Raw genomic sequence first — 144,179 nt, 5'->3', positions numbered from 1 at the left:
AATCAAAGACAAACATAGGGTCCTGAAGACCCTCATTAAACATACAACGTTTCCATCTGTTATCCTTTCAGTTAATTCAACCCTTAACTCCAACAACTGCAACTCAGTGCCAAATCTATGAAGCATTGCTGCCATCTTACAAATACGTGTGTATGTCCTGAGAACAGAGCATATACTATGCACCCAGATACCTTATATTTAGTAAATAAATTGTGTTTAACATTAAACCTCCTTGTGCTTCTGATGCAGTTGCCTAGTTGCAAATGCAATGTCAGGTATTTTTATCTTGTGCAAGACTATGCTTCCATGAGCAATTATAATCTAATTAAAGTCATTAATGTTTATGCCCTAGGGAAACATTCAGTTATTTGTAGGCATCTGAGTTTTTCCTGTCTTCCGATCCTTGTTGTAATTTATGCTTTACTGAGCACTTCTAAATATCCACAAGTTATTTCACTGCCTTCCCAAAGCAGTGCCACCCTGTAGCCTATGGCACTGTTTCCACTGCTTCTATTCAGTGTTAAACTGAATAAAAATGAGTAATATATTTATTAAAGTTCCAGAACTGGACCTACAGCTTTGAAGCCAGATTTTACAAAGTTTTCCCTTATACCAAAAGATGTTCAAGATTTTCATACCATAAATCACGCCTTAATCAGAGTTCAGAACTCTTACGCCTTCCAAATGCAAGCAGATATCTAGGAGTGTCTGAAAGAATACACCTGTGATTTCAAAACCTAGAGCACTAATGTTCTAAAAAAAACTATTTTGGAGCTAGGAAGAGCACACAGTAAAGTATCAGTGAGGTAAGGATTTTAAGATAGTGTTGGAAAATTTCCTGTTATTTACCAATTATATAGCAAACCTTTTCATCACTAAATAAATAAGATTTTGTAAAGCACTAAGGTTTTCTTTTCAAAGTTCTGCTAGGACATTAATGTCCATAGACATCAAAGCCAGTATAATAGATCCCACTAATTTAAGTAAGTTCTGGAGTAAACTTCTGTGTCTCTCTTAGAGCCAGTACACTCAGGCCATGAGGCAAAATAGGGAAGGGTGCCATCATTACCAAAAGGTGTCTCTAATAGCTTCCCAGGTTCCCAGGTTAGGACCTTTCCTACTTGGAACTGAGAACATTTGGGTGCAAGGTGAAACAGCCGGTGAAAAAGCACATGATTTAATCTCAGGCAATCTAATACAATTACTGCAGAGGGTGTGGGAAGTGATCTGTGTGTATCATTGCTGTCAGCCTGAGGAAGGATCATGGCTGATGGCCTGTGACAAGCGAAACATTTTCCCGGCTGTGTCTATACTAGTCTATCACCAAAAATGTTCCCCATCACTGCAAAGAACAAGGTATTTCGACTACAGCTATGAAAGAAGTATCTTCTCATCCAATGTAATTCCAGATTCAAACATTTTTCACTCCATGTTGGTGTGAAACCAAAACTTCTTAAAGGTTTTCACAAAGAGAAAGCATGCATTTCCTGGCAATCCCAGATCAGGTTCAACACGTTGTACAACCTGGTTTAAACAAGGGATGTAAGGCTAAGCCCTTTTCTAAACGTATCATGAGCACCAGGCTGTCTTGGGGTGGATTTTATTCTCTAGCGTTGGAGCTGTTACATATATATGATATCTATAAACACTCAAACATTTTATTGCAGCCAGGACTTCATCCCAGTAGAGTTTATGAACTTGATTGTTGTGGTTTGGGACTACATCTACTTGTCCATCTTTACCTTTCTTCATCATAGGGTCAAGATAGCTGTCCCAAACTAAGCTAAATATACTTCAGTTTGGCAACTAGTCATTTTATGACAAAAGTAATTTCAGTAAAATATTCCCAACAAGTGGCAGTAATGCTTCTTTTGGAACAGGTTCTAAATAGCAATCAGCATGGCCAGCCTGACCTTGTCTGAAATCTGCTCAGAACAGATTTAATTAACATGACTAGAAAGCTAGAATACAGCCTGTCATGGCCTGTATTCTCCACAGACCATTTTTTTTTTTAGCTAAGGTGCTTTTCAGTAGGGGTCTGATGCCCAAATAGTGCAGTTCCATGATCAGGGCAGCACTTAATTGCGTCATTAACATGAAATGAGTGGGACTTAAGCACATATTGTTACATACAAGTTGTTCTAAGTATGGATTAAGAAATCACTGTTCTTTGGGAATTATTCTTAATATGCGCAGAATTAAGAAATGCAAGCAGACCTTCTGTGGGGCTGTAGTCTCAGCAGCGTAAATATAACTTCAGTTGCAACATTTTTAAAGCTGACTTAGGAACAGATACAGAAATAGCCTTCTTTCTACATGCTGTTCTTTTCACCGTCCTAGGAAAAAAAGCAAAAGCTCAAATATTTTTTTCTATATTTTCAAACTAGGAACATGTCCAGCAATTCTGAACAGCTGAGTTGCTTGTACTACTCAGCAGAAGTGCTCATCAACATTTAAGCACACAAAACCTGTGTATTTTAAGTTCCTTCAGCATATCTTGTTTAGTGTGCGTGTCAGGACACCATAAGCTTAAGCCTTATGCTGAGAAAATTTAATTATCTGCTACTTCCATCACATAACTCTAGCCCACACTTTACTGTCCAAGCTATTAACTGAAAATTTGGAATACAACTACAGATGAAAATGGATTTATCTGATTAATGTGTGTATACAAGTGTGGGTTCTCTTGTGAACTATTCAAGTGTTGAGTTTAATTGAGCTACAGCTGGTGCCAACTGTGTTTTCAGAGAGTAGGGATTTACTGACTGATTGACTGTCTCTCCCTTTTAACCTGGATGAAGATGCATTCAGTAGGAAGTGAAATTTCCTGATGATACAAAACCACAGGGAGAATAGTAAAAAAGAGAAAAGCAATAAACTGAGTAGAAATAAGAGTACATAACATCAAGTAGCTTATGCAAAAGGAAGGAAACTAAGCATACCAGTTAGAAAATGCATTAAACCAGGGTTTTTACTTGTAAATCTCTAATTCAACCGGGGGGGGGGGGGGGGGGGGAGGGGAAGCTACTATTCCAATGTCAATGTAAATCTCCTTTGGAGAGGCAGAATAAATTCAATTAATGAACTTTTAAAACTCTTCAGCTGAGAACTTATCTCTCTTGTTGCCAGAGTCAGATACAGCTGTTCAAATGGTATCACAGAGGAAAAGTAGAAAATCATAAAAAGAAAGAAACTAAAAAATTGTCTTCCTGGCTTGTGCAGGTCAAACATCCTGTGTGACCTGACATGAAACCAAATGTAAATTGCCAGGGTGCCAATGCAAGCATAAAAAAGCAATAAAGCTATGCAGTTAAAAAAACCCAACCAACCAAACAAAAAAAAGTAATTCCCTAAAACTTCCACAGCCTTCATTATCTGGAAAAACACCACAAAACTTAACCCTTTTCATAATTTTAGCTGAATAGAAGTTCTGGACAATGATCCTGAAAGAGGCCACCACAAGGGCTCTTTCCAGCTATTCTGTGTATGCAGAATCAATGTTCCACGTTCATCCTGCCCCTATTCCATCTTCGATCATTAACAGAGCCCATACTGCCCTTCTGTAGGCAGGAAAGTCACTTCTGTATTTCAGGTATTTTCTTCTGTTTGACCTTTGTTCTTTTTCACCAGTAATTTCACTGCTGTCTTTCCATAAATAGTGATCTGTTCTTTACATGCAGGTTTAATATACTCTTTTCTTTTTCTCTTGCAGGGGAATAATACTGTAGTTTTCAATTCTACATAAGTCTTGTTGCTGCCCACAGTTATAAATTAAGATGTTCTGGAAATATGGTTTGTTTTCATGATGTATATTTTCATTCACTGGGAAAGTATGGGTTCTACACAAAAATAATTGAGGAAATGTAATTACTTAGAAAATCTTAGTAGCTCCAAATAATGTCCCTAATATGATTTTGTATGTAAAATCTACGAAGCTGTAACACCAGAAATTGCTGTTCTTTCTCACTTTTTCATACTAGGATAGGAACAATTACAAGAAGACTGTGTTGGGTTTGAAAATCTCAACTGTCACCTGACTCAGTGGGTCATGAAAGGAGGTGCTCTTCTAAATACATGAGAGCCGTGAGTGAAGACATACAGTGTGTGGAACTGTGATGCCATTATGTCACGGGGAATTTTGTCTTCTAACTTGTTTTTTAAAGCACAGACCCCTCTACCTGGCTAATCTTAAACTCCACTCCCTCAGTGTTGTGGCTTTTCTCCTATTCTATAATCCTTGTTGCCAGATATATCTGTCAACAGCTGGCTGACTGAGACAACCAGCTTCTTCTGGCACACAGGGTCACCAACTGGGAAAGAGCCATGTGCTCAATATATTAGGAAATAAAATATGAGGCTGGAGTTCAAATGACAGTCTATTCCCAGTAAATGAGATCTGATAGGTCTAAAGAATAAAGCCCTAAATTCCCCAAGTTCTTTGTTACAATGTGCACTGTTAAATACAACATAGAATAAGAATGAGTAGGTGCTTCTACTGTTGACACTTCTTTAAATAGTGTCCCATGCATATGGATAGAAAAGAATTGTGAGGAAAAGATGCTGAGCATTTTCTACATTCAGGAGTATAGAGGAGGTGTCTACAGTTTGGTATCCTTTCCTTTTTTTCCTCTAAGAATGCTCTATTCTCAACACCAGAAATAAATCAGGTGTTTTTCTGGATTTTATGAAGAATATTTAGAAGACAGATAAGAAAATTTAAAGTATTAGCAGTAAAATAAAAAATTACAGCGTGTAAATTGTTAATAAGCTTAGCATTAACAACCTGAATTTCTTCAAATTGTACCAAGAGTGACAGCTATTGCTTCATCCTCACAGGTTTGCATGTACATTACTAAACACGCCTATACTGTATTCCCATTCCAGCAAAAGGAGATAGCCTTTGCTTCAGCAAGTCCTTTATTCTCCTGTGCTAGAGTAATTAAAAGCAAAGCTATAAAACTTCTAATTCCTCCAAGAATTTATTGAAATCACACAATTTTTTATTATCTTTCTCCAAAGTACTATTTATAAATCCTGCCTTTGAGACCTTTTATGCAAGCCATTTGTAAAGCACATTCAATTTGCAGAGTAATCTGGCTCCACCAAGTGACGATTGCTGCAATCGCTAGTCTACACCCGGACCTAAGATAACACAAATGGGTACTAAATATTAAACTAATTTGGTAACCTTTGGGATTTGGTGGGAGAGCTTTGAACTTCTGTAATTCGTATATTTTCATAGAATCATAGAATCATAGAATGGTTTGGGTTGGAAGGGACCTTAAATATCACCTCATTCCCACCCCCCTGCCATGGGCAGGGACACCTTTCACTAGACCAGGTTGCTCAAAGCCCCGTCCAACCTGGCCTTGAACACTGCCACGGAGGGGGCAGCCACAGCTTCTCTGGGCAACCTGTTCCAGTATCTCACCACCCTCACAGGAAATAATTTCTTCCTTATTATCTCACCTAAATCTACCCTCTTTCAGTTTAAAACTGTTATCCCCCGTCCTATCACTACCCTCCCTGATAGAGTCCCTCCCCACCTTTCCTGTAGGCCCCCTTTAAGTACTGGAAGGCCACTATAAGGTTTCCCTGGAGCCTTCTCTTCTCCAGGCTGAACAACCCCAACTCTCTCAGCCTGTCCTCACAGGGGAGGTGCTCCAGCCCCCTGATCATCTTTGTGATCTCCTCTGGACCCGCTTGAGCAGGTCTGTGTCCTTCTTATATTATTTTGTTGTAGTATAGATGGTAAGTGGAATCACTGAAGCATTGTACAGAGGTTATCTGCCCCACTTCTGGATGATGCTGAAATTTTGTCTTACGAAAGTACCCGTAAGTAACTCCAACGATAATACCTATGAGAATAATTGTAGTATGGTAGAATGAAGGCGCAAGAGAAAATTATTTCTCTCAAATACTTTCCACAGCTCCCAGATGCTGTGCAGGTAGACAACTAGAGAAAATCTGCTGGAATATGGGGACTGTGTGTGAATGAACCTACTATGCAGTCTTTAATATAAGGTCTGAAAGAACATGCTTCAGAAGGCTCAAAACAAAGTGGATGAAAATCACAGGCGTAAGGAAGGCTATTCCGTCTTCTGCAATAGTATTTTTGAATGACAGCATATTCTGAAACGAAAGGTTTTTAAAGCACTCCAGGTTGAGGAGGCTGAAGTCCAGGGAGATACCATGCAAAGCCAGACAGTGAAACTGAGATTGGTTTGGATGCTGCCTGCATCAGCTTTGTGAACCCACTCAAAGATCCTGGGCTTAGCTTTTGCAAGCTCACAGGGGCATGAAAAAGTAGATCTGCTGAAACTTGCAAGTATCATGAGGCAGTTGATGTTTTAAATATCATTAGTCAGCTGTAAACTTTACCATAAGCAGTAGGATTTCCTTTATCATCATTATTACTTGCAGTTTTATTATTTTTGGTGAGGAAGACTATGGAAGGGCTAAGCAAGCTGTCTTTTGTTAGCTCAGAGTTCTACTTCAATTAATTATTAGCAGAGGAACCAACAAAATGGGTCAGCAGCTACTGGCAATTATCATAAACCCATGCACAAAGATATGCATGGTGCAGACACACATGCGACATACAGACTATTAGAAATTAAGTTAATGTCTTTGGCATTATAGTTCTGCCACTGTCCCTAGCTATACGTATATGGACTATACAGTAACACAGACAGTATTTGTTTTACTTGTGTGTTCTCCGTTACGTGTTCTGTTCCTTTGAAAATGCTGCACGAGGAGAAAGACCACTCAAGACAATGGGAGATAACTCAGCATGCTCAAGGGAGAGAAAGTCAGAGGGGCCACAAGAAGGAAAAGACATTTCATTCACAACAAAGAACAGCCTGGCTCGAGAAAGACTGGAAAGAACTTCCCTAACAGGACTACGCAGAAATTGTGGGCACTCAGCAACTGAAATCCAGGATCTGTCTGTGAAGTGATGGTGGGCAAGAAGAGAACAGTGCATAAATCTTATTTCTCTTCTGTCGCCTCAAGTTGCCTTAAGTTTTCTTTATATAAAAAACTAGAATTGAAACTTTTTATTTAAATTAAGTGTGGCTTCTTTTTAGTTTAGAATTTTTTTGGTCTTTTGGGGGAGCTCATTATAAGATGAAAGTCTGAGGCATTTCCACATCAAAGCTGTACTCCACTCTGCATCGTGTCACAGGAGGGAACAGACAACCTTGCAGACCAATAGAAGCTGATAGTGTCCTAGATCCTGGTGTTATTCTGAGGAAGGGCTGGGGGTTGTGAATAAAATAACAGGGAAAATCACCTTTGGATCTGAACTGATTAATTTTGAAGAACATATTGAAGTGCTTCTTAAAAACAGATTCTTGCTTAGATTCTTTGTCATCTTGTGTTAATCTGTTAATCTGTTAAAAAAAAAATAAATAAATGGATGACTCTTACTCTCCTTGCTGAATATCGGGGCAAAAAAAAAGTCTGGGTGTTTTTTTCCCAGATTTAGACCAGGATTCCATCCTTAGCATTCTGGGACTTCATTCCTTTGGAGTTACAGACTCTCTATAATTTATGGACTTAAGTATCAATTAGTGGGACAAGCAATCCTTGGAATCTTGAACAATTAAGTGTTAGTGTTACTGTCTCTAACAAACACTAGCAACACCAAATTCCACTGGTCTGTAAGAAGATACCCACTCTAGGGTTAAAATCATAGCTACCCCAAGCTGTAAAGTGACTGTCCAGCAAATAAGGAGGCAAGGAGCAGAAAGGAAGGGAATAGGTAGGTAGAATACAATACAAATAAAAAGAAAAAAGTGTAGATCCTGGTAGAATCTGTGCTGAAGGCTGCACTGAAGGAAATAAATACTCGGTTGAAATGTTTGGGCAATAAACTGGTAATTTTGCATTCAGGTTGTACTTTAGTGCAAAATTTCAGGACAAAAAAAAAGCCAGACTTTTCATGAGGCAACAGAAAAGCTACAATAAGCCAGTACCAAGGCAGAGACATCAAAACATCATTTTTATCAGAAGGACTATGGCAAATGCAGACTTCCTCACTACTTCCTCACTACTTCCTCACTAGTAAGTACTTTCTGGATGACTCTGATCATCAACTAAGACCTGAGCCTCTTTCCCATTAAATAACGCACAGTCTGATAAATTAAATAACAGGATTAAAATGGATTAGCAACTGGGAAAGATGTGGTTGTTCAGCCTACAGGCAATCAGATAAACTATGATGTGCATACTGAGCTTGTATTTTATGTGTAGCAGTACCTTTCTCCTATTTCTAGGACTTCTGTGTTTCTACATCTATTTTATCCAAAAAAAAGGTCCAGGTTAGCTATCATTTCTTAGCTGGCCTAAATTGTCCAAGAGTGTGTGTGTGTGTCTTTTTATTTTCTTTTCTGATTGGGGCAGCAGCCAGCATACCTGATGGAGGTGAGACAGTATCTGTAGGAATGAAACTAGGAAAGCCAGAAACAGTTTTATCTAAACATACATAACAGGAACCTAGACAGACTCCCTTCTGACAGCCTGCATCTACTCTTTCCAAACCAAAAATGGTAGGAGAGATGTGTAGGAAGGTGACTGAATGTTGAGTGGGCTCAGTGTCTGCAATTTCATTTTCTCTATATCATAGGCACAGAAAACTGTCATTTGAGCAACTGTGTTTAGATTTGTGCTTCGTTCTTGGCAAACAATTATTTAAATCTCATTTATGTCATGAAATGTCTATAAAATTGCTTTGTACTAAAGCATTTTGAAAGTTTCTATTAGGTCTTCTCCCAAACTGTTTATATCAGAAATTGTTGGCTTAACTACAGTGAAAAACTTTCTGGGAACATACTGATTATATTAAAATTTGTGACATAATAGCTTAATCACTTTTTTCAGTAATGTTTAAGCACTTCACAATGATTTTATCATGACAAATGTTATGTTCTATTTCTAATGATTTAAATATTGTTAAGACTGAAGAAAATTTGGTCACAGTATCTCATTTTTCAAATGTTCTTAAATTTTAAAATATTTGAATCACACAAAATAAACTAAAAGAACCATGGAATGTCCATTAAAACACTCTTTTTCAACATACTGCTTCCATGCTTCCTATTTCTTAATACAATCTCTAGCTCTTACCATACCTATTGTATCTGCATATAAATGTAAAATACTAATACTGGTATCTTTTTATTCTGATTTCTCCAAGAAAATTGAGGGAAAGTATTCTGAAAGGACAGAAAACCAGATGAAATTATGGGAATGAAAAGCTGTAACACTGGACATGGTAATACAGCTGCAAAGTAAGATAATAGAATGATAAAAGGTAGCGAGATACAGAGAAGTAGAAGTAGATAAAAGTGTAAAGATAACAGAGCTCGGAGAATTCTACCTCTGTTCCGCTTTTCTGTCAGTCAAAAATCTTGTTCATGTTTGAATTTCACATCAGCAGCAGTTCAGTTGCCTTTCCGTATCTTTTCACCACTGCCATGCCACTTACAGCTTTCACTGGTGACAGATTTGCTTCAACTGTTCAAATAAACATCAGAATGTTAGTGGCAGGCTAGGCTATAGAAACAAAATAACCCCAACCATTATAAGCTATTTTAATGTCAAACATTATAATGCCATTTTGGCCATACAGTTATTACTTATGTTGATCCTCTTGAGTGCTAGTCTTTCAAGTCCCTCACTTCTTATAAAGAAACAGCAGCCTTAGTGTGAGCTCAGATACATTACCAACAGAGGCACAGCATGATGGCTGGGGTGTATTGCTTTGTTATAGCACTGACCACTCTTTTTTAGCCTCCATTTTCTGTCTGGTATTACCCACAGCATTTCCCACAAAGTGTTTAAGTAATAAAATGACCCTGCTTATTTTAATATGGGCAGCGTACTTAGAGCAGAACCAAATGGACTACTACTGGGTAATGATGTTTGCTTCCTTGTATATCCTTGGTTATAAATTATACCCTATCTTTTCTCCATTGTTCTCTGTGGTGGACTGAAGTCATTAAAAAGTGTTTGTGCAGGACCTGTTGTGAGAGAACAAAGTGTCAATCTATATCTATGTCTTCTACCTATGAACAATGATTAGCTCTTTGAAAGTCATTCACCCATGACCCAAACCTCTGAGAGCTGACTGCAGCAATACAACCCCAGCAAGAAGGAAAATTGCTTTTCTACACTTCATAAAAATCCTCCTTAACCGATTATTTTGATCTAGAAGCAGAGCTGGTTGTCTAGAAGTCTTTTCTCTGCTCTATGCCTGTGTGCTCTAGCCAACATGCATGCAGAATGCTGCTATTAATTTCTTCTGTCGTCTGTCCTTCATCATGTTTTACCAGTGGCTTTAGGAGCCAGTAAGGATTGTACAGGACCTACTGCTATAAGGCCTCAAATAAATGCTTGTATTTAATGTGTACATATAGAGTAGTCATGCTGAAAGAGAAGGGAAAAGAGATCAGTTCTAATCCCAGGTTTGCCCATATAAACCAAGACGCTCTCCACTGACATCACAGTACCTATAGAGACAGTATATAAGAGCAGGAAGCTGGTGTCACTCTGCTCCATTAGGATCCAGGGGTTTCTGCAAATATCATTATATGGTTAATATTCACCTCTCAGATTATGACAGGTGTATTAGCATTAAAAAAACCTACATTAAGATATGCTCTTGTATCCATGAATGAGTTTCTTTCCATTATGTCGGATAGTATCATCATCATCAAGATCCACTATGCAGATCAGAAAGCACATTTTTGTCTTTGCCTCTTTATGGCACTAGTCTACTAGTGTGTCTCTGAGCTATTTATTCATTGGGAAAAAAATGGGTAATAATTAGTGGAAAGCCACATATTTATATGAAAACTATAAGGAAAAAAACAGTTTTGTCAGTAAATATTCCATTCAACAGTTAAACAAACTTGAAAGCTTTAAAAAAAAAAAAAAAAAAAAAAAGTCTACTTACTTAAAACTACCTGGAAACCCAGAACCAGTGATAAGTCTCACTTCAGTAATGTGAGAAAGAGGTTGGTATGAGATTTGGGAGTAGAAAATTTGAGGGAGAAGAGGTTGCTTCTGATTGCATGCTCTACCACATATCAAAGAAAGTCAGGGTTCTAGAAAACTGACAGGCGGTATAATGAATTTAAGATACAGACTCAATGAGAACATTGAAAAAATGTTAAACATTGACATACACTTTATTGACTCATGATTCCTCCTTTGCTCATTATATCTATGTAGTTTCAAGATTTCAGATTGGTACTTATATTGTTGTAACAGTGCCATGGGATTAAGGCACCCTTCTGGGACTCAGGATTTTCCCTGGCACTGACAGGAAAGATTTTGTGGCAACTCGGACAAGTATATATCACAGTACTCACAATACATTATGTCTGTAGTGGAAGGGACAGCTGCATCTGACCTGTATAATAATCATTGCATATATTTTCCTCTCTGGAATCTCTCTCATGAATGGATCAAGATACTTATTAACCTTTCACCTCCTTATTTATATTAAACTGATTAATAATTAAAAACATTTTAGAATATATATGTACATCAAAGACACTGATACAATTAATGTAGCTATGCTGATTTATAGCTTATTAATTTCAGCTTAATGAAACACATGTTGTCTCACGCTTCAATTAACCCATGCTTGTTTTCCTCTTACATATGCGGTTTTTGTTGTAAGTAGAGCAAAGTATTTTTGAGAAAAAAAATATAAAAATTGTAATGAGAAAGTGGTTATCGATAACTTAGAATAGAGAATACACTAATAACATATTCCAAAATAGAAGTGGTCTGAACTTTAGCAGCTTATGGGTCTAATTTGATAAATCTTTCTGAAATGTGAAACAAATAGCACATATGGACATGCATAAAAAATAATGACACCTAGATGATGCTCACAATTCTTTTTAACCTTGCTGAAAGACAAATATCAATTGTCTGGCTGTCAAAATCTTTTCAGCTCATTATTTCTACAGGATTTTCAGCCAAGCTTCGTCAAGTTAGTACAAGACCTTTTTGCTCAGATAAGTCTGTGCCAGCTTCTTCATAAAATGTTTGTTGCTCTTCTGTTTTCAGGGAAGAAGTGGGTGCATCGGCATCTTACAGTCCCCACAGTTCTCACATACCAAGTATTCTTAGACTCCTGATATGACACTTCCAAGCTGATGATAGCTACACACGTCCTACTCAAAACTGATTAGAACTGAACAGTTTTGAAGGCACTTCACAAGCGAGCCACATGACGGTCAAGGAGAGAAGCACTGGAAGGCAGCGTGAGTGTGCAAGTCACAATAAACGAGAACAAAGCTGACTCAGCAAGCCATAGGAGCATAAATGATCTTCCTTCCCCAACTCCAAAGGTAACAGAAAGCATGACAGTCCTGTGTGCCAGTAACCAGCCTCGCTCTCCAGCTAAAGGAAGGAAATACTGGTAGTGCGTAAGAGCCAATTCTAAGGGTGTATTAACTAATTTGGCTTTACACATAATAGTATATTGTGTATACTTTCTCTTCTGCCCTCACAGCATGCACCCCATTGCATACATTGTCGTTTCCACCTCTGTATCTTGTTTTGATAGAGGTAGTGAAAAACGAGTCTTACCTACTACCCTAAGCTAATTGAGGTACTCTGATGGCTAAAACCAGATGCTATAAACATCGTCACTGTGGTTGCCTGATGTAGGGCTGGACATGGGGCAGCTGAGAAGACCGGTGGAATATAAGTTGGGTATCTGGAGGTTATCCAGCTGCCTGCATCAACAAAAGCTTGCCATCGGTCACCGTATCATGGCTGCTCTTCTGTCCCCTACTGGTGATCACCAAAAGTGAGTGAAAAAATAGATACAGTGAGTCTAATCATCTGTCCTTATAGAGCCATACAAATTTATCCTGTATTGAAACCAATAGGAGTTTTAAAAATACTTTCCAGCAAGGACTGTATTATCAATACCTCTCATAAGCATCCACTAAAAAAGTTAAAATTCCATTTATTTGAAGACTTTGATATTGGTAGCAATAAAAGTAGCTAATTAACATTCCATAGGATATTTCATATCTGATTGCTTGCTTAGTTGGGATAAACAACTCTAACTTTGAGCCCTTTACATAGACCATTAACAGAATGCATTGGGCATCAACATGTAACACCACACTCAGACTTGAACTCTGAGAAGAAGTATCTAGAATGCTCCCAGAATCACAGCTCCAAATCCTGTAATTCACTGTAATTATATGAAGCAACTCTTTCCTTGTAATATAAGTCAGTAAACCTAATACGAGAGCAAATCCTTTAATACTCCAACTCCAGTCACAGTAGCAGCTGTTTTGCCACATGAGTACACCCACTAGAAATAAACTAATAATCCAGAGCACCTCTGGCATCAATCACAGCATCAATCTTCATAGAGGAAAATGTGAAATTGCTGATGGCAAAGAGTCGGTCAAGCTAGAAAAATTCACTACTAGGAATCCCACACTATAAAGAAATAAAATAATACAGAGGGTGTAACCTGCAAATAACCTAACAGAAATACAACTGTCTTGAGATGAGAATAATGCAGAAATGAACACACCTTGGCAACAGTGAAAATATGATTATCAGGATATAGAAATTCAACGTTAAAAACCAAAAGATAATCTGCAGAAAGATCCCAAAGTGTTTCCAAAAGAGGTGTAACGAAATTGATGGATAACATTAAATATAATAGAAAGAAAAAAGGTGAAGAGATTTTTTTTAATACTCATGAAAAAAAATTAAGAGTAGCACTTAGACAGCAATGAGGAAAGCATTCTTTTTCAATCAAAGCATGGATCATTTAATCACAATCCGTGTATTTGTGTCAAGCAAATGAATGACTAATGGCTAAAAGACCTTACCAGCACTGCTGGAAACTACCAATTGCTACTTGGCCAAATGCAAAACACCTGCTAGCTTTAAGTGACACAAAGTTTGTAAGGAAAAGTATTACTTTTGTTTAGAATAGCTGGAGCTTATCTGGAAAAAAAAAAAAATCAAAACCAAAAACAGCCCCCCCAAGCCCCCAGAAGTTGAGTTCAGTGAGGTAATTTCATCTAATGTTTGGAGAGAGCTGTTTGCAAGGGTCCAGATGAGGCTGTTAGCTGCTGTTGAGTGGAGGCGTGTGCCCAATTATTGCCTGTAAAACAGTGAGAGGCCTGTTGGAAGTGGATGTGAGGTTAACTGTACAATATCAGGAAACTGGTATTTCTACTGAGTATGTGATTTTTAATACCCAGTACTTCTTTCTTCTTTTTTTTTGGTCTTTTTTTTCCTCAGGCCTGTGGGATTTTTTGTTTGGTTTTGGGAGAATTGTTTTGGGGGCTGGAAGGATGGGTCGGTAGGTGTTTGGCAGACACAACAAGCAGACAGAAAGAAGGAAATAGATGTAAAGAGAAACTAAAATTGTGTTGCTCTGGTTTTGTGTGACACTACTGAATAAGAGGGTCTAATGTGTTTAATTTGTTTGTAACGTTTCATGCCGAATCCTAAAGAAATTGTGATCTTTTTGACATGATCTCATGTCCTAAAAGGAGATCGTCACACTGCACAAGGAGCTATGTTTGCAGGACAACTTATTTGTTGACAGGAAATGCAACCCCAACTTTATCAGCATCTATTCATGAAGAGAGTAAGTTAAATGATATTTATTTATACTACTGTAAAAACTACATAGATGAGGCCAGCTATTCTGAGCTGGAGAAACAAAAAATACATAATCTGCCAAGGAGTAGGAAAGGATAAATACGTACATATCATGGACTACTACTTCTGTCATGATCTATGGGAATTTTTCAAGTTTGAAATCAGCTTGCCACACCACATCCAAGCTGTAATGAATAAAATCAAGTAAGCACAAATAGCTGTTAGAAAACTGTAGTAGCTACAAAATGCTAATTTCTCAGATGCAACAATACCATTTATTCTACTGTTAATAAGGTACCGCTCAGCTGATTTTTTTTTTTTCTTCTCCCATCATAAAGCAGTGTTTAATCAAAGTTCAGCACTCCATGTTCAGTATGCATAGATATTAGAATATACTAATCAGTTACAGTTGTTACAAACCCGACATAATCAAAGGAAACGCTGGTGGGGTGGTGGGGAGGTGAAGCATGGCCTGAGGCGAGGCGCTCCCTGGGGCAGCTCCCCCTCACAGCCAGGCCGCCAGCCAAACCTCTGCCACGCTTGGCCCACGCTTCACGGCCTGGCCACGCAGAAACCCCACAGAGCAGCAGTTGCCATCATCTTCTCGATGGAATTTTGGAACAGTTTCTTTCAGAAAATAACTGTTTGAAAGTAGGTTTAAGTCCGCAGCTTTTATCATATTTCAATTTCAAGCTGTAACAGCAGCAGTTCGGAGCACTCCACAAGAAGCACGGTCCGGTAAGAGTGGGAAAGGCTTATCTCGCTACTGCTGCCACAAGCGATCCCTCTAAGTAAAACATCAAAGACTAATGATTTTTATCTCCTAGTTTTGCCGTTTAATAAACAGCTGTTATTCTGCCTCATTGCCTTTCCACTATGGCAGCTGAGGTTGTGCAGGTTTTATTTGTTCGTGACGTTTCATGCCGAATTCTAAAGAAATTGTGATCTTTTTGACGTGATCTCATGTCCTAAAAGGAGATTGTCACACTGCACAAGAAGCTATGTTTGTAGGACAACTTATTTGTTGACAGGAAACGCAACCCCAACTTTATCAGCATCTATTCATGAAGAGAGTATGTACAGGACCGCGGATGAGGGTCTGGCCGGGGGAGCCGCGGGGGGGCCCACCGGGAGCGTCAGCCCTGAGCACGACTTCGGCCCGGCGCGGCCCGCGGAACCACCGACGGCCACAACCCCCTCCCGGCAGCGACACCGGCTCCGGGGACGCCGACGCCTCAGGGAGACGCGGGGGGGGAGGACGGGCTGCCAGGGCGCGGGGTGGGGTGAGGCGAGGCGAGCCTGGGCCGAGCTGGCCCGTGGGGGGCGGAGCCTCCGCTGCGGCGCCCGGGGTGGGGCCAGGCGCGAGCCCCGGATGAGCGCGGCGGCCGCGTGGTGACGCCACGCGCCGGCGCCACCAATGAGAGGGCGCGGCGGTGGTTTTTGAACGTTGGGACGCGGAGGCAACCGCCCGGCCGCGCGCCAGGAGGCCGTGGTGCTCCCTCCGCCCTCAGCGCCCGGGCAGCTGCGGGCTGGCGCGTCCGCTGTGCCGGGCCTCGGTGGGAGCCGTCTGCTGACGGGGTCTGCCTGCTTCTGGGGTCTGCCGGCCGCCGGGCCGGTGCCTTCTCCGTCTGGGGCTCGGGCAATCGCCGCCGTGCGCGGGAGGTGTCCGGCGGTGCCTGGGCCTTTCTGAGAAGGTACGGCTGGGCGGGCGGGCGGGCGGGCGTCGCGAGGGTCTTCTTCCTTCAGCGTTAGAGGGGCCGGGGACCCGCTTCCGACCCCTCGGACACACACACACACACCCCCCCCAGCCCCCGTCGTACCCGCCCCCCTGCCAGAGCTTAGAGGCCTCGGCCTGGTCTTCGCGGCGCACACCGTGCGTTTTGCAGTTCGGATAATGGGCAATAGTGGCAGCATCCACGCTGCAAAAATTGTTTTGAAAACGGCCCTAACTGTGTGTCTTTCGCATTTGTGAGTCTCTTCTGTGTGTGTATATGCAACTTAAAAATGCGCTAAGTTTTACTCTTGTTTCTTTGGTATTGGGGACCATTGTGCAACACCAGCTTAATGAGTTCTTCACCCTTTATGTTTCAAAGGTAGAAGATGGCTCAAGACTTGAAAAAGCCCTTCAAAGACAGTCTGAGTGATATAAAAGAACGAATGAAAGAGAAAAGAAATCAGAAATGGACAAAGTTGGGTAAAACTAGCCAGATCTCCACTGTAAAGTGCAAAATAACGAGTAAGATGCTTAAATACCTTAACAGTTTTCATATTTTATTTTTTCTTAAACCAAGTTGAAATACTCACTGTTCTGTTGCAGCCAGCAGCTCCAAGCAAATGAAGAGCATACAAGCAAACAACAAAGATCTGGCTCAGGCTCTGCAAGAAGAAAAGATCAAACTGAGGGATGCCCAGGCTACCATTCTTCAATTAAGGAAAGAATATCAAGATCTGAAGGTTCAGATGTTTGTCTTGCAAAGAAATCTTAGGTTGGCGCAAGCACAAGGACTTGTTGAGGTATTTTTAATAATGACTTTATGATTTAGTGAAGCTGAACATCAGAATCTGCACCAATCCACTGATACTTTTATCATCTTAAATGTTTCATGAAAAAGCAACTCAATATATAGGACAAGTGTTTTCATATTTTCATCTAATCTGGTCATTAACTAAATATTTATTTTTCTGGCTACTCTTTCTTCTTTAATTAAAATCTATATTCTGTGAATTTTATTTTTTTGTCACAGTTGACTGTACCTGACACAGGTATCTTTGGGTTTTAGTCATCTTGTAATATCAACAAGAAGTTATTACATTGGTAGTTGATACTGGAGTATGACAGTAATAGTGGTGTTTTCCTTCTTTTGTCTATTAGAATCGACTGTCAGCCTTGAATAAGATAATTTCAAAAGTTTCTCAGAATTTACTGGACTCAGTTGATCTCCTTGGCCCAGCAAAGAATTTGTGTTCCATAGGCATGGTAAGTGCCTTTTCCTCTTGAGGAGCAGGATTTCTGTTAATTCTTTCCTTTACTCCTTCCAGCATAGATGCTTGCAGTTTTTGAGATTTGAGCCTTAGTTTGGCGGTTCAACTAGTCCTACAGTTCCCAGTGTGGCATGGGGCCCACACTGTGGGGTTGCGTAGTAGGTTATTAGTGGGGCTGAGGCTCTGCTATGAAGTGGTAGGAGAACCCTGATTTTCTGTGGTTTTGTGTCTTGTTCCCTGTACTGTCCTTACAGTTCCCTCCCCTGTCCACTACGTGTGATTGGGCTGCTGATGAATGTGCTGCCTTGTAGGAGCCAAGTACGTGAGATCCCACAGCACTTTGTGTTAGCCAACCTTTGTTGGCCCTTCTGTGGGTACCTTGGCTGTTGTCTAAAACTTGTATATGGTGCAAGCTTGTTTCTACTATTTAGTCACAGTAAGATTTATTTTGTTGACAGAATCGGAGACTGCTTGCTTCAGTTCTTGAAAATAGTTCCAGTGTCACAGGACAAATGTGTTCAGTGTAAGTATTGTTTATTGATACCTATTTATATCTGAGAATTCTGTTACAGTAAGCTTAACTTTCTGACTGGGAAAAGGGAATAAATCCAATGTAATGAAGTAGTTCATTGTCATAAAATATATTGCTATTCAGTAAATGCTACCTTTGGTATTTTCTCTAGAGGACCTCTACAGGGTGCTGATGGAGGTGATCAAGTACTTCCAAGTGGGATGGAGGCTGATAGTGATAGAAATGAACTGGGTCATTCTGTGTCGGAGATCTGTGAGGAATCTGACAGTGCCATTTCCTTAATCAGAATAGTTCCAGGCAAAGGTAACTAAATCAGAGTATCAGACATTGCTCTGTTCTGAATCGGGGGAAAAAAATGTGTAAGTTTAAAATGTAATTATTCCTTCTTAAGTAACTTTCAAGTAATTTTCCACTTAATATCAGAAAGGTTAGATACCAGTTGGCAACTGGTAAACATCTTGAATGAAGGTGCCTAGCAAAATGGGGCAGGAATTTGAAAATGCTTTATCTTCTGTATACCTGCAATCTCGTTTCGTTATCTACCAAACTGTTCAACAGAATAAGGTCATCTTTAGTCATGCATTATCACTTATGAAATCAACAACTGTTAACAAAGCAAAATACTTGGAAAAGTAAATGACCTGTAGATAACATTTCCAAACAGAACAGTTTAGAGGAAAATACTAATCTGGTATACTTAACTGCTTTCTGTCTGGAAGCTGTATTAAACAGAACTTATCTTGATTGACAAATAGTGGTTTATACAAATCCGTGGAGAAAATTCTAAGAATAGTCTTAATTTTTGACATGCTCAGAATTTGCACAAGACCTTAACAGGTTGTCACTATTTAGTTTTAATATGACTTTTTCTCTTGAATTACAAGGACGAACATCTGATTTTCATCTGGACAACATAGGGTCAGAGCTGGAAGATGTTTCTTCAAGTGGGGTGGCTGGATTTGATAACGTGTTACCAAAAGGTGTGTCCACCAGGCATCGCTACTCAAAGATGAGAAACCACGATGAACTTTGCACTGGTGTCTTGGACCATTCAGGAGCATCTGATTCAACAAAAAAGCTTTCTGAACAGGATGAAATTGGGCTTGAGGAAAGTCTAGAGAAGCGTACTATAGAAAACATAAATTCAGGTATTTCTCAGTTGAATGAGAATAAGGTAGGTTCAGAGCTGGTGTTGAGGCAGATAAATTCTGAAACTTCACAGTTAAACTTCAACAGTAATTCTGATCTTAAACAGCGTGAGTTTAAAAGCAGAGAAGACTCTCCAGTAAGGAAAGAGAAGCATCAGAAAGGAAAACTGGAATGGCCTAAAAATACTTCCAGACAAAAAGAAAAAAAAAGACAGAGTAAAGAGGCTTCCAAAGAAAACTTGGATTTCTTGGGTGGCTCCAGTGATGCTTATGACTTTAATTTTGAGGAGCGTGTCCATCTTACGCCTTTTCGACAAAAAAAGGTGAATGACAGAGATGCTGGTGTGGCTGACAAAGACAACTCATCTGAAACTAATACTACAGAGTCAAGTGGTATTGAAGAAGATTCAGATGATAGCCTCTATGAACCTTACAAAAGGAAATCGAAAAAAAGGAAAAGTTCCATGGACAAGACAGATACATCGCCAGTCCATGTAAGGCCAAGGTCTAAAAGATGTTTGGCACAGCGTGAGCAGAAACTCCATAATGAAAAAGAAGCTGAAAGTAATAAATCCAGTGACAAGTCTATCAGTAAGTGTAGAAAGTGTTCTGTAATTGCTTTTGTTTCCTTGAGAGATAACATTAAGGGATTTAGGCTTTTTTATTTTAGTTTTTTTAATAAATACAGAATAATAAAAACAGAATAATGTTAAAAAATCATTAGATTCATTCTTCTGGCTGCTTCTTTTTTTCCTCAGCAGAAACTGGAATTAAAGATATGTTTCATTTAAGGAACTGGTCAACAATTACTTAATACTGTATTTTAAATGTGTTTAATGATGTATTAACACCAAGGAAAGAGGAGAACAAGATTATCAATTGAGAGAAGGGGAATAACAAATTGCACTTTGCCTGGCACTGCTTAGTGTTAGTTTATTTTTCCAAATTAAAATTCTGAATATTTGTTGATCCTCTTATGTGTTCTTAAGCAGAAAGATGAGGATAATAGTTATAGCTGAGAGTTATTTCACATCTAGTATGTTCACTGACATTCTTTTTTAAGCTAGCTTGCCTGAATTGTCTTAAGTCTGCTTAATTTCTTCCTAGGGGAGCCTTCTGAGCCATCTCGTGGTCATCTTCATGATGTTACCAACACCACTTCAGTGCTCCCCAGCACTGGGAATGCAACTATTGTCCCAAAAGGTGAAGGACCACGATCTCCAAAACGCAAGCGAAGCTGTACTCTTACTGTGAACTATAAAGAACCAAGTATTGCAGGGTAGGTGTCTTACTTTCCAGTTTGATATGAAGTTCATGGTATTCCATCAAATAGAGGATGTGAGGGGATTATTTAAATATTCGAAACAAGTTCTTAACAAAACATTCCAAGAGAGAGGTCTGATGTTAGTAATATGAAGTAGTTCATGTGAAATTGAACAAACTAGCTGAAAGTTAGTGTTTCAAATGATGTGGGGAACAAAACTCAATTTTGCCTTTTTGTTTTTTTAACAGGAAACTCAGAAGAGGAGATCCATTTACAGATACAAATTTTCTGGACTCTCCAATTTTCAAGCGGAAAAAAAATGCTACATGCCATTCTCTTAAGAAGGAATCTCTGCCAAAATACAATGAGAAATTTGTTGGTTGTCATTGAGATTTTCAGTCATGATAGCAAAACCATGCTCACTCTATGAAGAAAGGAAATCTTTCATCCAGGAAATTGTTGTTGTACAGCATCTTACACAAATATGTAATTGTTTCTGTGTCTAACACCAAGGGATTTTGGTTTTAATCCAGTGACTTGTTTTTAATGATACAGAAGACAAAAGACTACTCTTATAACTAAGGTGATTCCATTCCACCTCTTTTGAGAGGAGGCATCCCTACACCATGGATCTGTGAGTGCATCAGAAATATCTGATGGAAAGATGGTGAATGTGATTTTTACCATTTATACCCTGCTTGATCTCTGTGGTTGGCAAAGGTGAACTTTAGGCACTTAAGATTAATAGCAATTTTTGTACAGTTGATGTTTATGTAATGGTTGTAGCTTCATATTTATAATTTCACATTTTTATAATAATTGTCAGTGTTTTGGTTGGGTTCTTTTTGTGTAGTTTCCATATTTGCTTCAAGGGAAGCAATGTCAGAGTAGGCATGCTGCAAGCCAGTGTATTCCTTGCACATCTTATGTGGTATAAGCATACTTTAGAAGCAAGACTGCCAGGTGCAATTTGATTATGTAGCTGGAGCTCTCAAAAGTAGCAATTTAGGGTTGGTTGGTTGGTGTTACTGCTATGAATGCAAGTTATCATCAACTTCAAACTTGCTTTGTCCCTGTCCTGTTAGCTGTGAAGGTTGGTGAAGAGGGCTCTGGAGTGTAAACTGCTATGATGGGACTTCATCATAATTTTGGCCCTGCTTTGCCAAGTGCCTTTGCCACATCTCCACTGGTACCATTTGCTACCACAGTAGGCAGTATGCTAGAAGAACAGTTATAAACTGGCCAGCAAGATTTCAAGGTTGTAGAGGGCTCAAACTAGCCTTTCTTTGCTTAAGAAACACTTAAGAAGTATTAATAGATACATGAATAGAGAAAGGGAAGCTACCTTCAAAATAAATAATAGGAAAATTCTTAATTTGTCTTGCAAGAGTGCCTGTCTCTGAAAATCTCAAACGTCTCAATGACAACAACCACCTGTCCCACTTCACTAGGTATAAGTGAGATGTATTTTCTGTACATATTTTCTGTATATATTTTCTGTAATAAAAATGTATAGTGTTAATTACTGTTTCACTGGTAACTTCTTACATGACTAACTCAACTAATAATAAAAGCTGCAGCTACTGCATGTTTGAAAATATTCATTCACAATGCAGCCTTTGGATGTTGGAACCGAACAGTGGTATCCTAAAGCCTCCAGATCTGGGGTTCACCATCTTCATTCAGAAACTCTAGGAACTTAAGCAGTATGATTTAACTTCAGGTGCTCTTTTCTTTCAGCAAACCTGTAACAGCTGGTTATTAGGGACTAAAAAAAAACCCCTGTGATAGCAGAGCAGCCCAAGGCAGGTGTGGTGGGTCTGGCATACTTTTGGATTGTGTACTGGGTTTGAATGGTGGAGGTTTTGGTAGCAGGGGAGGGGGCTACAGGGGTGCCTCCCTGTAAGAAGCTTCTTGAAAGCTCCCCTGGCTCCCAGTTGGACCTGCCTTTGCACAAAGGCTGGGCTATTTAGTGATGTGATAACGTATTTAAGAAGGGAAACCTGAGAGGGGGTGGAGGACTTTGAGCATGAGTTATGAGGAAGACACCTATGTGAACACCACGGTCAGTAGAAGGAAGGAGGGGAGAGGTGTGCTGGAGTAGAGACTCCCCTGTATCCTGTGGTGAGATGGCAGGGCTGCCCCCAGCTGCTGCCCATGGAGGTCACCAGAGGAGCTGAGATTTTCCTGTGGAAGGCCCCCAGGACTCTGTGGGAAGAAGGAGCCCCCACTGTTGTAGTTCGGCGCTGAGAAGACTGCAACATGTGGGGGTGACCCATGCTGGAGCATCTTGAGAAAGCATCCTCTGGGGAGGACTCAGGGGAGAGAGTTTGTGGAAGACTGTCTCCTGTGAGAGGGATGCCATGTGGAGCAGGGGAAAGACTGCAGAAGAGTGCTTCCCCCCCCCACTTCCCTTGGAGGAAGAAGGGGCAGGACTGACTGCATCCACCATCCCCTGCTCCTGTGCTGCAGTGGAGGAGGAGGTAGAGATATTGGGAAGAAAGCTGGGCCTGAGAAGAAGATAGAGTCAGGGAGAGGTGTTTTTAAGGTATGATAATGCCTCTCACTGTCCCATTCTGTCTGTTTAGTGTCGGTTTTGTTAGTGTTTAAATCAAAGTGATGTTCTTCCCCTAAGGAGTCTGTCTTTTGCTTGTGACCATTAATGGGTGAGCAAACCCTCCAAGTCCTTATCTCAATTCCTGAGCCTTTTGTTTCTTTTTTCTCCTTCCCAGCACTGGGGGGAAAGGGGCGAGTGAATGGTTGTGTGGTGCTCAGTTGCCTTCTGGCCTCAAACCAGGACAGTAAGCTTGAAGAATTGCTTCAGTTCCATCACAACTGCAGGAGTCCCGAGTCTAGCTCACCTAATCTCAACTGATATTCCTAGAAGTGTCCAGGAAAACAGGTAAGCCCCTTTTGACCACTATTTGCTACCCTCTAAACAGTACACTTTTACTTGATGTGGAAAAGGACCAATCTTAGTAGATGGGGGGGGGGGGTGGGGGGGGGGGGGGTGTAGAATAAAATCTCTTTCTACTCTCATTGTTAGGTAGTAGACAGGTGCAGGGTTTGTTTATGGTATGCAAAACAAGTGTAACATCAGTGACAGTAGGTAAGCACAAGCTCAACATGGACTCTAGTTTGCTCCTATGTACATTGTATCTTGTGAATAAAGGACTCTAGCAGACAAAAATGAGAAAACAGCATGAGCATGCTCTGAGGTGAAAAATCAAAACTTGAACAGCTGTCAAAGAATTGTTTGAGATGCCGAGGAAATGGGAATAACAGCACTGTAGCACAGTATGGAGCTGGGAATGCTACTTGGAATGGTCACAGCTTTCCACACTGAATTCCCAGCTCAGCTTAGCACACCATGCCCCTGGTGAACTCAGGGGCTTTTTTGTCTATTTCCTAGTGTAGCTGGAAGATGCACTGACTGCAGTCTTGTAGATTCACTGTTCTCAGTTGTGAAATTGCTTCCGTGTGTATATTTGTAGTGCAAGAACTAATTAATGAAAAAAGAGACCAAAATAAGTAGGGTTTTGTACATATATAATTTAAAACTATTCTGTACCAGTACAATATATTAATTTTACAAATGTAAAGTTCATCAGCTGTTAAAGCATTTGCAAAACCACATATCCTACCGTAACTTTATTGCACAGTATCTATGAAAATATTAATTCTTAAATTAGAAAACAAATGTTTCAATATAGAAGAGACAATCTGATTGAAAGACAATAAGAAAATCTACTCTGAAAATAACAAAATTTCACAGGATACCAAGCTTAACAGGTGCATCTGTAGGCCCAATCTACAAAACAGGATTATAGCATCAGTACTGGCTATTAAAAAAAAAACCCAAACTCACTGTACCTTTGTTATAGATCCAAATGTAGGTCAGACTAATCTTATACAAAACACTATGGCAAGTCTAGTGTTAACATTTTGAATACCTTGTGTATCACATTTGCTACTTCCAGGTAGTTCCTGACATCTACTTGCTGAATTGACTTGTGAATTAACGTTGCACAGGCATTTTGCAGGAATATATTCTTTAACACAGCACAGGATTGGGGTTTTTTCAGTCTTATAACTATTGAATTTTACCAGTGTAAATATAAAACACCAAGAATGAAAGTTAAATTCATTTTTTCACAAAAGCAATCATAATTTACAGTTACAAACTCTAATTAGAAAATGTCAAGTGACAACTTTTTGGCCTGTACTGATCTCCATTAGGAAGTTAGGTGTACCTCTTAAATGTAGTGTAAGCAGCAAAATATATATTATATAAGTGCTCAATTTGAAGATATACTAACATGAGTTGTAAAATGTTAATATGTTCCTGGGTCTAAATAATCACAGTTAATAAGCATTTACAATAAAGCTTGGTAAAAAATCCAGTTTACTACAGAGCCAAGTACATAACCTAGAAGCTGTCATATGTTGACTTCTTTTGTGTACAATAGGCTTATCTCTGCTGAATAATCTAAAGAATTTATCAGTGAAGAGTAGTAAATAGGGCGGATCATGAAGTGCATCAAAGTCTTAACTCTACTAAGCCAATTGAAATTGTCTAGTATATGCGAATCAGATTCTCTGAAGTTATTTTGGGTACTTATGTCCTGCATAAGCCAAGTCATTATGACATTACACATCTAGCCAGATTTTTTTTTTTAAAATAGTGGTTATGAGATTACAATTTGCAGGTAAAATATTTATCAAAACCCAAAATGAATAGAAAAACTTGCATCTATCAAAGATTACAGGCAGTCTTTATTCATAACTGGCTGCTCTTCTCTCACAGCTTCTCAATCAGCTGAGTGTTTCTTTTAAAAAATAGCATCTTATAAAAAGATTCTACAAAGAAACAAGTATTTCAGAACCCCCCCAACTGTTGTTTTCCCTTTCTATTTTCTTTTTTACTGGAAAAAAAAATAATAAAACTTTATCAAATAGATACTGCATTAGGTAAGCTATAACATCTGTTGTCTGGAAATTTTCTTCCTATTTCCAAACATGTGCAATTTCCCACATGTTTTGTGGGGTTTCTGAGGCTGTAGCTGATAAACTTATGAACATACGGTAATGGGCACACAAAAGAAATTTTCTGTAATTAAATACATTATAAAGCATTTTAATAAAATAATTTTTGTAACTTCAGTATAATACATGTTTGCAAAACTAAAAGGGTTTTTAAAAGTGCGAAGTATTAAACAGAAGTTTCTTGAAACCTTAAAGTCCCACAACTCAGATATATAACGGCTTCCCCTGCCTATAAAGTAGGCACGCTATTTGGTTGTAAAAAAGACAGTGTCACTTGTCAATTAATCCAGCTTCTTTAATTTTTGTGTAGAAGAATTTCTCCAGTATATTGGCACATTTGTAGTATTCACTCTCGGGGGGGTTGTACTCTCTGCAATTTGTAAAGACTCGCTGCAAGTCTGCCATGAATAATTTCTTAGACACGTAGTACCTATTCTTGAGTCGTTCACTCATTGTTTTGAGATCTGTACAGAAGAAAAATAGATTAACAGCGTTTGATTCAAATACTTTTCATATGCAATATCTCTTTAGACTGATTTGCCATTTAACATGAATTGGCAAAGCTAGGATTTGGAATTCCTAATTGCCTTTACCTAAGGTGTGGTCCCTTTTTTAACTTCAACAGCAATTGAGCCCTTGGAACTAAGTTATATTTCACTGTAAGAATTTATTTTTTGTTCTTAAAGCATTGTTTTGTGTTCTCATACTTCTCTGAGTTTTCAGTGGGTATTGGGTGTCCCTAACTCCTCTAACTGCTCTGTGAAGCAAAACTGTTAGCTCTGCTGAAGGATGCCTTAGCAGTGTATAAGCAAAGAATTCAAACATCACAAAACATGTATGTTAACCTAAAATTCTCACTTCTGTGCGAACACAGCAGAGAAGAGATATCTGTCTATACTACAAGCAGTACTTGCAGCTTTGAAAAAAGATTAAATTTGTTCCACGCTCTACATATATTTTAATCACATCTTCAAAGTTTATGGTTATGTATCCCTTTTTAAGTCATGTGAGAACAGATCTCTCCTGCTTTCAATGCATCATACAAAATCTGTACTTACAGAACATTAAGAAATATTTTCCTTTATACTAAAATCAGTCATCCATAAAATACGTAAATCATCTCAGTGTTCTCCACACAGTTGCTTTCCCAGTAATTCTTATCAAGCATTTAAAAATTTTGTCTACATTACAAGTGTTCTAGGAGTGAGTACTGGAACAGAAATAGTGGAAGGTGTGCTGGATGCCTTGGCTTTTCTCACCTCAGATGCTCTAACAACTTTTTTTTTTTTTTTTTGAATGCTTGAGCCAGGCTTCAGCAGCACCTTTGCAAAACTGTTACAAACAGTGGAAATGGAAACGACTTACTGCCAACAAGTATTGCAAGGAAAGCAGAGACCACAGACCTCTAATGCAAAGGAATTAAACCTTAAAACTTAAGATTTAAAAATGCAGTTGTGGGTATTTTTGGGTTGGGTTGGGGTTTGGGTTTTTTTGGGTTTTTTTAAGAGAGATTTGACTTTGGTAAAATAGAGAAAAACCCTGTCAAATTGACAAGAGGGGATTATACACGAAAAGTTGGATGGATGCTCTCAAATACCTCTTCCAAATATTGTGTAACACTAGTGAAGGGCAAGTTCATTCAGCTCCCACTATGTCTGAAATTTAGATGCCTACATCTAAACTAGATAGCCATAGTCTAATTATAGTACTCAACTGAGAAGGCTGTTCAGCTTACCCTAAACCAAACATTGCCTGGCTGCTCAGTTAAACTGTTCTCCTCTAACTACAGTGAAAGTTTGGCTCCAACTGTCACTCAGCCATACAGCTTTTGTATTGCAGATGAAAAGGAGAAAGAACCCCAAACCAGTATTTCTTGAAAATAAGCGGCTGAAAGAAAGAGCACTTAAAACGGGAAAAAAGTGTTTATACATGAGAACTGACCTTAGGAGCTAGTCAAAAAAACCTACAGCCATACCTCTCAAATATTGTACAATTTAGTTCTGTATGCAAACATAAAGACAAATGTTATATCTTGTATGTGATAGCATAAGAAAAGACAATGCTGTTTCTTTTTAATTGAAATTATGTCTGAGTGATTTTTGTACAGTATCAACACACTGGGAGTGAAAGCAAGAAAGAAAGCAGAAGCTGGTCATGAATCAAAATGTGGTTTAGTTGTGCTGGATTCCTTAGCTGAAAAAAACAAAGCAAAACTAAACCAAAGACCTCAGCTTAATCCTAAAATGAGAGGTGCTGCCCCCACCTCCAGTGTAATACATCTGAACAAGGAAAGGACAAACAACATTCTTACTTGGGGTTTGCCAACCCAAGCAGTAAATTCTTTGTAACCACTGTTCAGATTAAACAGCCATCGAGATCTAGCCTCTGCTCAGAAAAGCAGACGGAGAAAACTCTGCCACGGGAGGGTGTCAACACTCTTTTTCTTCATTGTTAGAAAATACATTTGTGTCAGGGATACAGGAAGCTGGCTGCTGTTTTATAAAGTACACATATATTTGCTATTGGGAAACGATAAGTTGAATGCAAAAAATCATTAAGCCAAATTGGTATACACAGGCTAGGAGGCTGTGCAACATGAACAAACACTTTTATTCTCTGAGAAACTGATTGATAGTAGCCTGCAATGAACTTGTATTTCATTCTCTAATAACATTAAAAAGTACAGAAACTGTAATCAGAAAGGTAGAGGTATTGCATTTCAGTTTTAAATCTTCTGCACTACAAATCAGAACAAGCATCTGTTTAGAACAGCACTGAATCATCGTTGAAATTATATGACCCAGCAGTCAAAAGCAAAGAAAAACATTATTAGCAGTCGTGTACTTCCCTTTGCAAGTGATCCTGCATAAACAATAGCTGCACAATTTAAAAATAAAACTAAATAAATAAACCAACCACCTCAGACAACTCTTGCAGCTCTAAAATACAAAGATAACTTTTATCTTACAATCAGTTGCATGAAGTGTTTTCCTAAACTTAAATTGGAGCAAACTGTTAAGACTTAGTTTAGAAAACCCTTGTACTTTTGAAAAGGTTTTTCTTTATGTAATTTAGAAAGCTTAAATCTGTTTTAAAGCAATTCAAATGCTCAGGTGTTCCTGAAAGTTTGCCTAGAGATTTTTTAACATACCAATAGGAACTGCAATGACCAGTTACCACACACAAGAATGTATTTGTACAACTCACATAAATCACCTCAGTCCCGAAAAGTTTCTAGCTGACTGCACTGTTTAAGGGCTTCCTTGGGCTCTCTAGGGCATACTAAGATTTCACATGTATACACTACAGATTCTACACAAAGGTCACGAAGCAGTCATAAATTTCAAAGGACAGCATCGTACTCTTGGCACTTCAGAGCTGCAAGCAACATATATCTTTTAACATAAAACAATCGGATTACAATTTATCTGCTATGTCTCCAGATATAAAGATTTTTAAACTCTATACTTAAAAAATGTTAATGGCATTACCCATAGGAAACCTTATAACTTCATAATATCCAGGAGCTTCTGTTCTCTTCACAGGTTCCATGAAGGGCCAAGCGCTTTGATGGCTCTTTGGTAAAGAAAAAAGTAAGGTATCTAATATGGAAACTCTATATTGCAAATCATTTAAAAATCTTTACAGAAGGTAAACTAGAACTAGCACTCACCTTCACCTGCTGCAGGATGGTTTTTAATGTGCTGTAAAGTTGATCTGGATCCTTGGGCTCCTTACTTGAAAGAAAATATGGATACAAAAAGATTAGCTTGAATCCCTTATCTTCATTCCTATGATGTGCATCTTACCCAAAAGCAACTCTAAAGTTTCAAGCCCTTTATGGAAATAAAATTTAAAAAAACCCAAACCACCAAAAACCAACACCCCCCCACCCCCCCCCCCCAAACCCCAAACCCACTTAAGAACTCATCCCTTGCAGATTATTTATCTATTTACCAATGGATGGACAGAAATAGCAAATGACATTGTTTAAAGACTTTTCTCAAAGGAATCTCCAAACTGCTTCATCATTTCACATTGTGCAGCACTTACCCTCTTTCTTTTCCACTTGGTTTCCAGCCAGTCTCTCCTGTACATCAAATACATGAGAGATTACATGGGAACTACAGCAGGTCAAAACATTAACTGAGTTATTGCAACTCTAAAAAGATAAGCCATTTCTGCCATTACTGCTGCAGTAAATTTTTTTTTAATAAAAGAGACTCCTAATAAATAACACAACCATCTAGCCTACAGCCCCATTCAATTTCCTACATGCCTCTTCCTCCAAATTGCTGAAAAGATTCTAAAATATTCCTACATGAAACACACACTTTTTCAATAATTCAATACATATTTTACCACAACCTCTGTAAAGAATAATGATGCCAAATTTACCACAACCTCTGTAAAGAATAATGATGTTGAAGTTATCCAATTTGATTCCCTAGGGACAGAGAATAAATTGCAGGAAAGCGCAGTTGAAAAAAATCCCCCAAAAGATGATACTTAAATGTTCTAATTCTGGTTTGTCTTGTAAGTCAGAATAGAACAGAACTCATCCTTGTACAGGAGTGCAGTGCATCACAGTGGTGCCAGAGGGAAATTGCTGACTACACTGCCATACAAATCAAAGAGGGATCACATAGAAAGAAAATTACACACGTATACATAAAAGAGGATCAGCTTGGGATGCCTTGGGGAAGTCTCAAAGACAGCAATTGTACTGGAAACACAGCAATCTTCATAGAAATCAAATCAACAGAGCAAAACAATTACATTTTAATAAATAAAAAAAAAAAGATGTGACTACATCAGTATTTCTAGTCTTGGACCTTTCTTGGGCTGTTCTGCTTCTGTTCTATGTTGAAAGAGGTTGATACATACTAATTCCAGGAATGCTTTCTATAGGAATCTGCCGTACTCCATCTTTGAAGCAAGAAAGGCCAGGATAAACTTTTCGTATCTGAGCTTGTTTCCTTTCTATGAGCTTTTTAATGATCTGTAATAAAGCAGCAGGAAAAACAAAAAGCAATTTATTTGCTTAAAAGCAACCCAGAGGATTAATGCAAAACCTGTGATGAACAGAAACACTCTCACTTCCTAAACTTACGGTCCTGATAGATCCACTGAAGCTGGTTACAGGCATGAGCTATCTGGCCCAACATTAATCCTGCAGATGAGGCTACCAAGTCTCTCAGCTGCCTATTTAAGTACAAATCTGGAATAAAAGGAGCCATTGATTGCTGTATTGATCACAAACTGCACAGCTCCTGGGAAGGTGGCAGCAGAGATAAGGAAGGAAATTTCCTGGAAGCAGGTTTGGGAACTGGCTCTAATTCTAACAGCTGGTGCTTCTGAACTGCTTCAGCACAGCCTGGTCAGAAATTTCAAGGCACATACTGAATGCATATATTTCAATGCTCATATATGTTCATATTCCAAAATTTTAGAAATACCTGTTCACTTCAAAGTCTCCATAAAACTGTAGAAGTTGCTTAGATACCAGTCAGAGATACTCTTACTGAAGATTTTCTCTCGAGGAAGACAGAATGCTACTCTTTGGAACTGAAATTCTACTCAGCTTGTAAATGCCAGGAAAGACTTTTCCAGTTCTAGGGTACACTCTGTTCTGCTTTGCAATCTCATTACCTCAATTCTAAGTAATTTGATTTGGTGCTCTTGATACACACTTAGATGCTTACCTAAGCTTTATGTGTCCTGAATATGACACTTTCAAAATGCCTTACTTCATAACTAGGAGTAAACAAATGCACAGCCATTCAGACCACCACAGTTTGAGAGACTATTTTCTTTGGAAATAATAAAGATGGACATATTTTTATTTTTAAGGACCTTCACTCCCCCACACATAGTATTTTCTCTTTCAACAGAGGTTACAAATGCTAAGAGAAATACAATATACAACAGCACCATCACCAGATTCCAAAATACTTTCAAACTAATTGTTAGACGCACCTTAAACCCTTCTTATAATTTAGGAACTAGTGGCTCTTCTTGATTAAAACAAGTTGTTCAATCAGTAACACTGACTACTCACAAGTCAGCAGGTCACAAAGCTTTGCATAAAATGATTTTTCATATTTTTCAGAATGACTGTAAATGAGTTACAAATAGGCAGCACAAACTCACAAACAGTGGTCTGTGACCAGTACTCAGTGTTGGGTGACATGGTCTTAGCAGCCATAGGCACGTACTCTAATTCTTTAAATAAAAGCTTAGATCCCATGAAAAGCTTTACTTCTAAAAGAACAGGACTAGAAGAGCCCAGTACTGGCCAATACCAGCAGCAAACCAAATCAGTACGTAATCCATACCGTCAACATTCAAAATTCTACTTATGTCCACGTATCATCTTCATTGCTTTTGATTTGAGCAGACAAATGAACATTCTTCATAAAGCTGCAGACTGTGAAGGCTATTTCAAGATTTCCTTGGAACAGGGAGAATAAAAAGCCTGATCTCTGTTCTGAGTGTCAAACAGGCAATCCTAAAATGCGCTTCCAAAGGTGTATGTATTTATTCTCAGAGAAGATACAACAGCATAGATCAGCGTATAATAACAGCTTGCTTTCTAATAATGGTAGACATGAGATGTCTGGAGGGACCATCTCCAAGTGGAGTGTCTCCAAGTGCTTTGAAACTCTATGGACATCCCAACAAATGAGAGAGTGAAGAATGGAAAATAACATAAGCTGAAAAAGCAGTCCCAGAGCCAAAATCTTAAAAACTAACTTAAGTTTTCAAAAATGACATGTTGATGGTTTGGGCCTAGAAGTGTATTACTGCAGTTCAGCATGCCCGAGACGTAACAGGCTACAAGAGATACATCCACTATCCACCCACCCTGAATACATCCCATCCCTGAGGGAAGAGTGACATACCCAGCAGTAGACTGGGATCTGAAGAGTAACCCAGCCAAGTAGAAATGAAAGGGAAAAATTTATGATCTATGTTGTATGGACATATGAAAACCTTCCCAATGAGTGAGGTTAAGAAACCTTGTAAACTAAATGTATAGCACTCAGATATTGTCTGTCGTTCTGCAAGCATGGGCCAAATAGTTCTATTGGAAGGACGATGACTGTTTCATGAAGAAGCACTTTAACAAAATAAAAAGTCATGAGATTTGACCAACCTTGAAAGGACAAATTATCCTTGTAATTTGTATTTCTTTATAAACCAAGGAAGGTATTTAAACACAACTGGAAACATCTTAATTATTTTGCTGATAAACTGCCTTATCATATGGAATATTATTATGGACTAAACAAAGAACATCCCACATAAACTCCAAAGAGGGACAGCCTGGAATTTCAGACAGCCCACCCTTGATTTGTATATTAAAACAGTGGCAGAAAAAATAATCCTCTTTCTTTCAAGTTAAATATAGGACATGCAGTATAAACACTCCATTCAAAAGTCACTCTAATGAACACTACTCTCATTGGGGGAAAAAAAGAAGACAGAAAAAGAAGAAGATTGACATAGCTGCAGAACAAATCAATCTCACAAGATTTTGCTTAGTTATCATCTAATACAAAATTTAACTATGAAACAATCCTCAAAATACCAGTATTTTTCAACATTTCTGTTATTGTAAAGATAGCAAGGTAAAATTTAATGCTTCAACTCCAAAATTATGGCACTGGGACTTGAATGAAAGAATTATTCTGACTAATAAAAGTATACATTCCAATGTTTTAAGCACTAAAGCAAAGAAGAGAGCTAACCTGGCACTGACTGAATTGTTTCTAAACATATGAATAGATGACAATGTTCAGTGTTTCATTTCAGCCTTTACCTCTTTTTGTTTTTTAATGATGACAGAAAATTCTGTGTAGGGGATCCTTGGATTTAATTCACATCCCATTAATGTGGCACCCTCATAATCCTTGATGTAGCCAACATATTTTGCTTTTGGTACTTTAATATCTTTGGAGAAACCCTGAAGAAGAAAAACACTCAAGTTGTCATAATGTCATTTTCCTTTTACATTTCTTTTAACTGAAGTGCTGTGATGATATAGAACCAAATTCATCATAATGTTAAAATATAGACAATACAATGGAAAGAGATCATGGTTCGTAGTGTTGTAAACACCTTCTCATGAGAGTCACTTGATACAAGAATAATTAATTGCTTATATATATAGGAAAAGAAGGGAGATAGGGCAGATAAAGAGATGGAGGAAAAGATTTTTACTGTGGACAAATTTCCTGGATTTTTCCAAAAATTTTCTATTTTAGTATTAAAGGATGCCAGTCCTGTAATTGTTAGTCAAGGAAAGTTGCTGTTGAAGTCAATGAGATGACTGTAACTTTATAGCCAGAAAAAACTATTTTTTACTTTTGTATTTCAAGAGAAAAAATAAGGTAACAAATCCTATTAAAAGTTCCAAAGTTATACTACAGTCTTCATACAGTTCAAAAGTTAATTGAAAAACAAACCCACAAAAGAATTAACCAAGACAATAAAAAACAGTGTAGGACACTCCGTTCGGCTGCATTTTACTCTTATGTTACAGTGGTATGTAATGAAACCTCAGTAAAAACCAGGAACCCAACCAGGACTTCTGCCTCACAATTTACTATCAAAGACTTCAGACTTACATGGAGACTGAGCACCTTCAAACTGGGGAAGGGACATTTCAGATGTAAAAAGGATCTGTCTGCACAGATCCAATAGCTGTATCACAAACCCAGAATTTATTCATTTTGAATGTGTGAAGAATTAATTGTATTGGTTTTATATAGAGAATCACAGAAGAGCTGAGGTTGGAAGGGACTTGAGGAGGTCATCTAGCCTCATTCCTGCTCAGAGCAGGTCTCATCAGATCTGGCTGCTCAAGGCCATGTCCAGTCTTGAAAACTGCCAAGGACAGAGATTCCACAACCTCTCTGGGCAACATTTTCCAGTATTTCACCACCCTTAGGAGAGGAAGGAAAAAAATAATAATTTTCTTCTATCTAGTTGCAATTTCCCATGATCCAACTTGTGTCCGTTGCCTCTGGTCCTATTGCTGTACACCTCTGACTCCATCTTCGCTCTATTGTCTGACCAGATAGTTGACACCTGTTTAATCTATTAAATCTATTTGACAGATCAGACATCACAATCTTTCCTGAACTTGAACCTCATGCTTCAAATCAAGAGGAGCTGTGAGCGCAGGTCAGGTAAGTTCTAGTCTGCTGTAGGTATGTCTGGTTCTTCTTTACACTTCTTATAGAATCAGTGAAGGAATTGAATGAATGGAGAAGTAGCCAACCCATATTCAACAGGTTTTTAGACTTGACAAATTATAGGTTATACTTTACACCTCCATTCTGATGATTCCATCAAAGTGAAATGCAATATAAGCCAATATCATTACCCAAGATGCACACAGCATATTTTGCAGATAGAAAATATACACATAAAATTACACTATGCATTTTATCCACCCATTTTGTCACATCTAGTTGTTTAGTTCATCGCTGTTAGATGTTAACTGCCTGCACCAAGTAATTTCTTACGTTGACTTACTTGTTTTTTGAAGTAGCCGATAGCATATTCATCTGCATATGTGAGAAAGTTGAGAATGTTGTGTTTGATGTGGTACTCCTTCAGATGGTTCATTAGGTGAGTCCCATAACCCTGTGTGAAATGTATGAGGAAAAAGCAATTACAAAGCCTTTGAGGATTGCACATATTAGAAACTGCGGACCAAGGGTTATTACAGACTGTTTCAAAATGACGCCTTTCCTCTAGATCCTGTTTTAAAGACTTTCTCATAACTAACTTGGTGATGTGTACCCAAGACCAAAATGTTTTCAGCCTTGTAAGGGTATCTTTGTGACCCACAAGGGAACAGAAAATATTGCAGCTTCTAGTGTCTGATTCAATTTTAATCTAAAAGAGACCAAAACCTAGACTCTCTCTAGAGGTAAAGCGTAGCTCTAAAGAGGTACATTGTTCTGGAAGTTGTAATTCAAGGTGCACACATTACTTTTTTCCTTTTAAGTTACATATCAACTATTAATAATCACATATTTCACCAATAGCAAATCTACATATATTGTATTAATAGGGCATCCTTTCTTAGCCATATCACCTCAAAACTGCAAAGCAGTAGGAATACCAAAATGCCTCCTTCTAGAGGAACCCGTTCTGAGACAAGATCTCCATTTTACTGTGCTCTGTGCACCTGCAGCAGACAGCCTCTGCCTCAAAGGATTTATAATCTGAATTTATCATAGGGCATAAAAGGGAATAGCGAAACAGTTATTACCATAATAAGCAGCAGAAAATTACTGAGTCCACAATCAAATAAATAGCTATGCCTCCTGACTGCACACAGGAATAATTTCCATTTTCATTCATTCCCAAAGTAAACAAAAGGTTCCATTTATTCACATTTCCAAGTAAGCTATAGCCTTCCCCTTCTGCTGTGAGATGAAGAAATGTAAAATAGGTGGAAAAGCCCATAATAATGTGTTGTTGCTGCATATGTTCCAATTTTAACATCATGGAGACTAACTGGACACTTACAGAAATATACATGGAATTGTTCTGGGTATTCTGTTCTTGAAAACTGGGGAAATCTTTACTTATGTACATAAGCCAGAAAAATTCCAATTTAATTCACAATTTAATAGCTCCAAACATGGAAATAGCCAGATAAAAGCAAGTTTGGTAAGTGCTGAAGCTCAATACAAAAAAAACCTAGTAGTGACACATTTTCTTTAAAATCCTACTAATCTAAGTACAAACTGCGTATTAGTCCTTCCTTTCCAGCTAGTGTTTAGAGCATCTTGTATTCAGAGCTCACATGTGAAATTAAGACTTCATATGTGTAAACATAAGTACTTCTGAATTTGATGAAGCTCTTAAAGCCACATGTTCACTTGTTAAAGTGGCACATATCATGCATTGCACCAAATACAAAGAAGTGGTTCAACAACTGTTGGAGCAAGTCCAGAGGAGGCCATGAAGATGATCAGGGAGCTGGAGCACCTCCCCTGTGAGGACAGGCTGAGAGAGTTGGGGTTGTTCAGCCTGGAGAAGAGAAGGCTGCAGGGAGACCTTATAGAGGCCTTCCAGTACTTAAAGGGGGCCCACCGGAAAGGTGGGGAGAGACACTTTATCAGCGAGTGTCATGATAGGATGAGGGGTAACGGTTTTAAAGTGAAAAAGGGTAGATTTAGATTAGATATAAGGAAGAAATTCTTCCCTGTGAGGGTGGTGAGACCCTGGAACAGATTGCCCAGAGAAGTTGTGGCTGCCCCCGCCGTGGCAGTGTTCAAGGCCAGGTTGGACGCGGCTTTGGCAGGGAGTTGGAATGAGATGATCTTTAAGATCCCTTCCAACCCAAACCATTCTGTGATTCTATGAACTGATGACACGTTAAGTGGTACAGCATTTATCAGAACTCAGAAGTGCTCAGGATAATGAAGACACTTTCTAATTGCAAATTTGTGTTCTCAAATTATTTGAAGAGGACAAAAACTCTGAACCAAAATTTTTAACAAAAAATGCAAGCTAGCAGTACATGAGCTAGCCAAGCTCCTCACTTCCCTTTTCATCAGCAGGGTGAAATGAACAGTGTATGAGACACTGATATTTTATTTACACCTGAAACACTGCAATTCATTCCAGTAATTCTAAAGCATCTAATCTCTGACAAAAAATGTCAACTTTGTGTCTCAAAGAAATTCCAGCAATTATATCAAACATTTTCTCCTGACCTATTATTTTTATAACCTTCACAGGATTTATTCATTCTCACAAACACTTGCCAAAGTCTAACAATCCTAAAAGGAAACTAAGCCCTGTACAGTAAAATTTAAAATAATTTTGTAACATGGAATCAAACTATCTCAAAAACAATCCAACTTTTAAATATCACATATAAAGGAAAACAGTACCCATATTTCTTAGTCCAGACTTAAATTGAATTAAAATAGGCATTTATCTTTCCCAAGAGTCGGCAGTTCACTCATGGGTGAACACTAAGTTTTTCTCAGTTACCTGCTGGTAGGGGTCACCTTCCTCAGATAGGAACATGGGAAGGCAAATTTTCAGAAATAGTCAACTGATACAGAAAGGCACCCAGAGGGTAACAGCAGAAATTGTGCATTATGTGTGCATATGCAACCTAGGAGGCACTCCAATGGGTCACATGTATTTGCTCTATTATATTTGGAAAGGTCATTCCTAGAGAATCACAACGCACCTTTGGGAGCCTAACTTGTGTAGTGCAGTTGGTTGTTTTAGTAGAATGAAAACACCTTTTACGAATTAGTGAAGCTCAGAATAGACATAACTTAAGCATATTCCATTATTGTTTGTATTTGCTAAAACACTTTGGATACTTTTATGACAGGCCACTGCTAAGTGCAGGGGAGTGTTCCTCTCTAACACCAGAGTTGAATAAAATCAAATATAACCCAAGTACTAACAGCTGTCACAGGCTTTCAATCCCACTGTGTTACCCTTCCTCACTCAGAGCTCTTCCCTTCAAAACAGGGCACACAATCTCTGCATGTTCAACTGCCACAAACTCTGAATTAACCCACATCTCAGCTCTAACAGTTTCAACTGAAAAACATAAAGCTACAGCACCATCTAAAGGCAAAACCCTGTATCAGATGGTCATAGTTAGATCTACCTGTAGTCCCTGGGAAAGCAGGAGAATCTCCTGTATTCAGTGCTCTATGTTCTTTCAACACAGCTGCTAATTCTCAACACTCGGAGAACATTTTGTGAAATTAACTCAAAAAAGAGTGTACAGAATAGACCATGTGCTTATTTTGAGATGCAAAACTATACCTTATTTTTTTGATATATCTCATTTTGATTGAAGTCATGTAATGCCACAAAGTGATTGAACACAAATTACTGTCACACACAAGCAATACTTATTTCAGTCAACCACGAGGTGTTAGACTATACAGAGAGGCAATTGCTGAAGACGAGGAAGGAATAGTCCAACAATGGGAGACTACTGGCCACTATTGTTGTGTTGAGAAAGGTTTTATTTATTTAATTAATTACAAATAATGCTGCTATTATGCTGATGATTCTAAATCTGCACATTTGTTTAGTTTTTGTGTATTATATTCAGAATCACTGTATCTTTCAAACTCAGTTTCTGTTTGGCAACTCAGCAATATATTCGATGTGACTAACAAAATTAAGAACATATGCAGCAGTGAATAAGACTCAAATACATTTAATAAACTCTAATAGAGAATAATTTTTACCTTGACTTGCTCATTGGAAGTCACAGCACAGAAAACAATCTCCGTAAATCCTTGGGAGGGGAACATCCGGAAGCAGATACCACCGATAACACGACCATCTTTTATTAATGCAAGAGTCTTGTGTTTCCTGAGTAGACAAAAATAACAGTCACTTTAATTCATGTACATAGTACATAAAGTGCCATTACCTTCCTTTTTTCAGAAACTTGATTCACTTCTTTCCATGATGCTAATGCAATTGTATATGTCTCTGTTAAGTTAGCTGCTTGTATCTACAGAAGAGTTGCTATTTTAACATCATGCTTTAAATTTACCATAAAATTCATCATTCATGCAGCAAGGTCCTGGCCTTGACAAGTACTCCTAGATACTAGCATAATGTCCAATAAATAAGAGTTGTATTGCTTTCATTGAATCTACTGCTGACAGTTATGCCATCGTATAGTTCTCAGGATGATTTTACCCTGACTGAATTAGAAATTAATGGAGTTACAGGACAGCAAGTCCTTTCTAAGGGATTCCTGTTTCCTTGCATGTCTCTATAGCTAAGCTATCAGTTTCAAATGCAGCTGATGAAGCAAGAAATGATATTTCTTATTTCTAATCACCCACTCCTAGTGGAATCAAGACCAGAATAAATATCCATTTCTGTTGCACTTACGTTGACTGCCAGGAAAGACATAACAAGGTGCAATCTGAACTCTTGTATTAAGAATTAAGAATTTTAGTGTAATCCTCAAGGTCTGGAAAGATATACACTGCACCTGTTCTCTAGACTATTCAATACACTGTACCATATAAATTGTATACAGTAAATTTACAGAAGATATCTTTTGGGGGGAAAGGTTGGTGCCAAAAGTGAGCCCTACAAAAAAGGTAGTCTGAAGAGTAGTTATATTTTATGTGCCACCGTTGAAGGAGATTTTATACATTTTATATACTATTCTTTTTCTTGGTGCTTTTACTTGTGGAATGACAGCAGCAATGTAGTAGCTTGAACTGTTAATTTTGTTTACTCATGTTGATTTGTTTAAGCAACATGATTCAGTAAGGATGGCCATTTCAGAAATAAGAACATTAAAGGTGATAAGTAATGTAATAGCTGAAAGAAATTTGGGGAGAGAACTGTTGGACTCCAGTATCTCACACTTGACATAGGTTTGTGCGTACCCACTACCCAGCATATGTCCCCAGTGTGTGTCCCTGGAGTTTTGCAGCAGATGCTGGGGTACTCTGAGCTGTCCAGGCAATGTACTTCACTTCCTTTGGGTCAACTGTTTGCCTCAGGCACATAAAAGAGGGCATTTTCTTGCTGTAGCAATACCTCTTTCTCAAGCACAGACCACTCTCCAGACAAATAACTATACTGGAGAGCACTTAAACTACCAGCAGTTCCTCTCAGCCTACTAGAAGAGTCTTTCTCAGTAAGAAATATGGGAGAAGGCCATGACTCAACACCACTAGTTCAGAATTTTGCTTTGATGTTCGGTTGTGAGGGAACCTGGCTTTTTCAACCAATAGCTTCTGATTGAGATTGCAGTGCTGCTAGGGCTCCTTAACTCAGACAAGATCCTGATGCTGCCTTGTTCTCCCAATGGAGCAGTGCTTATCTCCACAAAGGAGAGGTAAAAGAGTCCGGAATGGTGCTGGCCCTCACAAGACAAGTGCTGTTCCCCTCTGAAGAACCTAGAAGAAGATGCCAAGATCAGTGTCCTGTGCCTGGAGACTGAAGTCCTGTCCAACAGTCCCCAGTACTGTGCTGTTTGTGCTTCAGGGATGGCACAGACCTGGCAACAGCAGCATTTGCTAGTACTGAGAGTATTGTCAAGGAATGTTACTGAGCCTAAAAGCAGAGGAAATGGTTCCAGAAATGTTTTCATAACTGCTTCACCTATAATACCGGGCACAAAGACAGAGGCCAGTATCACTGGTGGTGGAGAAAGGCTCTTCCACAAACCAGGCTGCACTGTTGGCTGCAATTAGCTCAATCAGAGCTTCTCAGGGTGTCTGCTGACACACAACAATGAGCCCACAGGCATCCTCCACCGTGAAGTGCTACAGTCAGTACAGCAAACCCCTAGGCTATCGTTGGACATGGATCGTTCAGAGGCAGAAATTCTGGGAGAACATACTGGACGAAAGGAAGCACACTCTGCAGGAAACACAATGCTGGAAAGGTGGACACTTCTGAGAACCTCCCTTCATGCTTTGGCAGCTGAGACACAATTCAGTCGGGACACTAGGGTAGGTGGAGTACCATGTGCAACCTGTGGATGCTGCTACAGCCGATGTATCTCTTTTCATGTGCCTGTGGTGTACAGTTGCACCCAAAGCAAGACAGGAAACTTGCACCGATAAAGAGAAAAGCAATGTCCTTGCATGAGGAGTGATTTCTCCCATGCTGACTTATATGCTGCTGTTCTTCATAAATCCCATAAGTTCTTCTCATTGAAAAACTTCAGTCTCTGCTGCCATTTGGTTCATGATCGCCACAGACAGATGGAGCAGCCTGCAAGTTAGTATGGGCCTGGAAACCACTAATAAGCACTGTAATTACTTTCTGACTTTCAGTTCTAACCTTCAAAAGTCCAAGGTAGGTAGGAGCCTTCCCTGCAGGCCCACATTCCTGTACCGGGTTTGCATGGCAACATTTTGGTAACTGGGGGCCACAGGGGTGGCTTCTGCGAGAAGCCGCTAGAAGTTTCCCCTATATCCAACAGAGCCAGTGCCAGCCGGCTCCAAGACGGACCTGCTGCTGGCCAAGGCCAAGCCCATCAGCAACGGTGATAGCACCTCTGTGATAACGTATTTGGGAAGGGGAAAAAGTTGCTGCGCAACTGGGCAACTGCAGTGAAGAGAGGACGGAAAATATGTGAGAGAAACAGCCCTGCAGACACCAAGGTCAGTGAAGAGGAGGGGGAGGAGGTGGTCCAGGCACCAGAGCAGAGATTCCCCTGCCGCCCGTGGCGCAGACCCTGGTGAGGCAGCTGTGCCCTGCACCCATGGAGGGTAACAGTGGAGCAGATCTCCACCTGCACCCCAGGGAGGACCCCATGCTGGAGCAGGGGGATGTCCAAAGGAGGCTGTGGACCCCGTGGGAAGCCCACGCTGGAGCAGGCTCCTGGCAGGACCTGTGGCCCCATGCAGAGAGGACCCCACGCTGGAGCAGGTTTGCTGGCAGGACTTGGGACCCCGTGGGGGACCCACACTGGAGCAGTCTGCTCCTGAAGGACTGCACCCCGTGGGAGGGACCCACGCTGGAGCAGTTCATGAAGAACTGCAGCCTCTGGGAAGGACCCACCTTGGAGAAGTTCGTGCAGGACTGTCTCCTGTGGGAGGGACCCCACACTGGAGCAGTTCATGAAGAACTGCAGCCTGTGGGAAGGACTCATGTTGGAAAAGTTCATGGAGGGCTGTCTCCTGTGGGAGGGACCCCACACTGAAGTAGAGGAAGAGTGTGAGGAGTCCTCTCCCTGAGGAGGAAGGAGCGGCAGAGGCAATGTGTGATGAACTGACCACAACCCCCATTCCCCATCCCCCTGTGCCACTGGGGGGGACAAGGTAGAGAAAATCAGGAGCAAAGTTAAGTCTGGGAAGAAGGTAGCGGGGGAGGAAGGTGTTTTAAGATTTAGTATTTATTTTCTCATTATCCTACTCTGATTTGATTGTAATAAATTAAATTAACTTTCCCCAAGTCAAGTCTTGCCCATGACGGTAACTGGTGAAAGATCTCTCCCTGTCCTTATCTCGACCCATGTACCTTTCGTCGTATTTTTCTCTCCCCTGTCCAGCTGAGGAAGGGAAGTGACAGAGCAGCTTGGTGAGCACCTGGCATCCAGCAAGGGTCAATCCACCACAGTTGTACAACAATTTGTCATTAATACAGCCACCGAGATAGTGTTTGGGTACAATCCAATTAGATTGGCCAGGAGTTATGGGAGCTTGAAAAGCTGGGAAAAGGATAACACAGGCAGGGCTGCCTTCCACACCACCTCAGCTGGCCCCTTCCTACACTGCTGCCTGCAAGCAACACCAGGCTCTCTTCATCTCACCCGCCAAACCCCTCTCCAACGATACTCACGGATCAAAGACCAAGCGTGTGATGTACTCCTTAGGCATGCGAGGCAGCTGATGGGAGAACACGTTCTGCAAACCAACCAGCCACATCATTATCTTCTTGTTGGGTTTCTGGTTCAGGGAATTGCCAACCACGTGGAATTCGATCACCCCTCTGCGCTCCTCCAACCTCGCCGCCTCATCCCGGGCTGAGTGCGCCGAGAGGAAGTTGGTCTGTGCCACACAAGAGAGGAACAAAATCACATTTTGGAGATTTCACATCCTCTGATGGAACAGCCTTAAGGAACAAACAGTCAAAACCCCCTCTTTTTGCCAAGCCACCTTTTTACAAGAATAGAGCTGAAAATGGTTATCTTGTTTTAGCAGAACTGACACCATCAAGTAAGCTGGATATAATAAGTCTATACTGCAGTGTACAAAGACATATTCAAACTTCTTTTGGTACAGATTAGGTAACAACAGCAATGGTTATGACTCAAAAAGATCCAACATCTCTCAGGGGACAGCATTCATCCAGTTGAAGTCTATGCCACTAAGTCTTCATATTTTCTTTAGTCTAGCCAGCTTGGACAAAAGTAGTGGATTTGCCTACGCATACTGCAAATCACATATTTTAATGGCAGTGCAGGCAAAGTCATATTTTTTCATTTTCGTAGTGCTTTCCGCTATCTATGCCACTATCATAAAAGCCTAAAAAGAACGTTTTAATTCCTACTGATTTTGCTGTTACATATCTAGCAATTGTATCCATATATTTGAATGTAGATGAAAATAAGACAAATTATTTAACTTTTTTTTCAGGATCATTTTACAATGCCAAAACATCTCTGCATGCACATACTGTTTACTTTTTAGATCAAAGTTTGGCTGCTAGGTTTCTAGTCACTGCCAGCCCCAACAGCCAGACTGGCACAGCATTTGTAATATGCAGAGCCATCAGTCACAGTATATAGTTTGACTAAGAAATGTAGGTGGTTCCAAATCTTCAGCAGCCTCTAGCTAAACCTTGGCAAACAAGAGCTGCTGGCAAAGCATAGCCTGGCGAAGGGAACAGAAGGAGGAAAAGTCAGCCAAAAAAACAAAAGTGTGCAATTCTGTACATGGCACAATTCTGCAATTCTGTTTGTTTTTCTCTTCCAGCAGAAAAAAAAGAGCAACTGTGGAAGACAGAGCAAATAACTGTTTAGATCAGCCCTTCTGCACTAGACAGAAGTTTTTAAACTTTGGATCTTTCATTCTGCTGCAATATTTGAACCCCATTTATCTTGTCTTATGAGCTACATCTACGATTAACAATAAAAAGCATACTCTGAAACTGTTCTCTAACAGAAGTACCTTGAAAGATAACATGGGTTCTATTTTTTTTACTATCACTAGTATCCAACTCTCTTTGCAGACAGTACACAATGCATTAAAAAAATGTAGAACTATTCTTCATGTTAGTGATGCATTTCATCAATATTTTTTGCTCATGATCATACTCTTTGAAAGGTTCTATTTTTCTCATTGACAGCATGGTCAATTTTGTGGACTCTTAGCTTATCATACTCTATCCATGTGGAACATTTATTAAAAACAGACCATTTACAGACCATTTGCAACACCAAGGCTATACATTTCTCACCTCTGGCCCCAGCATTGCTGCAGGATCTGTAATTGTTGACATGACTTCATTGATTAATTCAATAGGAATATCTCCTACAACCCTTGGTCTTTTGGAATCCTCCAGAGAATAGGGTTCATTATTTTTTCTTTTTTCCCCTATAAAACAAAACCAGGACAAATTAGAAACAACCAAACTGCCACAGACTAGCACTATTCTTTAGTTTGTACACCAAGTTTTGGATAAAAAAACCCAAATCCCTATAGAAAGGGAGAAAGAGAAATAAATGAAATATGAACAATACTTACCACTGCTACATTTTTGTCTTTGCAGCACTGGGATATTAGCATGAAACAAGATTAATATACCTCTCCTTCTCCCATACCTCCGTAAAGTCACAGTGAAAATATTTGCTTTTTCTTTTTGCTTCAGCATCATCTGCAGTGAACCTCTGTATTGCTATCTTGGAAGGTCAGTTCTCAACACACAAATAGTGCATAATTCTGGCTAACATAAAATCACGTTTTGGGATTCACTGCAATTAAGTATCCAGTATAGATTTCCTTCACCCTTTTTGTAAACCAAGCAGCACATACAGTCTGACATGTCATACATATTTGACTTAGAAAATCTATATAAAGTTTCAAAATGAAAATATACCTACTAACTGCAGACCAACATGTAATATAGCAAAAGCAACTAGTTACATTCAGGAAAGAAGAGTCCACCAAGGACTAGTAGAGGTACAATAATACTGATAGAGTCAGCTGCTAGCTCAGGATTTATTCAAGCAGCAAACTGCCAAATACTAGGAAAGCATACAAACAGGAATATCACTCCATGGTTAACTTGTTCCTGTATCTTTTCCCTACAGATCTGCTAAAGATCAGAGCCAGGATGCAGAATTTTGCCTTTGTGATCAGCACTTAGCAGTGAGATGTTAGCTTGGTTTTGTGGGTTTGATGGGGCTTTTTTCCCCCCTAAGGAAAATCCACAATGGCTTTAAGATCCTCTTTCTGAAACAACCAGGTAGTTTAGGGCCCACTATGCCCACTATTTTACACATATGGTACAGATTGTTTTCCCACAGCTATAGCACTCTAAATATATGAGGATAAAACCGTTCAAGTAGACTTTCAAGCAGTACAATTGTTTTCTTAACAATGTGATTTTATTGTTAACCTCCCTTCATTGTGGAAATTTTTATTCCTATTCTTTGTTTCTTACTTTTTAAACAGTTATTCATATGTGAATAGACCTTCCTTCTTATTTCCTAAGGGATTAATTTTTTTTTTTTAAAACAGAACTTTTTGAAGCTATTTGTCAAAAGCCTTTTGGAAATCCACATACTCAAAACCCTTTCCAAATGCTGAACAATTCCTTCACAGATATGTACAAGTCATGAGTTCTACAAAAGGCACACTGAATTTCCATGCATCACATTACTGACATATTTATTCATTCCATCCTTAATCAGTTTATTATTGTTTCTTCTAATTGTCTGATATAGGAGACTTGCAATTGACAGTTTTCTGAATTCTCTTAGAACCCCTTTAAAAACTAGCTTTGCATCTGTAGTGTTTCAGTTCTGTAGTGCCAAGGGCAATTCCAATGACTGCTCAGCTGCCCAACTTAGTTAGTTTGTCATTTCCGTATTTCTTTTCAAACTATCAAAAAAATGTAATCTTTCTAGTGATTACTTACTACTCAGTTTGCTGATCTGTAATAAAAAAAAAAAATCTTCTACTCATTCCCACTTCTAAGACCATTTCCCAACTTGTCCCTCAAAGAAAGCTGCAGTTTAGGAGCCACCTTAAGTTCCTCTGTAGCAAACACCGAGGCTAAGAATTTATTTAGCTTTTTCCACTTCCTTGAGGACTTACTTTCATAAGCTCGTGATCATCTCTCTGACCTACAAAGTCTTTTGACAGGCTCATTAATCCTGAGGTGTTTGAAAAAGGATTTATTAGGAGAATTTATGCATTTGGCAACTTCTTTTCCCCCAATTTTTTTTTAACCCGACCTCATTCAGGTTTTACATTTAACCTAGTTGCTATGTTTGTGCTTTTCTTTATTGCTCAAATATATGCAATTTCAGTACCTTGAAAGATTAAAAAAAATAAATGCAATGGCCTCTTCTACTCTTTTTTTTTTTTTTTAAGTGAAACCTTTTTTCATGGCCCATAATACATGTACTCCAAGTAAAGTGTTTTTCAACAATCTCTGACACAGCAGACCTTTCCCCATTTAAATTTAATTTAAACAAACCAATTTATTTTTTTTCAAATACAGTTGCCATTTCTGCTGGTTAAACATTACCATAGTGGAGAAAAAGTATGTGTGTGCATGTCTTTTAGCAAAAACACCTCAAGGTCACTATTGCAGAATGAAGGCAATGGTCACCATATACTGCAACTGCTTGCTGATAACAGTGACAGAAGCCAAAAAGCAATTCTCCCCCTTTGTTACCTAGGTTTGGGTCAAGGGCAGAAGAAACTTTGCAAGCAGGACTCATATTCCCACTGTTGGGTTGCTCCAGAGATGAAGGACTTGCACTGTATGAAACAGATCTTGCAACAGGAGGAGGACTGATAACTGCAATGGCATAAAAGGCAAACACAAAAAAATCAGGAATGGAACCCATTACAGTGCTGACTGTCACAATGATGGACCCAACTTCACACCCACCACCTGAGAAGTAACAGCTAACGCTGTGCAAAAGAACATGCTACCAGTTCGCAAACAGAGACATTAAAGCTTCATCTCAACATATTTTTCTAAACTTCTACCTAATGAGTGACTATATTACTGCTGGATGACAGAGGTTGCAAATATCAGGCTTCACTATTCTGCAGTGCTGAGCATAAGCTAAGAAAACAAACCTCCTCCACATACCTGCCAAGCCTGCTGGCATTTATCTTCATGAAAAGGCTTTTTGTAGGGCGTCTATTGAAAAGCAAAATCTCATCATTCAGCTTCAGCTGTCCACTTTAACAGTGTCCAAAGACTGGTTGGACAACTCAAACTCAATAAAGGGAGAAGTTGTTGCACCAGTTAAGAAGATGAAACTATTATTTTAAAAGGCCACAGACTACCATGTCTCTCTAATATTTAAAAAATAAATAAAAAAAAATTCATCCCAAATCATCCAGTTTTCATTTGTGTCAGGACTTTTGGCAGGCAGACAGGGGGTTGAGGTGATAGCTCATAGTCTGGACACCTGCAGTCTTTCTCTTTGCATGCCTCTATGCTGGTGTCATCACCAGCAACAGCTCTTTTGTGCCACATTCATGCCAAGAATCCAGGGCTTAAGAGGTGCACATTAAGATGAAGCACTGCAGAAATGTACATGACAGAATGAACTCTGAGAGCAACATGATTTTTGAGATGAAATGAACTTGTGCCTGAGGCATAAGTTCATGGTGCAGACCAGGAATTTCTCACAAAAAAAGCCTGTATCTGTGGCAGTGAAATTTCACTACTGCTCCAGGAATTCACTATCAGATGAAGTGCTGACACAACGGTTTTGTCAACTGATAATCAATAATTATTTCAAAATACTGAATTGTTACAAAATATTGAATTAAATACCTGAAAATTGAAGTCAACCTCTGAGCTGCATAGATGGATTTTAAATACTTTTGAGCAGAAAGGTAGAGGAGAAGAGGAAAATGAAAGACAACCATCATCACTGTACCCCTGCAATGTACCCTAACTGAGGAAAAGTGAATAAAGCTGCAGAATAGCCGATGAGGCACACAAATAAGAAACAAAGCCAGGAAAAGCTATAAAAAAATCCCAAGGAAATCAGAGGCATGTGTACAAAGGCAATGGGACACCTGATGTGGAAGGTCCCTACTTCCCTACTGCTTTGGAGTCAGAGGACTGGAGTGGGTCATTGCGTGAGGGGACCACTGTCCAGCAGGTGACCCACCGCAGCCATTTACCTACTAACCATTCTCACTTGCCCACACCGAGTGCACTTGTGCTGCTTGAATACTCAGGCGACTTGCCTCAGCACCCAGCCTGCTCCACTGGCACCTTCAATTAGCTGGATTTCATTGTCAAAATGGGATCTTTATACGAGGAAGCACCAGAGAGTCAGACACCTGTGCTTACTTGAGGCAGACTGATTTTGGTATAGCCTGCTATTTATAAAGGTGCATATCTAAGTCTCTTTCCTTAGAATTCATCACTTGTACAGGTCTATCTTTATATTCAGGTGCTCCCTAACCCATCACTAAACGCAAATTACCTGTCTGGATTCCCAGCTGGCCAGTTCGGGAACTAGACACCATGAAATCCTGATCCCAAATGGGAGAATTCTGGCTGTACACTTCTTCTTCCAGCATCGACAGAAACCTAGGCACAAAACCAGGTGAAATATTAACTTAATAGGACCATTCAAAACAGGTTCTTTTTCAGAATAAGCATTTGCAACTTTTTTTAATTTAAAAAGATTTACTGATTCAGTAAGAAAATGCTGTTGGCCAACTCCTTTTTAAAAAAACAAACACACACAAAAGAAATCACAAGCTGGAGAAGACATTAAGTACCTTAATTCAGTAGAGTGCTTTCACCTATGAAAATTAGTCTTTTATTATAAGCAATATTTATCTAATTTGCAAATGCAGAAAGAAATGGTTACAAACTACTTTTACAGAACAAAACAGTGCACTAATAAGAAAGCTATGAGTTGACAGATGCCAAGGTACTCATGTCATACAACGATGACAAAATATGTCTATTCTGACAAACAAGTAATTTGCAGATGCACTTGCTTTCTGCCACTTACAGATTTATAAAATACCAGTGTTAGTTATTAACAATGCTCTTAGGAAGGCATTTTAATTCCTTTAAGTGTCCTACTGTAACATTTAATTGAACATTTGTGCTTGCATAATAGTATTTTTAATCTTACTTTGGTACACTTACAGAAACAGTGTGATTTTAAACCTCTCTTGGTATTATTATAGGTGAGAGAAATTCCACAGAGCAGACTATCCAGCACACTTGCCTTCACAGGGCTATATATCAATTCCCTCCCAGAAGCAAGATAGCTGCTTATCCTATGCTGCACAAAAAGGGTCTTCAGACCAGAAGTTGACACAGCACATTTTTACTCTCTAGAGTCATCTATATGTATAGAAACTGTCCAGCTGAAACCAATAGGACTGTTGAGTAAGACTTTCTTGAACAGGGTAAGGATTTTCTGGATCAAGTCCTACTCTTGTATTTTATATATAGGACATTCATACCTAAGCACAGCAATGTGTGGTGTTTGCTGCTATCCATACAGCTGATAATGGCTAAAAAGTTTGCAACAACTACTTGACCATCTATGATGGAGCAGAAGCACAAAATTAAACTTTAGCCAAGGCTACATTTACAGGCAGCACAGAGGCTCTGCGTTCAGACCCCTTGGTGACTATTTCCTAGGTACATATAGACAAAACCTGAGGGTGCTCCCTTTGCCCAGGAAGAAGCCGCCAGGGCAGTCGAGAGCCCTGCACTGACACCAGGCACCGGCTCCATGCTCTGAGCTGCAGCTCCTCCACCGGGTTCACTCTGAGTAATGCCAGCAGAGGGACAAATGCTTCAGACAAGTACAGCCCATAAAAGATTTAAAACGTTATTCCTATTTCTCATGAGCAAACAGTGCTTGTCTTTTTTTTTCCCCCAGCAGAATATTAAAATGGACTGCAGTGAATAATAATGGTTTTCAAATTACTTGTCTAGGCTGTAAAAGGCAGTGGAAACAGGGGCATATGCACACCTTCTTCCTCTGCAAATCTGCTCCTTATATCAATGCAGGGTTAAATCCTTTTTTTACCTATTCCCAGATATACACAAACATTCCTGTATCCATAACAGTCTACCCCAGACACAGTTTACATTCTTCAAAGTGGTAAAAGGCACTATTAATAATAATAGGAGTAACAAATCCTGGCTCTAGCCAGCTTTGGAAAGCTTATGTTGTTTTTCATTCCCCTGAGCACTAACCCAACTCTAGTCACAGACAGTAGCTTGCATAGCATCAGTGCCACCAGCTCTCCAGTAGATTCAGTTAGGAGGGACAGACTTTTAAAATATGGGCTAGAGAGCCCAGTCACCCTCACAAAATAAGGGTATTTTTGAAGCAATACACTATTTTACCAGGAAGCATACGATGAATGATCCTGTCACCACCACCACCCTTAATCACCAGTAAAATGTTTGAAATTAAGCACTGTCAAAGTTGAACGTGTTTCAAGACTGTCATTCCCCCACATACCCCAATATGTAATTGTTGTTTAACTGTGAGAGCTTGTCATCAATATTCCAGTACTGCAACAGGTAGTCAATATGAAATTCATGAGTTTAGGATTCACTGATGCAGTTTTATACTAATTATTCTCTTCTTTGTCAAATGAATACATACATCTCTTCTGAAGATGGGGTGACTACTTTGTTCCACAGCTATTACAATGTTGAATTAAACTGAAATTCTTAGGTGTAAACTCCAGTACAACATTCCCTTTTCTACTGCTCCCTCACAAAAGCAGAAGCAAGTATGTTTTTGGAGATCTGCTTCCAAGAACTACAGAAAAAGAAAGTAAGTGACCAACAATATCTGCTAATAGACAATAAGCACAATCCCCCAGCATGATGAATAATCCTTTTTATAAAGTAAAGCCCTAGGACAAAGCAAAACAAGTGGTTGTGTACATAAAATACGCTAGTTAAAGCTATGGCAGAAAAGAAAGCTGCACTATCTACTTGTTATTCAATAAAAGGAGAAATTATTTTAAGTTGCAGGTAATTTCTCCATTTCCATGCCAAAGTTGCGTACTACTGGTTAACCTTAAATGCAGGCACATTGCGACCTCTTACTTTGGAAAATGGGTGAGGATTAGTGTTCGTTTCTCTTGAGGAAGCTTGTCTTTTTCTTGCCTGGCCTGCTCCAGCAGTTGCCGTCTCATTACAGTAAAAACAGAGCGCAGCAATGTCCTACCGAAAACCTGGGTGGTTTCATACCGAGGTAGACTGTCACAGAACTGAGGGACATTGCAATAACAAAGCCACCTGTAAAGGGGAAAAAAGCCAGATAATTATCACAATCTAACATATGAATTAATGCAATAAAACCACTACCCACATCATTTATAACGCAGCTGAGAGCTATATGACCACATAAATCAGTTCCACATCAAGTCTGGACAGAGTTAAGCAGCATTTATATTGCCCAGTTTTTTAAAGAAATGACAGCCAAGTACTTTTAAGTCTCTATATATTCTTTTTCTCTGCAGTCTAGTTTCCAAAAAGCACTCTTGTTCCAGACAATAATCATAGATCACATAAAATTCGTGCTGATTTCAGGGATTCTCTCCACAGCTCATTCATTCAGCCTCCCACATCTCCTGCCTGATCCATTTGTCCCTCTTTAAACTTCTACATCTCCCCACATAGATGCAAAAGGGGTGACACTTTTAACTAGCTCCATCCCAATCCAACTGGACTCCCACCCTGGTCTGCCACCAGCTGGCTTCCTCCCATTACACCCTGACTTGATTTTCTTTCATTTACCAGTAACTCCCTCCGTAATGAGTTTTGCATTAAGAAGTACGTATGAAAATATAGCATGTTGTGTTACTCTTCCTGGAAAAGGGATCATGGTACTGAAGAGGTAAATCAGGAGTACACTGACTATTTAGGTCATGATATCTGTTAAATTTATATAAAGATTTTGGTATCTCTGTGCAAGTGAACAGTCAATGGTATCTGTAGCTTTAGCAGAATCAGACCACAAACATTATGAAAGCTCCAACAATGAAAAACAATGTTAAGAATTGGATGCAAACAGACTGTGCTGGATCCTGCACAGGTTTTCTCACCCAGACTCAAAGTACAGCCTGTCTCAAAATGCTCTCCCAAACTCTTGTGTTTAATTCTTGCAAACACAAGAGTTAGAAAAGAGTTGTGAGATACAGTTGTTAGCAGACCTTTACTCCCTGTTCTTGGCTGATAAAGCACACCTCTCAAAACACAAGGATGCATGTGAAACTGATAATAGTTTCACTCAAACCGTCAGGTTTTCAAATGAAGTGGTGACTGCAAGAATTCATCAGGTGCACCCATGGTGCACAGCAGCTTCCTCAGCACCCCGAGCAGTGCCTCGAACACCATGGAGAGGAGAAGCTCACAATGACAGGTTAGATCAGATAGAAAGAGGCGGTACTTTGGGTCAGAGGGAACCTTAGGGACTGCGAGCAGGAAGGCCTGAGAAACCACAAGTGACAAAAGGCCACAACCAAAGTCACCAACCAGAGCCAATGCTAGTTATTGATTCCTAATAAAAGTTGACTCCAACCAACTCTGGCTATCTGACATCTGTATCACAAACAAATGGGAGGTCAAAGACCCACCAAATATAGTGTTAGGAGCCCCATGGATTATCAGTAATTGTCCTTTACATCAGGTAGCTATTTGAGGCCATCTGAGGTCATCTGAGAGCAGCCCGGTCAGGCACAGCGCAGTCTGCCATATCACCAGCCACAGTCTCAACTCACAGCAGGGTTTGCTGTTCTCCTTCACAGAGCTGAGGTTTGTCAGAGGAAAGGCCACCAGGAAAGCGGGCAGAAGGCAGTGCTCATCCTCCACCAGGAAAAGTGTACCCAGGCTGTTCCTGGGAACAGACATGCTGAAAGAGACCTTCCCTGACTGCTGCCACCTGTGCTCCCAGGCGGCATGTTAACTGTTGCCTGCACCGGCAGGAACCATTAAGTGCTGTCGCTGTGCTAACTGAAAAAGGCGTTGCACTATTGTTATGAGAAAAGCAAAATTAAAAGAGACTTGTCTTTTCATCCTAGCTTTTCTTCCCCCAGTGACTAAGTTACTCCTTTGAATTCTGACAATGTATTAAAAGATCATAACAAGAACTATCATTTTAAGGAACCTAATAATATCTACTCCCCATTTATCATTCAGGCATTTATGAAATTATTTTAATTTTTCAAATCTTCCATGATTTGGTTTCAAACTGTGACGCTTTACATTGCTTAATGTTATCTTCTTCCCTTTTTTTTTTTTTTCAGTTGAATAACAAATTGCCTGAACTTTTAGTACATGAAATAAGGATCTTATATGAGGCTCATACGTTAAGAAGACTGAGAGCAGTTTTGCAAACGCAGGACATGCAAAAGCATTGTTAGATACAGTCGTTTGCGACATCTACTCCCTGTTCTTGGCTGATAAAGCACACCTCTCAAAACACAAGGATGTCTGTGAAACTCTGATAATAGTTTCACTCAAACCATCAGGTTTTCATATAAACTCCATGACTGCAAAAATTCACATGGTGCACCCGAGGCCTACAGGTACTGGTGTATTCCTGAAGTGCGTACATGCCATATTTGTAAGCAAGACTTGTAACAAGCAAAAACAGCGTTACCTGGTATAATTCACTTTATACCCTGCAATATCATCATTGGGTGATCTTAGTCTTCGCTGTGAAGGTGTCTCCAGGTGCCAGTAGTTAATGCGGTTCAGAAACATTTTAGCCAGTTCCACTATTGTTTGCCGCTCCTTTGAGGGTAAGTGGCTAAATTTGTACTGCACAAAATTATTCACACCCTTAAAACAGAAGAAAATTATGTTAAATTATTTAGCCACAATTTTTGTAGGAGTGTCCTCAAACATTCCACACTTTATGTTTATTAACCCTGAACTTGCATTACATGGGAGACCACAAACTCCTTGCTCAGCTACTCATGTAGCTGCCACAATCTGGTTCCCCTGCACACAGCAGCAGGTACCTCCAGATGTTTTTATTCTATCCACCTCCAGCAGCTGACTTAAAGCAAGAGATGGAAAACTCTTTATTTTTCCTTGCTTCTCAAAGTAAAAAACTTCATTAAGGAACAGAAGAAGATCCAGCTGGCTTTCTTCTATATGCTCACATATGCACAATTTTGCTGATAACCATGCTAGATGATTTATTTCCTCTGTAAATCAAGTATCACCTATAAACCTCTCCAGCTACCTTTCAATAGAAGACTAGGGCTTGTGGACTTCTAGTTAAGTTTGTGTCTACACATCGTATTATTTCTTCAAGAAGTGCCAGCATGTCCCCCCACTGCACTTTGTATACTGTCCACTTTAAAAAAACCTACTGAAGATAGTTAAAATGTGTAACAAAGTGCTCCAATATGTATATATTATAAAATGATTATAATATTGCTGCTTAGCAAATAATTTTGTGTGAGTGAGTTGATGAACTGCTAAAAACAGAATTGAAAAGATTGATCTATTTTAAGGGAAAATTATTTCAAAATAAACTGTAAGAAGAATTATCCTTTGATCTCTGTGTTACTTTCTCAAGCAAATTGAACAGTATGAAGAATGTGACAAAAAAATTATATTGTACAAAACCTTTTTAATAGTATATTTTAAGGACTAGAAGCGTATGGAGATTACATACACTTATTATTTGTTTACACTCAAACTAAAGGAGAACTTAAGGTGAAGACTTCCCAGAAATTCAGCAATGAAGTGTTTGGATTTTCCTAAATTATAAGTTGCAAGGAAATAGTTACTGCACATAACAGTCTTCACATTTAAAATATTCTGTTTAACAATAGAGCATCCATTCATCCACTGATGGGAAAACATTGAGCTCCTGTTTCAGCGAGGTATGTGAGCCTCTGCATAGTCTCACTGGAGCTAATGGGACCACTTGCATGCCAAAAGTGCATTCTCAGGAGCTTGCTTAGCCAAAATCTGAATTTGTCATATGTTCTTTATCCACTAAGAGTTACAAAAGCCTCAGTTATTCTTTGGTTTCGGCTTTGTTTTTTATTGTGTACTCTTTGAAAGAGAAGGCTATGATCTCACTGAATTGGATTGTAACATTTTAACTGATTTACACAAGACAAGTATCATTTTAATATTAGATTTCAAAACTTTGACAGCATTTTTCATCACTTGAAACAAAGAAAGATTAGAACTGCCACACATGAAAGTAGTATTTTAAGTTCATTCTCTAAAACCACAAAAAAGTCAGTTTCACTAAAGCATAAGATGAATGATGAGAGAAGTCAAATAATGTAACTATTGTACCAACACTAAAGGAGGAGCAGCAGAAGTCTCCCACAGTCCCCTACTTGGACAAAGTAATACACAGAAACATCTGCAAACTGTCTAAAATGCCATGTTTTCAAAAACCAGTGCCTATGTTTACAAAAAAACCCCACCAAATATAAAAAACCCCGTACCAAACAAACCCAGACTTTGACTGCTGACCTGTTCGATGCTAGGTTTCTCAAATGGGGGACTTTCCAAAGATCCTTCTACTACAGGTTTTCCCATCTGTAAAATGCACTTCCTCAAAAGCTGTTAAAAATATAGAATTTTTTTAATTAGCATATTTACAATTAGCATTTTTGCATACGTAGGGTCAATGGAAGTCACAGGTACACAACACACTGCAAGCAGTGTTGAAAATCTCCTGACTATATATCTGCTTGTTTAGTCATCTAAATTTATAGCTACTAAACTTCACTGTGAATTCACCTTCTTTGAAATGCATATAAGAGGCTTCTGTGAGCAAATGTAGGCAGATAAGTTAGCGTTTATTTCAAGTGCTTTTCCTATGTGTAAGTGAAGAGGGTAAGGCTTGCAGGTTGCACAGTTTATAGACAGGAGTCAGGGTCTGCTCCTCAATCATCTGGATGACTTTTGGAGTAAGATACGTGTCCTGGTTTCAGCTGAGATAGAGTTAATTTTCTTCCTAGTAGCTGGTACAGTGCTGTGTTTTGGATTTAGTGTGAGAATAATGTTGGTAACACACTGATGTTTTAGTTGTTGCTAAGTAGCGCTTATCCTAAATTAAGGATTTTTCAGTTTCCCATGCTCTGCCAGCGAGCAGGTGTACAAGGAGCTGGGAGGGAGCAAGGCCAGGACAGTTGACCCAAACTAGCCAAAGGGATATTCCATACCATAGAACATCATGCTCAGTTTATAAACAGGGGGTAGTTGGCTGGGGGTGCAGATCACTGCTTGGGCATCAGTCAGCAGGTCGTAAGCAACTGCACTGTACATCACTTGTCTCTTCCTGGGTTTTATTTCTCCCTTCTTTTTATTATGTTCCTTTTCATTACTATTATTATTACATTTTATTATTGTTATATTTTATTTTATTATTGTTGTATTTTATTTTAGTTATTAAAACCATTCTTAACCCACAACTTTTACTTTTTTTTTTTTTCAATTCTCCTCCCCATCCCACTGGGAGGGGGGAGGAGTGAACGAGCGGCTGCGTGGTGCTTAGCTGCTGGCTAGAGTTAAACCACAACAATACAGTACACTGCAAGTACCAGAAAGTCTAGCCCATAGTTAGCCACTAGAGCATCACACTACAGAAAAAGTTCTCACCAGATGAAGTCAATACATGCCTGAGGGGCAGTGAAATTGGCTTATGTGTGAAAGAGTGAAAACCTGAGAAGACTACACTACGCAAGTTCAGCTTACTTTGAACAAGTAGAAATAAACTTGCTTGGTGTCTGCATCTTCTTCTTTGTGGACACAGGTGAACAGATACTCCACATCCAACACAATCCCCAGCAGCCTATTCATTTCTTCTTCAGACACATTCTCCAGGTGAGAAACGTGAGCAGCTAAATGAAAGAAAAATCCAAGCCTGTAAAAAGCCTACTGAGAGAACCAATAGTACAAGTATTCCCCAGGTTATCTCAAACTAAGCCATAACAGTAAGGGCACTGATCCTGTAATAACCTATTTAAACAGAACATCTTATCAGAGGTAACTGAAATATATGTGCATCACAGTAAAGGTAGTCTAGTGGTGGTAATTCCCACAGCAGAGGAATGATGGCTGGTTAGAATCACAGTGTCTGTTAACACTTAAAACAGACCACACAAGTCCTGTCTGTATTAATACGTTGCAATATATAAATAACTACGTACACTTTTGTCCAAGAGCTATGCTTTTGAGACAAGGTTTCTTGACTAAAGAAAATAAATCCATAATTCCCATACATTAGGTAACCCAGGCGTTGATGCAAGTAGCACCTTATTCTGTGAAGAGTTAAAAAAAAAAAAAAAAAAAAACAACAACAAAAAAACAGCTCCATAAATAGGCTTTTTGTTTTAAATTGGACATTAATGGCTAAGTCTCTTACTTTCATATCATGTGTGGTTGAACTATGCTTTGTGCACACTAAATTAACAAAGCTTTTGCAGATTGTACATGCTCATTTGTTCAGAAGTTTACAAAAAAGCATCTTTCAACATATCAGAATTTCCAAGTGACAAACTCCCTTTTATCATCTCCACAGGTAAATACAGTTCCACAACTGTAATTTTCAAAAGCTTGAGGTTTGTAGGCATGAAGCAGGACATTCATTTCAAGCTGGTTTGAACAACTGGCCCCAGGAAGAGAGAAGGCAATTTAAAATAAAAAGTCAATTCCCAGAAAGAAGCTATTTGCATCACAAAAAGAAACGATCTTCGCTGACTCCAGGCCAATGTATGTGGTATGAATATCCTTTCCCTTGAAAGGACAAGAAAATATCCTTTAAAAGAAAATGAAAATTATTTAAAAGGTTGGTCATATTAGTTTTTCTGTATTTTAATAATTTTATCAATATTTACTTCTTAGATAATTATTATATTATGTCAGATATGCCAGTGTGATTAGGACTGGTAAGAAATTTTCAACGTAAATCTGATTCCTTAGTGGGGGAGGAAGTGGGGGGAAATAACACTTGACTTGAAAACTGCCATATTTATTGAACACCTGTCACGTCCCGCTCAGACAAGGGAGACATGCACGGGATGTGACACCACCCAGCAAAGACAGTTTGTTTTGGGAAGTTTAGTATGACACCTGCCAAAACACTAAAATTCAATAAATTTGTGTAGTTTCAAGTAAAAAGGACACTGTAGCTCAGAACATTAAAAAGATGCCAGCAATTGTTTCCACTTAAATGAACATTTATAATACAGTGTCTTAAGTTCTGACTGTATGCTCAGAACTAAAAGGGGAATGGCCATCGGGAGTCTTCTTTAAGGACAAATATTCACCATTCTGGGCAGAATAAAACAATTTCATTTCTGTCCTTGAGCCAGATATGAAGGTTTAATATTCCCAGATGTCTGTTCTGATCTTGTAAAAGTAATAAATACCCTCCCTAGATGAGCACTGCATTAGAAATTGATAACATACTAAAGAAACCTTGCACTCAACTAACAAATGAATAAAACATCAGCATAAGAAGCCATTTCCATGCAGTTTCCATAACAATACTGAAAGTTGCCTTGACTACTTAGTGGCTGTATTTAAACATTTTATTAAACTAGAGAATTATTATCCATACCGTGAACCTAAAAGTAACAATCGTATTACCAGCATGTATTTACTATCAGTTACCATTTACTGTACACTCACCAATGTTTGTACATCAGCCCAACAAAGTATCTTTCTTCAGATGTTCACTGCCCATTCCCAAATTCTTGTGGCCATTAGTAAACCCTTTATTAAAATCAAAGCTTTAGTACACTGACATCAAATACTGAATTACTCTTGACTACACAGTCCCATTTATCTCCATTGCCCAACTGGTACAGCCTTCCTCAGTTGCTGTTATGCTCGCAAAAAAAACCCAAAACCAAACTAAAACAAAACAAAGTACAGGTTGCTACAGCATGCAGAAGAAGAAAGCAAGCAGAAAGAACAAGGCCAATGCAATGAGATGAAGACTTGAAAAATAGGAAGTTAATTATTTCAGTTGTGCAACTTCAATAAGCAAGTACTTGAATGTATGAATTAGGAGCAGTGAGAAAACAGATTAATAAGGAATGTGTCCACAGTCTATCTCAAAATCAGTGTGTACATAAAAAGGACAGGCAAATGTCCTAGTAATAGGACAGGCAAAACAAGAAACACCTTAATACACTACGTGAAGGTGCACAGCAGGAACTGAAGATAGTGCTGGGAAAAAAAGAGAGCCTGAGTGTGTATATAGAGTACTAACACATTACTTAACTAGTTTTAAAAGTGACTCAAGACTGAAAGTGTTTACCAACAGGAAAGCGCACCCTGTAACACAGGAGAAACCAATAAAAAAGAGAAAAAAGTCTCTATGTAACACCTGGTCTTGAGGCTGGTGGAGAGTGAACTCTCACAGAATCACAGAATTGTCTAGGTTGGAAAAGACCTTGAAGATCACCCAGTCCAACCATCAACCCAACATTAACAGTTCTCAACTCCACCAGATCCCTCAGCGCTATGTCAACCCAACTCTTAAACACCTCCAGGGATGGGGACTCCACCACCTCCCTGGGCAGCCCATTCCAACACCTAACAACCCATTCCGTAAAGAAATACTTCCTAATATCTAGTCTAAACCTTCCCTGGCACAACTTGAGGCCACTACCTCTTGTTCTATCACTTGTTACTTGGTTAAAGAGACTCATCCCCAGCTCTCTGCAACCTCCTTTCAGGTAGTTGTAGAGGGCGATGAGGTCTCCCCTCAGCCTCCTCTTCTCCAGACTAAACAACCCCAGTTCCCTCAGCCTCTCCTCGTACGACATGTGCTCCAGACCCTTCACCAGCTTCGCTGCCCTTCTTTGGACACGCTCGAGTAATTCAATGTCCTTTTTGTAGTGAGGGGCCCAAAACTGAACACAGTAATCAAGGTGCAGCCTCACCAGTGCCGAGTACAGGGGTAAGATCACTTCCCTGTCCTTGCTGGCCACGCTATTTCTGATACAAGCCAGGATACCATTGGCCTTCTTGGCCACCTGGGCACACTGCTGGCTCATGTTCAGCTGGCTATCAATCAACACCCCAACTCTCCCAGCACCCAATTCAGTCACCACTTCACAGTGTTATGGTAGTGACCCAATGCATCACTCAAATAAAAGAAATATTCACTGAAAACCCAGTATTGGGCCAAACTGCAGGCTGAGCCACAAATAGAATATAAGTTGTAGGTAAGTAGACAGAAATAAGCTCGATAAACTAATATGTACAGCCAAACAGATTTATGCACCAAAAACTGCACTGGCTTGAAAATTGAACCATACCCCCAAAAAGAGATGTCTCAAGCAAGACTAATATCTAGGATTGCTTTTGGAAGAAAATAATAAATAAAAAAAAGGCAAAAAAACCTAACACCCTGCATTTTACATCAGATATGGCTTTAACCAGTACAGGAATTTCTACATTGCTATTTCAGCGGCTCTCTGAGGAAGAGAAAATGAAGTGCAGATGATAATCTGAAGCCTACACACCTTGTGGTCAGTTTGGTTTTAAAGGTATTCAGCAGGAACACGCTAATGTAGAGGAGATGAATAGGAAAATTATCTTGGAAAACACTGCTGAAAGACATATTTTTGCCAGTAGTATGAGGAAGAGGACAGCAATTCATTTATTTCAAATGAAACATCATCCTCATTAGCTGCAGTCAGAAGAATAAGAAACTTTACCTTTTCTAAAAACAGCAATAAATAAAAATACAGTTCGTTCCATAAGGTACATTTCACTGGTACTGATTTTACAGTACTGTTTTTTCCTGGTTCCCTAGCTAATGAGTGATTTAAAGATTTTTTAATAGACCAAAAACAGCCTCAGCCTTTAGAAGAGCTCAGTTTTTCTACAAAATACATAGCATCCACAAATTCTGCTGAAGAACCAGGAACTCACAGGCACAACATCTCATAAGATTTAAAAAAAAAAAAAAAAAAAAAAGAAAAACCTCTTTCTTCAAAGGTCAGGAATGAAAGGGACAGGTAACACTAGATACCCTAATTGCATAACCAAGAGCAGCACAGAGAAGTTGCGTGATGAAAGGCTGAAACTAACTTGGCTAAAGCGACCAAACTTTCTGTGATAATATGGATTTGTTAATCTTCTTCTGCAAGAAAACCTAGAGATTTTGGATATCAGGAAAGGAAAGAAATCTGCTGAAAAGCCCAGAACTAGATCAAATGTAATGAGAGCATAAAAAGAGAGCAGAAGTAGAAATAAATCCCAATTAAAAAAAAAGTATTCCACACAAAGTACAATATTATTTTTAAAAGTAAAAAACATAAATGATTCATGTTGAAGGTTTTAGATTTCCTTTTTCTTATTTGACTGTCCTAGGTTTTCAACATCAACAAAAATTAAATAGCAACTGCTTCTTTTCAATTAATTCTGAATTTTATTTTACCTCAATTTCTATTCAATAATTGCTAATGTATACAGAAAAATTAATCAGCTTTTATTTTGGATAAATAGAAATTCTTAAAAAAATAATACAGTGATTCACCACTCTATTGCAGGCTATGCGGGTAACAAATCATTATTCTGGAGGAAAAAAAAAAAAACAAAAACCACAGCAGTATTTAACAGCGGATTTTAAAACAGTTTGGGTTGGAAGGGACCTTAAAGATCACCCAGTTCCAACACCCCTGCCATGGGCAGGGACACCTTCCACTAGACCAGGTTGTTCAAAGCCCCGTCCAACCTGGCCTGGAACACTGCCAGGGAGGGGGCAGCCACAGCTTCTCTGGGCAACTTGTTCCAGTGTCTCACCACCCTCACAGGAAAGAATTTCTTCCTTATATCTAATCTAAATCTATACTCTTTCAGTTTAAAACCGTTACCCTTCATCCTATCACTACACTCCCTGATACAGAGTCCCTCCCCACCTTTCCTGTAGGCCCCCTTTAAGTACTGGAAGGCCGCTATAAGGTCTCCCTGGAGCCTCCTCCAGGCTGAACAACCCCAACTCTCTCAGCCTGTCCTCATAGGGAAGATGTGGCCTCCTCTGGATCTACTCAAGCAGGTCCACGTCCTTCTTATGCCTGGGGGCCCAGAGCTGGACACAGCACTGCAGGTGGGGTCTCACAAGAGCAGAGTAGAGGGGGAGAATCCCCTCCCTTGACCTGCTGGCCACACTTCTCTTGATGCAGCCCAGGATACTGTTGGCTTTCTGAGCTGCGAGCACACATTGCTGGCTCATAGTCAGTTTTCCATCCACTAATACTCCCAAGTCCTTCTTCGCAGGGCTGCTCTCAATCCACTCATCTCCCAGCCTGTATTTGTCTTGGGATTGCCCCGACCCATGTGCAGGACCTTGCACTTGGCCTTGTTGAAGTTCATGAGGTTTGCACGGTCCCACCTCTCCAGCCTGTCCAGGTCCCTCTGGATGGCACATCTCTTCCCTCCAGCGTGTCGACCGCACCACACAGCTTGGTGTCATCAACAAACTTGCTGAGGGTGCACTCAATCCCACTGTCCATGTCACCAACAAAGATGTTAAACAGCGTCGGTCCCAGTGCCGACCCCTGAGGAATGCCACTCATCACTGCTCTCCACTTGGACATCGAGCAGTTGACTGCAACTCTTTTGAGTGCAACCATCCAGCCAATTCCTTATCCACCGAGTGGTCCATCCATCAAATCCATGTCTCTCCAGCTTAGAGACAAGGATTTTGAACAGTTGCTTCCAACACATGCAAGCTGTCTGCACAATAACTTAGACAATGCTAAGATATGCAACCCCACTATTATTTTCTGTGACACAGAAAAGGCAGTTCTTTTTGTAGGTAAGAATACCTGCTTTAGCAATGTTCAAGAATATTTTATAGTTTATTCTATAGTAAGAAAACATAATGGAGCCTACAGGAGAGAGTTATTCATGTTGTAACTAAGGCAGCTGACAGATAAAACAATGTGAGGTTAATGCATACGTTACACACTATTAAAATTGTTATGGGTAGCTTAACAGTGCTGTTGCATTTTAACCACTTAGAATGTCTGGGTTGTTAGAAGTTGTACCTTAGTTCAATTTCTTCAAAACTCATTTTAGGATATTTCCAACATATTTTAAGCCAAGTTATTGACATTTATGTCCAACTGTAACCCCCATTTCTAGATCTTGGCATGGCATCTTGACTTCCATCTTGCAGGAGTAGAGATTTCTGAGTATAGGCACGCGGACTGCAGAAGAGAGGCAGAAGCTTACCCAGCGCGTGGCTGCAGCTGCGACAGGGCTCGCCGAGGCTGACAGCCACCTGCTGCAGCTCTGCCCGGGGCGGCGTGGGAGGCGGGTTGGGGTTCTTCCAGCCATTGCATTTACAGGACTCCTCTGCCTGAAATCAAAGCAAAGGTGTATCGATCAACCCTGTAAAGCACAGGAACTTGCTGAAATTTATTTCAAAAGCAATAGAAAGTAACATTATTAATTACAAGTTGGTTTTTGTTTTGATGTTTTGGGGGCGATTTTCATGGTGTTTTGTTGTTATTATTGTTGCTTTGTTTGGTTTTGCTTGTTTATATACCACACAGCTAGACTTTATTCTCTAGAAAGAACCAGAACTAGAAGAGCACCCCAAACCAAGAGATTAACACAGTTCTGGTAAGCAAACTGTGCTCAGAAAAATACACACACAAACTCTGGCTAACATCTTTAAAGAAAGCCCTCACTGTAGTGAAAGAAGTATTCAACCATTTACTGGTATATCAACATGCACAGATCCTGCCACTGAGACAGTTTCAATGATTTAAACACAAACAGGTTATCTAACAGGCAACATATTTATCACTGCTTTATCAGCTACACTGGCAACAAGGAATCATGCAACTAAAACCAAGCCCCTGACAACCCGAGCAGGGCTAACTAAATACTGAAATAAGCAAACAATAACTGCACTACTGAAGAAAGCTGTCCAAAGCAAGGCTTGACCACAAAAGCAACAGATGCCAAAGACAGTGACGCTACCAATGCAACCTGCTGCTTACCCTGGAAAGTTTAGTTACGCTCGCTGTGTATGAAAGACCACAGATAGATTGCAGCTAAAAGGGGTGACCATGAAGGGAAAGGTTGTGACTTTGGTAGTCATGTCTCAAATCATTCAGAAGTTCAAAGTAGCGATTCTAGTTATCCAAAGAGCAGCTTTACAGGAAGGGATTTGCGTCTGCATATCCAAAATATCTTAGTTATTTTGATGGTAAAGTATTTCTAACATCATCCATACTCCTATTTGAAGATCTAATCAGAAGAAAAGTGTGCTTTTCTACCGTTCAGAGATATCTGTGCACTGTGCTGTAACAAGACACTCATGAATTTGCACTGCCAAGACCTCAGCGAGGAAAGTATGTTAACTGCTGCATAATATTTATGACTGAAACAACCTTAGTAGGAAAAATTGTGATGTTAATATATCCAGCATTAATGTGTCATTTTTCAAAATCGATTCTGAATATATTTAATGCAATCTATTTCAGGAACCTATTTCATTTTCCCTTTATGTTTCCAAATTCCATTTTACCTAAGAAAGAAGCACCCAGGAGAAGCAGAAAGGATCACAGCTTGACAGCTCCTAAGACTGACAGCTTTGTAGATTGATGGTAAATTGTTCTTCCAAACTAATTTCAATATTCAGTAACCTGAGCACCAAGAAAACTGCTGCCCGCAGTTTGCTGAACACCACATGATGTTTTTACCATCTCTAATGCTTAAGTATTTACCCGGCTGGGCTCCTGGCTCCAGGTGCCACGGCCTCTGCCTGTGCCCAGGACAGTCTGGCAGGTACGAAGGGGTATGAGTGACATTTTCAGCAGCCAGAGCCACCAGGATGAGTCAGAAATCCACCTGCGAGTGCCCAGCAAAACCACTTCCACATAATTCCCCTTGGAAAGGGGACAACCTGCGTCACCTGAACCCCCTTGCTCTCCAAACTCACTGCGTGGGTGCAGACTGCCTGCTACCCCATCTATTTATAATGTGGTATCAGGGAGGTTTCAGTATGATATGTGGGGAAGATTAAAACAATTTATTCTATTTTAAAGTCTCATAAAATGCAATCTGGATAGATTTATGGTGAATTTTATGTTATTTTTCTACCATGTTTTCTATGAGTAATATGATTGGCAGAGAAGTGAACAAGGCCCGATGTTATTTTACAGCTGAAACCGTCTCTTACAGCTCCACAGGCATTGAGCCAGTTTTACTTTTGTTTGTTATCCAGACCTACAGGACCTCTTAAAGTTTAATGACTAGAAAGAGAGATCAGTGATTGAATGACACCTGCAAACCAAGGATTGCCCTGGTGCAGGGACTTTGGACATCTGTGAGATGATGTGAAACCCCACTTTCAATTAGTGTCTCCAGCTAGACAAAACCAATGCCAAATAAGCTACCCACATTTGCTTTGTGGGAGTGGCAATGTTGCCATGAAAGTTTTTGCAGTTAAAACAAGGATAGAGAAACCGTCACAGAAAAAACTGTCAGAAAATGAGATTATTGCCAAAGAAAATTCAAGACAAAATCATAAAGAAGTTCTCAAACAAAAAATGATTGAATATTATTTTAGGGAAGTAAGATTTGATCTTTCCCATGCAGCTGTCCAGACAAATGTTCAACACTGTAAATTACTAACATAATATCATGCTTATTATTAATTGCCTTAAATCATACCACAATGAAACGTGTCCAGAAAAACCTCCTCAAACTAGGCACAAGCTTTTTGAGAATTTTTTCTCCGAGTGGAAGCAGTATTTCACAGAAGCTCACCACACAGTGTTTACTATCAAGCCTAAAAACTATAAACAGTGAGTAACTACACAAACTTTAGTGTCACACAATAATTAACAGCAAAGATGCAAACAAACAGATGTACAAATCGTGATAACAGATCAGTTAAACTGCCAAAAATAAATACCAACCCACCCACAGAAGAATAAAAACAGCGTGTTCAACAGCAGATTTTTTCTGCCCTTGGTAGTATTTCCTCGCCAGATCTCTGAAGCAGCTGTTAATTTGTATTGTTCAAATTATTCCAGAGACCTTTCTCAAACAACGACTAGGGTGGATTTTCTTCATTAATCTCTCTATAAAACACCAGAATCGGCATAAATGTTCTGTTAACCAAGAGTAAATACAACCCAAAAAGTTCCTCTTTAAAACTAAGCTTTCATCATAGATGTTGCCAGTGCAAGTATTTTGCAGTGAATATGCAATGAGCATTCCTCAGCGGCTTAAATTGCTGAGTTGTTTTAAGTCTTCCAACAGCGTTTTGTTCATTCGGTCCTTTCTTTGACTATCTTCAGCTTTTTCCTTTCTTTCTTCCTTCCTTTTTTTTTAATGTCACTCATCTGCTTTTCATTAGAAAATAAAGTATGACTTCACCTCCACAAAAACTTAATTTGAGATCAGAACAGTTTTGAGAGGAGGAAGGAAAAGAAGCATTTGAACTCATACAACCAGTCTTTGGAGCCTTGTTTTCTTGGACATCTGCAGAGCTTTGATAAAGCCACTGGAGAAACTTGGGGACTTCTGCCTTACTGAAGCCTGTAAAGTGATGACTGTCATCTTTGGGGGCCTGGGCATCACGAACACTGCATCTTCATTGACAGTTTTAATAAAATTGGATGAGTGCAATATAATAAAACACAGCAATTACACACTGTTGCCTGCTTCCCCCCAAAAAAAAACCCAGTGCAGAAATTATGTACATTTTGCACTGTACATTATAATTTCAATCATTTTTTTGATGCCTTCCACGTTAGGTGGAGAGTTACAATGTGGGTAATCAAACTGTCTGGTAGGTCTGAGCAGTGAAAACTGCAACTCTCTACAAACTAAAGTTACTCTTTCCTTTAAAATACTGAATATACTGATAGCAGGTCAAAAATGGACAGTGAAAAAATACAGAACATTTTAACACAAGTTGTTAACATTTTTTTAAAAAAAAGGAAGCATGTGAAAGTTACAATATTGCACATCTCAGACCCTTTTAAGTGGGTTTCAGGTGTCTAAATACTAATTAATAAAGGAAGAATGTTACAGTAACTTACGGACTAAAACATTCCTCCCCTTTTCAGACAGTGAAATGAGCACAAAATGTGTTAATTACGAAGTAAAAGACCCCAACAGTTTTAAAACTGAGTTTCAAAACAGCTGCTGTGCTTTCCAACTCAAAATCATACAGGTTGCCCTGTTTGGTAACTGAGATGCAAAGCAGACTCAACAGATTATGAAAACACATCATAGATCTTTCTATTTCCAGCAAGTGTAATTACTCTAGAAAAAATATTCTTCCTCCCAACACAAAAGCCATATAGAATACCCTGTTAAGTTTTTTCCTGCAAGCAATAATCTCAAATTGATGCTTTCAACAAAGAACATCACAGAAACCATAACAAATACATTGATGAATTTAAAAATACATATTTTTCCTACTGAAATGTCCAGTACCCAGCAACCAGACAGTTGGACACTGCTTGGAGAGCCACTCATATGTATCAGGAACATAACTGACCCATATATCTTTAAAAATACAAAATAGATCAGTTCAATGTTCAGCTCTAAGGACATTTTCTTCATTTATTGATCAATCCAAGTATCATATTCTCTGTATTTTCCAGTTTCACTTACAGAATAGATGTAGGCTACCATATAAAGCTTTTATTAATAATAGGGGCCCAATTCCCAATTCCCACCTTGTAATGGTAAGTTTCCTATTTAATTTAAAGGAAGGTGCTTTAATTGGGCCAGTAAGACATTGTAAAACAGATTCACCCCACTATGAAAATGATCGTAAGAAAGCTTTAGAGATCTTGTACGGATCCTACACACTTCTGCAGAAAACAACTTTAATACAATTCCAGTTGAGCTTCAAGGAGCTGTAATCGCACCATACAGAGTCCAGCGGTAATACGGCCAAGTCTGACTCACCTTAATCTGCCTTATAAAAGTCAGGAAAAAAAATACTTCATTATGGAAACGGTGGTACATATTTACCCTATGAACTCTTTTTTATGTGTAGAAACAGGAAAACTCCACAGAGGTCACCCTAGGATGAGAAGTGGGAAGAGCCTCTATCAAGGGTCAGCAGCTGGTCTGCAGCCTGGGACCCAGATTTTACTTCAACCTCTGCCACTTGTTCACCTGCCGCAGGGCCTTGGCCAAGTCATCTCATCATAACCCTTCTCATTCTCTGTCCATTTTGCTTATCTAAAGCACAAAGTCTTTCTTCAAGGAGGTACTGCTACTTGTGCAAATGCCTTAGGCCACTGGGATTTAATTATATTTATAAGCATCCAGTCATTACTGTAAGGTATATATAAGAAATTACCAATTTTACAGAAATCTTAGTGTACTAAATTAGTACATATTTCAACTTGTTTATAAGAAAAACTCCCAGTGGGACTGAAGAGAGAGTTGTATTTTCACATACTGTAAACCAACAGGGGAAAAAAAAGCAGAGGAGACTTCCTCCTACATTTTCATTAAATATATTTATGTGTGTAAGTCACACAGTGCTGCTTTTATATAAAAGTGCTGCAAGCTCGCATGCCTAATGCTCAATTTCACACTGGACAAAACTAAAACGATGTATGCAGCCATTTATATGTGCACAGATAGAGCAAGTGCCAAATACAAAACCCCGCACAGCATACAGCACTACTGTGCACTTCCAAAAGTCATGAAAACTGTGCCAACTTCTAATATATATCTTATTGTTCAGAATGTGCTTTCTTCCCCCCACACACAAACTCGGGCATTTAAGAAGGTTTTTTGACACAGAAGAGCCTGTTCTCTCCCTTCCACCCCCACCTTTTCTCACAGGCAAAAAAGTCAAGCAGAGCAGCTCAACAGCTACAACTCTCCTGTCCCAATTCTTTATCAGGAAAAAGAAACAAACCTCACATTTGTCTAGCCTGGGCAGCATCTCCCTAAACTTCACTCTCGTTCTGCTCAGAATATGTGCACACTGAAGATGCTTTGCCAGCAGTCTTAGTCCGTGTTTCCTGTGGAGTAAAGGGATCACTTAAGAAGGACCAGGAGGTCCCTTTGGGGGACTGAAGCACCCTACCCCAGAGCAGTGCCTTCCACCCTTTTCTGCTCAGCATTTCTGCTGTTGCCAGGGAGACTCAACCTCTACGTGGCCACTGACCTCTCCATCTTCTTGCATTGCTGCTCTTCATCCCTAGCAAACACACGCTCCCTGCCTCTGCAACTCCCAGCATCTCTGAGGTTAAGTTTCTAACAAATTCTGCATGCTGAATTTTGTGATGAATTTTACGTAGAAGGTGATGGACGCTAAGGATGCCATTATTTCTTTTCTGCGCTCCAACTTGTACAGCTCTATGTAGATTTACACAAGATTCACGTATGGCCACTATTTGAATGAAAACAGATGTCCCCTTTGGAGATGGTGCATTTGCCTTCTCTCACTCTTTTGCATTCACACACAGAAATGCAAAATAAGTGGAAGAGAAGTTGCAACCCAAAGTAAGAAAAAGTTCAAAGTTACACTCTGCTACAGTTTCTTGCAAGTCACTAATGTTACAAGCCAAGCAGTGGTTTTGGAGCACCTGTCAGGTGTTCAGGAAGAAAAATAACACATTCTTCCACCCTGCTCCATCCTTCCCCCTTTATCCCACAGGAGAAGCCGCTTGATTAGTTTACAAGGAGCTTCCCATCTGTCTACTTGCTTCTGTTTTGAGACCTGAAAGAAAGCTGCCTGCCACTGAATTACTGAAGCGAAGTAAAATAGCAAAGGTAGGTCTTGCATTTTAATCTGAACACAGAGCAGCGTTTAGAGCTGTGGCTGTGCCGAGATCTTGGCGGGAAGAAGAGGCCCTCGGCCATGGGTCCCGCTCCATCCATCACTGGAGTGCCAGCGGGGCACGCACCCAGCACTGCTCACAGAAGAGGGCCCGCAAGGCCAGCCCCGCAGAGCACTGGCAGTACAAGCTGTCACCACGCTGTATCCCACCACCGGAGCCCTGGGAAAGGGAAAGAAGGGCTGGTGGCAGGTCGCACCATGTCCTCCCCTCCCAAATGGCACTCGCCTGCCTTCCAACAAAGCACCTGTGGCAGGTGCACGTCTGGGGCTGGTGAGTCCCCGAAAAAGCAAACAGTTTGGGAGGAGACAAGGCTGCCTGCGCTTCTTCACAGCACAGCTACCTCTGTGGGGCAAAGCACCTCAGGAGAAGGCTTTGGCCCTGATTAATATCTTCCGGAGGTACATCAAGGGAAGAAAAAAGAGCCAACCAGGGAAGACAAAAGCAGTTCACACACACACGTGCACTCCCAACAGCCCATGAAAATCTTACCCACCCCCCAACCAGCTTCATTTAACAGCAAGTCTTGGTAACATTAAAATATGGAGGTGCAAAGGGAACTCAGCACTGGGGAAGCTTCAAACCATGTCACCCAGCCTGCAGTGAGGGCTGCAAGTTTCAAGTACACTAGCAGCTCTTTTAATTTACTGACACCAGTGTAGTCTTGCAATGCCCCACGCATGCACCAAAGCTGAAGCAGAGGTGCCTGTAAGGTGTTTGGAAACAGCTAAGAAATTGAAATGTGACTTCCTTAATCTGCCCTCACATGACAGGATTGCAGCATGCCTCCAGCATACAGTTAAAGCTCCTCACACCATCAGACAGGACTACAGGGTCAGCCTAGGATGAGCCTCATGAACGTTAGCATTTAGTTTGTGCCATCGCTTAACTCTGCCCTTTAGAGGCTCCAAAGGGAACAGAGAAAACAAGATGTACATTTCCCACAAACAGCTATTTTCGACTCTGAAAGCGTTACTAGAGGATTTGACATCAGCACGGCCCACCTGAAGATGTCAGACCTGCTGTGCATCCAGGCACTGCCCCGATGGCCGCAGCACAGCCAGCGGCCCACGCTCGGAGCACACCGCCCCGCCTTCGCACGCCGCACGTGCACACGCACAGACGACAGCGCCAGCGGTCACAGACCTCCGACGGCAGGAGCGACAGCTCCGGCTCCAACAGACGGCCAAGTCCTGCTTCGCCCACCAAGAAGACAATTGCAGGTGGAGAGAAAGTGGTTATGGAGGGAAACACAGGGCAGCGCTCCTGCGCACGGGAGGCGAGCCTGCACAGGTGACCCCGCTGGGGCAGGGTACAGGTGGACGGCGGAGCCCGCCGCCAGCCCGGGTACCGGGCAGCGGGCACCGACCGCCGGGGACGCAACTTTCCCCATCCCGGAGGCCGCGCCCCTTCACTTCTCCGCCAGAGCGGCCGGCGACGGTGCCAGCTCGGGGCAGCGGCTTTCGCGATGTCAACAGCTCCGCGCTGCGAGGCCGTCGCCACGCCCCGGCCGGCAGAAGCCCCCGCCGCGGCCGGGCGCACCCCCCCTCCCCGGGCAGGCGGGTGTCCCCGCTCCCCGCCACGGTGTTTACGCGGTGGGCAGCCCCGGCAGCGCTGTTAACCCAGCGCTCCCCGCCGGCAGCGGGAGCCGCCCCGCCGCCTCCCGCGGAAGGACGGACAGACGGACGCCGGGGACAGGCACCGCCGGGGACAGGCACCTCCGCCGCCCGGCTCGGGCAGGGGAAGGGCGGCGCTGCCTCCGCCGTCCCCTCCTTCGGCGCGTTTGGGGTTTATTTTTGCGACCGCCGGCCGGAAAGCTCCGGGGGGAGCACGATCCGCCGGCACCGCCGGAGCCGCCACTTCCGCGGGGAGCGCCGGGCTGCAGCCGGGCCACCCCCCCCCCCGCCCGGCACGGCCCTTCCCCACCGCCTCTCTCCCTCCCTCCTCCCGTCAATCCCCACCCTCCGTGGGCGGGTGGGCGCCCGCGGCCGGGCGGCCGGGTACCTTGCAGGCGGAGTAGACGCCCAGCTTCTCCAGCTTCTTGGCCCGCGGCGCGGCGCGCAGCTGCGCCTTCTTCCCCGCGGTGCGCGCCGAGCCGGGCCCCCCGGCGGGGCTCTCGGCGACGCAGCGGGCCGGCCCCCCGGCGGCCACCCCCCCGGCGGCCGGGGAGCCCTGCTGCGGCCCGCCCGCCGCCGCGGCCCCGGCGCCGCCAGGCTCCGCCATGCCCGCGGCGCGGCGGCAGCAGCCGCCCGTCCGCCCGGCGCGGAGCGGCGCGGAGCGGTGCGCCCGGCCCTAGACCCTCCCCTTCGCCGCGCCGCCGCCGGCTGCTCCCCGGGGGGGGGGGGGGGGGGGGCGGGAGGAGGGACCCGCCGCTCCGCGGGCGGCTCCTGCCCCGCCGGGCGGGGGGGGGGGGGGGGGCGGCAGCCGGCAGGCACCCGCCTCCCGCCGCTGCGCACCGCGGGGGGGGGGGGGCGCGTCCCTGCGCGGGGGTTGCGCGGAGCGGTCCTGCGCCCCCGTGGAAAGGGTGGCGGCGGCGGCAGCCGCTGCGGGGCCAGCCCGGCCCTCCGGAGGCTGCGGGGAAAGTTGCCCCGGAAAGAGGCGACACCGCGGCTGGGCGCCGAGCCCGGGGACCGGCGGCGCGGAGCGGCCGCGCTCCGGAGCCGCGGTGAGCCCGCGGTGCGCCCGCGGTGCTGCCGCAGCGCCCGTATCCCCTCGTAGTGCCACTACTTTGTGTGACTTAAGCACGGCGTTTCCCCGCTGTGCACTTTGCAGTCGCTTTTGAAGGATTCTGTTGTTGTTTTTTTTTTTTTTCTCTAGATGATTTCTAACTCAATATATAAATACCAGTCAGTTTTAAATACAGGATAGTTCGAAAACTCCCTGCTCCCGGTGTCATGGTTTTGGGACTTTTTTTTTTTTTTTTTTTCCTGCCAGGAACAAGTGTTGACAGCAGGTCGGTTTATGTCTTAAAGGGATTACCTTTTAATTGAAAGCTAAAATTAAATCCATGTTCCCACCACAGAAACTGCGCTCTATGCATAGAAGCAAGTGCCTCGGTTTTGAGGCGGTTACGCTCCGTTGCACGTATGTAAAATCGTGGTTCAGCCGTGAGAAACCACAAATGGCAATTCTATAGTACGGCACCACGGTTTAAAAGGCTGGGATTGAGGCTGGGCGTTCGCGTGGGATCTTTGAGGTGTAAACCTGAAGGAGCAGTATCACTTTGGAAGGGAATCCCAGCCTATAAAGAGCTCTCGCAGCCCCAGGGCCTGGCCACCTTGCACGGGGCACGCAAAGATGACTCCAGACTTCTGCAAAGTTAGGAGGAGTATTTGGAGGGGGGTGGAGTGAGAAAACACTTTCCCTGTGCCCCCCCTCTTCCCTCAGCTTCTCAGCTCCTGGGGTTATTTTCAAGCATAGGGTTACACGGCGAGTTGGCATATTCGTTAAAGATGGGAAAACAGAATGGAATAAAATGCTGCAGTATTTTCATGAAAAATGAGCTCTGGGTTTTTGTGGGCATTTTTTGGCTGAGGTTTTAAAATCGGCAGGGAGCTGATGGGCGGGGGGGGGGGGGGGAGGGCGGGACCTGCCCCCCAGCCTGTGCCGCGGGGTTCCCGGGGCCGGGGGACCCCGGGGCGGAGGCCGGGGCTGGCTCAGGACTTCCCGGCAGCTGTGACAGCGACCCGTAAGATGGCTGCTGCCATCCCCCGCTTTAAGACGGACTGTTAAGGTGGAGGAGCCGCTGCCCTCGGCGGCGGCTGCCCCAAGCTTCGCAGCAAATTAAAGCGGGGGGAGGAGGGAAATAAATCCTGCTTCTCTTCATCTTAAGAGAGATTGATTTTTAGGGGTTTTTTAATTGTTTGAATAATGTTTTACAATAACAAATAGCCGCTGTATGGTAACAGCCACCCAAGAACCTCTTTGCTTGCGTTTTTTTTTACGCCGGTTAGGTTTCTACTTTCCTCTCGGTCTTGAAAATGAAACTGTTATTGCTTAGTTTCACTTTCAGCTTTCCCACTGCTCTTCCTCGGGAGCAAAAGCAAAGAGCGCATCTGGAACAACATATTGGCTGCTATGGTCCACTTAATGTCCATGCCTGCAAATAAACGCCTAGTTTTTGTGGGAGCCTTTACATCCCCCAATATGTTTTCCTTTTTTTTTTCTTCCCCCCCCCCCCCCCTCCCCCGCAAATCACCAGCTTCTCCTTTAAATTGTAAGATATTTAATCCAGCGTTAAATTTGCACACCTGCATATAAATGAATTACAAGTTTCAATTCTGAAAATACGTTTACTATTTTCACACAGGGGAGTAACTCCACTGATGCTCATTAAGGCCACTCAGCATGCATTTATTTCTGAAGCTGCACAGGCGAGTGTTCACGGGATCACAGCCTACGCAAATGACCTTATTCTTTCACCTTATTCTTCAAGGTCCTTAAAAGCCTGAGAAGGTTTTACTTCCATTAAAGTAAAATCAAAGATGAAAGTTGTTACAAAGCAGATACTGACTGGTTAAATGCCTGAATATTTGTTTACATTTCATGGTGTATTTTATGAGTGTCTAATGGGAAAAACACTGCTGTGTTGCATACAGTAAGGCACTGGTTAGTCTAATGGCAAAAAATACTTTTACTGCAGTTCCTTCTTGAATCCTCAAGAGCATGGCTGTCTTACAATACTGTCTCTTTTTTCCCTTTTTACCTTACTGCTCACTAGATAATCAGAACAGTAAGTCTACCAGCCTGTGGCTACGGATACAGTTACTATAGGAACATTTATAAACACTAATTTCACTACACATGCAGAACTCCAGCCTGGTACTGCAGAGGAGCAGCTTAGAAAGAAAACACTCTTTAACTGCAAATAGGTAAATCTCTTTTTTATCTTTTAACTTTAAGCTTGATTTAAATAATTGCTCTCATTCTAACTTTGTGCAAATGTATTGTTTAAAACGAAAAGAAAAAAGCTTGGCTCTGTCAAGAGCAGTTGCTCCAATGACAGGTTAAATATTACATTCACAATTTTGACAAAAATAAGGAATGAAAAGACCATTTGCTGACTGGAAACATGGAACTATAACTTGGGCTGTGTTGACTTGTGGTGGCTTCAGTGAATGTAATTTGGCCAGGACAGGTTACACTACATTAGGAAAAAAACAGAAAATTTGTGCTTTGACATATGAGTGTATATATGTTAGTCTCAATTTCATATATCCAAGCTGGCTTTTTCTGTCAACTGAATTTACAAGCAAGTACATACTAATTTTCTAATTGTAATGCATGCATAACTGAGCATAACTGAATCACTCTGGTGATTATTTTTCATCATTAAATGAGATTCAAACTCAAAGCATTGCCTGAACAACCCTTGCCACATTTTTCAGTTTCTGTCCTTCGGGGCATGTCAATGGGTTTGCACAAGTCGAACTGACTCCAAAACCCACGTTTAGCGAGCACTGGTGAGAGCCGAGGGAGCCTAGCTGCCTGCTGCCTGCCTGTGCTGCTCAGCTCGCAAACTCAGGTGAGCAGCCGGGTGACTTCGGGAAGACTACTCATCCGCATCGAATTAAGCAAGCCAGGAGCTGGGTGAGACACGAGTGTCAGCTCCTGTGATTCTCAGGTCTCTCCCAGGCTGCTGACAGCCCCGAGGAGGTGCCTGCTCAGAGCTGGTGCTCCCAGGAGACCATCTTGCATCTCACGTTTGTTGCTTTTGCCCGAATTCACTGTGAACACCCAACAGGCTTCAATGCAAGAGCAGGCGCGTTATTCCAGCAAAGGATGCAGTTGCATTCTTGAGTCACAAAAGAGGAAATTAAAATGTAGTTTAGGGTGTGCCTGATGCCTGGTTATTACCTAGCTGTCATTTAGGGCTCTTGGGGCCTATCTCGATCATGTAAATTAAAGAATGACTCAACTAATAGCAGCCTACTGCTGAATGCTACCTCTCTGAGAGGGACCTCCCAGCCCACAGCCGAGCTCTGGGAGCCCACCCCTACCCCTCATCCCTATCTCCCAGCCTAGTCAGAGCCAGCGTGCCCAACCCAGCCCTCTCCCCCTCTCCTTTTGTTCAAGATGGGACTTTCTTCCTGCTCTTCCACCTGTTTTTATTCTTGCATTCAATGCAAATGTGTAAAGCGGAGCTCTTGCCCCTCCAGGGAATTTCTCCAAGTATAAAATCCTATTGTGTCCTTTCATTAGCGCATTCCTTGTGGGTGAAGTGGCCTCCCTCTTGGCCACCATGCATTCAGGACTGCTATCAATATTTTATGAATCACTGAAAGTATTAACAGTACAAAAAAGATGCTGTTTCTAGCATCTTGTCAGCTTCCCATGGTGCTTGCATTTGACTTTGATAATGCAGATGGCAGACCTTCCCACTAGGCCTTTGTCTGTTATAGGGAACCTCACACCCCCATTACCCAGTTTTTTAAAGGAAAAAATGTGAAAAAAAAAAAGAGGGAGAAAATGTCATTGAAAGGTTCATGGCTGTTTTAGTAACACAAAATGTTTGTTAGTGATGGAGCATTTAGCAGGTTTTATTCACTTCTTACCCAGAGGATGCTCTTCTTGACTGCAGTCAGAGTTTTGATTTAACAAAAACCAAGTGAGAAAACTAAAGGCTGGGCTCACGCAGCACAGGACATTTAGTGCCTTTGCCAGTATGATGTGAAGTGTGTGTGCCAAGTTCAGAAGGTGCTTGTTAAAAGTTATTTAGCCTTCTGCAGTCACTACATAAGCTTACACTGTATTATTTCATGGTAGTGAGAGCTCTAGCTTGCTTCATGCAAACATGGGATATACTACCTTATTTTGTCCTTACCTTTTCTTTCTTCTGCCTCCCCACGTTTGTTTTTGGTGTTTGGTTTTTTTTTTTTGCTTATTCCTTTCTCTAACATCTTTTTCTTTTCTTCCTGCTACTTAACATGTGGCAGAGATCCCCATGATTCTGTGGGACCCTGCTCAGTGTACTTTGACTGTCTCTGCTTTGACAGTTTTCCTAACCACCCCATCCCCATGTAGGGCAGGTCCATCGGTGCTGGCAGCCTTACAGGCCCCCAGCGACTGGCACAGCCGGGGGGGTGGGAAGGAAGCAGCCTCATTTCTGCTGCTTGCACCCTTGATACAACACTGATTTAGATAACAAAATGCTGCATAGAAAATCCCTTTTATTTCTGTAAGATGACGTTACGCTGGCCTACGCACATCTGGCCGTGCAAGCTCACTCCTGGGTCTTCCCCATACCTGTGTGGGAAAGCACCTGGAAATCTTAAGAGCTATGGAAAAACCACAACCACTTCAGTTAAAACACAGATGCTAAACAGGTTAAAACCCTCCATTTAGACCAACTATAACTGTGGTTTGTATGGCTGGAAAAAGCAGATGGACCCTGTGAATATAGCAGTAACCCCAGATGTGGGTTTTTGGGGTGAAGGAGGAAGGGTATCACTGGGAGGAAAGCACAGGAGGCAGAGTTATCTTCACCCATCTTCCTCTTCTGCCACTGCTTTCTCCTTGTGGATCCCCAAAACCTCATGTGCTTTCCCTCCCATGCTGAGCCCAGCAGGTTTACCATCCCCAGTTGATGCTTTGCAACCTCTACCCTACTCAGGTACTCAGTGGATAACAAACTGCTGCCTCTGCCCCACCAAGACAGACCCAGCCACCCACAACAGGTGCAAAATATCTGGAGTGTAGAAAGAGCTGGTTTTGCCGTTTTTTTGCTACTCCCATTTCCCAGTTTGATGCTTCCTCCCAGCTGAGGAGCTGCACCTCTGCCCAAGCAGATGGTGTCACCCAAGACGACCTAATGATGGGGACTCATTCTACTTTATAGGATGACATAAAACCAGTTGGCCTGGAATCCCAGGATTCCAGTTTTGGGCAACGCTTAAGAAGATAAATAAGGAGAGTAATTATCTTAATTTATTCCATAATTATTTAAATTATTAATCACTTCCTTCTTTCTTGCCTATTATCAGGTCTAGGGGTAGGAATGTTCCCAACACCCAAAGGCAGGCTCTGCCCCCCACATGCTCCTGTGACTCACCAGGTTCGTCTTTATCTGTTCCCACATCTTTCATAACAAGACTTCCTTGAAGCTGCATTGTTGCTTCTGGGGATACAGTAAGTAGGGTACTACACACACCCGCTAAAAGGGGTGGAAGGTGTAGGGCATGGCTGCTGGGTTATCAAATGAGTTTGTCTTTTCAGGTGGAGAGTTTTTCAGAGGTCTTATATGCGTTTAATAAAGGCTACATAAGGTTTTTCACATAAGAGATAAGCTCTTTGCTGCTTTGGCCAAAGATGATCATGTAAAATTGGGACCAGGTAAGGCAGCCCCTGCAGAGGTGACAGCACTCACCTGGCTCGGGCTGTGCCACAGGGCACGCACTGCACAGCACTGCCAGGTTGCACCACAGCAAATGCTACAGCCCCACTGGCTACCCATGGTGGCTCCTCGGCAGGGGCCAGTCCCGGCAATGCCGAGTGCCCGCCGTGGTTTCTGCACACAGGTATGACGCATTTGTGAACAATTTTCCAGGGGAGGTGCTTCTGCCAAACTGTGTGACGGGTGGAAGGGAGGGAAATCAGTCAGGAGGAGAGGAGCAGGGCTGAATGAATGGAGGCAGCGAAGCCATATCATGGCATCACAGGCACGTGGGAAAGGAGGGTCCAAGAAGGAAGTGCTGACTGAGGCCCGAGCAGAGGAAAGGAATGGCAAAAAGTAAAGCATGGAAGAAGGCAAGGAAGCCAGTGCTCATTTAGCAAGAATTTGCAGCAGTGGAACCTGTTTATATGTATTAGCTGATAATATTGTGATGAGAAGCTCAGGGAGACTGTGACCTCCATTTTATATCACACAGCCCTTCTCTGCCTGCTCCTGTCGCCCACAGGCAGGCAGGCATCTTCCCGGTGCTGGTTTCAGCATCCATAATTGTCAGCATTTTCTAAGAACACCAGTATGTAGCAAATAAAAAAAAAAAATCTCACAGAGGAAGGAGTTCAGGACTACAGATTGTGTAAATTAAGTGCTGACTGTGACAAAGGTAAGTGAGAAAGAAGCACACTTTGGGTGGAGACAGGAACATGTGTCAGAGGGAGATGAGTGTATATGGGACTCTTCTGTTTGGATACAAATCAGATCCTGGGTCCCTGAAGCTCAAATTAGTGACATCTTCACTAATTATAAAATGAGATTGTAGTGTCAAAACTGCAGAAACAGAAAATAATCTCACCTTGCGGTACGAACAGCAAGCCAACTCCAAGTGCTACAGGTAGAGAGGGTTACTGGGATTATGGTATCCTCTGCCATACAAGTCCCTGGCCTGCAGTCTTATGCTCTGCCTCAGTTCTGCCTCTTACACACAGGGTGCGTATGGTGGAGAGCTGAGGCAGCCACCCTTTTCCTAGAAGCATGACTAAGGACTGACCAAGAGGTTCTTTGTTGTGACACAAACAGTAAATATGATTTTTGCCCTTGAAAACATGTACAGTCTCAAACTGTGGTTCACTCCCCATTTTTCTACATCTTCTAATTTTTTTATCTGGTTCTATTTTCAGCTCAGAACATTAAATGGTGCTGGCTGTTTTGGCTCCCTAAATAGGCACAGGGAAACTGCAGTGAGCTAGAAAGCTGAATTTTATCTTTCACTCTCTGATGCTGCGTGCATTTTAGCTTCGTGTATTATGCTGTCAGGATCTCACTGTTATCCTTTAACCTGACAGCAAAAATCTTGGGAGTCTGTCTGTTCCTGATGAGGGAAATGCAAGGAGAGAAGGAAACAGACTCATCTTTTTACTTCATAAGAGACCAACAAAGGAAATGTTTCCTTTTTAATTTCACTTTTACAAGTTTTTCAGCCATTAACATAAGCAGTGTATGCATACTATAAAAAATTAACATCAGCACTGTCCTTTTAATAATTATGAGCAAAATGATTGCCACCAAAGAGTTGTAGCATATGTTGTTCTACATGAATTATTACGTGTATTATCCTGGTTATTTACACACTGTAATGAAGTGGGACTGTTTTGGTGCTCTGAAATTGTGATGTGTTAGCACTTACACCCACTTGCAGAGATATAAACATCTATAAAATATGTTTGTTACAAATGAAGCTTACTGAGGTCAAACTAACATTTTGTTGAAAGTTTTCAACTTCCCATCTCTAATCCAAGGGGCTTTTGTATACACTAAATGAAAAATGGATTCATATTTAAAAGGCTGACAAAAAGCAACTTACCATACATTTTTGTATGTATTAGTCCTAATTTTTCTCATGCCTGAATGCATCATCACGATGACAGCAGTGAAAGGGCTTGTGCGATCTCCCAGTCTTAAACTATGTAGAAAAGGAAAAGGGATCTGTGCAAGCATATCTTTCCCTGCTATTTTAATCACGTGCCTCCTTATCTTGCCCCACTAAAGTGGTGCAGTGTTTCTAAAGGAAGCTGATGCTCACCTCTCATGGAGAGATGGACTTTCCCATAAACTGGTCCTACAGCAGATTGAGAGCTGTAGACACTTGCAAACTTGCCTCTGCAAGGACAAAGTATACTACAGCGTCATAAGGGGTTTTTAAGCGGTATCACCCTCTACTGAAGCAATCAATTATAAAATTTTAAAAATAAAATCTAGCTCAGCTGATCAGAGGCATTTGATTCTTTAAGATGATAAACTGGAGCTGGAGGAGGTTGGGGCTTTCTCTTTTAATGCTCCTGTAATTCTCAAACAGCTGAAGAAATTGTCAAACAACTGTCACCACAGGAAAAAAGTGCATGCCTTGAAAAACAACTCATGGAAATGCTTATAACCGAGAGGTGATGAACAGAAATAACGAGAGAAAAGAAAATCTACTTCCCAGCTGAAATCCTGAAAGAGATAACAGTTGCAAAATAGTTACTTTAAGGTGTGGCTGTATCAAGTTTAAAGAGCCCCAGAAAATGGATGAGGTTGAAGCAGGATGAAATTACCAAAGGCTACTCTTGTAATGATGCTGTGGCATATTATCGCAGCTAAACCATTGCTGTTTGCCCTGGTGGTAGATTAACAGCAGTTAACAATGGTCACTGAAAGTCAGAAATCTCAGAGTAAAGAATTCAATAAAAACCTATAATATATGCATTTTTTTGCCTGATACTTCTCATCCATACACACATAAATACTAAATGCTAAATAAATAAAACAAACTTAATTAACTTAGTAAACACTATGTTTACATACTTCGTAGACAGATAATGTATAGGCTGGCAAGTAAGCTTCTCACATGATGTCAGGATTTTGTGTTATTATGGTGTCTGTACATGTATGTTACGTGCTGATCTAAGGGGGAGAGGATGTTACGCAAGCAGCTGTAAGGCTTAGCTGCACATCACCTTATAGGACACAGCAGCCATTTGTACAATTTGCTGCCTAAGCAATATTGACATTTCCTCCGTATGTTATATACCTGTTTTCTTACCCATTTCAAATTATAGGAGAATTATTAGTGCTTTTACCAATAGGGTTGCCCCATATTTTCAGTAGGTTAAAACTCTGCCAGATATTAACTATTCCTACTGAAATTTTCCAAGCAGCATCTTTTGAAGAAGTTCCAAGCAATATGGTTTAGATGCTTCTGAGAATATGATTTGAAAAATATGTTGTTTTGCTGGGATTAAACAAAAATTCTAACAACTATTTTATAGAGAAGCTCTAAGATTGTCAAGTTTTAAACTAGGCTTTGGAAATTTGGCTGAGACTGCATCAGTGGTGCACCTTTTGTCATTGTAAATTTACCCAAATCGGAGCAAGTTACTATATTTAAAAAGCAGCATCAGAAAAAGCAGCGTCAGTTTGCTGGTGCTGAGTAGAGACATGCCAGTGTGGAGGTGCTGAATTCAGGCTGTCCCCTCTGCACCAGCTGGCCTCTGGCAGGGAGTGTCTCACTAGGACTTACTCAACAGCTCTGACTCGGGTTTGTAGCACCAGGTGCCAAACCTAAGAATAATCTTGTATTTCGTCCTGGCTCTCAGTACTCCCTTTGCTAGTAACAGGAGAAGACTGAAGGTGTCTTTATATGCACACATCCCCATCACTAGCAGCAGGAGTGGTATTTGGAAGTAGATATTCAAGAGAACGTATGTGCAGGACTGCGAGCAGTCCCGGGACTCGGGGGACAAGAATGAGGAGATAGAAGAGACTGGGCTGCAAAGGGAGACTGGAACAAGGAGCTGAAGTGGGAGAAAGAAGGTGCATGGGGACAGGAGGAAGATACTAGCTTCAGCTGGAGAACGGGCAGAAGTGCTTGTGCTGACTAGACCCTATGATGTCCTTGCGGTACCTGGCCTTGATTCCACATTTTCAGCCTCATTGCTCATTTGCTCTTCCATGAGCTCTGTTGCAAAGTGTGTGTCTCCTTCCACCCTGATAGCTGGAGAATGCAGAGGGTATGTGCTGCTGCCCACAGGTCTCATGGCTCAAGGAGCAGGGGTGTTTTCCAGAGACCTAAAAGCTGAAACACTGCTTGGCCCATTTCATAATACTTTTGTTCTTCATTACGCTTTCTTGATTTAAAAACTGACACATTCAAAATCCATCCTACATTAAAGGAACATGAACATTGCAAAATCTAGCTCTCATAAGCAAGACAAACAATAAATTGTCCATATAAATGTAATTTAACTTCTCTGTGCCTAAATACAATGGTATAAAATAATATAAGTTTTTTCCAGTTGACTTCTAAAGGCCTCACAACTAAAACTGACAGCAATGAGATTTGATTAAAGGGATACAAAACAGGACCAGAAGCATTGGTGTATCTCCCATGCAAGATTGGCAGATGTTTTTTTTTTTTATCTTAATCTCAAATATGAGGGTTTTTTTTTTATTGTTGGGTTTTTTTTTTTTGGTTTGGTTTGTTTTTCAAAGAGGAATTACACTCCATTACCATGTCTGGAAAGTGATGAATAGAGAGAGAAAAGCTGATGAGGAACTACTTCATACTTACAGATCTAACAGTGTGAAAGCACAGGGCTATGCACTGAATCACAAGCAGGAAACAACCAAGACCTTACGTAGGTACAAGAATACAATAATCACCTAAATTGTGTCATGAATTCTGCATTTCCAAACTTTTCACTTTTTGAATTTGCTGTATTAGATTTTTAACAGTTATTAGTTACAATTTTTACATAGTCTCACATGGGTTTCCCAATTTCTTGACCACAGTATGCATTACTACATGGTGATGTAATTCAGAGTTTAGAGTTTGTAAGAGTGAGAACAAGGTTTAGGTAAATGTAGTGCTACCTAATATTAAAATATTGAAATATGAAACTATGAACACTCTTAACATATTCAACTCCTTTAGAGAATTACATCGGAGGAAAAGTCACAAGACAAACCAAACCCACCTGATTTTGAATGTTTCAGAGATGAGGAAGATCAGCTGGAGAAGGTCATAACTGCACCTGAGAATGATGATTCCAAGCCCATTTCAATTTTTTGCTCTGTGTGTCAACAAACAATATACCCATACCACCTTCTTTATCATAAAAAAAACCCACAAAGCCCTAATTTTGCTGGGCTTTGATAGCCCACAAATGAAAATTGACAACAAAACACTTTTAGCTCAGAGACGAAAACTAATTTCAAGATTGACCACGATTCCAAAATATTCTGAGACACATAGGCAGAAGATTGATTATTCATTTGAATTCCTTATAGATAATCACAGTCCTACATCATACTGTGATCTTGCTAATATTAACAACCCTAGTACTTTTAAGAAAGTATCTAATTCTTTAATAAAAGCATTATCAATTTGCCAAGATAAAAATTCCACATGGCAGGGAGACATGGAAGACAGATTTATTGTGCTTGACAACTATGGAAATAAGTCAGATACATGTTTTCTGGGGTTAGTTGATGGCTCCCATGGTGTGACAGCTGCGGAAACAGTTGCAGCAGAGCTTCCACTTTTATTTCTTGACCAGCTAGCTCAAATGGATTCCTCCTACAGAAAGAGTAAAGATGAACAGCAAATTCTAGATTCTTTTGCCACAGTAATCAAGGCAGATTACAGGGAAAAAGAGAAAATTCTCTGATAAACCAGGCAATGACAAGACCAACAATACTAATACTTACGAATGGATTCACAAAGCATATGCCAAGTCTTTTTGGAGAATAGATAGACTTTTACGACTGGGAAGGAACGAGGTTTCCAAAGTTCGCTGGAGTGGCTGTTCAGCTGTTACCTGTTTGGTGGAGAGAATCCCCAGCAAAGAGAGAGATGGCACTGAGGAAGAAGAAAGAAAACATTTTGAAAACAACACACAGAGTCCATTAGCCAGGACAGCCAAAGGTGTTGCTGGGTTACTGCACATTGCCAATATAGGTAGGTACATTCTACACTAGGATTTTTTTTCTCTGTCCAATAAAAAGAGAAAAAATAAGATAGAGTTTTGTTGGCAGTAGATATGTGGAGATAAAAAGTAGCAATTGCTTTAATTTGACAATGTGAAGGAGACATGGTAAATTCCCTTGCAACTGATATTGGTATTAGGCAGTAAGTACTAAGCTTAATCTAATAATCACCTTCATTTCAGTTAAAGCAATAAAATCAATTTACTAATGCAAAAGACATAGTTAAGAAACATTTCATAATATACAAGTGACCTCTGTAAGGGTAGCAAGGACAATTTTTTCATTTTTGTTTTTAAATCAAGAGGAGGTTTAAGGTGTTGTCAGTTTAGTTCAATCATAAAACTGATTTTAGATCTGATAAATCCCTTGTGTCAATGAAACATGCTTAAGATATTTTTTATTCATTTGTGTCATTGACAAGTGAAACCACATTTTGCTACCATCTGAATTATTAATTTCTGAAATAGGCATTGGTTATTTACTGTTGTTATGGAAGACCTATTCAGACCTGTTTCCTTATGAAAGAGAAGCCTGCTTTGCCTTTCTACAGTGTAGAAAATCAGTTATTAATTACAATCAGAAACACTGATACATTCTTAATGCTTCTCCACCCAGCCCTGCTGCAGGAAACACTACACAAAGCTCTTGCAGTTCTTAGCAACTCCACTCATTACATCTTCCCACTTGGTGATTTTTGTTATCAATTAAGTTCTCTTGTGTATGTAAGACAGCTGTAGGACTACAAGCAAGATGCTTGCTTTCCCATAAAGGAGTACACAAGCAGAATTATATAAAAAAAGCTGTTGGGTGAATAGTTTCAAATGGATTTGTGTCTGCAGTTATATTCTCTCCAGTCTCTGCTTGAAGCACTGGCCCAGCACTGAGAGTTTTCTATCACTCTCCCTAGCACTAGTAAGGAGTGTGCTAACAGTGCAACTTTCCATCAACAGGGGCGCTCTTTCATCCTCAGATGAGTGTATTTACAAAACTTGTAAGACTTCTTATTTCTTCATATGAAATTTGACTGAAATTAATCAAGAGGGTCAAAGATCAGCAGGGAAAGGGAAAAAAATCATTCAGGAGGCTTCATTTTTTTCAGGAGGCAAACCAATTTTGTCATAGTCCACATATGGAAAAAACTGATCCCAGATTTAAAAAAAAAAAGTATTTTTGCTTAACAATATTATGCAATCCTCCACCAGTCTGAGGAACACTATAAACCGACTTGAACATGCACTGACACTGAACTAAGTAACTGTGCTCTGTCCCCCCACTGCTTCCTCTCCTCCGTTCTCCCGACACTTGTTGCTGTAGCCATGCTTCCTCTACCTCCAAACAAGCATTTGTGCAACTACCTGACCTTTACCATTACAGGTATCAAAACTGGTAGTTTAGTGCTAGCTCAGATATTCTTTCAGGAGATGCCGTCACACCTTTAATGGAATACAGGAGTAACTCACATAAAGGTTGTAATCTCATCAGATGTATTTGTTTTTACTTTATTGGGGAAGAAACCCATTTTTATTACAATGAACTCAAGTAAGATGAAGGTAAGAAAATTTGGTAGAGAATTCACCCAACCTAAGTTTTCTGGTTCTAGTTACCTGCCTCCATTCTTCCCTCACAGATCAGGTTTTATGCTGGCTGCAATTAAAGATACTGTAAACTCGAGCTCTGCTAATGAGTTAAGGCTTGAAGTTGATCAGATACTTTAAGCCCTTTATGATTAAAGTCCACAGTTTTGAACCAGTGCTAAATACGCATTTATTTAATCTAATACACTTAATTTTCCACCAAATGTATCACATCAAAGAAAAATATTTGCACAAAATTCAGCTTCATTCTCCCCCCAGGAATGTGTTCTTACAGAAGATAGACATGTTCCTTCAGCACCAGGTAAGCAACTGAAGAAGATGGTCAGATACGCAGAGCAGGAGATGGTGGCATTGGCCAGCTTTTGTCTTCTTCATTTAGTCCCACACTGATAGGTCAGCTAGTTTTTGTCGATCCTTTTGCCCTGTCTCTGGTTTGCAGACAAGAGATGTGCATCCAAAAGTGACTAGATTTTACTCTTTCTTGCAGTCAAATAGTTCCACATGGGTTATATTATGCCTGTTGTTAGGCTTACAGATGGTGGTCTCACTTCGAGGTGATTTCAAAGGAGTTTTTAGACAATCTTCTAGCTCTCCATGGAAATCAAAGGAAGAGGGAGCAAGCACAAGGATACATTCACGCAGCATAACTTAAGGCATCTACATTCTATAATCAATAAAAAAGGTCTGTCCTTCAGTTTGGTATTCTGAATCACCTTCTAGAGAACTCTGTCTTCACACAGGCTATACTTAGCTGTCTCCTACACTAGACAATGCCAATACTGCCCAAGAAATACAACTACTGTATAAGCAGTGTCTACTTATAAGCACTTTTGAGATCTGTGCCCTAGTCTATCCATATGGTATTAAAAATATAAATGAACACACTGCAGCCAGCTTAGTGTCTGGAAAGCTACCATCCCACTCAAGCTCCTTCTTTAAGTCATCGCTTTTGCCCTTATGCCAACACACGGGAGCAGACCAATCACCTCCTCTAACACAAAAAATGGGTCTTGTCCCAGCATAGCCATAGAGGATCTCAAACAATGCATCACTTTGTTTCAGAGCTGCTTTCCTTCATGCTCTGCATTCAAGTCTGACAAGACTAGTTACCTGCAGTGTTGCAAGTCACCTGCACAGCTGCAATTTCTAACACTTTTCATTCTCACCGTGCAGATTTCAAAAGTTTCCTACTAAAGGAAAGAAGTTACTCCTCAGCTTCTCATGATGACTGTGAGACGTCTTGCTCCCTTGGGTCCCTTAACTGAGGAAGAGATTTAAGGCATCATGTTAGTAAACTGTAAATTCTACACGATGTCCAAATTATTTTCAGGTACTAGAAATTTTATAGTGGTAAAAATGTGCTGAACCTGGAACTTCCAGGTCATTCAGCCATACTCTGAAAGCACACACTCTCTTAGGGAAGAAAAAAAAAAAAGTATTTGAGAAAAATATGCACTCTTGCGTAAAAGCCAGTCAAGGTGCAACATTTCTATCAGACTGCACTTTAAGCTGAAGGAAATGTCACTTAAGACTCCTCATAAGAATTTAGTTGCAGTCAGAAGAGTAAGGTTCTAGAATAGTCTTCTGAATAATGGAAGGGGGAAAAACACCACAGAAAATTTGCTGTAAACTAGAACCAGATTCATTGACGGACATATTGTTGCCTGTGGCAGTAGATCATTGAACTATGACCTGTTTTTTTCCCAGTCCTTAGCAAAAGGCTGTTAGTCCTTAGCAAAAAGCAGTATCTTAAAAAGACAGTATGCCATAATTGAAAATATTATTTCAATTTTAGGTAATGCACATGCATTCTTATGTAAAAATGGAAAGAGTCATCGCCTCTCAAAAGAGCACAGCACTTCCAATGTAAGCGAGAGAAAACGTGTACTTCAGAATGGTGGAAACATCAGCACTAATGAACCAGACGGATTAGTAGAGGGGTACCTGAGAACTACAAGAGGTCTTGGACATCATGGGGATCCAGTACTGAAGAGATCTGTTATACCTGTACCTCATACTGTATCTGTCCCAATCGATGACACTTGTCAGTTTCTTATTTTAGCTTCTAATGGGCTCTGGGCGGTTTTGGATTACAATGAAGTACTTGCATTAACTCTAACAACATTCACCCGTTATTTGAGAATGTATGAATGTGTTCAACAAAACGGGACTTCTCCGTACAAGTGTCAGTATTTGATGCCCCTCACTGAAGACAACTTAAATGACTCAAAGGCTATTAATGATCTGCAAGATGGAAGAGAGATCCTGTATTCCAATAAAGACATTTTTCTCACTGACTCAAAAGGCAACCTGAAACAAAATAAGCCAAAATGTTCTAGGGGGACCTATGTGCAAAGTAAAGATGGAGTTCCTAAGGAAACCGATGACCAGAAAAATCAAGATGATCCAGAACTGACTCTTTTCAGTAACAATGAAGTAAATTCACAGAACAGAGAGATAAAACAGTCCGATTCTAGCACACGAGGTGGCTCTAAAGAGCTGAAATGGTTTGAGAACATAAAAGTTTATCCATGTAACAGCTTTCAGCCACAGTCACAGACTGCAGAGCGAGAGGAAACACACACTGACCCTTTCTGTGCAACAGGTCCAAGTCGCATCCATAAACAGCTGCAAGAGAATGTACTGGCAATAGCGTCTAAAGACATGGAAAGCTCCCAAAGATACAAAAGCATGCCTATCTAGTGATGACTCAGGACCACAACTGACAGAAAAAATGGACCCCGAGATATTTTGTGACAAACCTGCAAGTTACACCGATCAAGAACTGCTAAAGACTGTATCACCAGCAGGTTCTAAACCACCACCACCGTTTGAAGAGGACACAAAAACGTACCAGTCCAATTGCAAATCACAAACTGCAGGAAGAGGCACAGTCACCTCTGAGACACTCTACGATAATGCAGCAAGTTACATTAGTGAACAACTGGTAAAGGCTGCATTAGCTGCAGGTTCAAGAGATAACATAACTATTTTGATTGTACTTCTAAATGGATGTGATAAGATACCCAATTATCTCAACATTTAAAAATTTATCATAGGATAACTGGAGTGCAACAGTAAGCTTATATTTAGCTGTGTCATGAATCTACTTGTAATCATCTTAAACGCTGACCCATATATAAATCAGACATCTTGTCTGGAACTGTGCAAATGCAATAAAACCTTCTGAAACTCTCAGTAAGAAACAGTAATCAAAAATATTTTTTTAAACCACTTTATTCAAACCTGAGCACCTCAATATAAAACTAAACACTGGTGAACTGTCATTTTCCTTGCTAAACCCAGATTACTGCAAATTTAAAATCTGCACAAGTAAGTTTCTGCTATCAGTTCAACATTTAAATAGACTAATTCATCTCTTCTGACACACTTGGTAGATTTCATATAATGAAAATAACTAAAAGAATTAGTGCAATATACTGGACAGATCAAAATAAAACGTACTTTGGAAAACAAAGTTGCAAGTTCATTACTGACAGACAGCAGTACTCATGTTACAGATACAGGAGCATCATTTATTACTGTTCTAGCCATAAAGGAAGAACTTAGAACCCCCTTTGATTAGAGAGGAAAAAAGTTAGCTTTAAGTAACTGTACATTCTGTATACCTTTAAGCAACTCTTAAATATTACAGAAAGTATTAAACAAATGTAGACTACAATGCAGAGTACCTATTTACAGTACATTAATATCCAAATTTAAAATCAAGTTGGATGTACATAATCGTTAGTGCACTATTTTTTTCCTTAGGGGAAAAACATAAACTGTAATGGCCAGCAATGATAAAAACAAGAAAGAAGTCACAGACACCAAGTTTTTTGTGGTTTTACTTGAAGAGCTCTTACAGTTTGTAGAGAAAAAAAAATCCTAAGTTGTAAAGTTGAATTTACTGGTCTGTACCCTCTTAACAGATTAGAAATTAAGTTAAACTTGATTTATCACTAATTCCTTTAGATAACTAGCTGGGTTGATATAATTTACATACAGTGTACCAACTAAAACTCCACTTTCCTGCAAGCATAGGGTTCTTAAAATTGTTAATGCAAGTATTATTTGTAATTAAATTATTAAACTATGGAATGTATAACTAAACAGTAGATACCTGCAGAAACAACTGGTTGCATCAATACTGTGAATAAGTTTAAGTAATTTTTAGACCCTGTTTCTAAAAAGGTTTTAAAGCACAATTGAGAATTATGAAAAGTCCCAATTCTATTTATTATAACAGTAACCAGTATTGAGGCTACAGGAACTGGCCAATTAGGTCCATGGAAAGTAGTTCTTCTACACCCCTAATAAGTGATTTTTTGAAACCTTTCAACTGAAGGAAGTTTATTCCGCTTCCATCTCTCCTCTACTGCTGAAATGTTACAGCCAGTGGTGGATACATGCATGTTAAAATTTTAGGTAAAAAAAAAAAAGCCACCTCTTTATCATGAACTTGACTATTATCGTAAGTCTCTTCGCTGTTTGGAAGCTGTACTGGGCCAGGTTAAGCACTCCAATTCCATGGTTATTAACAGTTAGGAAGCAGAAGAATATTGAGAACAGTTTAAAGCAATTGATGTTTTAGTTACTACAACATTGACTCTTGGGTGGTTGTGTGGGTTCAGTAAGGTCTACTCCTCTTCCTCTGGCAGAGTTGGCTCCTGCATTCTGTGGTTCATTCTTGGGCAATTTTTTTGCTATAAAGTCAACAAGAAATAAGAGTTAAAACTGAGATTATACTAGGATTAAATCACCAGAGTACACAAACAGTCAACACTTTATTACTCTATAAGCATATCAATATAATCACTATAAAATTTGAGTTGATTCAGTGTGTTGGTAATAAAAAAGACAACTTCTCAATGATTAACTACCTTATCTATAATTTTCGAAAGTGAAATACATTAGTAACTTGAGCTATCTGCTACGCCAATAAATGATGGTTCTTGTAATAAATCCATTGACACAGAACAGGCTTTAAGATCAGGATGTTAGTGCTAAAAGACACAGAAAGATTAGAAAGGCACAAAACACAGACAGATATGGGTCAAACTACTGCCCAGCTATCTAGCCAGAATAAGTATTTGCATACAACACACAAAATGGCCCTCAGCACTAGATCAACACTCTCTTTTTCAAGCTGTCTCTTCTCTCCAGCTCTTACGAGTCAACTGACTGTGATAATTCTTTGTTGTCCTTGTAGCTCCAAGGTAACTCCTTGGTCCTGACATGAAAAATAAGGGTGACAAATGTTACTCTTCTGAGCAGTAGCTCCTCTTAGCAATTTTCTGATGGAGAGAAAGCTAAGTTCTATGTAAAATGACTTTCATGGGGCTGTCTTGCCCACGTTACCAGGACCCAACAACTATCGCTATTCTACATACTCCAAAGTAATTATTTTGGTCAGCTTTTTAAACAACTTTTCCTAAAAGGAACAAAATGCAAGTATAAGAGCCAGAAAACCAGCAAAGTACACATCAACAAGATGTGTTGTGGTGCTAGATAATCTCATCTAGGCTCCCTTTCCCACAAAAGGTTGGACCAGAGATGATCTTTTGAGGTTTGCTCCAACTTGGGCTGTTCTATGATTCTGTAATAGAACTGGAGAGTTCACATGGTACTACACTGCTGAGACAGCACAAAGAGACAAAGCACAGCAAAAAAATGCCTTTAGAGCACTGTCATTTTGGATTCTAGATACATTCTAGAACTGTAAATTGACATGAATTTTTTTAACTGGAAGTTCTGAACGAGCTCTAAATCAGTCAATTTACAACAGCTGTAGGTTGCATCCTTCAATTCTGTCCATGTTCTCATTTTTCATTTTCTCCCATTTTTGAAGATAATATTCACAAATGATCCGAAGAACTGCATCCATGTTGTGCAAAAGGCTATTCCAAGTTCCATGCAATACTTAGATCCTCATGAAGATTTCCTTTCACAGGGTCCATTGCTGCAGAGATCTTGTTCTGATGCACTGACAAAGCTGAATTTCACCCGTCGATGTAAAAGAATACTCACATGGACAACCAATGTTGCAGACAAAACCTCTGGGTACTAATTGGGCTTTGTTTTCTCAAATTTACTTTGTATGCTTCATCAAAATATGGAGAGGTAAGACTTCTTGTTGATACAAGAAATTACCAAAAAAATTACCAGATTTTAAGGATTAATTTTTTTTTAAACAAGATGCAAACCACACTTTTGAACAAATTAATTTTAAAATTTCATCAGAACAGCGTAACCAAGCATTTCTGTATGATTAAATGCAGGCTTATCTTGAGCATTTGTGAGAAAAATACACTTTCCACTCATACAGATATGGTTCCCTCCCCAGTATTTATAGTTAATATAAAGCAAGTACTTGTTATAGTGTTGCTATAGTGATAATTAAATTTGCATCTGCTGGAACTTCGAACCACATCACAAATTACATTCTGCTTTACTGACTTGTAAAGCAGAAGACAAGAGCTCTTTAGAAACACTTAATTTTGATAGCAATGCTGGATTTCACAAAAAGAAGTAGAATAGAGAGGTCTCTAGTGCAAAATACGAAATAATTTAATAAGGTTATTTGACACTATACGTTACTATTCCCCAGTAGCAGAGCCACTACTATGGTTAAGGTGACCAACCTAAAAATACATGCTTTTTTCTCCATTTTTGAAATTTTATTAACAATGGATTATAATTTTGTACCTTAATGGAATTTACACAATTTCTTAATAACTTATACTTACTATTACATGTTAGCATCTTTACAAATCTCTAAGATTATGTTAGGGCTAGAAATATATTCGTAAGTTTACTTTTCACATGAAGTGTCCTTTACTTATACTTGGACACTGAATTTAATCACATATTGTCATCTTTGGCACAACTTTTGGATTTCAGAGAGCCGCATTTGGAATTCAAATAAAATTTTAACACAGAAGCGTATTTAGCAAATATTTCATTTAGACTAAAATGAACACTTGACTTTTTTTTTAAGCAAGTCCATTATCACTCCCATTCTGAAATGCTTCCAGCTTTCAGTTACCACTGTCTCATAAAAGGTACATTATTCCAGGTTCTGCACCTATCCAAGGCAGTGTGGAGTCTGCTACAAACAACATACCATCAAAAGGCACACATTTATACGCTTTTACTTATATTCTTACACTAATTTGATTAACAAATGCCAAGTACATCTTACAATTAAGAAAAGCTGTGTAAAGCTTTTTATGGTTACCCATACCACGGGAAAGGTGGGCGGTTTTTGTATATAACAACTAAAGCTTAACTTTGCTTGAAGCAGTAGAAGTTTTCATCACGGAATCAAAACAGGTACACGGAACTTGCTGACAGAATTCAAAAGTAACCCAGCTTAGCTATTTCAAGTTAATTCAAGTGTTTTGGTGCTTGACAGAAGACCTGTTCAACTGTACTTTAAGTAAGTTTATCTGACTTCTTCTGAGTATCAAAAAGGATCTGAAAAGGCCTACAGAAAATTCAGCGCCAGAAATAATTTAAATGAAAAACAAAGATCTTGGGTTATAAAGATTGTGATGGCGTATATCTCACGAAAACAATTCCCTTAAATACTCAGTCTGTTCATGAACTCACCAATTGCCATGAATATTTCATTTACGTTCATAGATGTTTTGGCAGACGTCTCCATGAACAATAAGCTGTTGTCATCTGCATAAGCCTGTGCTTCCTGAAAGTTAAAGTAAGATTGCATTACTTCATTATAGAAAAATAAAAAATAAAAATCACACAATCATTACACATTGTACTTTTATTGCTAATGAACAATTTCTATACCATTTTAAAAGAAAGAAAGTTTGTTGAAATACTCATGTGACTGAGTTATTCACCAGCTGTGAAGAAGTTACAATTCCATCAAGCAGTTAAACGTTTAGAAATGCAACCATAAAAATCCTTACTCATCGTAAAAATATCCATATGGAAAAATCTCAGGCAAAAAACTCAATAATAAATAAAAATATTTATTAAAAAGACAACCCTGATCCAGAACACTAGCTGTTGATAGCAAGGATGAGCTCCAGAAAGTGCCACCAAATGTCAGAGTCTATTATCACTCTGGAAAGAAGGCAGTTTGTGAACTATCTTGAATCTTTCAACCATTGAGGCTGATGGATCAGAATAGTTTCATTGTCCTGACAGAAATTCACAGTTATAAAACAAAAAGGCAATATTAAGTATCTTGCCACGTCATCTCTCTTTTCAGTCTGAATTTTGATCTGAAATATGTTGTTTATAAAAAGTTTCCTATTTTTGCCACTTCCTGTGCAATTCCTTAGCCAATTCAGCTGAGAATCTCCAGCTTCTTATGACTATGTAACTGCCTTTGCATTCAATAGGAAATCTGCAAAAAAGTCAAAACTACAGAATACCTATGATGAAAAAAATAATCTACAGCATTCTACATTCATTTAGGTGACATCCGCTATGGTCTAGGTATCTATATGTGAAATAGCACATCAACAAATACATAGAAATCTAAAATGTGCTTTGCAATGAGAAAGGATTGTCAAGCCTGCAAGGAGCCCATAAATCCCCATAAATAAAAAAATGAACATTTTAAAAATATTAAGATTGCAATTGTACAAAAAAGTACTAAAAGCAGTTCTACTTTGGTAAATTTGATTAAGTTTTTGACTACACACATGTATGAAGTTTTTGCTAAATACCACAATTTTTCACAAAACAAATGTCTTCTGTCACGCAGCTTTATGTTACAATTGACATGTAAGTATAAAGTTAGAAAACAGCATGGTTGAATTCTGGCAGGAAAATTCCTAACACACTGCTAACCTTTGTAGTCTGACTCCTATCATTACAAAAGGATTCATGACTATAAACAGTAGTATCTCACACAGTGACACCAAATACAAATTAAAAATGTTAGAAAATTAATGACTAATACAAGCTTAATTCAAATTCAATCAATCATGAATAGACCAGAACCATCTGCAGTAAGTTTTATTTGCTTTGGAAGCTATTTTCTGATCTTGAACATTGCTTCAACAGGACAGCCTAAGCAAGTTAAGCACATCAATCAGCTTTGCATCATACAATAATCAAAATTCTCCTGCTGACAAGTCAGAGAGAATGGTTTGCACTGAGAGTTACTGCTATCTCACCCACTCAAACTCTAGTTTCTGGTAATTTCAGGTTGAAGACAGGAAGAGGTCACATCAAAGAACAGAAATTCAATTAGCCTTAAAGACATGCAAATAAATTAGTTATTCCTCAAAGTCATACTTAACTATTCAAAAAAGTCTATTGCTGCATAGCACTTGTAGAGAAATATATTTTTCAGTAGCATGTATAATTAGTCTCAGTTGACATTTATATTTAGATCATGACCTCTGTAACAACTAGCTATGCTATGTATATAAGCTCCTCCTAAGTTTATTTACTTTCTATTCCAACAAAATGCTATTTCTATAAACAGAAGTTAAGTACATACCTGGAAATCCACAGCTCTTTTGTTAGCTAGATCAGCTTTGTTTCCTGCTAAAGCTATTACAATGTTAGGACTTGCTTGTCGCTGAAGTTCTTTCACCCAATTTTTCGCTCTGGCAAAGGACTCCTGTTAATGATTGCAAAATGATGCAACTGAGTTTTACCATCCTTTTGTACTCACCTATTACCCCAATCTCTGTTATCTATACTTCAGGCAAAAGGCCAATGCAAGGCTGCTACCTTAGTCGAAAGGCATGCTCCAATTTGCCAACTGAGCTTTTAAAATGAAACATTCCTACCTGAATTCTCAAATGTGCTTAGCTGGGATAATGCTGAAAAAGTAAGTGAAGATGGGAAGATCTTTATGTAAACAAGAGTAAGGAAAGAGAAGTGGTTAAGAGAGAAAATAGGAATTTTAATTTCTCCTCTAGAAGAATCAAGTTTATGAACAGCTGTATTGAAAGGGTCCCAAAACACTTTCTAATTACTGAGTACTGTTCATTATGGTACAGGGTTTCTGGGTTTTTTGAAGGTTTTGGGTTTTTTAAGTCTCATGTTACCAAATGCAAGCGAAGCTTATCTATCTGATTTAAGTTCAAATAAAAAGAAATCAAATAACCTTAGATTTTGGTCTCAATGGCTTGTGCTACCTTTCCAGTCATTACCTGTAACTTGCAATAATACAATAGTAAAACAATGTCTTCCACTATCTGAAATGAACTGCCACCAGCAATGTGGTGAGAGTAACAGCTCAATTCTGGTGAACTGATTTAAACGTGGGCTTGAAACACTTCTACAACAGAATTTGCTTTCCTTCTCTCTTTAATACAAAAAAAAAAAAAAAATCCTAGAAACGGTCTTTTAGCAAGAAAAGTTTACAGACACAAGTTAACATTACATAGCCCAATATGAAATGAGCAACCTGATCTAGTTGAAGATGTCCCTGCCCATAGCAGGGGGCTTGGACTAGCTGACCTTCAAAGGTCTCTTCCAACCCAAACCATTCTATGATTCTATGAAATGATGAATTGATTCACACAAGTCAGTGAGAAAAATTAAGGACTGCTAACTTTCAAATCCCACTTGTGCCTCCCTAATATAGTACTTACCTCATTTGTAATGTCGTATACCACTATAGCTGCTTGCGCTCCTCTGTAGTACATGGGTGCTAAACTGTGGTACCGCTCCTGCCCAGCTGTATCCCAAATTTCAAATTTTACTGTTGTATCGTCGAGACATACAGTCTGGGTTAGAAAAGCAGCTACAAAAGAGATAGAGGTGCTGAAACCAGAAGTCTGCTTATCTCTCTATATTCATATAAAATTATGTTCAGAGATGCAAATATGACTTCCTTAAACAATTTAAACCTATATTAAAATACAGCAGGTTTGAAGCAAGCACTAGCTGACAGACTGTAACTCTGAACAACACAGAACAGTTATTTAAACAATCAGTCTTTCCTCAAGTTAAAGACATAAGAAAGCAATAATTGGAAAGAATTCTTTTTTTGGTAATAGTCAATCTGAGTAAGCACAAGCCTTAAGTGTTATAGACATATTTCCTGCTTCAACAGACTATACGGAGTACCAGTAAGAGCATCCCATCATGCTGTAATCCAACAGTTCAGATATTTACAGTTCTACACATTTACATTACTTGAATAGTATCTTAAAGCTTTGATTTTCAGCTTCTGACAACTCCACCTTAGCTAATGGTATGGAAGAAAGAACCACTTCTCAAGAACTCTTGTTCTTAAAGCTGACATCTTTGACTTTGCAAGTGAACTCAAGAATGAATTTCAGCAATATTCTGACAGCCTACAGTTTCAGGGAAACTTGCATCCATTGCCACTACAGCTGAATGCATTACCATAAATAATGGTCTCCTAATTACAGAAAACAGTAACTTATTTCAAGTCTTCAGTTACTCCAAGTAAAGATTTTCCATTCACATTAATGTACATATTAGAACTACGGGGGCGAGTACCCACACAACATACAAACCCATATTACAAAACTAAGCTACAATCTCAAGAATTTTGTGGGGGAAAAAAAACCACTGAAAAGTAAGATTTCCTTCTACTGGATTATCTTAACCCTTTGAGTTTTAACTCAGTCATCCGTTCCACCATAGCTTTTGAAGTTTAAAAATAAGCACACAACTATTACAGTGGTCTGACAAGCTGTCTCAATTACCTGCTTTATAGTCACATTGTTTGCCCAGTTATAGTACATACACAGCAGAAAATGCAACGATTCTAAGAATTTAGATAAAAGTTTGCGCAATCCAGCATAAATGCTTGGAGTTGTTTTTCCAGTCATGACAGACATTTAGTGAAATATAGTGGACTAGCTTGTCCTTGTTCCTTCCACAAACAACGAAAAAAATTTAAAAATTTAAAGACTTTCTCCTTGATGAAATGCAAAGGGAAGCCCCCTACTTGGCTGAACTGGAGACTCATCACTAAGCATACTGACAGACTGTGGGCAATTTAAATTGAATGTCTGAAGAGGCACTGACCCATAACCCTTGCATACCTGGGATGTTACCCTGTCCCACATACTCCAAGACATCATAGACTATGAATCATTCCAAAACTGCTGCAACTTTCAACTCATTACAGTAAACCAAAAGCAAGCCAATCTTGCTTTCATAAAGGACACTAACTACCGTACAGAAGCTGACTAGTTAAATGGTCAGTGTTCCTGCTTCAGGGGTATTAGCATCCATCACAGATGAAGAGGCAGGTTAGAGAAGGTAAAGGCTTTGATGTTCCAATGTTTAATCACCATAAATCTCTCTAAATGCTAAATATCCAAGCACTGGTAAAGCAGGCTCCTCTTGGTAGCTCCCTAAGCAGCCCAGAACCAAAATAAAGAGGGAAAAAACCATACGTCCTGCATCAGACCAAGGGCTTCCTCCTCAGAACCAGCTCAATATTATATTTCTCCAAGGCAGAGACAAGATGTTGAACAAGTAGAATCTGAAGTTCTTAGAGACTTTATTCTTTTCAACAGAAGAATGTATCTACACTCCATAAATGAAGGGAGGTACTCAGGAAGAGAATTAAAACAAGGGTTTTATCTATGACATCCTCTTGTTTTTGTTGAACATTTCAACCACCATAAAATGCCAGTTAATTTCTGCAAACAAGGTAACTTTCTTCTGTCTTGCAAGGACATATTGAATTGGCAATTAATCAGTTGTGTTAATTATATGAAAGCCTATCATCCTTAACAGCCATACTTTTGTCTTAAGCAACTAACAGGCATTGCCACATTAGTCTGAAGTGGCAAAGTCTAGTTACCAAACACACCACCACCATCCAACATGTTTGCCTTTAACTGCACTCTCTTTCAGACGTTTTTATTCAGATTCACAATGCACATAAGCCTGTCTTTGTTAAAAGGCCCTTCTGTATACAAAGAAAATTATGCCTTAGGCAACTACAAACTACAGAATTAGACAGCTTTCTCTATAGAAAACTTTTTCTGAATCCTAACATTGCTACATTTAATATCTCTCAGCTGTATAATATGGCATTTCCTTGTTTCTATTTTATATAGAAGAGGCACAACTTAATAGAGAGATTACACTAAACTCTATATATCTGAACTTGGACTGAAGCTCTTGTTTAACCTTTCTATAGATTTTAAACAGTGTAACAGGGTCTGGTTATCTCTAGTTATATCCAGACACTAAAACAAGAAAAAACAAAAAGGAGGTCAAATGAATTGGAGACCACTGAAACTGAACAATGAACTTCACTTAACTTTAAATGTTTTTTCCAACTAAAAACCACATTGATATTGGGAAGGTAATTCACTATAGATCTTCGAAAAAGCACTCCATGTTACCACATAGTTGTATGAGAATACAGAAGCCTTTCACACCAACACGTATCCTAAAGGCATTATAAAATGCACAATGCCAAAAGTGAGCATTAGTAAGACTGCTAAGGGAGAAAAAGGTGGTTCTATTTATGCTGACAGATATACAAAATAAATACATGTAACAGCTAGAAATACAGTAAAAAAATGATGCAATGAAATTCAGCTTTGCATTTTTTTTGAAAGCTTTATAGATTTTTTACACATCAACAGTTGTTGAAATGTAAAGACACATATAGACCACTGAAAGGGCTTCACATAAATATTACCATGAAACAGACTGATTCACACAACCAGCAACACATACTACTAGAGAATATTTATCAATCCATAAAATGCATATTTTGTTTAAAATCTGTATGCTGTTAGGTAGTTTTAGGATAAGTTTAAATTCATCCAAGGAGGAATACAGCTCAAAGCACAAACAGCTTCAACATACAATAGAACAGAAGAAATCTGCCATGGAGGTGGGATCAAATCTGTTCACAGTTAAACAGATTTTTTTTTTTTTTTAAATTCTAGTAGCCAGCACCTGTTTTGTTTGAAGTCACAAAATGTAAAAACAGCACATTAAAAATCTGTGATTACTAACAAAGAAAGGTATATCCAGAAATGTAGCAAGTTCTACCAAATCAGAACTAAAGCCAGGATGCATAAATGACAACACAACCTTTTTGGAGGACGAAGGACTTTGTTTTCATAGCAACTAAATTCTTAATTCTTATTAAGCAGTTATTTCATGCGTTAAGCATACAGCACAATTAAAATAGCCACACATCCACCCAAAATATGTAACATCCAGCCCAGTTTTCAAAACTGCGCAGAGTTCAAGCACGCATTTGCTTTCTCTACTTGACATTGATGTTTGCCAACTACAAATTTTAGCTTAGAAAGTTATAGTTCTCAGAGACATAGGGCTCAGCTTTGATCCTTGCTGTCAGTGACCCATTCTAGAAGTGCCACTACATTTAAGATTGTCAAGGATAATATAAACTCAACGTGAAACAAATTAACAGGATCATTTCCTTACCTCCAATTGTACTTTCTTGAAATTCATGAAACTGTCCTTTTACAAAACGAAGAACCAAACTTGATTTGCCAACTGCAGACTCTCCTAAAAGTACGAGTTTGAACTGGCAAATTTTATTTCCAGCATTTGGCCCATTGGGTCTTGTTGCTCCTCGATTAGCCATGCCCAAATTAGAAAGAAGTCCTTTGTTTCACTCTGTTGAAAGCAAGTTCCAGGATTCAGATCTCAGTGGTGTTTCTGCCAGTAACAACCTGTTTATGGAAAGACAGTGGGCGGTATTAGATTTATAAAACAAGAAAAATCTAATTCACGAATGCAACATGGATTACATATAACTTGTCCTAATATTTACCAAAGTCAATAGTCTGGAGTACAGCTACCATCACTGTTAACATGTCAACTATAGACAAAATCTATGACAAATGAACCAGTTTTCTTCAACACCTAGTCTTCCCATTAAAGCTTCAAATCAGGACATTTAAATTCAATTATGTTTCTTCTTGCAAGACTTCAGTATCTTATTTCTTAACATATCAAGATTGAAATAAAACAACAGATTCAGACTTTCACATTACTGGTAAAATATAAAGTGACAAGAAATAATAATTTTCTTCCATAGTTTTGCTATTGCTAAGTAATATTCTGAAGTCAGCACCATTAAAGGATGCTAAAAAAAAATTGAGCAAATTGGGAAAACTCAAGCACCACATCAAGTTCTTTGCAAGTAAACCTCATGAATTCACTTCTATCACATGTATCAAGTGCAATTTCCATAAATAAAAGTACAGAACTTGATGTACAAATCATGAATACCTTCTCTAGTTAACAATTGTACTTTGAGAAGCAAAAATAAAGCCTTCCACATGTAGAAAAATGGATTGTCTTGACCAGTAAGAATTCTAGATCACTTTGAGCAAATCACCAGAGAACTATCATATGATGATAAATTGCTCTTTCCAATACTAACACGTTCTAGCAGATCAATATTCACAACAGAGATCTTTGTTAAGAACAAGTATGAGCATTGTATTCCTTAGTCTACCTACTCTTCTTTCAAACTCCTTTAAAAAAAAAATCACAGTATTATTCATGTGGACAAGGAAGCCTTTAGATTCTGGTGGTACCACTTCTAAGCCTAAGATTTACGCTTAGAGATTAAATCTTTTTGCAGGTAAGCATTGCTGTATGAAAGACTGGCACAATAATTTTCTGTATTCTGTTTCCTCCCAGTTCCCAAAACAAAACTCCAAGCAAGCCCACAGGAAATATACCCAAGTGATGGTTACTCAGCTCCCAGTGAGAAAAACATCTGCTTCTGTATTTCTGCTAAAAAAACCAAACAACCAAAACCCAGCCTATAACTTTGTCCAGTTGATTATTTACTTGAATTGTGCATACTTTGTGGGTATACAGCTTTCCTAGAATCTAGAATGCAAGCAAGTTAGTTTAGAGCATATTTTCCTAAAGCACAAAATGGCTTTTATATATATATATACTGCAAAAAGGTAAGCAAACCTACTACTTTCAAATGACTTCTTGCTCTTTCTTCCTTATGGTAAAGCAACTACATTTTAAACCAAGCAGTAGTCTTTAGCCATCTTTCCATTTCAAACTACTTAGCACATGTATCAGGCACTTGAGCATTCCAGTTTGCTACACATCTAGCTCAGACACTAAGTCTTCCTTCTCCTTCCTAACTCTCCCTTTTGTAAAGTCAACACAAGTCCTGAAGAATCTTCTTTTCTGGAAAGTGCTTCTAGCACTGTAGCAGAACCCCATCCTCCACTGACATACCCCCTTATAAATTAATTTCTATGCAACAAGAAAGAAATCTTAGCATTATTTATTCACCAACCTAACAGTTGAAAAGGTGGTATTTTATTTCACTGTAAACAGAGCTTGCATACAGGTCTTAAAAAAATATTTTCAACATCTTAAACTCCTATTTGCTCATGTTGCTCCTTTTCCTGTATCTCTCAAAATAATTTAGCTTCTTCCAGGTAGGATATTCCAAGCCTGTATTCATCCCTGTCTATCCCAAATTTGTGTCCTGTTTGACTATTATGATATCCTTAAATCAACAGATTTTTTTCCTAATTTCAGTTGCACAACATGATCTAATAAATATCAAATTTTAGATATATGTTCTTCCAAACACGTGAAAGAATGTTTCTGTGAAGCAAAAAAGCCCCTGCATATCCCACCACCATTGTTATTAAGTACTATGATAATTACAAACTAAAATTCTTACTCATTAAATTAATTATGGTTGAATATTTCAGAATACAGGAATGGATCCAGTTATTTTAAAATACCAGACCTCTCATCCTTACACCATAAAACAATTCATGCACAGCTGTTGTGTTAGTTCTCAGGCAAGACCCTACACGTGCTGCTGAAACTCTTCAGAAGTAGTGGAGCAATTTGGATAAAAATGGATCAGTGACAACAGTTAATCTCTCTCTAATTATAAGAGAGAAAGCAGCAAGGCATAGCCAAAATATACGTAGCTCAGAATAGTGTTAGCCATTTGTTTATCTTTTCCTTTGGAAAAGTAACGAAGACAATTAAGTTATTTCTGTTTTAAAACTAAATACATCTGTTTGCTGTAGCATTCTAGTGTGTTTGGATAACCATGAAATAATTTAAAGCCCTTTAATCTTAATTCATCCCAAATTTTTCTAGACTCTGCAGCATTAATAAAGACGTAAGAGCTACATCCAATGACCATACAAGTTAGTACTCTTTGGAGGAAGTGACTTCTGGATGACACACAGCAAGGAGATCAACCCAATACACTGGTTACTCGCTATGACTACTATTTTGCTTGCTGTTTCCCATATGGAGAGCAGAAGGACGTATGATAGAAAAACAGACAAGACTGATAAAACTCGCATAATATCTGTTTCAACTGGTCATTTATAGCTTTTAGTTATTCAGATTTGTATCACTTACAAAACAATAATTATTACCCCTTGCAAAACTCCTTCAGAACCCACCAAAGCTGAAACAGTTTGTCAAGAAAAACACCTAATTCAATTTTTATAGATGCCCAAGCTACAGAAGCTGTAGTTATCAGAGAAATTGTAACAACCTTGTAACACCCCCCCTCAGAAATCATTCTAGACACTCAGATACCATGTACAAAAATAACCAGCTGTCAAGCTGGTAGAGATCACACTACAAGAGAGGTAGGCCATCAAGTCCAGGAAACATACTGCAAACATCATTCACTAGTCACATCAATATATCTAATAACTTAATAATAAACCTACTACAGTCATACCACCCACTTTTTAACAGCTCAGGGTAAAAAAAAAAAAAAAAGCAAGACTGAAAACCTGATAGAGCACATCCAGATGATTTTGATATATTAAAATTTACTAACACCTTCTATAAGTGTATACAGAAATCAACATCTTTTGAAGTTTCAGATGATATTGGAACTGTTCAGTAAGTTCACAGCACAGTAGCATACAAACATGAAAAACAAGGAATAGATTTTCTTAATCTGAAGAGAAGCAGTATTACAGTTTAACATAGACATTACAGAATGTTTCTGGCCTAGTCTTTCCACATTTGTGTCAAACATAGTGCCTCACAAGGATTTAAAAGTAGATTTCAGTGCTACAGACCCCATACATGCTCCAAGCCTCAGGTCACATTCATTCTCCAGTTCCTTAAGTCATCTGTAAAACACTGGCCTGGAGAACCATAAGAAAAGCACCACAGAAGAGAGGAAGACTACATTCAGTACCCTACACACACACACACTGCAAACTCAAGCCTTTTTTGACAAATCACTTTCAAGACAATTCTCAACACTTACTTCAAGGGCTTAGCAGCCATACCTATTTTTTACCCTTAGCTTTGGTGAAAATTTCCAGGAAAAGACCCACTAGTGTCTCTCCCTGCCATTTTTGTATGCTAAGCAAACTTTGTAATCAATATGTTTGGAACATATGAATAAAGAAAACCTTGAGAAGACATTTTAATTCATCTACACAAAAGCAAGCACATAACTGTTTGACTTGCAACTGATACGTATGAAAGTTATGTAGGGAAATTACTCATATAAAAATCTGACAAGGAAAATACTATAGAAGTTTCTTAGATGGATGGCTCCATATGGATAGAATGAGGGAAATTTTCTTACTTATATGGAGGTTAATGTGAGAACTCCATCATATATTAAAAATTAAGGCCTATTTTGCAGTCTTGGGCACTACAAATACATAGGTCCTTCTGGTAAGTAGGAACTTTCACTCTTCTCATGAATATCCCCCAAAGGCACAGCAGCTTCATGCTGAAATGCCAGAACAACAAAGTTTGGAGCATATTATTAGGAAGTACCAGTTAATCCTACCAAGTAATTGACCAGATGCTGGGTATTCTCATTACTCTAGAAGAGAAATTTATATGCTTGTAGATAGTTTTTATTAATGAGTTGCATTTATGAAAGAGTCATAAGTATTTTAATAGATCACCACAGAAATTTTATTATGTTTGAGTCTGTGTAGAAAACACCAACAGTCCTAGCCAATATCTACAAACTCACACTTTAATGGCATAATTCAGTCATGTAAGCATTCAGACCAGTGCCTATTTTAAACTACAAGAAAGCTAATACAAAAGTATCAAAATAACAGTAGTGACAAAAGCCAGCCTACTGAAGAGATTAAGACAGCTAACATTGTTCCTACAATGAATGTGATTAAGTGCATTATCAAATACAAAGACCAAAACAAAAATCTGTGGTAAATTTAAAACAGGAACATTCCACCACTTTTATACTTCAGAGCAAATGACAGTGTTTCTTACCATGAGCACACTTACTATTGTAGTAATTTCTAATAAACTTTTTCACACCTCACGAACAGAGACAGATCATACAATGCTAAGGTTGCAACCGTTACCTACTTTAAATTTGTTTATAGTGGACTACCTTAAATGCTTTAAAAAGCAGTATCTAAAAAGCCTTATTTATTAGACACTCCTACCAACCAAGTTTTTTGTTACTCCCTTCCAGGTTTGGCAGAATTAATGTGGCATCTTACTGCAGTGTTCAAGACAGGGATGCTTACAACTGTCAAAATGCCTGTCACATGTAAGCCAGTTTATATTGAAACATAATGAGACAGTAAGTTAAACAACTGATTCAAGAAAGTCACTGCAAAAAAATCACAGCCTTCTAATTAAAGATAATAACCATCTCATAAGCTCACATGAATGATGTATAGTAACAATTGCCTTCAGATAAACTTATTTATCATACAGGAAATGTAAGCAATAATGACTGCACTACCATTGTCTCTAGTCATCTCACTTCAGCCAACGTCTACCTTCTCCCTGACATTTATCACAGAATAACAACACCCGCATGCAATCTAGCCTGCCTCCAACTCTGAAAGTCACAACCAAATTGGAAAAAACAAAGATGCCATGCTTTTCACTTGGTCTGAATGTTACATGGAAGCCACCGATTAATTTCAGCTGCTTAATCAGCTGTTCAACCTCTCTTTTCCATCCCCAGGCTCTGAAAGAGGCATAAGGTAGAAAAAAAAAACCACAATCAAAAATGCTGAGTGAACAGCCTTTCATGGCCCTATTGTTTGGAAGATTTTGGTAGTTCTCAGACAATTCAGCTCTCCTCTAAAACATAAGAAGGCATAGGTTTGTTCCTCCACCATACTTTAGCTTTATGGCCAGTTCCAATTAAGTCTTAGGTAGAGCGTACCGAGTATACTAGGCCTGTCGTGATCCCCCGGATGGCGACGCGCTGAGTATTTTACTGCCCACCTTGTTCACCGTCTCTCCTCCAGTCGCAAGTGAAAGGGAAAGCGAGGGGCCCATCACCCAACCTCACCCTCCGTAGCTCACAAGCAACTCGAAGGAAAAATCCCTGCCCTTGTAGCTGGACCCAGACGGTGATAACTCACTGCAGGAGAGCCCGCACGCAGGGGAGGATCCCCAGCTCTCTCCTTCTCGCCGCAGTCCTCGGGCCCAGCCCCTCCAACCCCCGCCGCCGCCGCCGCCACCACCACCACCACCTCCCCTCCCCCGCGGCTCCCTTCCAGGCACAGGAATAAGGGGAAGTGGGAAAATCGGGGGCGCCATTTTGAGACGGGAAGGGAGAGACCAGCCTCTTCTTCCCGCGCGCCGCGCTGCCCACCTCGGTAGCCCGCAGCAGGGCCCACTGCTCCCGCAGGGCCCGCCGGCGGTGCCCGGGGAAGCGGCCGCCGGCAGGAGCCCGAACGACAGACACCCCCTCCCCCAACCCGGTCGCCGCCGGGGCCCCCCCGCCTCACCTGGCCTGGCCGCGGCGGCCGCGCGCGCGGGAGCGAGGGAGGGGGAAGAGGGGGAGCCGGGCGGCGGCGCAGCGACGTCCGTCCGTCGGTCGGTCAGTCGGTCCGTCCGGTGGGGCTGGCAGGTGAGCCCGGGCAGGGTGGGTGGGTGGGTGGAGGAGGGGAGGCGACTCCCTCGGCGGGGCGCGGGAGAGGGGTGGGGGCGAGGGGCGGGGGCGCAGCCGTGCCTCACCCAGCCCGCCGCCGACTTCCGCCGCCGCCGCCTCTGCCCCGACCAAAACACACACACAGGGACACACGTACTTCCGCCGCCGCCGCCACGTCACGGCCCGCACGCGGCATGCACTTCCGGTTCGCCCGCGCGTCACGTGACTCCCTTTCTTTCCCACCTTTTCCCCTCGTGTGTGTGTGTGTGTGGCCGTGTGTCCCCTCCCCTGGGGGGGGGCGGACGTTACCATGCCAACGCGGAGAGGCGGGACACCCGGGCCCTGAGTCGCCGGCACCGAAGGGAGCATAAGCGCGACGCGGGGCCTGAGGGAGGGGTGTCCCCGTCCCCCCCTCCCCCTGCTTCCCTGCCTGTGCTTTGTAGCCGGGTAAGTCCCGAGGAGCGACCGGTCACTGCAGAGGTGGCCTGTCAGCAGCAGGGTGAGACCTTCGACCGTTTGATCCGCAGGGTGCCCCGTACCGCCTGCTGCTCCTCAGCGCCGAGCAGGAGCGTTCCTGGGAGCGACCAGGCATCTTCCATGCGAGTCCTCTAGGGACTGCGGGCGCAGTGCGGCCTGCCGGGGCCGCTGAGGTGCCCGGGGCAGGAGCTGGGTATCACACAGACGGAAAAGTCCGGGCTTAATGCTTTAAAAGAACCAGTTTCTCAAGCTGTTAGTCAAATGAGTTGGAAGAAGGAACTACACAGGAAAATCTGAATTACAATCGGGAATTTACCTTACTTTTAAAAAAAGTGAACAACCACTGATAAAGCCTTAGAGATAGGCTTGTTATTGGGACACTGCTAAAACTTAAAGAGAACAGGTTGCTAACACAGAACAAGTCTTGATGGCTTAGTAGGTGGGTACAAGCAATCTGACTTAATACATGCAAATATTAAATACTACACCTTGCTATAGAGACTGTTGGGCATACATCACTGGTTTTCTGTATTACGGTTGTATTTTGTGAAGCCTTTGTAATACTGTGTGTCTTTTTTATCTTGATAACAGGAATAATGCTGAAAAATTTGAGGATAGTTCAGGAATGACATTTAATAATGGTTAAAAGACTAGAAAACTTGCCTCATGGTGGAAAATGCAAAGATCTGCTGACCTCATAAGAGAGAAGGGTAAGGATCACTTGGTCGCAGACTGGGCTGTATAGGAAACAAAACTGGTAATAAGTGTATCTTCAGTCTAGCAGATTGAACAAGGTCTAACAGTTGACATTTGAAGGAAATAAAAACCAGAGCCGGTAAGACATTTAATAAGTTTTATCAGTAATGGTATTTAATCATTGGTACAATTTAATGAAGATTGTTTAGATACTCCCATCACTGGAAATACTGAAGATTTGATGTGCTGTCTCCTCAAAATATGCTTTGGGTCAACCACATGTATTTAATTGAAACAAAAACTAAGTTAGGGAAAGCCGGTGGCCAGTGTTACACTGGAGCTGAGGCTCCATTATGCCATTCATTCATAAAATATATGACTAGTGTTAGTTGTCCAGTCAGTCCTCTTGCCAGTGCAGGTTTATATTCTCCTGTTGTTGCTGCTACTTTAAGAATATGCTGAGAACAGAAAGAAAGGTATAATCAATCATGTCAGAGTCTTTCTTTTTTTATCCATGCTTTAGTGCTGCTTTAGAAATACCTCACTACTTTTAAAATATTATAGCAGATAGCCTTGTAGAATGAGAGAGAAATCAACAAATCTCATATCTGTCAGCTTTTGTGTTTTCCTTTTTTTTTTTTGGTCTTTTTTTTTTTTTCCTTTCCTAGTATGGATATATCAGTATTTTAAAAATTACTGTAGTGAATGGAATAAAACCAGACTGTTCTTTTTCTTTTCTCCTTCTTCAGTTCTTTTCCATGTACTTTTCCACTGGTAGCAGATTGGTCTCAGGGTAATAATTTCACCATTCTGCTTTACTAATTAAAAGTTAATCACTTACATAAATGCTTTTTGTAAGGGCAGTATATAACTTAGAAAAAGTGAAAAGGACTTTGAGTTCACCAGTGATGTAGAATGCCAGACTAGCTCCAGAGAAACATGTTTGAAAGTATGCAAGTTTTCTGAGCTGTGAGTTTGCTGAAGCTTAAGGTGAAGACTGCCTTTTAGAATATTTGTCAGAGTTGCTCTTTAAATCAGGTAATCCTGCCCTAACGTCCTGTTTATTTGCCCTAACCCTCTGACTGGTGTCAGTGTGTTCAACTGGACTGCAGGATTTGCTGAGCAAAACATCAGAATCCTCATAGACAGATGTTTTGTGCGGTACACATTACGAGCATACATCCAACCAACTTGGCAGCTGCTCACTTGCTCACTCGCTCATTTCTCTGCAATGGGAGAGAGAATAGAATAGGAAGAACAAAAGCGAGAAAACTTGTGGGTCAAAATAAAGACAGTTTAATAGATGAAGGAAAGGGGAGGGTGGGAAAGGCCACATGAAGGAAATCACTCCCCACCTCCCCCAAATAGGCCAATGTCCAACGAGTCTCCAGGCAGCAGCCATCTTGGAAGCCAGCTCCTTCTTCCTCTACCTCCAATTTTTATTGCTGAGCATGGTGATATGAAATATCCCTTTGATCAATTAGGGTCAACTGTCCTGGCTGTATTCCCCTCCCAAGTTTCTTGCCCACCCCCAGTGCACCTCCTGGGTGGGGATGATGACAAAGAGGAGAAAAAGAGAAAGCCTTGACCCTGTGCAAGCTCTGTTCAGCAGTAGCTGAAGTATTGCTGCGTTAACAACACTGTTTTAGTGCACCACAGGCTGCTATGGAGACAATTAACTCCATCGTAGCCAGACCCAGGACGTACACGAACAGTTTTGGATCAAAAAAATGAACATATTACACTGTGGGTCTTTAGAATTACTTGAACTTAAAGTCATTTTAGAAATTAGATGCTCATGTCATACATGGCATTTCATGTTTCACTTAATCTACTCCAATAAAGAGCCACTGATGGAAGGTATGATCCTAGTCCATTTCCATTTCCAGCTGCAAGCTTACACCTCTTGAGTAAGTTGCGATAGCTTACAGCTGCAGAGTGAGTTGGATCAACCACTTACGTCATTCAAAAATTATTCACCAAAAGACATAGTTTTGTAGTGGCTCAGCTGACTGAACCAACTCATCTGTGGCTGCAGGTTGACTAGATCTGGTGCAGGTGTGAGCAAAGGAGTTTTAATTCAGAAGACAAAGAGCCCAGAACTGCACGTTTCGCAGTAAGCTTTGGTTAGGTGTAATGTGAAACCACATGCTCAGTTTACACAAGAAGAATGAGAGAAAATACGAAACGTAATGCAGCAATGTTCAGAAAAGAAGAACCGTAACATTCCATATGTAGGGATCAGATATTCAGTACTTCTAATATAAAGAAATACTTTCTAAAATCAGAGTAATCCTTCAGATTAGCAAATGTGTAATGAATAAAAAGGGGCCAAAAGTGATAAAGAATGTATTACTTTCACATGAGAGATTAGAGAATTTTTCTCTTCAGAATCCTTTGAGCAGACTGAAGATACATTGCAGTAGGCCATTTTGCTGAAACTGCTAGCATGAATGCAAGTCTCACATGCTTTTTGTCTGTTAAGTATATAGGCAGTCCACGTTTTGGGTTATGTGGTGGATGCACTCTGAGACTCAGCTCCTGCAACAGCAGAGCTACCATAGCAGTGTGCTGCTAGAAAGCGTGTTACACATACGCGGAGCCTACTGGCTAACTAGCTCCATGACCACAACACAGAGCTATAGTATGTCTTCCTTTGTGAAACTCCCCAGTTGTTCATAGCTGGTTGACGCTGACATATGGGGTCAGCAAACAGCAAAGATTCACTGTGAGTGTGTGAAAGGGAGGCAGGAGGGTGTGCAGCAGTGATCAAATGAGTGAGTTCCAGTTACTGTGTTTTGGGTTTGACAAGTCTGTGAACGTGAGGGGTGAAGATGTGTTTCTTCTGTTGTAGTCTGGACAAACAGCTGTTTAAGAAAAGCTCAGAAATCACCCAGATAGCCCTACCAGCGTTCATGTTTTCATATTTTATGTCATCTTGGGTCATACGTCAAATACCAAAAGTGAAACTGTGTTGGATGATGTTAACAAAAAAAATTATGTTAGTGGGTCATGTTTTCACCAGATGGATTTCTATCTATTTCAGCATTTCTCATTTAATAATATGCTCTGTTCAGTCTTTTTGTGTTTAAATCTGACTCTAGATGTGTAATAATAAATGGAGTTTGACTTTAGAGGACGTGCAGAATCTCTTCATTCTTGAACTTCCCAAATTTTTTTTAATATGACCATCTGGTATAATATCCTTTCTTCTGTCTGTCTTCTATCTCTGCTTGTGTACATTTTCTCTGTACATCCATTGGTTTGGTCATATCGTAGCATATAGAATGTGTGTGACACGTAGAAGGCAGTAACTTTCAATCCATAAATGAGTAAAAACCATGAAAGTAACAACAGCAAAGTGTATCAGCATGGCTAATGTCCTTCAAGAGTTTCACAAAATTTGCAGCATTTTACATCAAGTTCTCTGGCCTTGAGAGATCTTAAGAAATTTACAAACTTGGTGCTTTGACTGCCATCTATGCCAGCACCATAGTCAGAATGAGAACTGTGTTGCAGAACATGGTGTCTTTGTGCTTCATAAAGAAAGTAAAATGCAGGGTTTTAGGGAGTTTCCATTCCTCAATTTTAGCCTGAACAAGACAGAAAAAGGTACTATATTGTGGGAATTGGATGTCAGTTAATAGTGGTAACTTTCAAATGACAAGTACTGTCAAGTAAAAAAGTACTCTTGTAGAAGGGAATATTTTGTTCAATTCTGTCCAAAATGGATTTCTCTAGAGATCTGGGTTTTTTTTAATATAGGAGATGACAATTTCATGCTGAAGTTAAGAAAGTTTTGATCTTCTTTTCTAAAATGGAGTTCAGGGGGTGTTTTTTGTTAATTCATCAGTTTATGTTTAAAATGTACAGATCCTTCTTAACTACTCTTCCTGCACACTAGACTTTCAATCTAAGAAAGAATGAATATGACACCGATTCCTAAAATGAGCACAATTATATGGAGAAGGGGCAGCTCTTTCACTGGATACATCTGCGTCAAACTTTGAGTTCACATCTTGTATCTGCACTGTGGACTTAGGAAAACACCTAGAAAATAGAGGTAAGAAAACCCTAGCTTTTAGAACCCTTTCTCATATGGTGTATCCACCCATAGTGCTGAGAATGCACTTAGCCTGGTTTTTACCAGACTGAGTCCTATCTACCTCTAATGCAATTTATATGAAGTGAAAATCTTTCCAAATTAATCCACTACCATTTGAGTTTCATTTCTATGACTTCAAGATTCACATTTTAAAGAATAGTTTTTTTTTTCTGATAGGGGGTGAAAATATGGGTGCAGTTTTTACAGCTTAACAGTAGAGGGTTTTTTATATAGGAGGTGAAAGAGATGTATTCTTCTCTACCTCTTTAGTAGCCAGTGTTCTACAGTATCCACTCTGCTTTAGTAATTTATGGTAGAAGCAGCTCCTGCAGATAAAAAATGTTTTCCTGCTTTTTCTGGCACCTGGATGCATCTCTTGTGGAAAGCAGCCAGACAGGCATCTCCCTCTTCCACAAAGAGGCTAACAAATGAGAGCATTTCTAAGAGCAGGTTTTTGGTCTGAGGGGGTTTAGGATCTGTTTCTAAGAGATGTGTGAAAGATAGCCAAGAGAAGCATGTATGTTAGTGGGCTTCAAACTGATTTATCAGGACCTGCAGTTCTGCTGGGAAGAAACAGGGGCAAAACAGAGAAGGTTGAGGACTTCTGGTCTACTTGTTTCTGCAATAGGCGTTCTTTTTATATGGCCATGTCCTATTTTTCTACCTTTGACACAACCCACTCCATCGGGGCTGAGTGGATTCTTTAAATTAGCAAGTGTGGCCACCTACTGGGGAAAAAAAAATATAAAAATAAATCAGAAATAACCGAATGTACAAAAATTGTAATACCTTGAGCACAGGTATATAGCCAGCTAGAAATACAACAAACGCAAGAATAAAAATTCAAGTCCCAGTTTCCTGTGCCCCACTATTACCATATAGTTTTTGTGATACTATACTTTGCTCTTTCTCTGTATAAATAGTTCCCTCTTTTTCTGACAGTTTTATCCTGACCTAGTTACTCCTCTCAATCAGATCAAATTCATCCCTGATTTCTAACACCTGCAGTTTTTTTCAAATCACTATTTAGCCTTTAGTGGATAGAAATTGCACCTGACAAATGAACAGATCACAAGGCAAGATGTAGCTGATTTTATTTACTCTTTACTATTTACTATTTGCTATTTATTTACTAAACTACCAACAATTATTGCTTTATTTGGCAGGAGCGCTCTAAACTTTAAGTAACAACAAATATGATTGAAATATGAAATGAATGAACACGTTAAGAATTTACAGGAAGCTTCTTTAGTTCCCCCGTTGTAGATGTTTTGTATTAGCGGTGTGGTACAGCCATGTCTGCCGCAGGAAAACACACCTACTTTTGAAAAGACACCAGCGTGGCAACAGCTAGATAATAGCTGACGATAACTTAATGTTACCTGAAGAAGGTTAAGATACTACGTTCATGCATGCTAGAAGCTAGCTGATCATAGTACTGACATGTACTCTGACATGCCTCTAACAGCCAGCTGGAGCAGGTTGTCAGGCACCCCTACTGCCCGGTGGCCTGGTCATCAGAGAGCAATCACTGCCTGAGCCTCCCATCTTCCATTTGTAGGAAAGGGTCCTGAGATTTCAGTTTTAATTTAGCTTCCTTCATTTTAAATCCTTATCAAACACATGTTAGAGTTGAGAACAAAATGGCAACAGCTGGTAATGTTTGTTAATTAATTACAGTTAAAGTCTGTATGTTTATCTAAAATTGGTTTTGCCATCATAGGACTATAGAGAATGGAGCAGGATGTGATTAAATTTAGATGTTTTGCTGGAAAGAAGGGGAGAGTTTACTACATATCACCTGAGAGTAGAAGTCTTTGTAAGACCTGAGGGGCTTTTAAACAGTGAAGCTTGTTCAGTCTTACCCACGCTGCTTTTCTGAAATAATCTGCATCTGTTTCTAAAACGCAAATACAGTGGTTTAGATATAGAATGTGTTGACTCATTTAAGATAAAAAGGAAGAGCATTCATGTCCTGATATATGGGTAGTGCTGACAGACTCCTCCCACCCACCTCTGTGCTGTTGTGTAGATGGGAGTTGCAGTTTTCTCTAGAGGAACAGTCTCAGTATAAAATATTAATATTTTTATACATGTGACAACACTTGTGAAAGGGGCTTTATTTTTTATTAGAAGAATGAATAAAGATTTAAAGTTTGATCAGACTTTTGACCGTGTATGACCTTCTTTCAGCCCAAAGAAGTCACAACCTGCCTGTCTGAAAGCTGGTGGATTTTCAAGGATTTTAATAATTGGTCTAGGAAACATACTACCTCTGCAGTTGGACTTTAATTATTTTCTTATAATTATTTTCTTAGATCATGACGGTTACAGAATAGCCTGAGTGCAGTTTGTTTCCTGGCTTTCTCCAGGGGGTGAGAGGGAGATGGCGGGAGGGCTGTGAGGGGGAGGCCGGTGGGTGCTGGGTGAGAGGGAGATGGCGGGAGGGCTGTGAGGGGGAGGCCGGTGGGTGCTGGGTGAGAGGGAGATGGCGGGAGGGCTGTGAGGGGGAGGCCGGTGGGTGCGAGGGAGATGACGGAGGTACTGCAAGGGCGGCCGCGCCGCCCGCCCCGCACAAGCGCTCCCGTCGCTGCCTCCCGGGGGCGCGGTGGCGCCGGCTGCCGCCGTTACCCAGCGGCCGGGTTTGACGGCCGCCGCGGCCCCGTGCCGCCATGGCGGAGCAGCTGCGGCCCGTCTACAAGGGGAAGTTCACCGACAGGTTTCCCGAGCTGTCGGCCGTGAGTGCCTTCGCCGAAGGGGTCCCACCGTTGCCGCAGAGCCGCCCGCCCGCTTCCCGCGCCTTTCTGGGGCCGGGGTCTCGCCGTAGGCTGAGGGAAGAGGCTGAAGGAGGGGCAGTGTGGGGGGCGGGCACGCACGCCTCGCGGCGGTCCACCCGCTCTCGCCCCAAAAATGCTTGTCGCTCCTTTTTCCCCCCCTTTTATCAAAACGGGGACAATGAGACAACATCTCCTGCAAGGTGTCAGATCCCAATTTGACTAGTTGTGCTCATTAGTACAGTGGGTTTGGTTATGCCTTATTTTTTGATTATATCGTTTAGGCTGGAAAGTTGCTTCCCACTGGCGATACAGCTGCAAGTTGCCTGACTGAGGTTTTACCCCGGGTGAGTTGGTTTTTCAGATACTCCTTGTGAAACTTTTGTAATGACCTCCCATTAGTGATTGTACTTTGAGACAAGCCGTATAAAAAAAAAAAAAAAAAAAAAGTCAGTGAAACCTTGGTAATTTTTTCCACATCCTTTCTCTTTAGAAACTACTATTTTTTTACATGTTAGTTTTTGTCACATGGGATAATAGAGAATAGCTGGTAGGATTGTAAAGTTCTTTTTCACTCTGCATGTTTTACAAAATTCACTATGCCTGCTTAGATGGGACTAAATAGAATTGGTTTAGACAATTTTTCTCTGGGAATACAATTATAGGGTTTATTATTAGGAATTATTATTACTTCCGATGGAGGTCCTTCTTTATCAAGGCTGCCCCTCAGAATTGTGCTTCCCACTAGCCCTTCCCCATGCCCCTGAAGAGTCAGAGGGTACTGAGACACAAACAGATCCCTTAAATAGCTCTTCCTTTAAATGGATAATAATAAAAAAAAACTGGTTGAAATAATTTCTGAAATTGCTTCACTGATGGTGGAATTAAGAATCAGGTTAAAGGTTTTTGAAGTTGATAGTGTAGCATCTACTTTTCATGAAGTATACATGAAGAAGCTGTTCCCCATCTTAAATATGGAACCGGATAGTTGAAACTTAGCAACTCTCTCGTTACTTCTGTTGCTGGTTTGATAAATTTAGGCTGGGCTATGTTGACCTTATGCACAGAATATCAGTATCTGCAGAAGCGTACACATGCGTTATAGCCCTAAAACATACAAATGTTTCATTCTTACCTTTGTGAAATCACACTGAAATGGCTGCAATAGATTTTATTTTCATTAATATTTTGTGAATATCTGCTGTAAAATTGGTTTTGCTTTGCTTTATATATAGCCCATTACTCCAGCTATTGTGCGAAAGTTTCGAAATACAACAAATCCAGCTCCTGGTGTTGAAAGAATATTCTACGGCAGAGCAGACGGTCCTGACATTGCAGCTCACTTGACACATGGTATAGAGTCGTGTTCTTCACTCAGTGTAAGCATCTGACTCATTTACTTTTGTGTAAGAATGGACTACTTAAGAATGTCCTTAATAAGAGCAACTGGTTTCTTCATAGTCGGGGATAAAAATACATAGCTGAGTGATTTACAGTGCAGCATTTCACCGCTGTTGTGGATTATCTGAATTGAGGTCAATTCATAGGATTTAATTAGCATGATTGAAATAGGAAAACACTTGAAGTTCAGTGACTTTTATCTTACCAGTGACTTAACTTTTGCAGTGACTACTGAATTATTTATTTCATGTCAACATTTAAGTTAGTGAACAGTCTTCTACCCACAAATTTTGCTGCTTTCTTTACTGATTGTAGAGATAAAACCTGTTGAGCTTTTAGCAAGAGAACTGCTATCTGAGAACGTGCTTATAGTTCAGTCTAATTATTCCGTATTCTTTCTTACATTTGGGTTGAAATTGATTTTGTAAGCTAAAGAGTGATACTCTGGATATGTCAGACTATTTTGTGTATATTCTTCAGAAATTATTTTTGTAATCTGTAATCAATCAACTGAAGAGATCATTGGTGATTTTGTCACATAATTGTTAAAATATCTAAAAATAACAGTTGTGTTAGTAAAATACAATTTTATGGTGCATTTCGTCAGCTGGGCTTGTAATTTAACAATTTTCAGTTTTACAAATGAAGAAGTTGAGGCAAAGAGGAGTTCAGGTTTCAAAAAGAAGTCTTCAGATTGAAACACCTAAGTCCTGATATTAGAGGATGTTGAGTAGGACATTTATTAGGCATATCCAAAATGAAAAGAAAGGTTCTTGGTGTCCCTTCTCAGAAGTTTTACACTGAATGGATTGATTTGTGTAGCCTGTACTGTCTGTTGAAGACTGTTTCAGTTTGCATTATCAATTAAATATTAACTGGAGAAAGAGTCGGAATCTTAGTGGGTTTGCTAAGTGTGGGTTTGGATCAATTGTATTTGCTACTACTGCTTTCAGGTCTTCTTTATATAACATTCAACAAGAATCTAAAAATAAACACTGTCTGGAGTCCCCATTACTTTGATGAAAACTCAGACATTTTGGGAAGATCACAATACCCTGTTTTGACATTTCTGAAACCTTTTTTATGAGGTTTTTTTTCCCCCTTGAAGTTGACCTAATTTTACAAGTAACTTCTATTGACCCAAGCCCAGTGTGTACACAGAGAAAAAAAATTTGTCTAACTTTAGTGCTAAGCTTTGAAAAACCTGATGAAGTATTTTCTGTTGGTAGTTGTCTTAGCGTGCAATATTAGTGTATATCTTGAAATATTATCTTTTAATTCTGCATTGGCAGAATTGGGAATAGGTGTTTAGAGCATAGATAATCTTAACCGCTAGACAATAGATGTTTTTAATCATAAGCACCAGGAGACTTCATTCCAAAGATGTTATGACTATAATAATTTTCACACTTAAGTTTTGGTCATATTACAATTTGACTATAGTTTCTAATACATGCTAAGAACAGAAAGGCCACAGTCTGAAATTTTATAAATTAACAAGTGGAAAAACTTGCATAAAAATAAAAAGCTCTGTCTCACGACATGTATTTTATTGAGCTGGAAATATAGCATTGATTATTAGTAGTCTTCTCTCAAACACAGTTTTGTTTTGCAACTTGGTATATAAAATTATGTCAGTGTAATCATATAAGATCTCATTAGAACACTTAGGATCAAATTTTTGTTCGCGTGTATGTTGAGGAGGTAGCCATAGTGATGTGTGAATGCTTAAATTTTGCTGCTTTTCTGTATCTTGTGGTGTTTGTGATGTCTTTAGGCAGCTTCATTGATAAATCCACTTCCTAAAACTGATTTTCAACAAAGAATACAAGACAAAGAAGAAGCAATCTACTTTAGTAATCGTCAAGCATCCTTGGGCAGATCACATGATCAATCTTGTATGTTACCTAAGGGCTTGGATATAATTAATACTACATTTGGAACAAAAGTCATCCAAGTTAGGAAAATTTAGCATTAAAACATTTATTTCACATACAGGATAATCTGCAATTTAGTATCCAGCACATATACTATGCTTCCAACAATTCCAGCTTAATAGAGAAGTTAAATTCTAGCAGTTATTGAAAGGCATAAAAACGTACTAGTATTTTTCAGTTACAATGAAGAAACAGCAACTGAGGACATTTGGTGACTAGTAGGGCTTTTGTCTCTGTTCTGGAGCTGTCATAGATTTCCCTGGAGAACTGTTTAGATAGTTAACAATTTACCTTCCTATTCCTAACTATTCTAATAGGTCTAATAAAAGATATTATCTTGTCCTGTGAATCTTTCCTCCATAGATTGGAGCAAATCGCATATGTGTTGACCATGTAGCTTTCTTGCAACAGTTATGTACATCTCAGGTTCTGTGATTTTTTATTTTTTTTTCCCCTCAGTCCCATGTCATTATGCTGTAAGATTCCTATGGAATGACTGGAAATGTGGTAAGAAGTATCATTCTTCCACACTATTAGCACCTTCGCTACAAGGTGTTGTTTAAAATTAAGGACCAACCAAAGAAAACACCTATCCCCCTTACCTTCCCCAACCATATATTTATTCCATACTTGCCAGGTATACCAGCTGGAGAGATTATAAATCCACCAAAAACTTCTGAGGAAGTGGATAAAGAAGCCAGAGAAGGACATGATCTGTACATTGTGTCACACAATGATTATTATGTGGGTAAGTGTAAAGGCTGATAAGAAATGGCATTAAAAGTTCTAATATAAATAAAGGTAATAGTTTTTCTTTGTGTCTTCAACATGTTGTGTGCTATTGTTTGAGATATAAACTATTATTTTTTGTTACTGTATTAATATAATAGAAATTATTTTTTAAAGTAGTGATGTGAAAAAGCATATGCAACTGAGAGAGCATGACCTGTTTGTAGGACTGTAGATCACTTCATGGTGGGTGTATCGGTCAGTATAAGAACTTAATGAAGGAGTTGGAAGCCTGATTTCTTTTGGGTGCTATTTGAAAGGCAAAGTATTTCCAGGAAACTAGAAATGCACAGATGCCCTGGTTGCTTATTGAGTTTGGCATTGTCTATGCCACTGAGAGCAATCTCAGGCTTAAAGCCACAGACTGTGAGCCCAACCTATTCCAGTACTTTCACCTCTGGTTCCTTCCTTTTATCAGGATCCAAAAGGAATTTCAGGACAGCTAGACTTTCTGATGGAGCGCTCAGGATCAGGCTCTGGTTATGAGTAATTTCAGACTGCTAATTGGCTCTCAGGAATGCAGGTTCCTCAGCCTACAGCATCCTGCCTGTGAGTCTGTCCCACAGCCTCTGTCTCTGCCCTTCCACTGGGCTGTGCCTCCACTGCTTCAGCCTCAGGAAGCTGTACTTGTGTGAAGAGGTCTGCTCAGGGATGGTTACCCTTTATCTCATAGGTCAGTACAGGAACAGAGTGACAAATATCACTCTGAAATGCAGTACATGTATTACTTTTGCAGCCACTTCTATTTTTCCCAGTCCCATCATTTCCACTTACGCTGAGAGGGTTACTACGTTGCTGCTCTATAAGACTAGTATTATAATAAAATTGCTCATTGTGCTAGTACCAGCAGTTTTGTAGGTGTAGGCCAAACACGTAAGAAACTGCAGTACAGGTACTTCAGTTGTAATAATGTAAATTTTATATGGAGGTAGTTAGGTAGAAGTGACATTTTAGTACTGTGTTCTCTCATGGAGAAATTACTACAAGTACTAATGGTATAAATTGGCCAAACTTGTAGTTTTTTTTCACCTCTTCCCCATCTTTCCTAGGTGTTTTAGTAGAGTTCTTCATTATCTGTTTCTGTCTCCTTTGCAACTTTCATCCTGTCATGGAGAGGTCATGGAGAGGCCAATCCAAAAACAGACAGACAGAAAAAAAAAAGTAACTGTGTGCCCCAGTTCTGAACAATAGCATAAAAATTCCATGCTGCCATACAGCCAGAGGAAACCCTTATTAGAAAGCACACAGTGAATAATATTTTTTGAAAGTTCTAATTGCCATTCTTGTCAAAAGGTGATTGAAAACAGCTTGAAGAAACAGAGTGGCAGTTTCTTCTGTGACAAGAAACATGTGTTTGCTCACTTAGAGTACTTATGTGATATTCTTGTATGTGAAACTTCATTTTATAGGCAAGACTTGATTAATAGAATCATGAACAAGTAGGGTAATACCTTGTTTACAGTGAAGTCAGTGGCAAAATTTCCATTGAAGTCAACATAGCAAGAGTATATCTGAAAGTGCAGTACCTCAAAAACATTTTTTTCCTTTTAGCATTATTTTTTAATAAATAGTAAATTAATGGAACGCGTCTCTGCTCAGGTATGGACGTAATAAAGTGATTTGTTTGCGTGACCCTCACTACTTAGGCTGCCAGGTATTTTTTCATTAATTGTGTTGGGCATATCTTTAGTCAGACATAAAAAGACATCCAACTATTTTACCACTGAAGCAGTTTTTGCTTTTTATTTTGCCTTTTATCTTCACTTTTGACAATGGGATTATTCCTTGCTACTTACTAAACGTGGAGAATGCAAATTAATTCTCTTTAATTGAACAGAATTGTTAATTAGTTATTTGCTTTTGTTTCTTCATTGTTTTGTCTTAAGAATGAAGATACTTAGTACATTTTTCTTCCTGAGGTGTTTTATACAGGTTGAAACACTTTTTCCACAGGGGAAACAATAAATAGGAAGTATGACTCACCAAACTTCAGCAAGTCTTTTGTTTATGGAGTAGAAACCCCTCATTTTAAAGATGGGCGAAGCATATCCAAATCCTTAAATTGGCTCTGTGATCTGCAATCGTAAGTTGCAACGAGTTAACTAGTTAATTAGTGGTGTGAGTTCTCAAGAAGATAATTTCACATCTCACAATCCCATCCTTAGCTATATTGAACTGAATAGAAAATGTAAGGACTAATTTTCAGAATAGTTTATCCAAATCAGTTCTACCATAGTATAACAGCACTTGGCATGTCTTTAGCATTACATAAAGACACTTTTGATTTTAAATAGCAAGATTTTTCAATTAACTAAATCTGTATTTGTCTTGCAGAGGAGTTGCTGTTTCCTTCTAACACACAATAATATTTTTAATATTATTGAAAAATTGTTGAATATTGTTAAACAAATATGTATGAGAGTTATTTTCATAATTCGTAGGAAGAGAGCAGCAAAAATCTTATCAGAACGAAGTGATGATTTCAAAGAAAAATTTCAGCCTCAGCTTGGAAAAGTCCTTGATCCGTAAGTAAGCAAAGATACCTTCCAAGAGCAAAATTCACTTGCATTTGCAAAGTCTCTGATATCTTTTTCTGTCTTGGGTAAAAATTATAACTGTGTGCTCAGTGCTTCCACTACAGCATTCAATTACAGAAAGGGACTTTCTACTTGCCCTAATTAGGCTGATAAGTACACATGTTACTGATGAGGGCTGTATTGTGTCTATGTGGTGGTTTTAAATCTTATTGTTTAAATGGTCTGTATCTGAATTGATCGAGTTTGCACCAAGCAAATTACAAGCACACTGCAACAACTCATTGTTTATTTCTTGTCTTTTGCAGTTACGAAGGTTCAAAAGAACTGAAATGTCTCACCTATTATTTGGGGATTTGACTGTTTTTCTTACTCTGACACTATTTTTGGTCATCTTTGTTACATCACCTCTATTCTCACCTTGTTATTTCCTTGGGAAAGCACATGGAACGAAATTGTGTTATTATCTAGCAGCATGTATCAGTCTCAGTCAAATCATTACAATGCTTCATAAACCTCAGGTGATCTGGAACAGCTTTTTAATTTTATAAAGCAGTGCTTATGAAGGGCTGCAGTAGTCCTGAGGTACAGTGTGGTCAGGATCCAGCTGTGCTATACATCTGTGGTTCCTGAATGTATACAAAAACTGTCTTTGTGGCTGCTCTAGATTTCTGCAAAACAATATCTGAAGACGTTATTGACTTTGGTATAAAAATTTAATTTTAAGCTCAAGATCACAGGCTTTAGTGACTGGAGATCTATGCCTGTAGTACCTGTGAGGAATGAACACAAATGTGAGCCAGCTTCTCCTTTCCCCTTCACTTACTTTTCTGCCTTACTTTTAAGTAGACCTGGAGTGTGAGCAACATGGGGCAGTATGATCAGTCAGGAAATAGGGGTTGCAGTGCAAGCTCAAACCATGCACTAATATTAAAAGACAGATACAAGCAAACCTAATTTTATTTAGTGAATTTTACACCATCCACATCCAGTGTGTAATATGAAAATGATAAAAGATGAAATGATAAAAAGTAGTTTTTAGATTACACTGCTTCCATCTCTGTCTGGGTTGTTTGTTTGTTTGTTTTGTATTTTAGAACAAAGCACTGATTCTCCTTTCAATTTTGATCACAGAATCATAGAATGGTTTGGGTTGGAAGGGACCTTAAAGATCATCTCGTTCCAACCCCCCTGCCATGGGCAGGGACACCTTCCACTAGACCAGGTTGCTCAAAGCCCCGTCCAACCTGGCCTGGAACACTGCCAGGAAGGGGGCAGCCACAGCTTCTCTGGGCAACCTGTTCCAGTGTCTCACACCCTCACAGGTAAGAATTTCTTCCTTATATCTCATCTCAATCTACCCTTTTTCAGTTTAAAACTGTTACCCCTCATCCTATCACGACACTCCCTGATACAGAGTCCCTCCCCATCTTTCCTGTAGCTCCCTTTAAGTACTGGAAGGCCGCTATAAGGTCTCCTTCTCTTCTCCAGGCTGAACAACCCCAACTCTCTCAGCCTGTCCTCATAGGGAAGATGCTCCAGCCCCCGATCATCTTTGTGGCCTCCTCTGGATCTACTCAAGCAGGTCCATGTCCTCCTTCTGTTGGGGGCCCCAGAGCTGGACAGAGCACTGCAGGTGGGGTTTCACAAGAGCAGAGTAGAGGGGTAGAATCCCCTCCCTTGACCTGCTGGCCACACTTCTCTTGATGCAGCCCAGGATACTGTTGGCTTTCTGAGCTGCGAGCACACATTGCTGGCTCATAGTCAGTTTTCCATCCACTAATACTCCCAAGTCCTTCTCCTCAGGGCTGCTCTCAATCCACTCATCTCCCAGCCTGTATTTGTGCTTGGGATTGCCCCGACCCATGTGCAGGACCTTGCACTTGGCCTTGTTGAAGTTCATGAGGTTTGCACAAGCCCACCTCTCCAGCCTGTCCAGGTCCCTCTGGATGGCACATCCCTTCCCTCCAGCATGTTGACCGCACCACACAGCTTGGTGTCATCGGCAAACTTGCTGAGAGTGCCCTCAATCCCACTGTCCATGTCACCAACAAAGATGTTAAACAGCGCCGGTCCCAGTGCCGACCCCTGAGGAATGCCACTCGTCACTGCTCTCCACTTGAACATCAAGCTGTTGACCACAACTCTTTGAGTGCGACCATCCAGCCAATTCCTTATCCACTGAGTGGTCCATCCGTCAAATCCATGTCTCTCCAGTTTAGAGACAAAGATGTTGTGTGGGACAGTGTCAAATGCTTTGCAGAAGTCCAGGTAGATGATGTCCGTTGCTCTTCCCTTATTCACCCTTATCCCTTATTCCCTATTGCAGCATTCTGCAACCCCAGCATAGAAGGCCACCAGATTTGTCAGGCACGGTTTGGCCTTAGTGAAGCCGTGTGGGCTGTCACCCATCATTTCCTTATTTTCCATGTGCCCTAGCAGAGTTTCCAGGAGGATCCACTCCATGATCTTGCTGGGCACAGAGGTGAGACTGACTGGCCTGTAGTTCCCTGGGTCTTCCTGTTTTCCCTTTTTAAAAATGGGGATTATGTTTCCCCTTTTCCAGTCATGGGAACTTCACCAGACTTCCACGACTTCTCAAATATGATGGATAGTGGCTTGGCCACTTCGTCCACCAGTTCCCTCAGGACCTGCGGATGCATCTCTTCAGGTCCCATGGTCTTGTGCACCTTCAGGTTCCTTAGATGGTCTCAAACCTGATCTTCTCCTACAGTGGGCAGTTCTTCATTCTCCCAGTCCCCACCTTTGCCTTCTGCTACTTGGGCTGTATGGCTGGAGCCCTTACTGGTGAAGACTGAGGCAAAAAAGTCATAAGAGTACCTCAGCCTTCTCCATATACCGTAACCAGGTCTCTTGTTTCCTTCTGGAAAGGGCCTACATTTTCCTGACTCTTCCTTTTATCACCAACATACCTGCAGAAGCTTTTCTTGTTGCCCTTGACATCCCTGGCCAAATTTAATTCTGTCAGGGCTTTGGCCTTCCTGACCTGATCCCCGGCTGCTTGGATAGTTTCTCTGTATTCCTCCCAGGGTATCTGTCCTTGTTTCTACCCTCTGTAGGCTTCATTTTTATGTTTGAGCTTATCCAGTGTAAGGAACTGAAGGAATTAATGCCTCAAACATTCATCGACACAGAAAACCTCAAGGACAAGCTGTGGCCTTTGTGATTAGTCTAAGGAATGTCACCCAAGGAAGTGCGGAGTGTATGGAAGGATGCACGTCCCCGCTCCCTTGTGGTTGTATTGCCAAATTCCTTAGATCAACCTCAAAGTGGGGATCATTGGCTCCATTGTGCAAGTGTGATATGATTCAGGCCTTGCTAATCACTGGCTCCCCAGTAGGCACCAGAAACCAGATGATTGCTCAAGAAGCATGAAGTCAGCAAAAATCTGTGGGAACTGGGGAAGAAGTAAAGGCAGCAGGGGGAGCACAACCACCGACTTAATTGGACACAGGGGTTGATGCTCCCCGTTGCCCCTCAATGCACGTGCAGAACCCATGCTCCACCTTTTTCCTCGTCTTTCATGGAAATGAGTTTGCGGAATACCTGCCTCTCCTCATCTAGTATGCTAATCAGCTGATAAGATGAACTTAGAAGGCAACAGAGAACTTTGCTGTGTGTGCACCCACCACTCAAGATTACCAGACCTGAGACAATGCTGGAACCTGGGGTGATCCATATTTCTGTGACTCTTTCTCTTCTTTCTTTTCCTTTCCTTTCCTTTCTTTTCTTTCTTACAGATTTATAAGAGACCACATTGCTTATTATCCTTTTCCAAGTTTAAGCCATTTCTACTGCAAGTAAAACATTTTAACTGGTTGTCTGGTGTTATTTCACCTTAATTTAACCCGAGGGGATCACAGAACCTTTGTGACTCTCTGGGCCTCCAGTCCAGGTCGTAACATCCAGGAGCTCCTTGTTCATCCATGCAGGCCACCTGGCATTTTTACCTGACTTCCTCTTTGTCAGGATGCATCGCTCCGGAGCTTTATCCCACGGTACTCTGCCAAGCAGATCCCTGAAGTCGCCAAAGTCTGCTCTCCTGATGTCCAGGGCAGTGAGCTTGCTGTGTGCCCTCCTTGCTGCCCTAAGGATCTTGAACTCCACCATTTCGTGGTCACTGAAGCTAAGGCTGTGCTTCAGTTTCACACTTGATGGAAATTTCTGATTCATGTAACAGTTGTAATTATTAAACATAGCAATAAAATGAACATTGCATCTTTTTCAAATTAAGAAATAAACAGTTCTTTAATGTTACCAACAGCATCTTAATTTTCTGGTAAATAAAGCTGGGACAGTTTTTCCAGATGGATATTGGCTTGGTTGCTGGTTTTGGTAGACACAAAATTGCATGTTAAAAAGCAGAGGTGTGATTCAATTTTTCCACTTTAGCCAAAAGTAGTTTATTTGGAGACATTATTTCAGTTGGAGATCTGGTTTGTCCTAAACGTTCCTATTATTTGACTAGTATGTTATAAGGACTTTTTTCACTCATTTCTGACATTGTCTTAGAAAAAAACTTATTTTAGCATAGAATGTTTTTCCTAATGAGTATAAATGTTCAAAAAGTTAATGTTTACATTTAGTTGTGTTCTATTACAAACAGCAAATGTTCTGAACAGGTTTATAAAGGAATGCTTTTCTGCAATGGCAACTTTGAAGCAAAGTACTTACAAATTTCAGGTGAACTATGTGTATCGTCCCTAATCATATAACAGATTATTACTTTTTTTTAAAATATAATAATGCAGGATTTATTTTGGCTATTAATAAAACTATTTGACAATTAACAAAGAAATGTGCTTATTGACAGTATAGCAGAAACTATGAATGTTCCCCCAGGATGTGCATTTGGAATGTTACTCCATCGAGATGAATATGATAAGTTGAGGGGCAGAATAAAATCTTATCTTCTTTCTGAAACTATGCTGAATTTATTACTGTGGGTTGTGTAGTATATAATTTTCCTAAAATCTTAAAGGCAAGGTGCAAAAATTTAACACTGACAGTAAATTTTTGGAGGGAAAAGTTGAGAAGAATTGGAGTTGCTAGTGGGGAAAAAAAATGTCAGAAATAAAGAAACTTTAGGTTTTGGATGATGTTTTTTTTGTTTTGGTTTTGTTTTGGTTTTTAAGCCTCTGTATCTGAATGCGAGCAAAACAGGAAACAGCAGAAAACTCATATTGAGATCTAAGTGACAATTTTTAAATGGCTATTTAAATCAATTCTGTGTCTTTCCTCTTGATTTTTCCAGCACTTCTGTAAGAAGAGTAAAAATAACAAGCAATAAGAATAATAAGTTTGGAAGGTAGCAGGGAGAAAGAAAACAATGAAAATAAAAAATTATTAATTTTCATTATGACAATATTAAAAGCTAGTTAATTCAAATAGTCAATATTGGGATTGATGGTGTTTTAACATTATGTTTAATAACTAGGGAATACAGTGAGTAGTTTGGCGGCAAAAAATGTAAGTGGCTCAAAGTTACTAAGAGTTACTACCAGAGAAGGCTTGTTCAAATTCTGCATAAGCTTTTATACATGCTTTACTATGTTCTGTAATAAATATTCTAAATGTGTAGGTATGCTTGTCCTATAAGGAACAGCAGAAGGAACTGAACAAAAAAATTATTAACAAGTAGAAATAATGCATGTACATTGCTGTTAGAAGGGGATTAGGTGAGTTACTCCTATTTGTTATTGGACACTGAATTAACTTCTTGCAGTCTAGAAAGTGACCTTGCTGTCTTGGGGACTTTGGATATTAACTGCATGTGAGTAGAGAAATCATCATATGGACCATTTGATCTTTTAATGAAATGGCCATATCAGATGTTCATTAGTGTTGAAAATCATTATCCTGAAACTGAAATTCTCCTTTTCCTTAAGACTGTAAACAATTTTTTTTTAAATGTCTATTTTCTATATATGCATAACTAATTGAGGATGTGTTTATTTTTATAGGAATTGGTGATCTTCTTCAGTGCCATGTTCCATGTGAGTTCCTCCATGGTAAAGACAGAGAGAGAGCTGTCTTGATGGCAGTTCGGCAAAGTTTGAAGAAAGCTAACTATGAGAATTTTGACATATTACGAGAAGCATTCAGGCATTATGATAAGGTTAGTGCTTTGAAAAACTATAGATGTAAAGGAATGTGTGACATCAGCACTCCTGTGCTGTGGAGACACAGACATGAAGAAACAAGCATAGCAAGGCAAATATAGATGAAGACTATAAAGACAAGGTAAATTCATAGTTATTGCATGTTTAATCTACTGTGATGTGCTATGGAATTAAACACAACCGTAGTTGGAGCCTTTCACAACAGTATTTGAAATATCCAAGTTACAGCGAGCAAGGGACATACATGTGAGCAGGAATAATCCTAGCATTTTTTGCTCTTGAAAATTTGGTAGTTCTTCTTAAAAGAAATACAGTTGAAAGGATTATGTTCATATTTTCTTCCAAGCTGTATTTTTGACTGAGTCACCAAGCATCAGAAGTTCAGATCTTTTCTTCTCTTTGGAAGAAAAATGATAATTGACATTTCATATATAACATCAATTGTAATGTATACAGAATGATTGATGCCTTACTCTCAAAAGAAATTTTGGCTTTGCCTCAACATTTGTGATTAGGTTGTTATCTTGTCACAATACCCTGTCACACTCTTTTAGTCTCAAATCACTGTATTATTTAAGTTGAAAATTATTTATTGACACTTTTATATTCAGATTTCAAATTTCTAAATTATTTAGGGTTTCTTTTTTTACTCAGCAATGTTACTCGTCTGAAATGGTGTGCTTGGTGCTATATATATATATAAAATTATATACATACGTGAAAACATAAACACATCCGTGTATGTGTTCCTTTTTGGTGGAACCTTTTTATAATGGCTGTTATAACAACTGTTTTCTTTTATTTATAATAGAATGGTGATGGAAATAGACAAGGACAACCTACGAAAGTCCTGTATTCAGCTTAATCTGAATCTAGATGATGAGCTCCTGGATTCCTTATTTGACTGTTGTGATTTGGATAAAGATGGTCTGATTAATTATCTGGAGTTTACAAACTTTCTGAACTGGAAAGACAAAATGGCTGTTAAAGAGTTTGAAGAAGAAATAATTACAAAAGGTAGATGACTTAATATTGGGAAATTGTGGATGTGATCTTATTCTTACAACAGCTATTGAAAGCTATTGGAAACTTTCAATATGAAAACAAGATGATCTTGTTCTGCTGTTGTAGACTAGGTGCTCCTTTAGAAGGGTAGGATTTAGAGAGTGCATTTAGTCCTTGCCTACCACCAGCAGAGCCTCAGATAGAAATGTATTTCAGAACCCTGGAGTCTGTTGCATATTGAGAATGTCCCATAAATCAAGAGAAAGTAAAAAACCTCTTAGAATCATTACCAGAAATGCCGATTAATTATGTTACTTACTTTATAGTTTTTCAAGGATTCAAGCAATGTCTTTTACCTCTTAGTCTATATTGTGCTGATAATAAACCTTGGCTGTACCATAACTTTTGTTTATAGGGAAAAAACTAGATGTTCCTCTTCTACCCGAAGACACAAAGATAATGATGAGCCACTGCTGAAGCAGGAAGATATTCTGTTAAAAGAACCGGGAAGCTCAGAAAAGACAGCAGAAACGCTTACAAGATCAACAGATCATGTATTTGCAAATTATCAAACAACTTCTTCTCAGTACAATGCTGTAGTAGGTGGTCTCCCAACAACCTGTAAGTACAGTGGACTGTACTCACTTCTGAGCGTTATTTAAGACAGAATCAGGAACAAGTTTTAAAATATTGCTACAGGTTCTATTAATGTACAATAGTGAATTAATTTATCTAAACTAAGTTTGTTTAGGACCATGGCTTGGAAGCTGGCATGGCTTGGATGTTTGGCATGGTTAATCCATTCAAAATGCGAAGGTTAATCTAGATGTCTTTGAGAAATTATGCTGATAATTTTAAGAGAACAGTGTTGTCTTGGAATCACTTAAAATGTTTTCAGCTGGAAGTACTGGATAAGTAGAATATGACTGCAAGATTTCCTGTTGCAGTGCTTCATGATGTAGCTCAATCTAAGAATTCTAAAAATATGAAAAAAAGAGATGAGGAAGAAAATTATATAACTTGTTATTGAACCTATGTGAGATGAAGCATCAAATTTGTTCTTACTTCATACAAAATGTTTTATCCTCCCTGGTGCTATCTTTACATACAGGCTTTTCCATGCTACCTCTTGATTGGTTTCCATAGGTTATCCAGTGTGTGGTGTTCCAACTATTCGTTCAGATATTCCTGCTTCTCGAATTCGCCGCATCAGTGACAGAACTAACTATGGTGATGAGGCCAGTGCTTATGCAGTATTGTTCCCTTCTGTCTTCAGTCGAAAGGGAGTGTATGAAAGAGACTTTTTAAAAACAAGACCAAAGACAGAGGTATAGTGCATTTCTTCAGAATATTCTTCCAAGGTAAATGTACCTCTAGCCATGTGGGAGTGGAAAGTCATATTATCAGATAAACAGATTGTAAAATTCATTGTTGCAACATTACTGTCTTTACATCCATTCAACTATCTGAAAAATATGTACTCTTCACATTCAAAATTATTCATAAATGTGGTAGATAATAATTTTACTGAGATCCACCTTCAATAAGTAATATAAGGAAGTACATCAGGTTGTTGCTGCTCACGTGCTCAAATGCTGTGTCGAACAAGGGTTTGGAATTAGTCTAGGGCTCAAGAGTCTATGGCGCATCATTTCTGCAATGTGAGAAGAGCAGATAAAGCAGTTGTGAAATTTCCATCCTTGCACATAGTCAAATTTCTGAGGAAGGTCTCAAGCAGCGAGCAACATGGTTTAATGGTAAAGTTAGCCCTGCTTTGATTATGTGGTTGGATGGATGATCTCCAGAGATCTCTTCCAACCTGTTATTCTATGAGTAGATGCTGTTAAAAGCCCCACAAGAAGATTTTTACAGGTGTGTAAAACTAGTTTCTATTACAGAGGAAGGTTCAGTGGAAAACTTTACCCTAGGTGTCTCTCTTCAAACAACCTTGCCGATTTTGCTAATGGCAAATTCAGCAAACTGCTTGAATATACCTCTTAAGTGCTCTTCTGAGTCATGGTCGTAGGCTCAGATCTACAAAGGGCTTATACAGTGATAGAGGATATAGGGAGTCACTCACCAATGCTGTGCCATCTCATCTGTCTGAAGAGAAAGGTAGGATGTGAGACTGTAGGGATTTCTTGGGGACTTTTCTATCTGATATGTCTGGGGGCTGCTACCACTCTGTTACAGCCCAGAGTTCCTCCCACAAAACAACTTTGTTTCTTCTTCAGTATTGTTTACTCTTTTGCTTCTACGTTTATATGCATTTTCTAGTGAAAAAATACTAAGATAACTTCATTACCTGAAATACAATTTATGAGACAATTGTAACAAAACATGAAATTCCAATCTAAAATCAGAAAAGAAGCCTTGACAACCTCTCCCTCTCTACTAGTCATTATATTAAATATTCAGTCAAATTTGAAAGTGGATCTGGAACTTGAGCGCTGGGGATGTAAAAGGTGTGGTGTCATGTTCTATCCATATTCATAAAATGGCTTGTCAGAATGTTGTGTACATGAGCACTTACCATTTTATAATCTAGCTCTGAAGCAGGAAATCCATGCATGCAGAATATAGCTAACAGTAAATAGAATTCATGCTTCATTGAGAAGCTCATTATACCTGTCAAACACTAGACAGAACTCTTCTCTGAAGTTATAATGTGGCCTGAGATGTCATACTCCATTGGAGACTATACAGGCTGTACAGAGTTCAGTACAGAACCACCTCTGAGTGTATTAAATCCTCCTATACTCATGAAATGGACTGTTTCAGTATTTTAGTGATGGTCTTTGATTTATTTTGGTATGGGTGAAGTGCTAAGGCTTGGACAACAGGCCCAAGCCTGAGTTGACCTATAGATGAATCCTGCATATTTTATAACTGATAACCATTGTGCTAGTAGGTATTGTACTAAGTTATAACAACCTACTTATGCTGGTGTAAAAAGTGCTAAAGTATTGAAATACTGCAGCCTGAACAACAGGCCCCAAGCTGAAGCTGCTAACTTAGCATGTAGTCATTAGTAAAATATGTAAACTCGCTAGTGAAAGACAAAATATAATCAGTAGAGAGGAGAGAATGTATCTGACTTTCCTTTCGCAGCCTTCTTCAAGGCTGAGAACCCAAGTATTTGGCCTTGTTAGAAACTCCCTTGGTCTCCCCCCCTGAGCCCTGGCCAAGCTTTGGGTGGAATCCAACAGGAGAATAAAACTTTCTGCTCAAAACAAAGATGCCAGCTATTCTGGCTTGTCGATCTCTGGTATATAAGACTGGGCCCGTTCACAGCGACTTTGGAAGCCTCACCTATGGGTGGACGCACCGCGTAGGATTTCCCACTTGCCAGGACTGGCTCTCCAAATCCTCGCTGTAACCGGGGCTCTCCAGCATCTGCGGATCTGGATGATGATGATTATATATACAAGTGGTGATGTATTTCTCTTAATTACTATTCTCTCTCTCTCTCGTGTAGTAATGATTTGATGCATTACTCTGTTTGTTGCTTTAAGTGCACTATTCTGCTTATTCTTACTGCATGTTCTCTGTATTACGCTGTTACATTACTTGGTTATCACTAGTAAAGTACGCCTACTCCTTTCACTCTGGTGTCCAAGTTTAATTGGTATCCTTAATCAGCAAAACAATGGGGCATTAATATTTTCAAACATGCTAATGAAATTATATGAAAGCCAGAGTCATTTAATACTACTAGTTTTTGTATAGGCCTGTAGAAATGAATGCAAATTCTGACTATAAAGCAGCTTCAAAAAGCTGTTACAAAAGACCAGAGTAGTTCTAGGGCCTGCTGTTTTCTTCACTGGAATTCCTCCTAGTCTATTGAAGAGAATTGAAGAGTAATAGTGTGTAATTTATATTCAACATGATCATGTTAATAATAGGTAAGGGTTGGTTTAACCCCATGTGCACATCTGATACTCTGTGGTTTAGTCAGTAATTATTTTATGGCTGTTGATGAGTCAGGACAGAGTTGTATTTTAACAAGGTGAAGCCAAGTTATGAGAGGCTGTAGGCCTTTATTGCCCCTGCAGTGGTGTCCTGTAATGGAATATTGCTTTTAGTTTAACTTTTAAATTTCACTAGCTTGTTGAAGACATTAGACCAAATCTGGTTTGTTTTCCTTGTGAGTAATGTTATTGATTTAACTGAAACAACACCTGTGCTTAAAGAAACAAAATTTAGTCTATGTTTTCCTCCTGTAATATCAGCTGGCGTAAACTGTCATAGATGAAGCTGCAGATTTGCTGTGCTGTGAATCAGGCCTATATTTATACAAAAGTTTAGAGAAGGATGTCAGACAAGGTTAATTTGACTGTGTTAAAGGTCTTACTTTATCAAAGCATGCATAAAATCTCCAGAGCATAAATATAAACACACATGCACACACACAGGATACAACTGAAGAAGCCAAACATTTGCTAATACTAACAAAAGCACAAGTCATGTCAATATTCTTCTAAAGCCACCTTCCTCTGATGAGTCAACAAGTCAGTGTAATGAGGCATGTAGCAGGAAGCATCCAAGTGGGAAAATACGGGAAAAAAAAATACTTCTGTTGGATTACTTTGGTGTAAAACTACAGCAAGACCGAAAGTTGATGTGAACCATTTCATTTTAGTCACTTCACCCACTTATCTATACCACCTGAAGATCTTGCATATAGTATTCTTGCTGTGAAATGCAGACAATAATATAATCTCATTTATGTTGATAACTGCAAAGAGTAAAAATTCAGTGGATAAACAGGACTTGACTTAGGGCTTTTAAAAAACGTTTACTTGTCCCTGAATTTTCTGTATTTGATTTTTCCAATGTTGAAGTTGCAGCAAGATTACTTTATTAAATAAAGACAATTTTGTATACCCCAGCTTTCATCCCACTAAGATTCAGATTTACTTAAATAGGAACTTCTTTGGTTAAGGATGCAGGATGTGGTCTGTAGCTTTTATTTAAGAGTGGGAAAATACTCTTTGGCAAATAGAGATTGCTAATATATGTAAAAGCCAGACTCTATATAGTTTAAAGAAACTGTGAACCAGAATTACATGAATTGTATTATTTTGTAGATTGCACAAATTCTCTGCAACATCGGCATGAACATTTCAGATGGAGGGTTTGAAGAGATATGGAAGCAAGCCTGTATGAAACATCACGAAGAAGAGGTTTGTGCAGAAAGCATCAGGAATGTACTGAACGAGATACATGGATCATACACAAAAAGCAGTTGCTAATTCTAGTCTTTGGGCATTGCATTTATTTAAATTGACATCAGTCATAATTCTGATGCTGAATACAATAAACATTTTCAATAACATATGTTTACAGAACTGGAATTCACTGTTTATTGTGTTTCTGAATAGTGGATTCACCACATATATATGAATCTTACTGCTATCATTGCAGTTAGTAGGAACTGATATCCATAGGAATAAGAGGATACAGCATATTTGTAAATGGAATGCAAATATTTATCTTACATTCATTATCTTTTTTTACAGTGTTTCTAAGTTGAAATAATAATACTTTTGAGCATGGACACATTTTGCATTTTTGGATTTATTTTTTTCTCTTATAAACAGAAGGACACTTTTGAAAGTACTTAAGATAAATGTTTCAGATATGCAAGACATCTTAAAGATTATTATCATAGAATGGCATCTTGCCTTGCTTCTAATGTTCCATAATTTGTTGCCAGCAAAATGGTAGCTAACAAAGATCTGGTTGTGGTAAGATATTTGACATGTTTAAAAATTCATGTGAGAAAGTACTTTACAGTAAGATATTAAGGAAACTACATAGTCATGAGTGTGGGATTTTAAATGTTGCTATGAAATAGACTCTCTACGAACCAATTGATTAAGTGCAAAAATAAATGGTCAGTTGTGTGGCTGAGGGCTCGTATTCTTTATGCAAGCTTATGGCTATTAGGTAATATTTAGGTTTCACAAACAAGAAAAAAGAACGGATATTTAGAGGTGTAAGTGCCCATGACATAAAAACACAGGCTAGGTAGTCAGAAAAGTTTGGGAGGTCTTTCAGAGAGCTAAGCATTCACCTGTGACCAATGCAATTTTTTGGGAAGAGGCATCTTCATAAATGACAAACACTTGAGAATCATTATGGAATGCCAATAGATACAGATGAAGTCCGGTAAGAATAAACAATGGAAAGTAAGTAATACTAAAATCTGCAACTGTGAATTGGAATGTTCACTCTTCACCTGCAATGCTGAGCTTGGTATAAAACAAATGGAAATTGTTCAGTATTGACAGTGAGAATGATTACTTGCAGACTTTTTCAAATAAATTGAAATATCCTTGCTCAATGTAGTCTTAACATGTGGGATTGCAGGAAGGATACCACTTTGTCACCTATTGGTACTTTAAATATCTTAGTAAGATTTGGAGGATGTCAGCCAAAAGTCTTACTGAGTGCTATAATGTAAGTAAAGGTTCTATATATCTTAAATACTAGGAATGCACGTGTGATGCCAGCTTAAAGTTTCATTGTAATGCCTTACTCAAGTGATAGTTAAGATTCGTCTTTTGCCAGTGTTCTAGGAGCTTGTAATTTACTAGCTTGTTATGTGAGATCCACAAGCCAGGCCCTTTTGTACGTTATTATTGTAGCTGTCTTACATCAAGTAGAAAAAATTTGCTTTCTGGTATCTCCAGGGAGCAGATGGTGGAAATGCTGCTTGATGAAGGCAGTTTCTTTCCTGCTCTGAATGAAAGTTCTTGTGTGCCGTTGTTGCCTTGCCTTCCCATCCTGCTGGAACTCTGTGCATGCACTGGGAAGCGTGCAGGAAGCAGACTGTGACTGGCCTAAGTGAAATGACAGAAAGATTAATGTACTGCTAATTTCAAGTGAATGTGTTATGTCAGGATTTCATTACCTCCAGTAATTCTCTAAAGCTCCTCTTCTGCTCATATAAGGTGGGAGAGAAGAATCCTTTACCTTCATTGCAGTGCGCTTCCAAAAGCATCGGACATAATTACTTTTAAAAAAAGTGCTGTTTTTCTCCTTCAATAAAAAATTTTAGATGAAAGGTTTAAACTCACTTCAGGGAAAAATGAAAAAAACAACAGATCTCTGTGTGTGTGTATATATATGAGATCTGTTGTGTTTGTTCAGCAACTGGAAATTCTGTGTACCCTATTTTTTAAATCTACTGTAAAGATACCCACTTTCATTCCTCTACTTTCAGTGAAATCTTACTTTGTCCGTGAAATGGAATTAACATTGTTCTTGGGCAGTCTGTGAATAAGTCCAGAATAAAGAAGAGTGATAAATCATGGTTTAGTTTTTTGCCAGTATGTTTTTAACTGCAGACTGAAGGTTTCCTTTTGAGCTTGGGTTTGAAATGAACTGGAAGTGGTGTTCACCTAAACTTACCTCTTCTGAAGCTTTAAAGGATTAATCACTGAACAGGGCTGTAAATTCTACTTGTAGGTACTTGTTACTTCTGTTGAGTTCCCCAGTCCTTTTGCTTCCTTTTGTTAGATGCTTTATGCACGCAGAGTCTTGGTGCAGATTTTTGTATTTAATTTCTGTTTGACTTCCCAATATGTGTGAATTCAATGGCATATTTATAGGCTTCAGACCTGCAAGTTGTGTTCTGTGGTTTTTATGGCTCCCTTAATATATTCCAACTGACAGAAGTTAACAAGTTTGCTTTCATCTGTATTGCAGTGTGATTGACTTTGTCTAGATATGGAGCAGATTTAACCAGGAGAGCACACTACCTTTCACTAAGGTACTTGGGCCATATCCAAGATAAAGTTTTCCAGAAAGGGTTAGCAAAACAACCTTCACTATGACTCAAAAGCCATGTGTTCTAAGAGAAAATGTACAAATGAATGTTTGAATAATTTATTCTGTTGACAGTTATATTACAAAATCACAGAGGTTGTAAATATGTTGATTGAGACTTTGTGGATGAAACTAGTAAACAGGAAATCCTGACAAAGGTAAATATTTTGGTAAAAATCAAGGAGTTCTAGACATTTTGGGCCAAATTTTCTTTATAGAATTGTCATAAAAATAGGCGCTGGATAAGAGACACAGCACATTCAGATATTTGTGTACTTTTTCTCCATTAATCTCTGTTTAGCTACAGTGATTATTCCAAAGAATAGCATATTTAATAATTATGCATTTTTAATTGATTCTGTCAGGTGAATTGAACTCCTCTTAAGTTCATCTTAGAGCAGATGCATTGGTTTCCAGGGACAGAGCGGGGTGGTCTAACTTTCTTCAGAGGTAGCCGGTGTTTCTCCCCAAAAGCCGTGTCAGGGCTACTGACTTTCAGTACCTGAAAACACTTACCTGTAAAGATAAGGCTGAGGATTTGAATGTGCAAAAGTATTTGTTATTCATTCTACATTTCTGGCTCTTAATCTTTAGAATGTGAATATTAGCGCAGATAAGCGTACAGCTAATATGACTTATTTGGCAGGGACTTGTGCTACATAAAGATGTTGGACTTGATTATTCTTTTTACTGTTGTGTAATGGAAAAACATGTCTGTGCAATGACTCGTGTTTCAGATGCTGGAAGATCCAGCCCACTGTCTTCCAAGAAACATATGTACAAATAAATGTAGACCTTACCTTGATATTATTACTACATATCTTTAAAATATGTCTTTAAAAGATTTTTTTTTTTCCCAGTAAATTAAGAATTGCTGTTTTTCAGTGATCTTACCTGACTTGAGTAAATTTCCTGGTCCTGGAACTCATTCTTAGAAATGAATGGCCAGTTTTGTTTGGTTGTTTGTTTTGGTTTTTAAACAACTATATGTAATTATTTGGGTGCTAAACAGAATGCTAATAAACCTTTATGCTAAGAAGAATACTTCAAATGGATGTCTAAGCAGAAAAGGAGGTACTGGGGCAAAGTGCCCAGAAATATGATTTAAGTCTTTGTCTTGCCAACAGATATGAATAGGGAGGAATGGCTTATGCAGCCTAATTAGTTGGTGTTTGCCATTAGGAGGTATTTCTTTGGAAACTAGTTATTTGCATTTGACAGTCTATCATTGGGCACCACCTGCCTGAGTGTTTCACCTTGCTGAATGGCCAGAATGCTTTTCTAGCAGATGGGTAAGAGTTTAGGCATGCCAAAGAAGCACTAAATGCTGCATGGTTGAGTAGTTGGGATAGGATCTATATTTCTTTATTACTCTTTAAAACTATATTAATTTTGAAAATGCCAACAGAGATTATGCAAACCTGTAGGAAAGATTTTGGCGTCTTTGATCAGGATCAGTCTGCAAAGGGAAAGGTAGTTAGACCAGTCTCACTGTGGCCTGATTTGCTACGATAGAAGCTTGTTGGTTTCTGCCAAGTGTGTGTGGCCTCTGCGCACACTAGAGTAGATGGAGAACTTGTGCATCCTGGGTCCACATTCCTGACTTCCAAATGTCATAACCATGGAAAATTTATATTCCTCGGGACACAAGCATGTGCAACTGTGTTATGAAATTATACTCTAGGTGGTAAATTCTATAATACCTAAATAGTAAATCGTTGGTGTATTCTGCATGTTTTCAAAGCTCACTCCTCATTCCAGTGCCTAGATGTAAATGAGAATGGCAAAACCAAGACCTAACCTGAAAAAAAGAGACGGGCCTGAGTATCACTGACAGATTTTATTCATGTGGGTTTTATGAAGTATCTCTTTCTCTAGTAATAGGGATCATACCTTCTGCATCTTAAAAAAAAAATCTTGTGTGTGGTGTGTGTATACTAGATAAGGTTCTACCACACAATCAGATCAAAAGCAGACAGGGTATCTTAAGAACACGTACTTCTAGAAATAGCTTTTCTATAAGCCTGGAAATTTTCTGCAGATTCTAGAAAATGTCAAGTATTTCTTCGAATCTGAGGTGGAACAAAGGACTGAAGTAAGAGCAGAAGGGTTTTCAAATGGTACCAGTTAATCATGGGGTGATTTTGTTTTCCCAGCAGTTTTCAACGGATTATAAAGACATATGTAATCCCATATACACTTTACAAAAAGTGTGTCTCCCCAGTGAGCAACAAGGATGAATGCATAAAAAAAAATTTAAGACTACTTTTTGCTAGTCAGCAATGAATATAAGATAAGAATGTAAAGAGCATCTGTACAGGGCAGCTGAAAGGTTCTGTCTAGCCCGGTGTCCCATCTGACGGTGGACAAAAACATGATTAGGGCGAAGTAGCAGATCAGGGCAAACATGATGTTTCTTCCTAGCTGTCTCCCAGTGCTTCAACCACTTGAACTTCAAGTGGTTGAAAGGAAGGAAGGACCTTTCTGAAAAGCATATCTTTTCCTTATATTCAGTGATCTTAAACACGTTTCTCTTAATGAACCTACCCAGTCTGCCCTTGAAACTTTGTGATACTCGCCTCTGCAACATCTTCTGGCAAGGAGTTCCACAGCTTTAGCAATACACTGAACAGGAAAAACTAGCTCCTTGTTTTAAACCTTTCCAATGGCTTGACATGATGTAAGATAATTAATTTATCGGAAGAAACCACAAACAAATCAATTTCTAGGCACTGTCCAGAATACAGATATTTATAGGCCTTTGTCACATCCCTCCTAAGTCCTGGCCAGGGAGTGCTTGCCTAGCTATTGACTGTATAGATATTATTCCAAAGTGTTCTTTTGACCTTTCTCTGAAATTTTTCTGATTCTGCAGCAGTGAACATGGATTTAGAAGTGGGAGATGGAGCTTTCTCTGTGCTGTCAGTTTATTTCCCCTAATAACAGTATTAGGAATGGTTACTGTATTTCAAACATGGAGACAATGGTAGTTTCAAAGATGCTTTTTACAATTATAGGGCAGCCAGCACAGACTGAGTCAGTAAGGCACTGCTGAGCACAGAAACCTCATGATACACAGTTGTATGCTTAATGCAAACACAGTCTCCCATGACCTGCTTTGCTCTTATAAAAACACTGAGTCAAGCGGATTTGATTCCAGTTTGCATGTTGTTGTGAGAACAGAATTTAGTTCAGCTTATACACCTGGGCAGTCTATGTGTTTTCTTTCATAAAATGCTTTGGAGGTGTTGGATGGAAGATGAAGCCTAAGATTAAACTGGCTTTGCTTTGATAAATACTCTGTTTCAATGCCACCATTGCACATATAGCAAGGTAAATTGTTAAGCTGCTAGTGAGAGATGTTTATTATACTGAGATGTAATTCTTCCTCTGCATAAATTCATCAAAGACATCTAGCTACCGCTTACATCTATAATAGGCCTAGATTAGTGCACAGGCTCATGCTAACCCTGTGAAAATAAAGATCAGATTCAGTCTGTTAGCTTTCTTAAATGCCAGGTCTCTTGATCTAGGGCCAAAGCTAATGCTATCTGCCAGTGTTCTTTTTGTTGTTCAGTCACAGTGGGAATATAGAATAATGCTATCTCTGTACTTATTGGTCGTGTTATTCCAGTACCATATGGGTAACAAAACAGCACTCGTACAATGATTCACTCAAAGTACAGTACTGCTGAAAGCCAAAAGTGAATGGATTCCAGACTTCTGATCTCTTAATAAGCATCTCTTTTGAAGTCCTTATTTGCACCCTCTTTAGAATAGAAAGCAGTACAAAGAATTTCTGAGGAGAAAACAAGCTAATGATTAATTACCTCATTTGAACGGGACTTACATTACAGTTAAAATAGTAACGTGATGCATAGGGCTTTTTTTTTTTTTTTAGTCTGCTTTTGTCCTTATTCTACAGGCAGGGAAACAAAGACTCATGTTGCCATTTTTTAGGACAAGTTTTAAATGTGTTTGTAGCTGTGCAGCCATCTACTGAAGACCGTAGGTAACTGTCCCTGCATGCATGCAGGCATATAATTGTCTGCCACAGACCTGGTTTTCTTTTCTAATTTAATCACGCAGGTGGTTAAGTAAACCAGTTAACCCTTGTTAGACCATCAGTGAACCCTTGTTAAACCATCATCAACGTTTAACACATCCTTGTTTAAGATGATAGTACACAGTTCACCTCTAAAGTTGCTTTGACATGAAACCTAATATTAGTAACAGAGGGATAAGATTGGGACCAAAAGCTTAGATATCACAACAAGTATTTCTCACTTGAATAATAGCTATTGTTTCTTAAAAGTTGGGGGCTTTTTGATTGCTGGAAGCAACAGCAGTAGCCTGAGTATGTTGTCACAGAAAGTGCTAGCACTTCGTTACTGACTCATTTTTTGCTTCAAACCATTTGCCACCATTTACTGTATTTGTCAGCTTTTCAGTTCAGATGATTTACTTGGGGGTAATATTGAGGATAGTAGGAACACACAGCCTAACAGTGTTTGCAGGTGGTCAGAGATGTGCTAACAATGCTCCAGTGTCATGATTATTAGCCTTATTATTTGAGAACAACTGAGAGCTTACTGAATAAAATACTGCATGACAAACATTTGTTCATAAAACTAGGCATGGTTCAGATGAGTGATGATTGTTTCCCTTTCTACTGCTTCTTCACTGGAGAATTAGGCAAGCAGAGTGCTATCCTGAAAAGAGCTTTGCATGAATTGAAGAGCTTGAGGCTTGAAAGATGTCAAGTGTCACATCAAATTCTCCCTCTGGTTAACCAGTTAACGGAGTTGGTGGGGAAAAAAAACCCTGCTTGGAATGAAAGGAAAAGAAACTAACATTTTGTATGCTGTTACACAGTTTCTGTGAATTATTCCCTTCTTAAGTGCAAAGAAAAACAGAGGTAGAGAAACACAGTCTGTCCTCTTTTTGTTTCACTGAAGAAAGTAGAAGAACAAACACAGTAAGAAGAAAATAGGAGGAAGTGGGGAAATGAGAAATGAGTATGGTATGAAAAGACACAATTCTTCTTTTCAAAGAGAAGAAAAACTTGCATCAAAATGACTTTGTTTGTCTGTTTTTCTTTGATAAGAAGAACCGAAGTCTAAAGGGACTTTTTAGTCAGCTCCATCCATTTCTGCCAAAGAGCCTACATGGAAGAAAGCTGTGATTCTCTAAAGGGAAATGCCTGAAAGTACGTTGACCCTTTCTTGAAATACAGCAGAGGGTTTGTGAGAAAAAATGTATTGTACCTGTCTATAGAGTAGTAGTCATTCTTCAGTATTAAAAGATGGTTTGAAATGTTGAGAGAAATGTTGTGTATTGGGTTGTACGGCAGCGGCGTGCCAGTACAATGTGCATAGCTCCCCACCACGTGCAATATGCAGCACCTTTTATGGAAAGATTTACCATCCTGTATATACCATATTTGTTTTATGTCTAGCTACACTTCTTAGGCCCGTAAGTCCGATTATAAATTCCTGTAGGGAAACAGCAGAGTTTAGCAGTATCTAGAGGTTATGGATGGGTTATTGCATCTATAATAATGAAATAATTTTAATAAGTAACTTCAGATACTCGGAAGCTCTTAGTCTGAAAAGCAAGTCCTGATTTTCTGCATAGTCCTTTTCAAATAGAAAGTGCATGAGATACTCAGACAGTGTTTTATTATCCCAAGAGGTGTGGGAGGAAACACTCCCTGTTAGGCAAATGATTATTTTGTGGAGAAAAGTGAAGAAATGAGGAAGGGAGCAAAACAAGTAGGGGCAAAGAAATTTCTACAGAATGTGGTTTTTCCCCCCCCCTTTATTAAATCACATAAGAATTTTCCACAGAAGGGATTTCTTTCTGTTAGTCAGCTAATTAGTTAGAAAAAGGCAAGTAAAGGCAATAAAATGACGACTGCTCCTTATTCCATTCTTACTCTTTTTCTTGGTATGTTGAAGAAACTCTGACAAAACCCGCAATAGTTCTTATATATATCACTCATTTAAACTAGAATAATCTATTCTGCTGGTTCTTTATTTTGAATGACTATAGAAATATGATCATACATCATTGTTCTTCCCTAAATTGTTAGCTGTGCAATAGGAATACAGTATTTTATTATTCCCTTTAATTTCCCTGGAATCTGTAAGAATATTAATAATTATCACTTTATTAAGTGACTGCTGGTGGGGTAATGTAGAAAATATACTTGCCTTAAATATTTTGTAGTGTTTCATACAAGTGGGAGGATGTGTTGTATTGCTTCGGCTCCTGTTTCCTGGCAGAATTGAGAGCTGAAACTGCTCCTTGCATTTCTGATAAGCAACCCATTTTTTTTTTTTTTTTAATTTCTACATGTCATTCACATCCTTAATTCCAGGATTCCAAGTTAGTAATGTTATTCTGGAATTGTGAGTAGTCCAAAATGTTTTCATCCAGTATTCAAGAATGTATTTAAACTATAAATACAATGTATATTTATGAGATAGGATAGTTGGTGATATTAAGCACAAAATCTCTATGCCTGTCTACTTAACTGTACACAATTTATTGAAGCACCAGCTTGCCTAAAGGTTCCTTTATATTAAACAGAAGATGTGCACTTGTGTGGCAGTTCAGTTTTTCAAACATTTTTCTCAATATTCAAAGACTAAGGGAAGGTTTAGAACCACTTTGATACATCTGTTAAGCATATGAGCTTGGTGGGGTATTTCCACTCAGCATTTAATTTAGCTTCAGTCCCTAGCCTTCACTTCTGCCTTCCATGTATGTGTACATTAGATTACCACGTGGAAGAGAGTAGGTTTCCTTGAGATTAAGTTACTTGTGAGTTTGATTTAGTACATTTTTTTAAACCAAAGGCCTTGTTTTGTAGAACTGTGTTGGCTCAACATTTGCTCTTAATGATTCATGTGATTTAAAGCTATTTATTTTTACTGGGTAGCAGTAGAAAGAGTAGGAAGCAATCATAGAATCATAGAATGGTTTGGGTTGGAAGGGACCTTAAAGACCATCTCGTTCCAACCCCCTGCCACGGGCAGGGACACCTTCCACTAGACCAGGTTGTTCAAAGCCCCGTCCAACCTGGCCTGGAACACTGCCAGGGAGGGGGCAGCCACAGCTTCTCTGGGCAACCTGTTCCAGTGTCTCACCACCCTCACAGTGAAGAATTTCTTATCTAATCTAATTCTACCTTCTTTCAGTTTAAAACCATTACCCTTCATCCTATCACTACCCTCCCTGATACAGAGTCCCTCCCCACCTCTCCTGTAGCCCCCTTTAAGTACTGGAAGGCCGCTATAAGGTCTCCTTGGAGCCTTCTCTTCTCCAGGCTGAACAACCCCAACTCTCACCCTGTCCTCACAGGGGAGGTGCTCCAGCCCCCTGATCATCTTTGTGGCCTCCTCTGGATCTG

General features: G+C 39.7%; 5 protein-coding genes across 7 annotated transcripts; 3 read left to right on the top strand and 2 right to left on the bottom strand.

Moving 5' to 3' along the window:
- The first annotated feature begins 16,770 nt into the window (after positions 1–16,770).
- On the top strand, positions 16,771–21,099 carry SGO1 (shugoshin 1). The gene is made up of 8 exons (XM_074849537.1): positions 16,771–16,906; positions 16,988–17,184; positions 17,543–17,647; positions 18,111–18,175; positions 18,336–18,487; positions 19,069–19,923; positions 20,440–20,611; positions 20,845–21,099. The coding sequence occupies exons 1-8, from the start codon at positions 16,771–16,773 to the stop codon at positions 20,984–20,986; spliced, it is 1,824 nt and encodes a 607-aa protein (XP_074705638.1). The 3' UTR covers positions 20,987–21,099.
- A 3,029-nt stretch (positions 21,100–24,128) lies between these two features.
- On the bottom strand, positions 24,129–72,429 carry KAT2B (lysine acetyltransferase 2B). 3 transcript variants are annotated; one of them, XM_074838698.1, is made up of 19 exons: positions 71,211–71,358; positions 63,599–63,725; positions 59,033–59,116; positions 57,095–57,240; positions 55,868–55,957; positions 54,018–54,199; positions 51,461–51,652; positions 48,843–48,949; positions 47,057–47,182; positions 44,609–44,745; positions 42,989–43,197; positions 38,908–39,034; positions 35,189–35,299; positions 33,468–33,611; positions 30,530–30,644; positions 29,696–29,732; positions 29,316–29,379; positions 29,134–29,218; positions 24,129–26,106 (listed from the first exon to the last, which is right to left on the bottom strand). In XM_074838698.1, exons 4-19 carry the CDS (start codon positions 57,197–57,199, stop codon positions 25,913–25,915), a joined length of 2,025 nt encoding a protein of 674 aa, XP_074694799.1. In that variant the 5' UTR covers positions 57,200–57,240; positions 59,033–59,116; positions 63,599–63,725; positions 71,211–71,358; the 3' UTR covers positions 24,129–25,912. The 3 variants fall into 3 exon arrangements, with proteins under 3 accessions (XP_074694799.1, XP_074694785.1, XP_074694792.1); XM_074838684.1 differs by lacking the exons at positions 59,033–59,116; positions 71,211–71,358 and adding an exon at positions 72,211–72,429; XM_074838691.1 differs by lacking the exon at positions 59,033–59,116 and having other exon boundaries at positions 71,211–71,356.
- A 10,270-nt stretch (positions 72,430–82,699) lies between these two features.
- Positions 82,700–89,257, top strand: PP2D1 (protein phosphatase 2C like domain containing 1). Its single transcript, XM_074838672.1, is given in 6 exon segments — positions 82,700–83,269; positions 83,564–83,744; positions 83,746–84,287; positions 84,289–84,587; positions 88,007–88,878; positions 88,880–89,257. Coding segments are annotated over 6 exon segments (2,526 nt in total). The 5' UTR covers positions 82,700–83,015.
- Positions 89,258–89,430: 173 nt separating this feature from the next.
- Positions 89,431–107,209, bottom strand: RAB5A (RAB5A, member RAS oncogene family). The gene is made up of 6 exons (XM_074838657.1): positions 106,923–107,209; positions 100,615–100,865; positions 96,804–96,955; positions 95,699–95,821; positions 93,826–93,919; positions 89,431–90,917 (listed from the first exon to the last, which is right to left on the bottom strand). The coding sequence occupies exons 2-6, from the start codon at positions 100,775–100,777 to the stop codon at positions 90,802–90,804; spliced, it is 648 nt and encodes a 215-aa protein (XP_074694758.1). The 5' UTR covers positions 100,778–100,865; positions 106,923–107,209; the 3' UTR covers positions 89,431–90,801.
- Positions 107,210–115,015: 7,806 nt separating this feature from the next.
- Positions 115,016–134,266, top strand: EFHB (EF-hand domain family member B). Its single transcript, XM_074815825.1, is given in 13 exon segments — positions 115,016–115,166; positions 115,453–115,464; positions 119,093–119,203; positions 121,198–121,327; positions 121,686–121,769; positions 122,913–123,103; positions 127,763–127,917; positions 128,733–128,743; positions 128,745–128,938; positions 129,342–129,380; positions 129,383–129,547; positions 130,073–130,254; positions 134,017–134,266. Coding segments are annotated over 13 exon segments (1,590 nt in total). The 3' UTR covers positions 134,182–134,266.
- Positions 134,267–144,179: the final 9,913 nt, after the last annotated feature.

The sequence above is a fragment of the Strix aluco genome, chromosome 1, assembly GCF_031877795.1.
Source record: "Strix aluco isolate bStrAlu1 chromosome 1, bStrAlu1.hap1, whole genome shotgun sequence".
Lineage (NCBI taxonomy): Eukaryota > Metazoa > Chordata > Aves > Strigiformes > Strigidae > Strix > Strix aluco.
The sequence above is the reverse complement of the archived record's forward strand: the minus strand, read 5'-3'. Positions and strand labels throughout refer to the sequence as shown.

Bases quoted from the DNA above. Each gene is read 5' to 3' on its own strand.
- RAB5A (XM_074838657.1), bottom strand. From the start codon at position 100,777: ATGGCTAATCGAGGAGCAACAAGACCCAATGGGCCAAATGCTGGAAAT. The intron at 93,920-95,698 runs GTATGTACTTAA...TTTAACTTTCAG, and splicing joins AAAGAGCTGTGGATTTCCAG to GAAGCACAGGCTTATGCAGA. The intron at 90,918-93,825 runs GTGAGTTCATGA...TTGACTTTATAG, and splicing joins TGAAATATTCATGGCAATTG to CAAAAAAATTGCCCAAGAAT.
- KAT2B (XM_074838684.1), bottom strand. From the start codon at position 72,429: ATGGCGGAGCCTGGCGGCGCCGGGGCCGCGGCGGCGGGCGGGCCGCAG. The intron at 47,183-48,842 runs GTAATTTGCGTT...ATGCCATTGCAG, and splicing joins CCAGCTGGGAATCCAGACAG to TTATCAGTCCTCCTCCTGTT. The intron at 29,733-30,529 runs GTATGTATCAAC...TTTGATGTACAG, and splicing joins AGAAAGCATTCCTGGAATTA to GAGAGACTGGCTGGAAACCA.
- SGO1 (XM_074849537.1), top strand. From the start codon at position 16,771: ATGGCTCAAGACTTGAAAAAGCCCTTCAAAGACAGTCTGAGTGATATA. The intron at 16,907-16,987 runs GTAAGATGCTTA...GTTCTGTTGCAG, and splicing joins TGTAAAGTGCAAAATAACGA to CCAGCAGCTCCAAGCAAATG. The intron at 17,648-18,110 runs GTAAGTGCCTTT...TTTTGTTGACAG, and splicing joins ATTTGTGTTCCATAGGCATG to AATCGGAGACTGCTTGCTTC.